The sequence below is a fragment of the Aplidium turbinatum genome, chromosome 14 (assembly GCF_918807975.1).
Source record: "Aplidium turbinatum chromosome 14, kaAplTurb1.1, whole genome shotgun sequence".
NCBI classification, from domain to species: domain Eukaryota; kingdom Metazoa; phylum Chordata; class Ascidiacea; order Aplousobranchia; family Polyclinidae; genus Aplidium; species Aplidium turbinatum.
The window spans coordinates 7,079,912-7,224,090 of record NC_137485.1 but is presented as its reverse complement, the minus strand read 5'-3'; the positions used below and the strand labels follow the sequence as shown (position 1 = coordinate 7,224,090).

At 38.7% G+C, this 144,179-nt stretch overlaps 4 protein-coding genes, 1 non-coding gene and 1 pseudogene across 5 annotated transcripts; 4 read left to right on the top strand and 2 right to left on the bottom strand.

The window, feature by feature from the left end:
* Positions 1-10,984: 10,984 nt before the first annotated feature.
* Positions 10,985-13,216, bottom strand: LOC145783550 (transmembrane protein 272-like). Its single transcript, XM_082595449.1, has 4 exons — positions 12,982-13,216; positions 12,255-12,314; positions 11,857-12,078; positions 10,985-11,181 (listed from the first exon to the last, which is right to left on the bottom strand). Exons 1-4 carry the CDS (start codon positions 13,214-13,216, stop codon positions 10,985-10,987), a joined length of 714 nt encoding a protein of 237 aa, XP_082451575.1.
* Positions 13,217-59,081: 45,865 nt separating this feature from the next.
* Positions 59,082-59,191, top strand: LOC145783743 (U6 spliceosomal RNA). The gene has a single exon (XR_014290959.1). It is a non-coding gene; the product is annotated as a U6 spliceosomal RNA (small nuclear RNA).
* Positions 59,192-62,541: 3,350 nt separating this feature from the next.
* On the top strand, positions 62,542-69,133 carry LOC145783549 (transmembrane protein 272-like). The gene is made up of 4 exons (XM_082595448.1): positions 62,542-62,752; positions 65,428-65,487; positions 68,142-68,357; positions 68,901-69,133. The coding sequence occupies exons 1-4, from the start codon at positions 62,581-62,583 to the stop codon at positions 69,131-69,133; spliced, it is 681 nt and encodes a 226-aa protein (XP_082451574.1). The 5' UTR covers positions 62,542-62,580.
* Positions 69,134-73,147: 4,014 nt separating this feature from the next.
* Positions 73,148-78,070, top strand: LOC145783677 (uncharacterized). Its single transcript, XM_082595566.1, has 6 exons — positions 73,148-73,281; positions 74,316-74,426; positions 74,821-74,884; positions 75,754-76,474; positions 76,734-76,825; positions 77,896-78,070. The coding sequence occupies exons 1-6, from the start codon at positions 73,214-73,216 to the stop codon at positions 77,941-77,943; spliced, it is 1,104 nt and encodes a 367-aa protein (XP_082451692.1). The 5' UTR covers positions 73,148-73,213; the 3' UTR covers positions 77,944-78,070.
* Positions 78,071-85,709: 7,639 nt separating this feature from the next.
* LOC145783087 (protein-glutamine gamma-glutamyltransferase K-like) lies at positions 85,710-101,337 on the top strand. Its single transcript, XM_082594860.1, has 16 exons — positions 85,710-85,879; positions 86,155-86,331; positions 86,944-87,045; positions 87,470-87,622; positions 88,105-88,223; positions 89,808-89,927; positions 90,840-91,002; positions 91,743-91,875; positions 92,439-92,586; positions 93,850-93,940; positions 94,486-94,620; positions 95,117-95,268; positions 96,265-96,334; positions 98,226-98,446; positions 99,385-99,525; positions 100,044-101,337. Exons 1-16 carry the CDS (start codon positions 85,741-85,743, stop codon positions 100,176-100,178), a joined length of 2,199 nt encoding a protein of 732 aa, XP_082450986.1. The 5' UTR covers positions 85,710-85,740; the 3' UTR covers positions 100,179-101,337.
* A 5,566-nt stretch (positions 101,338-106,903) lies between these two features.
* Positions 106,904-109,766, bottom strand: LOC145783324 (gamma-secretase subunit Aph-1b pseudogene; annotated as a pseudogene).
* Positions 109,767-144,179: the final 34,413 nt, after the last annotated feature.

Sequence of the window (144,179 nt, the reverse complement as noted above, 5' to 3'; positions counted from 1 at the left end):
ATAGGAACAATTTTCTGGTTCTTGCACTTGGAGCTGACATCACTTGCTTCCTCAACCGAACTTTTCCAGTTGATGTCGACTGCGGGCCGAGTGACAAGAATTCTTCCACGACCTCACAAAGGACCAAAGTTCTACACCGCTCTAGAGCACACATCGCTTTCCTATTGATCAGTGTTTGTTACATTACTTGATTCGGACAAGCCATTACACTACCAATAAGGCTATTTGTGTGCCTGATCCTAATCCTTTCTATGACTTTAGCATTTTTTCAATATAAATGGGAGACAATTAATTATCATGAACACGCAATGCGAATCCAAAAAGACGATCGATTCGTCATTGAAATGCATTGTGCAAAAGCTTCGTTGGGAGGCTGTCTTCGAACAACGATTGCTCATATATTCAATGAGGTATAAAAATAAAATTTAGCGCTTCAATAAACAGTAACATATTCTTTTAAATGGTTGTCGTTTAATGTTTTTATCATTGCAAATAAACTTCTGATAATGGTTTGAATTTGGTCAAGTTTAGGTGGCCACCAGATGGAGCTAGTAATATTTTGGGACTTGGTATTAACTTAGTTGGTTAGATATATGCTTGTGCTTTTCAACGGTAGCAAATTTGTTGAAATTGAGCAAGAAATGAATAAATGGGAGACAATTAATTATCGTGATCACGCAGGGCGTGAACTGAAAGACGATCGATTCGCCATTGAAATGCATTGGGCAAAAGCTTCGTTGGGGGGCTGTCTTCGAACAACGATTGCTCGCATATTAAATAAGATATAAAAATGAAAGTTAGCACTTCAATAAACAGTAACATGTTCTTTTAATTGGATTTGATTTAGATTGTTTATCATTTAAAATGATGTTTTCGTTATGGTTTGAATTTGGTCAAGTTTAGGTGGCCACCAGATGGAGCTAGTAGCATAGTGGGACTTGGTATTAACTTTTTTGGTTAGATCTATGCTTGTGCTTTTCACCGATCGCATATTTGTTTGAATTGAACAACAAATCAATAAATGGGAGACAATTTCCTTCTGGTGTGTTTCATTGCATTTCCACCCCGCACTTCCTCTTTCATAATAGTATATTCCAATGTGTGTGACGTCATCATTTTGTCCACTTGACCAACAGGGAGTCTTGTGCAAGAGCAGAGCACCACAGGCTGTTATCTATGACACCAAGGCAATCATCAAGTTATTCAAGCTTTCACCCAGCTGATCAATGCCATTTTACTGTTCCTGCCTTTTTATTAATTTCAAGGACTAGGAAACACATTTTACAATGTAATTTCGTTGTGTGATGTGGACTTGCTTAGCAAGTCTTGCTAACATGCAACGCAATATGGCATGGGCATATGGCTGCAATTTTGCTTGGCAACAATTTCTGAGTTTTGCATTGGCAACCTTTATGTCACATGATCTTAATTCTGGAAATTTGTAATCAGCTACTGAACGATTTGTTAGTGGTTTTAGTAGGAAAGATGAATTATCCTAGTAAACTAGAATGAAAAAAATAAAGCTATACAGTAGAATTCGCTTATGACGGCTTCGTTTATAACGTTAATTCGCCTATTACGTCACATTTCGCTCAGTTCCGGTGTTACGGACAATCTTCAAATCAAACGTCACATAGAACCGTTGTCTACTGAACCTGACGTCTTACGTCATGGACTGTTGCTGGAAATAAGCAAAGATTGCATCACCTTTGTCACACCTGTGAAACATTACATAATCGTTACATCTTGAATTACGAGATATATGGTGTAAGCCAAATTTAACAGGTGCTTGAATAGCTTCATAATGCTTATCATTATTACGTCACAGAAGATGGTTTCGTGCGTTTGAAATATCGTAATCTATTCTCTCATTCTTAAAATTGTTGCTTGAAAAGTTGGTCGCATATTAAAACGGTTTTGCTTGTGTTTACCAACTAGACGAAATTTCCGTCTTATCTCAGTAATTTGTATTGTAGATAGTGACAAGTTTTAGTGGGTAAGCTATACGGTGTTGGCCCCTTTCTTCGACAGCCTTGAGGCTATTTTTACAGAAATACAATTCTTGAATAGACGTTTTCAGAAGAGTGTTTCTTTCGGTCATTGCATACAGACGAACGGATCCGGTAACTTTATGTTACAATTTTCTCACGAAGAGATTATATGGTTTACCGTTTGTGACCACCCGGCAGAATTCCTATCTTTTACGTACATTGTAGTTCGGCTACAACGGCATCGCCTATAACGTCAATTCGCATGTAACAGCACCCTTTATTGGTCCCCAGACGTCTTTTGTTCGTTTATAACGTCACTTTAAGCCATCACCTTCACCACGAACGGTCAGTCTTTTAATCCAGTTAGCTCTACTGCTTGCAAAATGTCTTCCCTTTATTTTGCTATGTCGTTCGCAGCAGGGACTTTAATTAACTGAATTAACTTTTTTCCCGCGTGAAAAAGTACTAAGCCTACTGTATGTAACAAGCTGTATTTCTCAAATTTCCTGTACCTTTCGCTGTAGGTTATTTTTTTAAAACAATTTCTTTGTTTACTGTATTTTTTGCGTGACTTTTATCAGTTTGGTGGTAGCCTACACAGTAAACCTGACTGGATTATAGCCTACACCCAGTGGCGTACGCAGGGGGGGGGGGGGCATTGGGCCATATGTTTGTTTTGCTAATATGTTTTGCATTGCTCTGTCAAAGCAATTACTGTAACAATGTTGTTTTATAGACTAAGCCAATACGAAATACATAGCCCAATCCACCTACCCCAGGTATGCCAATGTAGCATAGTGTTCTGTAAGCCTATTATAGTGATTAGTGAGAGAGAAATGGATAAAGTCTAAACTAGGGATATCAATGGCCAGTGGCATAGCCAAGGGGGGTTGGGCCTTGGGGGTTACAACCTCCCTTTTGGCACGCGTGTGACGTCACGATATTGAGAATGATGCTTTCAGTCTCTTTATGTTTGAGAATGATGGTTTCAGTCTACAAAAAACTTGCCTAATTTTAAACAAAACTGCATTAAAAGAGCGAGGTTTGCCAATACCAAACATCTCAGCCAGGAATTAACAACAAGAAAACATAGAGACTTAGCTTTATTTCCGAAAAATGCCGAAGAAAACATGATCTTATCCTTTTGCTATGCCACCTGACAGCACCATTTTACAGGAATATTCATACCCACATTTTTGTTGAAAATGCTCTCAGAATGCCCCAAATTCAAAGTAATTTTTCCAAAATTTTTTGGGGGAGGCCCCCCAGACCCCCCGCCGCTGGGTGTCGTCTTAAGCAAAAATGCCGTCCGGCTTCGCCCGCCGGTCGTCAAAACCCCCCTTTCAAAATTCTTGGCTACGCTACTCTCAATGGCCCTCCCCCCCTTGAGAAAATCCTGCGTACGCCACTGCCTACACCTCTTTCTTTAATCAATAGTTTTGGAATAGTGTGCAGTAGTTCGTCTATAACGTCAATTCGGCTATAACGTTAGTTTTTGCAATCCCCTAGAGATGCCGTTATAGGCGAATTCTACTGTAGCCTACTACGATTTTACTTAATTTTTTACTTCACTACTTCCGAGTGGTAGGCTACTGCATTCCGAAGTCAAGTAATGGTTCTCAAACTGTGCGTACCGGTAGTTAAAAATTGTTTTTGGCGTCGCGAATTTTTAACTGATTTCAAAGAAAAAGTAAAACTGACCAAACTACTGTAAACTGTTGTGTTAAATGTCATTGCATTGCTAAACAATTCAACGATTTAGAATTAGATACAGTAGTCATTAGGGCAAGTTTTTGCAACTTTTGCAACTTTTTTTTTACAGCTTCCTAAATACTCAGAATTTATGTGGTAGGCTATAATGTTTTAAGCTGTTTGTAGGAATTTTATATTGCAACTTTTTTCTATTTTTCATGCAACTTTTATCAAGTATTGCGCAAAATGGAAAGAAGTGGTTTAAAAAACATGCTATTAAAACTGTTTCTAGTATGGTTCTATTGTCTTTGATTTGCATAACAAAGAGCTATGTGCAGTGGCGTAGCAGCCACCTGGCGGTTCTGGCTCTGCGCCAGGGGCGGCAGGCTGCAAAGGGGCGGCAAAATGAAGCTGCACAGTGCACACAGCACGAGAAATGAAGTAGCCTAATGCAAAAATAAATAAAAAGTAAAACAAAAAAATGATTTACAAAGAGACAGCTAGCACACCTTAAAAAATTTAAGGATAGAACAACAGCTAAAAACCTCGAGTTGCTTCTTGCATGATGTTGGATAGCTGTTTGTTTATCTTTATCCTGCATTGCGGGAAAGCGGACTTGAGCGCTATGCATCGGTGTACGCCTTCCGACGTACACCTGACCCACGCTGCAGCCGACGGCAATGTCTGTTTCCGGTTGTCTACTTTACTTATGACTTAAATTTAGTACTACCTATTACTCGAAATCGATCACTGGGTAGAGGCAATTATCGTAAAGTTTCTTGCCTAGAGAAATAACAGCAAGTGCGGGTGGCTGGAGTCGAACATGCAGACTTTCGACTGTGAGCCCAACGCGCTAACCACTCGGCCATTGCTACCGACAGCTGTACTAGCTAGCTGTAGCCTGTACTCCGTCTGTTGTTCAATTCTTAGTAACATTCATTACGTCATAAATCTAGAGGAGTTTCTCAAAGCGCAAAATGATAAAGTCGTATAGTATCTACGTTCTACTGTACCATGGATGATGATCGGCTATCAGCTCAATAGATTCTTTCTATAGAAAGAGACTACGTTCAAAAACTTGATTTTGAAGATGTTATCGCTGATTTTGCTTCGGCGAAAGCTCGAAAAATTCAATTTTGAGGCGGCTATTGATCTTTTATTTGCCTAATACATTTGTTGTCCATTTTTTGTCTTTTATTTTTGGCCTTAACGCTGAGACAGTGAGGCTTCTTTCTCAAGCAATAGGCCTATAGAACTTCTGAGACGCGGAATATTATTTGTAATTATTTTTATTGAAAAGATTGCTTGAACATGAAACTATTTCAAAATTTGCTGCAGTCTACTTAGGGCGGCATTTTCAACGAAAGCCAGGGGCGGCAGCATATGCTCCTACGCCACTGGCTATGTGATGGATTAGCTGCATCTCAATGTTATCTATGACGCAACAGTTTGCTTGCAAGCTAGAAGTTCAACAACCTCAGCCAAGCAAGATAGTGCCCGAACTAAATTAGAAGTGGAAGTATGACTTGGCCATTGGCCAAGCCCGCATAAACGGAAACAGGTTGTGTCTAGTCTTTAGAAGTAAATAAATAGTAAAAAAGTAAATAAAATAAATGCAACTTTTTACTGCAACTTTTGTTAAAATCAGGGCTTTGGAGCCGGAGCCCCGGGGCCGGAGCCGTGCATTTTCAAAGGAGCTGGAGCTCTACGTGAAATTCAAGTGGAGCTGAAGAAGGAGCTGGAGCCAGTTGTTTGAAAAATAGCTCCGGCTCCGATGTATTTCATAAGATACCACTACTATTGGCTGAATTCACATAATTTAACAGCAACCCTTCACAAAATTAAGAAATTATTTGCGTAATCAGACATCGAATTAACGAATATGTTTTTGAAACGCAGTTCCGCATGACGTTTTGATAAAGTACCTTAAATTTCATAAAGTTGTGCCATTTTTAGCAACAGTTGACTGCAGGCAATTTTAAGCTTTAAAAATTAAACTGATATGTCGTCATTATTATAATGAAAGCACTTTTCGGAGCCTGGAGCTGGAGCAACTTAACATTTACGCCTGCTCCAAAGCCCTGGTTAAAATTAAGTGCAACTTTCTCACGATTTTAGTGCAACAAAAATTCGCCCTAGTAATCATACTTCCTTCTCTTCCTATGTCGTCAGGCAAGCGAAGGGCACAGCTATAAAATGTGTGGTGTGCAGAGCATCGACGATTAGGCTTTGCTTATTTATTGCAATCATGATGTGGGAGCTCGATTGCTCAGCTTGTCTGCCCCAATAGCTCAATTGGTTAAGCGGCTAATTTTCTTCACGAAAAAACCTCAAGATCAAGCTGAGCTGGTTGGTTCTCGGGGTGCGCGCTTGAAGAACGCAGTTCAGGACAGCTCTCAAACAGTGGAATAACCAATGGAAAGAAAAATTATGGAAAGCAGTTTTCGATTGGAATTCCGTAGCTTACAGTAGGCCTAAGTAGATTTCATAGAGGGCCTTTCTCCCGGAAAGCGTGAACCGTGGAAGTATTGGCGATGCCTCAATCACTTAAGAAGTGGTAGCCTATTGGCAGGTGTAAAATTTTGATGAGACACTGGGGATATTCCATGGGGAGCACAAGTTGTAAATGTAGACAGGAGCAAACGATGCAACATCTACTCGAATGCCTTGACCTAAAAGCAAGGTGCTCTGCACAGGATTTGGCCGAGTTCAACGATAGAGCAAGAGCCTGCGTGATGCTCTGGGCTACGGCCATGTGACACACGATGAAGAAGAAGTAGATTTCATAATTTTACCAACTTGGTTAAACCATAGTTAATAAATATACCTTTTTCCAATTTATGGCTCAAACAATTGAGTTTAGAAGGCTGGCCTTACTAAGGCACTGGTGCCTTTTTGAGGCCCACTCAGCAGTAATTTAGCAAATCAACTATAATTTTAAAACTGTGATCACTGTATTTTATTAAAATTGTTCTAAATAGCCTAAGTGCTTTAAAGATGCTAAAACACAATTAATAAAACGCACATTGGTAACCGCTTTTTTCATTTCAAGATCAGTTTGTGACAAAATCAAAATGGCGGGCCTTATTGGGTTACATCATACCTTTATCCATCCCTCCTTATTCATCCTACAAATAGGAGCCTCAGACTGAGTAATTTTTGGAACCTTCAAAACTTATTTCGACAAAGATTTCATGCCTGGTCAAAAAATAAACAAAACTTGCTGATTCTAGCCATGTGAGCACAATCAAAATGGCACCTGAGTTAATCCAATCACGATTGTAGCCTATAGGGCTACAAGGCACTGAGCATGATGAAGCTGACGATGTCCAATCTCCATGGTTGTGAACATTGCAAAGTTGGTCGAGATCATGAGGAAATAGCTAAAACCGCTCGAACCCATTACCATGAAGACCGGGATGGTGATGCAGATAACACTAGCATATTTCCTATTGATTTGAAGAAGGTCATCCTTCTTCCCAAGTTGACCCTCAAAGAACACTTCCTTGTCAGCAGACTAGTTGTCTTCAATGAGACATTTGCATCAGTAAACGATGGCAACTTTGTTTTGTTTGTTTGTTTGTTTATCTTTATCCTGCATTGCGGGAAAGCGGACTTGAACGCTATGCATCGGTGTACGCCTTCCGACGTACACCTGACCCACGCTGCAGCCGACGGCAATGTCTGTTTCCGGTTGTCTACTCTATTTATGACTTTAAATTTAGTACTACCCATTACTCGAAATCGATCACTGGGTAGAGGCAATTATCGTAAAGTTTCTTGCCCAGAGAAACAACAGCAAGTGCGGGTGGCTGGAGTCGAACATGCAGGCTCTCGACTGCGAGCCCAACGCGCTAACCACTCGGCCATTGCTGTATCAGCAATGGCCACTCGGCCATTGCTGTTCAGTAAACGATTTCTTTTCTCATACGACAAACATTTTCTTTTCTCATAAGTCTGCCATCAACAATATCCTGACCATCCGGCTCTACCTTTGGTCGTATGCAATGCAAAACGGTCGTTCGTGGTGCCTCGAATCATTGGCGTTTGATTATCACAGCTGGTGATAACAATAACATCAAACATAGTTGTGACAAAACTGTCTTTGAAGAAGCATAGGAGTGGTAGAATTTCAATAAATTATGTTTGTGACCTACACAATAACTCACTATCGAGTAATGATACAAGAACTACATAGGCTACAGGTATATAAAGAACAATAGCACGAAAGGGCATCATGTAATCTACTGTGATACAGAATTTTGTGTGTGAATATTATTTTGAGGCAAAAATGAAAGATTGTAATTAAGCTAAAAGCGAATAGCAGAAATTGTTATATTAAAAAATGTGCAGTAGCTCACATGACCTTAAAAGGGCACCATTGCCCCCCTTGCCCCCATCCAGAGAAATTTTAAGGGCAGAGGGGCGATCGCCTCCCCGCCCCCCCCCCCCCCCCCCACTTCCGGCGCCCCTGGCTACTACTCTCTATAACCATGCACTCCTGTTATGCACTCCAATCAAGCTATGTAAGAGATTATTTTTTCTGTTCGCTTTCAGCTTAAGTGAAGATGCAATAGATTGAGTTTTGCTTTTAGCAGTATGATCGTTGCTTAGGCTAGTCTACTTCACAATATGCTGCGAGTTCGCTGTGGTAATAGCGAATGACTGGGGAACTGTGTTCCGAAAGCTATTAGAGCAATTCGCTATTACTACATCAATCAGGCTAAAACAGGTCGTTAATATCTACATTGTGAATTAAGCAAAGATGATCAAGCAAATCGAAATTGATTTCTTAGCTGTTTAAGATTGAAATGACTCACGTGAAAACAAATTTAAATGTTTCACAGACGAATTTGTTGCATTTTACAGAGCAATCACTGAGTCATGTAAATATAAAGCACCACATGAACATGATTAGTAACGTGGCTTTATAGAAGCACATCAGCTGGTAGCAAATAATACCTTGCTATGGAATTATCAACTCAAAACAAAGATCGATTGAAGACGGACAGAAATACTCTTTATAATATATTTAATGTTAACGCTAATAAAAAATCGTAAAAATACTCACGAATAAAAAATCGTATAAGCCTGGATACAGTATCAGCAACAAGCGTTAGCAAACAACTGAAGTCCTTGAACAGGGCGTTGACAGGGGGTCTAGGTGGTACTTTTCGACCCGGGCCTGGAATATTTAGGGGGCCCGGATTTAATAGATTCTCCGCAACTTCAAACATTATCAATATCTTAATATAATCAGATGTAAAGGAATTGCCATCAGAGGTTAAAACAACCACTTCAGCCGACAGATGGTAAAGCACCGGGCCCCCTTCCGGTTATACCGGGTCAACTTCAGCTTTGTGGTGGTGGAATAGCCATTTCAGCCACCAAACAGTAAAATAAGAATTTGGTTTAGTCTAGTAGCCTATAGTGATTTTCCTAACTACGAATATTAAGTGAAATAACCCGACATACGAATTTCAAAATAAACAGGCTAATGTTTGTTTAAACTCAAAAACTGAAATGGCACAGGTAAGAAGATTGCTATCCCTATTTCTGCACTAAAAATTAGATCAAAACCGCTTTTCAGACTTCTGCCATCAGCAAATGTTTGACCTAGACCCAAAAACCTTTCTCAAATCAAATTGAAAACTTTCTGACCGTCTGCACTAACTTTTCTGTAAATTCTCTTCTGGTGAGCCTAAAATGACCAGTAAGGATCAATGGAATCGGGAAGCAATACTCTAGAGCTATGTGACAAATAAAAGTTCAAAAAAGCAACCACTAGATAGAGATAGTAAGTTTTGCTGATAGGGAAATTTTAAGATTGCACAAAATTTGTTAAATGACCATGCTTTTGGCATATCGAGTTTGATCTGGTCATGGAAAAGGTAAGGAAGTGTAATGAAGAGTAGCCTTTGCCTAGGACGCAGATATAATTCAGACAGAGATGTAGGTATAGGCTATGCCGCATACTTGAGGCGTAGACTTTTTGTTTACGCTAACGCTTGCGGCCACATTTTTTTGGATAGTCTGCGCTTGAGACTACGCCGTAAAGTTTTCGCGGTTTTTTAGCGCATAGCGTCAACGCATACTCTTTAATGTATTTTTTTTTGCTACAACACGCCAATACCTTCCAGCGCTGCAGTTGAAAGAATGTTTTCAATGGGCAAAGACATATTGGAACCAAAACACAGCAAAATGTCAGATGAACACTTTCAGATGCTTGTGTATCTTCGTGGAAATTCAAAATAAAACTTGTTTGTTTCGAGTGGTTTATACCGTGTGAATGTTTGGCACCTAGCAAACAAAATTAGTTTACGCTCCTGCATGCGCTGACGCCGACGCCGCCAACTTTTTTACAAGTTACGTTGACGCATACGGCGTATGGTTTTTCGAACGTTTACGTTTAAGCTGACGGCGTCAATATTTTTTGTATGTGCGTACATCACTGCTGAATTCAGATACTGTATATGCATTGGAGAATGTAGAAACTCATTTAAATATGTATATAATACTATACTGGCTAGTGTGGGGGTGTTCAAATCCGGAGGCAAATTTACAAATGTCTGAATATTGCAAGCTGGTGTAAATTCGTTAGCAAGAGAGGTAGTCGAGTGGTTAGCTTTTTTAATTTGACTTGGAAGACCTGGCTTCACATCTATTGTTGTTTAAGCCTGATAGAGTTAGTTAGTTAGAGTTAGTTTGATAGAGTTTTAGTCACGCAGAGCGAATCAAAATATTTGAAGACTTTGCCAAATCATTTTAATTCCTTCGTGCGGTTTTCGTGTTTTTCTTAATTTTCTACTTTGAACGGCATGTGTCATCCTCATTTTAACAGCACATCAGTAAAAGTTTGTACACAACCTTTATATTCATAACATTGTCAATGAAGAGGGCCCGAAAATAAATTGGTACCGGGCCCGAGAAATCCTGTTAACGGCCTTGTTCTTGAACTTACATATAGAACATATTTAAAAAAGGGTAGTTAATATTCAACGTAGTTATGTAATATTCAATTCATGTAGTTACCGGTACCAGGATATAAGGTGACATAATAATGACAAATCAAAAACATAGTAACACAATGTTTTCCTTGTTTTCACATTGTTTCAACGTCTTCAGATGAAGTATCAATGTAAAGAATGACTGAAATTGCAAACCGAAATAGAATACATCCTACCATTCGTTGAGCAACATTAAACCAACGTTATCGTGTTGCAATAATGAGACCCAGACGTCTTTAGACGTTGAATCAATGTAAAAAAAATTACTGATTTGCTGTCTGCGAAATACCTCGCCTACGACCGATTGCGTGATGCCCCTGTAGCGGAAGCACCCCTCGCAATACAACAAGAAAAGCAACAAAGATAGAGAACAACTATGTACACGGCTGTGACAAGCCAAAACGCCAGATAGAATGTGGTATAGTCGCAATAATCCGACGCAAAAGGATTGTTTGTATTAGGTGAGTGAACCCTGTACACCCAGACATTGCCTGCAATAAAGCACATTATTTATTAAAAGTTTGAAGATATTGTCTGCACACAGTCATGAGTTGTAATTCTTTGCTAAATAAGTACGTAACTTCATTTATAACATAAATAAATATAAATAATGCTACAGTATTTAAAATGCGAAAATCTCCATTTTAAAAAATATAAATAAACTTCCAACTGGAACAAGTTCGTTTTTTGAGCATTCAAAAACAATTTAATTTTTTAAACAAGTTTAAATTTATACTTCGTGGTTAAAGAATTGGATTAGCACATGCTGGAGAGAAAAAGCATTGGTCAAATAAATTTTCTTTTTTACCTGTAACTTTCCTACCAACTACAGCAATGCTTTGAACGTGACATCATAACTATGGTATCTTCATCGGAGCTGGTCTACAAGTCTCGGCCTTGGTCATAAATGCTATGACTTAAATATACGTCAAAGATTGGAATCGACCAAGACATATGGATTGAAGTGTGTGAACAGTAAAGCAAAGTAGTTTCACCATATATGTTTGGTTGACTCCAATGTATGACATCATGGTATTTTTGACCAGGGCGGAGACTTGTACACCAGCTTCTCTTCTTCTTTAACTAACTGCAAATCATAAGTAAAAATTATCATCCAAAACGTCATGCATGATTTCATTTCAAATAGAACTTGATAGACAACTTGCCTGCAAAAAACCAAGCAAAATTGAAACAGCCCAATAGGCCAGTGACACAGTTATGCATTCTCTCGCCATCATTATCACTGCTTTCAGAAGATTCTCCTTTGCATGCTTTAGATATCCGCTTGGTTATTGAAAAAACTTGTAAGCATGCTGATACTGAACCACCGACAACCAACCAAATAGGAATAAACGGCTCCAATCGACAGTTATTCAAGTTAATGGCGCCTTGGTAAAAAAATATATGTTTAGTTCAGATTACAGTAACTTTATACGGGCTACCAATATTGTAATACTGTAACTTATATTTTAATTGACAACAACAGAAGCATTATCCAAAAATGATCCAATATTATAATTAGAATTCAAGCATATATGCAGTAAAAACTATTGTATGTACTTACCTATCACAATCATCAATATAGGGATAGCCAACATGAGAGCAATGAAAATTGTAAATCCAGCTGAAAAAAGGAAACTGCATAAGAATATCATAAAGTGATAAGGATATAGACTTGGTGTTGTTTCAAAATAAGCTTCATAATATATAGGCTAGTGATTGGTGTTGAAAGTTATTTGTAAATGAATACTTTTAACTTAATAACTTAAATATACTACATACAATACATATAACTGCAGACAAGACGTCACTTTTGCGATCCTAAGTTGTTTTTTTTTTCTTTTCTTTTGTTCTTCTGCTTTGAAGAAGTTTTTAGAGGGTTCTTCATCGCTTACTGAAGTTGTTCTGGATTCGATTTGAGACCCGATTGCTTTGTAGTCCTGTAGTCGTAGAATTTTTTGATATTTTTCAAGAATTCTGGCCAACGCTCTTCTAGGATATGGTTCGGGTGAGCGTCCAAAGTGTGGAACATACTTTTGGCCTAATTGTAATCTTCGCTTTGCTTGAGCGCGACATCTTGCGAGAGTTCGATCAGTCGATTTTGAGCTCAATTGGCGAATCGAGAGTTTTACTTACGTATATTATATTATGTACATACATTAAAACAACATTGGTGAAGCTATATTTGTCACATAATGGCAAAGAAAAAGTAGACATGCCACCAACAATTTGATGAGTGTAATTTGTTTCAATGACAAAGTGTTTGTTAATAATGACTTCCAGGGCCATACTTGAATTCATCAAAATGGAGAAAACGTGTTTCAAAAATGCTCTTCTATTTCCTGTAGAGTTTCTCTTCGCAGCTTTCAGCTTTCCATACAGGGACTCGTATGTTGGTGGAGGAGCTTCATTTTGTGTCTGTGTATATGTTGGAAGCTCACCACTTTCCACATTTTCCGGATCAGGATAATATGCAGGGGCTGGGCCCTCCGTACTCATGCTTCCGTAGGCTATAGAACCACTCATTAGGTTATGTAACAACTATTTTTCTAAATAAAACAAAAACGGTAATCGAGCAATTCCTTTTAACTGCTGAAGTTTGGTTACAAGACTGCATTCTGAAAAATTCTTCTTGAAGAAACAGCTACAGCACTATCAAAAAGATTTATTGGTCTCCAGTCCAAAAGCTAATTCAGATTATAATTGATAAGCATGCTTCAATCACTATGTCTATCAATCCATCATCATCATCAAACAATTTTGATTATACAGTCTACAAATTAATCTTCATGTTGAGGGTGTGGCCTGTCTGTCTGTCGAGGGCGATGTCTTCCTCTCCACACCTCACGGTCCGTTGGATTAGCAGAGTTCATGTTCAGGACTAAAAGGTCAAGCTTAACAAGTTCTTTCAAGAAATTTTTGGTCAACCTTGATCTCACTGTGCTGGAATGTTGATACATCTGACCTGAGAGATCCAGCTAGTTCTGTGCTCTAGGCCTACGTGCCCACTGTCCAAGCCGTCTCATTCTGCCCAATTGGAGAACTTCACCAACGTCTCTTATTTTAACCCTGGATAAAATAGTTACCGCTTGAAACTTAGTTAGTTGTGAAGTAAATTGCTTCTAGATGATTGTCTGGTATGTGACAGACATTTTTGATGGTGGGGGCTCTGACAGACAAGTTTTATACCCTCAATCCCTCAAAGCGTCAGCTGAAAAAATTACCGTATAAAACCAATTAATTATTAATCTCTGAGTGTTAAGATTCACAAAAATGTATGTGACAGACAAATTTGATAGTAGGTGTCCCCTGAAAGACCACCTAAAGTAAGTGACCCCCTTAATTTGAGCTAGTTTAACTGAAATAGTTGCTGGATAAAATCGATTGAAAATTAACCTGTGAGTGTAGGGCTTCACAAAAATGTATGTCACAGACAAATTTGTTGGTGGGTGTCTCCTGACAGACGACTTGAAGTAGGCCAAATTTATCTTCATGCCTACTTTTGCACACCAACTCGACCATATTCTGCACTACGCGTAGGCTACTGTATCTATTCTATATAACACCGAAGTGTAATCACATCCAGTTAAAGCGTGGTAACCAGGCAAAGCTGCTGCTAATTTATGCTACTTTTCTTTGAAACAACTTGTGATTTTGATTTCATCTACGTTACGGCGAGAATTTCCAGTCACGTAGCCCATGATAATATTTCTCACAGTTGCAGCTACCGGTTTATTTCTTCCAAGAACACCTATTAAAATCACAAGTAGGGGAGATCCGGGAGAGTTGAGCCGCAAGGAGGGTTGATCCACCCCCAAAAAATGCAATTTTTAGTATTTAAATCTAATATTTGGGTTCCTCTGCGTGACATATGCAACATTACTGCCATTTTGACTCTATCAATTTTGTAGTTATATCTAGTATAACTTGTTGAAGTAGTAGGCTACAATGTGAAAATCAAATCTAAAAGTGGATTGCTGAGTTACAAGTCTTTCATCTTATAGCCACAAAGTAGTGGCAGATAGTTTCCTTGTAAGATGTGTAATATATTGCCAATGTGATGCCTTTTTATCAGAATAAGTATTATCAAGTTTGCAGCGCTGTTTTAATAAAACTCTCAAGTTTTACCGAACAAGGTGACATAAGGAGAGTTGAGCCATTGGTGTCTAGGAGAGTTGAGCCATGACTTTTACATAGTTTAGGTAGGCAATGGCTCAACTCTCCTCAATACTATTGGTTTACTTATTATCAAAATCAGTTTTTTGTTATTAGATTTATTGAAAGCTTGCAAGTGACCAGAATAACGTGAGTGATCAAAAGACTTGCTCACAGCAGGGGACCAGAGGGCAATTGTGAACTCAAAATTTCCTTTTTGAAACGTGTGTGACGTCATGATAATTGGATATTAATAATAACAGTATTTATTATTATAATTGATTCAATTATTTTGCTGTCAAACAATTTCCAAAGGGGCACTTCCTCTTCTACACTATCCTATCGCTTGAAGTGACCGCAAACGACTAGAAAAGCACTTGAGTTGCAATTTGAATGGGTTAAACTACTTTTTAGATCAAAAAACTATTGGGGCCTGTCATTGATCGCGGATAATGTTACCGCAACACCACCATTTTGAATAAAATAGTGAAAAAAATAAATCTAACAAGTGACATTGCAACACTGTGTACTGAATAATATTGGATAATTTATTGTGTATTAGATCTTTTGTGTTTATACGGTTTTGGTGGGCAATGGCTCAACTCACTTTGAGACTATGATCAACTCTCCTCCATCGGTGGGAGAGTTGAGCCAACTGACTTTTTTATTTCATCGACAAAATACACATATATGCAATGATGTTAGATTAATTTTCTTTTTTGTGTATGAAGGTGAATGATTACCTTTTAGTTTACCAAACAAATTATTTGTGTAACCTAAAAATTTCGATAGATATTTTCCAAAGTAGAAAAATCGGCTCAACTCTCCTGGGTGTCCCCTAGGCTACATCGATATCTGAGGCTGTTGCAAACATGTTACCAGAAGAGTGTTTGGAATGAGAAGTGATTATTAGAGCATCAGCTTCTTTATGGTTACTCTGTAGATGTTGCGGCTCTACTACGACTACTGATTGTTGTTGACAATCAAATTCATAGCCTACCAGAAACATTTCTCACTAAATGATATGACGTTTGATTTGCAAAATTACGCTGTAATGATCAGAAGACCTTATTAGAAATCTGGCCATTCGTCGTTTGGTTATTGGTTGGGTGGTTTTGAATCTTTATCCTTTATCTAATAGTCTCCATGTTCTCTTTGGACGTCCTCGTTTCCTCTTCCCATCTACCTTTAAAGTCAAAGCCTTTTGAAAAAAATGTTCTTGCTCCCTCCTTAGTAGGCCACATGTCCATACCATGTTATTCCGTTTTCTCTGGAAAGTTGTTCAATAGTCACTCCTTCATCTCTAGCATATTCATCAGTTCTTCAGTCTTTTCTCCCTCCTAGCTTTTACCCCACATATTTCTTTCACCATTGCCCCTTCCATCCACCCTGTTAGCTCAATGGTTACGCGCCGGGCTCAAGATCACGCGGCGCAAGTTCGACTCTCGGGGTGTGCGCTTGAGCAACGCATTTCAGGACTGCTCTCCATTCAGCGGCACTGAGTGAATGGAATTATTCCCTGGAAACTACACTTCAACAATTGAAAAACTTCACTCTGTCAATCTCGGTATCCGGCCCTGCGTCAAGAGCCTCTACAAGTATGCGAAACTACCAGGTATAACCAATCAAGGCTTTGTCAGTCCGAGGATAAAGATTCAAAAACCAACCAACCTTCTCAGAATTGCAAGTTCACTCTCTCTTAGCACCCACGCCTCGCTGCCGTAGAAATGTTGCAGGCCGTACACACCTTCGATAGACTTTTATTTTTATTTTTAACGAAACCTTTTATTGTATAACATTTCCCCACATTTCATTAACTTTGCACAACCCAGCCTTGCTCTTTTTAATACAGCTGCTTCGCATCCACCGCTTCCATTTATTTGATCATCGAAATAACAGGAGTTGGTCACTATTTCAATTGCATGAGAAAAACTTTCTTTGCAATCCTCAACTAAATCTTTTCCGTTATCACATTTCCCACAAATAAAACATTTTGCCAGTCTTGCTGTAGCTTTCCTCGTATTGACACATCTTGCATGAACCCACTTACCATGACGTAACATATTCGCTGCTGTGGTAGACGATCTACTTTATATTTATTCATGCAATCAGCATAGAGTGGAGTTGTAAAATCTCTTGCTGAACCAATAGGCTACACATCTGGAGACTTCATTTTGCATGGCAATAAGGAGTCTTTACCCGATATTCTCTTTACAGCATCAGATGCTTCTCCCATTGAATACGACTCTTCTTACTGAGAATAAGCTTGAAACTGTGCCTTACTATAAGGGGTTTGGAATAGAAGAATTTATTTTTCTGTTTCAGTGTAGCTTCTTCCGTTCCTCCCAGTTTTGGTGGTGATCATTTCCTTCTCAGGGTCTTCACTCTTCATGCATTTGATTAGCTTTCTGGTACGTATGGTGAAGTGAGACTTGCCATCAAGGATTTCATAGCTATCTCATAGACACACTGTTGTAAAAGTAGGACTGTTTACAATACCGTCATGAGTACTTCCTTTCTGTGATTAAGCGGATTATGCAAATGCAGTCACCAAACTTTTCACATAATTTTAATTAATTATGTAGCCTTCTCTGTTAAGTAGCCTACGGTAACTGCAACGTTAACTTAGATTATAAGTTTTAAGACCAATGGTTCAGGTTATCTACAGTAGGTTTAGGATCAATAACTGGCTCTTAAGTCTTAGAACCTGTTTGATCCTAAACCTAAACCAAATAATGTTTTTGATTTTGTACTTATATAGATTAAGAGATATAGCCTACAATCTCACGTACGCTACGAAATATCATGCTTTATCGCGATAGCTACTATCCATTAACCGCATCCTCATCGGGTGACGGAATTAGCCTACGACGATTGTATGCAACTGATCAATGACACTCTCCCAGGGCCGGATTTACCAATAGGCTAGGCAGGCTGAAGCCTAGGGCCTCAACGTCCAGGGGCCTCGAAATACGGTTTCGAAGTCTGTAATTCTTTTAAAAACTTGACAAGTTTAAACCCTAACTATAAAGTATATATAATTATATCCAGTGATGTACGCGCATACAAAAATATTGACGCCGTCAGCATAAACGCAAACGTTCGAAAAACCATACGCCGTATGCGTCAACGTAACTTGTAAAAAATGTTGGCGGCGTCAGCGTTAGCGCATACTGTTTGCTACTGCAGCGCACCCAGCATGGGGCTAAGGGGGATCAAGCCCCCCCCCAAACCCGCCACCAAAAATAAAGTTTTTGTATGTTTCCCGTTTATACCTTGTGCTTACAGGTTAGATATGAATAAGACACAACAATACAACAGGGCTGAGCATTATAACAATATATTTTACATATTTACAAATAGTGTTGACAGTCCAACTTTTACGGCTTAACTTAAGCCCTCGTCAGGAACCTGAAAATATTTATAAAAATGCAATGAGTTTCAACTTCTTGAAGGTAAAGTTACATTAGGAAAAGGCAACTACATAAATAACTACAAAAAAAATTGCACCACAGGGAACGTGATACATCAAGTAAATGTTGAGGAGAGTAGACGCAGCTCCAGCAAATAATTGTTTGTTTAAATTTGGGTTGTAGCGTTTGATTAACACTGCTTCCTGAAATTTGGTATCAAATTGGGATAAGCCTTTGTGTAAATTTTAAATGAGTCAGCAGAGAATTTTCGATCTGTGCAAAAAGAACACTCCATGATATGTACTTTGATGGTACTTTTCTTTAACTCCTTAAAGTTCAGATGCTCCCGTACTCTCGTGGTCAAATGTCTGGTGGACATACCAATGTACCGTACGTCAATGCCGAATCACACGGACATGTAAAATTGTGTACGACACTTGAGCAGAGAGACAAAGGCGCCTGGGACTTTAGTTGAAAATACGAACTAATTTTGAATGTTTTGTAAGTAGGAAAAACGTCCAGATTAAATTTACTGTTTACAAAATTAGTGTTTTGTTTCAAACTGTTTTCGTGCTGGTTGTTGTTTTTGCACTTATTTGTGTTGGCAAACAAAAAGCTAATTCTATTTTGTCATACATAACAAAAAAATCGAGATCTATAAACGATTGCGAGAGTAGACGTAGGGATGAGGATGCTGATGGTGCTATAGTAGCATGGATGTGAGTGCCTTTAAATATTAATCAAAGGAATGGGCATTGGCCGGTGGCGTAGCCAAGGAGAGAGGGTTGGGAGTTTCAAAACCCCTTTGGCACGAGTGTGACGTCACGATATTGAGAATCATGCTTTCAGTCGCTTTATTTCTCTAAAACAAAGTTTGCATAATTTTAAACAAAACTGCATTAAAAGAGCGAGTTTTGCCAATACCAAACATTCAAATATCTCAGCCAGAAATTAGCAACAAGGAAGCATAGAGACTAAGCTTTATTTCCGAAAAATGCCGAACAAAATATGATCTTATCCTTTTGCTATGCCACTGGACAGCACCATTTTACAGGAATATTCATACCCACATTTTAGTGGAAAATGCTCTCAGAATGCACCAAATTCAAAGTAATTTTTCAAAAATTTTGGGAGAGGCCCCCCAGACTCCCCGTCGCTGGGTGTCGTGTTAGACGAACACGCCGTCTGGCTTTTCCCGCCGACTGTTAAAAACCCCCTTTCAAAATTCCTGGCAAGGCCACTGGCATTGGCCTATAATAATTGTCACTGTTACTGTTATCGCAAATTACTCGGCCGACATTTCTGAATCAGCCCCCCCTTAAATTTTTTTTGGGTGCGCTACTGGTTTGCTAGGTGCCAAACATTCACACGGTATAAACCACTCGAAACAAACAAGTTTTATTTTGAATTTCCACGAAGAAACACGAAGAAACACAAGTGTTCGTCTGATATTTTGCTGTGTTTTGGTTCCAAGATGTCTTTGCCCATTGAAAATATTCTTTCAACTGCAGCGTTGGAGGCATTGGCGTGTTGTAGCGAAAAAAATACATTAAAAAGTATGCGTTGACGCTATGCGCTAAAAAACCGCGAAAATTTTACGGCGTAGCCTCAAGCGCAAACTATCCAAAAAAATGTGGCCGCAAGCGTTAGCGTAAACAAAAAGTCTACGTACATCTCTGATTGTATCAAGCTTTTCAGAGTAGAAAATTCTATACACAACAACGGGTTTCAACGTTGTAAACAGTCATTATTACGTCGTTTGCATCATAATAAAGGCAATTATTACGCGCATTCTGCTGGAAGCTTCTATGTTAACGTACCGTAGTCTTCTCTGCAAAATCTTTCTCAAGGCTCAAAAGCATCAAAAATAAACTGAGATCGACAATGTCTCAAAAAAGGTTGTCCGCACTGAGCATTTTGTGCATTGAAAATTTTTTCGCATTGAGAGTGGCAAACTCAAAGAGATAAATTTTGATGAACTTTTGCTTGATTTTGCTTTGACGAAAGCTAGAAAAAAAATTTGGTAGCGTAGCCTATATAGTCCTACTGTATTTTGATGGCTGTAACTATTTCATATGTCCTCGTAAATAAACTTTACAATCATTGTAACGGTTGTTTGATGAAAGAAATTAAAAATAAAAGCAAAACTGCCTTAACTAAATTTTTATTCTTTTAATTAAAAATCTGCACCCATGAATGCGGAAAATGAAAAGAACGAAGGGTTTTATGCACTCACATTTTAACATTAAGCAATGACATGTGATGTTGTTTAGAGAGAAATTCTGAGCTCAAAAATTGGGAGGGGTCTCACAAATGGAATAGCTTAGGGCCTCTCATGGTTTAAATCCGGCCCTGCACTCTCCTCAATTCTGCTAGTTGGTTGTTGGTAAATTATCACTCCAAAGTTTGGACAATCTTTTGAAAAGAAGTCTGTCAAATTAAGCCACTGCTGCTATTCACACGTTGTGTTCAAAAAAAAAAAAAAGTAAAATCTGAGAGTAACTCTCGTTATTCACAGGAGTAAATGCAACCTTGAGATATCCCGCAACATCACTGGCTTGAAGATAATAAGCAGCCGCCTGATAATCTTTTGAAATTTATGCGTAAATTAAAACTTGAAAAGGAGTTACAATATGATGGTAGACTAACTACGAACAGAAGCCACCGGAGGTTTTCAAACTTTTTAGGGCTACAGCACACCAAACAATTTCAAAACCTATTGCAACACAACTATAGCCTACTTAATGTGTTAATTCATAGCCTACTTAATGCGTCAATTTTTTTTCGAAATGATGGGTTTTACTAACTGTCTTGAACGATAGGCTACTAACTAACACATATCCATACTCGTTAGCTCGCTGATTTGTTGCATAGCTAAAGATTCATTGCTGTCTCTTCGAAAAGTCTGGTTCATGGAATAACGGTCTGGTGGAACGAAAAGCGTAGGCTACCATACGTAATTGTTTAACATTTTATAGCTTATTATAGCATTGTAACGAGTAATGAAAACATGTTGTCACGTAGTGAAATGGTGGGAGTAGTTTGATGATCAAGCGATTTCCGTAGAGAGTTGTTACCAATTCATCGTTGATGCCTACTTTAATACAAAAACAACTGACTCCTGAGACAGTTTGCAGCTTTGCCCTAGGGCTCTAACATTTAAATCACTAGTTCCGTTAAACTAGGCTATAGACTAAGTAATACAAACTCATGTTTCAATATTGTATTGAGGCAACGAATTAATGCAGCTACAAAAATGCTTTATCCATTTCCTTGCATTATTTATTTTTTTGTGTGGGCAAATGTAGTAGGCTAATGATACATCCCATTGTGTTACGTTGTTTTGTATACTTCAAAAGCACAGCCAGTAACTCCTGGCACTGATTTAGTGCAAACTTGATGATCAACTAATCCTACTTCAAGTCGTCTGTCAGGAGAACCGGGACCTTTTTCATCTGACCTAGAGTAAATTTGGGGAGGTATAAAACTTGTCTGTAGGGGCTTCCACCATTTACTTTATAACTAACTTAGTTTCAAGCGGTAACTATTTCGGCTGCCCTAGCGCATTTTTGGGCAATGAAAAATGCCCCCATTCCCACACCCACCACCGGCGGCACGGCAGACTTCCAGATTATGAGTATCCACATACCACCGGACATCGCTGTATGAATAGATATTGGTAACTTTTTCATCTGGGGGTGAACGTCGCGGGCTCCCGGTGTATTATGCTGCTGGAGTAAAGTTGACCTCTGATTGCACCAAGAAAGTCCTTGCTTGTAAGGATAAGTTCTCTGAATCCATCAAAAGTTGTTTTACTTCAGTTTGTCCAAACAGTTCATCATCTTTTTGACTTTGAAGACTCTGCACTATCCTAGAGAATGTAATTTAAGGTGAGGAGATTCTATGCATAAAATATTTCAATCAATCAATCAATGTTTTATTTGTCAGTAACAGGAACATAGGTAGGCTACATGTTTGAAATATGCAATATACACAGTACAAAAGTTACACAAGTTCCCATACCGACAGGGAGACAACGAGACGACCATACGGTCTACTAGTCAATTGCCACCCTACGGAAATTACGATTTTGCCATTTAAAATAAGCTTACAAGAGAAAAATAATAATTGAAACGTTCCCGCGCTTCAACAACAGCATACGAACAAAAAAAAACAAAAAAACATATTGATGATAACGTAGGCCAAAACACAAAATTCCATGAAGCAAGCAGAGAATAATAAAGTTTCCGAAGCAACTGACAAGTTGGTTTCCATAACATATCACTTACGAATTACGATGCACTGTAGCTTTGTAAAATTAACGTTTTGATCTCTTTTTTGAAACAATGAAATGATAAGTCTTTTAGCCTGCTTGGAACCTCTGACCAGAGCATTGGTCCCAATACCTGCATGGACTTCTTGCCAAATTCTGTGTTTGATCTGTTTATAAAATAATTGTTGCCTGTTTGATATCTTGTGTTATGCTGATGAATAGATGAAGCATTTGTAAATAAATCGCAATACGTAGACGGATACTCATTCATATGAACTTTGTACATATGTTTTTTTACTTCAATGTTATGTATGTCTTTTAGTTTCAAGATGTTCATTTTGAAAAATAAAAAATTAGTGTGAGCATAGTAATTTTGTTTCGTAATTATTCTTATAACCTTTTTTTGTAATTTTATTAATGGATCCAGTGCACTGTCACAGGCCTTTCCCCAGCTTGAAATACAATATTGCAAATGACAGTAAATCAAAGCGTGATACACATCTTTTAAAGTGTCTGTGTTGACATAATTTCTGAGTTTAAGCAACGCCCATGAACCTTTTGCTACTTTTCCGCAAACTTTATCTATGTGATATTTCCATGTTAATTTGTTATCTATGTAAACGCCAAGGTATTTTATTTGATCTTTTTGTTGAATGCTTGTGTTACCAATGTTAATGTTAAAATTTTTTATGTGTTTTTTATTTGTTATTAGCATGTATTCAGTTTTTGAGAAATTTAATGATAATCTATTAAGCGTCAACCAGTTGTAAACTTTTTGCATTTCGGCATTCACATTGTTCTGCAAATTTATTTCACATTTGTCGCTCATCGTAAGATTGGTGTCGTCAGCAAATAGTTTAACATTCATGTTTGTTGAATTTGGTAAGTCATTTATATACAGTAAGAAAAGAAGGGGTCCCAATGTCGATCCTTGGGGCACACCGCAGGTAACCTGTCTTGAGTTTGAAGAGATTCCATTGACGACTGTGTGCTGTAGACGATTGCTGATATAGCTTTTTAACAATTGTAATGGAAGGCCCCGAAAACCGTATGTTTGCAGTTTCTGTATGAGAATAGTGTGATCAACTGTGTCGAAGGCTTTAGCTAAATCAAGAAATACAGAGCAAGTTGTATCTTTATTATCTAGGTTAGTTAAGATGTTATCACAAACGTTTGACACAGCTAACGAAGTGGAATATTGTGGTCTAAATCCATACTGATGTGGTGTGATCAGGTCTTTTTTTGTTAGATAATTGTACATTTGTTCATACAGGCATTTTTCGAATATTTTGGAGAAGGGGGACAATAGTGATATGGGCCTATAGTTGGAACAATTTTTCCTGGAGCCACTTTTGAAGATTGGGGTAACTTGAGCGACCTTTAGTAGCCTACATCAGGATATACACCTTTATCGATACACTCATTGAATAAGTTGGTGAGGAAAGGGGCGATTATTGGTGAGGATAGTTTGACAAATCTTATAGGTATTCCATCATGTCCTGTACTTTTAGAGACAGAAAGATTATTAAGATGTTTTAATACTTCTTCTTGATTGACAGGTTTTAGGAAAAAGGAGAATGGGACACTTTGCAGTTTCAATAATGAGCCAGGAGACGGTAGAGGGATTTTAGATGCCATGGAAGGACCAGTTTCTGTGAAATAATCATTAAAACAGTTACTTATTTGTGCAGGGTCAGATATTTTTTCATTGTCAGTGCTAATTATTTCTTCTGGTATGTAAGCTGTGTGCTTATGTTTGTACTTGATGATGTCATTTATGGTTTTCCATATTTTTCCAGTGTTGTGCTTGCTTTGCGTAATAAGAAAACTGTAATGCATTTTTTTTGCTTGCTCTTTGGTATGAGTAAGTACATTTCTGTACTTTTTGTATGTTGCTTGTGCAGAAGTGTTTGTTGGGTCTTTTATTTTTAAGTGATATAGTCTGTTTTTAGTTTTGATGGAGTTCAAAATTCCTTTTGTTAGCCATGGTTTGGTCTTGAGTTTTCTTTCTCTTCGAGACAACAATCGTAAAGGTGCATGCTTGTTTAAAGTGTCATTAAAAGTGTCGATGAAATGATTAAATTTGCTATGAACTGAATCATTCCTTTCTGTGTATTGGTTGGTCAAGCTATATTCCAGATCACAAACGAATTCATCAGCAACAAAGTTTTTCATGTTCCTTAATTTTTGTGTATATTTTTCTTGTTTTGGTTTTACAGAGTTTACCACAACTACAATAGGAAAGTGGTCAGAAACATCGTGAATAAGAACATGGCATTGAATTTTATTTGATTGGTTGTTGCTGTATACATGATCGATTAAAGTTGAACTTGTGGAAGTTACACGGGTTGGGGATTGTACTAATTGATTGCAGCCTAAAGAGAGAAACGCATCACAGTAATTTTTTACAGCAGAATTTTTTGTCTTTGCTAACATATTAATATTAAAATCACCACAAATGTAATATTGTTTTTTGAAATTATTTAACGAATCAATGCACTCACAGAATTTGGTTTGAAACTCAATTAACTTATTTTTGGGATGCCTGTATACTACACCAACTGTGCACTGTCTATTGTTTGATAAAGTAATATCCACCCAAATCCCTTTGATAACTTATTGGTAATTTTATAATAATCAAATAGCTAGCTCATTGAATGAAAGCCTACTTTTATTATAAACCATTGTAAAAAAACAGTAACTAATAAAAATTGAGATATCATATAGGCTACCGACTTGGTGGCTTAGTGGTTAGTGTGTTTGCCTCTGAATCCTCTGAATCAGAAGGCATGGAGTCGATACCCTGTCGGGTCATATCCAAGACTTTTTTTAAATGGTACGGAATTTTATTCCGGCTTGGCACTCAGCAATAGTTGGTTGGTTTTGAATCTTTATCCTCGAACTGACAAAGCTTCGTCGGCTGCGTAGCCGAGTGGTGAGAACGTCTGCGCGACGTTCGAAAGGACGTGGGTTCGACACCGCTCCAGAGCACGCGGCTGTGTCTCGGCGAAAGACACTTAAAGGCAAGCCAAAATAAGGGAAACAGCTGACTCGAAGACTATATGTCACTTCGCTGCTTCCTGTCGTCTGTTGTATCGCATCTGCGATCGCAGTGTACTGTATGTTATCGCAATGGGCGCAAATAAAAGCATGATTATTATTATTATTATTGACTGGTTATTCCTGGTAGTTTCGCATACTTGTAGAGGTTCTTGACGCAGGGCCGGCTACCGAGATTGACAGAATAAAGTTTTCCGATTGTTGAAGTCTTGTTGCCAGGAAATTATTCCATTTACTAGGTGCCGCTGAATGGAGAGCAGTCCTGAACGCGTTGATCAAGCGCACACCCCGAGGGTCGAACCAGCGCCGCGTGACCTTGAGCCCGGCGCGTAACCACTGAGCTAGCCGGGCGGAAAGGAAGGAGCAATAGAATGGATTCAAGTAATAATGTACTTGGCTGTGTGGTAATGTTTATTATAACTTACGTGTAAATATGGTGGTTTTATTGAGATTTTAAATGTTAAAGAGATACTAAAGGAAAAACCTGACTTGGCGATTTTCCACGTTCTTTGTGTTTAACTTGCTACCATAAAACGATTTTCAATAAAATTTTGCCCCATTGCGGTCTGATCAGCATTCCGCGCGTACTTTTGTCAGAGCTTTCAAAACCAGAATTGGCCTGAGCAGCGAAGCGTGCGACTGTACAGTCTACGTCACAAAAGACGAGCAATCAGCTGATCGAGCAACAGTTGTTACTGCCGGCGATTTAACTGTAGGCTATGTATGTATGCACATCAAAACATCAGATTTCAACATTAAAACATCAGCAGTTTGCTCAAAACCTCAGATCTGATGTTAAAACATCAGATGTGGTAACGTGGCTTTTGTTATTGTTGTTTTTTGTGACGAATTCTCGAGCAGTGTTTGCACTTTTTGGTCATTTTGAAAAAAAATGAAAATAAATGAAACATTGGACTTTGGGCCTTGCCAGCGCCATTGAAAACAAATTTTTTTCGGTAATTTTTTCTTGAAATGTATTCTTGAATGTTCAGTTTAAGCATTTTAATATGCTTAATTCCCGTTTGAAAATTTCATTTAGTATGCCTTTAATTGGCTGGTGCCTTATGAAACTCTGCATAAAACCGTCAAGGTCTTCTGAACCTGACGTCTTACGTCATTGAATAGGCTATTACTAAAAAACTAGAGATGGACGACAAGTGGCTCCTCGTGCCCCATTTTGTGAGTAACATCTGCACCCAAGCAGATGCCAAACGAAACTTGTCAACCAAGAGTCTCCACCCGGACGGCACAGCTGCAAGGGGCAATTGACAAGTTCAGACGCCCCACCATTCTGCAGCTCAATCTTGTGAGTGGAGCAGCTTGCCCATACCAACCGGGCACTCATCATTCTCCTCCAAGAGACCCACTGCACCTCTGCAGATAGGCTAGCTATTCCCAACTGCACGCTAGCCGGGTCTACCTTAAGCAGGAAGCACGGCATTGCCACGTTTGTGCATGAGAGCCTGAAGTAGACCTTTGTCGACCAATCACCAACTGATGCCGAGATTGAGTGGGTGTGCATTTGCATCTCAGACTACAACATCGTCAAAATCTACAAGCCCTCACCCTCGCGAATGTTGCCACCATCCCTTCCAACGTTCCCTTCCCCCAGTCTCTGCGCTGGCGATTTCAACAGTCAGCACATCGACTGGGGTTACAGCAACACAAGCAGCGACGAAGAATTGCTGGCTGACTGGGCCTGTACAAACCATCTTGCCCTCCTATTCAATTCAAAGGAACCAGCCTGTGTTCCTTTTAAGATCCTCGAAAGACTGGTCTATGCTCGCGTCAACCCAATCATCGACCCGCTCCTTCCAAAAGAGCAAGCTGGGTTTCGGCGCGGAAAATCCACCGTAGATCAGGTCACACCTTTAACCCAAGACATCGAGGATTGCTTTGAGGCAAAAAAGAAGGCCGGTGCAGTCTTTCTAGATCTCACAGCTGCCTATGACACCGTATGGCATCGCGGCCTTACTTGCAAGCTGCTTCGCCTGCTTCCTGACCGACATATGGTTCGTATGATTATGAAACTTGTCAGGAACCGAAGCTTCACCCTTACCACCGGTAGCTCACGGCGAAGCAGATTGAGACGCCTGAAAAACGGCGTCCCACAGGGATCAGTCCTGGCTCCACTTCTTTTCAACATCTACACCCACGACCTGTCAACTACGTTCTGCGCAAAATACGCTTATGCGGACGACCTGGCAATTCTCCACTCCACAAAGTCGTGGGAAAATCGAGAAGACACCTTGAGCCAGGACATGAATACTCTCTCAGCGTATCTCCAGAACTGGCGACTGAAACTCAGCGAAACCAAAACTGTGCCGGCAGCTTTCCACCTCCACAATCGGGAAGCTGATCGTTAGCTACACGTCCAGAACAACGGAAAATCTCTGTCCTTCTGCCCCGAACCAAGATATCTTGGGATAACACTGGACAGATCGCTCACATACCGCCACCATTTGGTGTCACTGCGCAAGAAACTCACATCCCGCGCTACGCTACTCAAGCGCCTGGCAGGTTCTAGCTGGGGGGCGAGGGCTGACACTTTGCGTTTAGCAGCCTTAGCCCTTGTCTACTCTTCAGCAGAGTCCTGTGCACCTGTTTGGTGTCGCAGTGCTCACTGCCACAACATCGACACTGCCATAAACAGCGCCCTGCGCACAGTGACCGGATGCCTGCGTCCACTAGCGTACGCAGGGGGGGCCATTGGGCCATGCCCTCCCCCCCTTAAAAATGTTTTAGTAGTTAACGACGTAGATTAAGGCATTTAATATGTTTTGGATTGCACTGTCAAAGCAATTAACAATCTAGTTCTATAGACCAGTAGCGCACCCAGAAAAAAAATTAAGGGGGGTTAATTCAGAAATGTCGGTCGAGTGATTTGCGATAACAGTGACAATAGGCCAAATTTCAGTGGCCTAGCCAGGAATTTTGAAAGGAGGGTTTTTAACGACCGGCGGGCAAAGCCAGACGACGTGTTCGCCTAAAACGACACCAAGCGGCGGGGGTTTGGGGGCCTCCCCAAAAATTTTTTGAAAAATTACTTTGAATTTGGTGCATTCTGAGAGCATTTTCAACAAAAATGTGGATATGAATATTTCTGTAAAATGGTGCTGTCCGGTGGCATAGCAAAAGGATAAGATCATGTTTTCTTTGGCAGTTTTCGGAAATAAAGCTTAGTCTCTATGCTTTCTTGTTGCTATTTCTTGGCTGAGATATTTGAATGTTTGGTATTGGCAAAACTCGCTCTTTTAATGCAGTTTCGTTTAAAAATTAGGCAAACTTTGTTTTAGAGAAATAAAGCGACTGAAATCATCATTCTCAATATCGTGACGTCAAACGCGTGCCAAAGGGGAGGGGATTGAAACTCCTCCCCCCCTTTGGCTACGCCACCGGCCAATGCCCATTCCTTTGATTAATATTTAAAGGACTAACAGCCATGCTACTAGCACCATCAGCATCCTCATCCCTACGTCCACTCTCGCAATCTTCTATAGATCTCGACTTTTTTGTCATCTATGACAAAACAGAATTTAGCTTATTGTTTGCCAACACAAATAAGTGCGAAAACAACAACTAGCACGAAAACAGTTTGAAACAAAACACTAATTTTGTAAACAGTAAATTTGATGTGGACGTTTTTCCTGCTTACAAAACATTCAAAATTAGTTCGTACTTTCAACTAAAGTCCCAGGCGCCTTCGTCTCTCTGCTCATATGTCGTACACAGTTTTAAATGTCCGTGTGATTCGGCATTCACTTACGGTACATTGGTATGTCCACCAGACATTTGACCACGAGAGTACGGGAGCATCTGAACTTTAAGGAGTTAAAGAAAAGTACCATCAAAGACCATATCATGAAGTGTTCTTTTTGAGCAGATCGAAAATTCTCTGCTGACTCATTTAAAATTTACACAAAGGCAAATCCCAATTTGATACCAAAATTCAGGAAGCAGTGTTAATCAAACGCTACAACCCAAATTTAAACAAACAATTATTTGCTAGAGATGCGTCCATTCTGCTCAACATTTACTTGATGTATCACGTTCCCTGTGATGCAAATTTTTTTTATGGTTATTTATGTAGTTGCCTTTTTCTAATGTAATTTTACCTTCAAGAAGTTGAAACTCATTGCATTTTTATAAATATTTTCAGGTTCCTGATGAAGGCTTAAGTTAAGCTGAATACGTTGGACTGTTAAAACTATTTGTAAATATGTAAAATATATTGTTATAATGCTCAGCCCTGTTGTATTGTTGTGTCTTATTCATATCTAACCTGTGACCAAAATGTATAAATGGGGAACATACAAAACTTTATTTTTGGTGGCGGGTTTGGGGGGGGGGCTTCATCCCCTTTAGCTCCATGCTGGGTGCGCTACAGCTATAGACTAAGCCAATACGAAATGCATGGCCCAATCCACCTACCCCACCCCAGGTATGCCAATGTAGCATAGTGTTCTGTAAGCCTATTATAGTGAGAAAAAAATGGATAAAGTCTAAATTAAAACCATACTGGGATATTATGACGACGTCTGAGATATCAATTTTCAGTGGCGTAGCCAGGGGGGTTGGGGGTTACAACCCCCCTTTTGGCACGCGTGTGACGTCACGATATTGAGAATCATGCTTTCAGTCTCTTTATGCTTGGGAATGATGCTTTCAGGCTAAAAAAATGAGCTTAATTTTAACAAAACTGCATTAAAAGAGCGAGTTTTGCCAATACCAAACATTCAAACATCTCAGCCAGGAATTAGCAACAACAAAACATAGAGACTTAGCTTTATTTCCGAAAAATGCCGAAGACAACATGATCTTATCCTTTTGTTATGCCACCTGACAGCACCATTTTACAGGAATATTCATACCCACCTTTATGTTGAAAATGCTCTCAGAATGCACCAAATTCAAAGTAAATTTTCAAAATTTTCTGGGGGAAGCCCCCCAGACCCCCCGCCGCTGGGTGTTCTTTTAGACAAAGTCGCCGCCGGGCTTCGCCCGCCGGTCGTCAAACTCCCTCCTTTCGAAATTTTTGGCTACGCTACTGTCAATGCCCCCCTTGAGAAAATCCTGCGTACGCCACTGCCTGCGTCCCACACCATTGGACAATCTCTCCATTCTCGCTGGCATCTAACCCGCTGAGCTTTGTCGCGAAGAAGCTACTCTGTCCCTCGGTCGACGGGAACTGGAGCCTAACCACCTTCTCCACCACAAGATCTCTGCTCTCTCAAACGAGCACCCCCGTCGACTGAAATCAAGACACCCATTCGTGCCAGCCGCTCAACTTCTTATCAACGAAGCTGATGTACAAGACATCTCTGCGGCTACTTGGGCGGACCATAAATGGAGTTCTGAATGGAAGTTAAGCGCCACCAGACTCTATTCGTTCATACCCGACGCCGACACACGCCCCATCGGCCTAACACTACCAAGACAGGCATGGGTTCGCCTCAACCGTCTCCGTACGGGCGACGGGCTTTTCCGCTCAACCATGCACCAATGGGGAATGGCCTCTTCCTCCTCTTGTGAATGTGGTGCCGATGAGGAACAGACCGCAGACCATATCATCAATGACTGTTCCATCTTCAAACCACCTAACGGAGTGGAAGGTCTACGTGCCATGGATGATGAAACCAAAGACTGTCTGCTCTCTAGTAGCCTTCCAGTGTAGTCCGGGAACATCGTGAATCTGGGGTGGTGAAAGGATAGACCCTCGGCCCTAGAGGCTGACACGACGACGACTAAAAAATGAACAGAGATTTCACCATCCTTTGAAACACTTGTGAAATATTTCATCATTTTAAATCTTGAATTGCGAAATCTTGCGTAAGCCAAATTTACCTGGTGCTGGAATTGCTTCATAATGCTTATCATTATTACGTCACAGTATGAAAGTTATGTGGTTTGAAATATCTCAGTTAGTCTCTCCATTTTTAGAATTGTCGTTGAAAAGGTTGGTCGATTAATTATTAAAACTGTTTTGCTTAGTGCTTACCAACTAGACGAAATTTCCGTCTTTTATCTCAGTAATTTGTATTGTGATGACAAGTTTACTGGGTACGATTTTGCCCCCTCTTTTTCGACAGGCAGTGGCTATTTTTTGTTGAAATACAATTCTTGAACAGACGTTTTCAGAAGAGTATTTTTTCGGTGTCATCGTATACAGAAGAACGGATCCGGGAATTTTATGTTACAACTTTCCCACGAAGATATTATGGTTTACCGCTGTGACCAACTATCCAACTCCATTAAACTATTTCCACACACTTGTTATTCGAATTATAATTTTTAGTTGTCAAAAGGTGTTCGTATAATATTGTAGGTCTATAACAAAAACGAATTTAAACATTATAGAATAACAAAGCAATAAGAGGTTACGATTTATCCCATTTTAACAGTCATCCAAATTGTATACGTTCTAAATTTTATTCTCTCTCTTGTCGCTGTTCGTCTTTCTTTTCAAAGGGCGAGTGTGAACAGTTTTATTTTCTGTTCTATTTTCTTCAACATCAAGCTGAGCTGGTTCGGTTCTCGGGTGCGCGCTTGAAGAACGCAGTTCAGGACAGCTCTCAAACAGTGGAGTAACCAAAGGAGAGAAAAATTATGGAAAACAGTTTTCGATTGGAATTCCGTAGCTTACAGTAGGCCTAAGTAGATTTCATAGAGGGCCTTTCTCCCGGAAAGCGTGAACCGTGGAAGTATTGGTGATGCCTCAATGGCTTAAGAACTGGTATTGAACTAGTTTTCGATTGGAATTCCGTATCGTATGGTATAGGCCTACGTAGCTTTTATAATTTTACCAAACTTGGTTAAACACATATACGCCTGTCTGTTTTCCTCCAGTTGAAAACAGTAGCCTACCGGTATATTTTTAATGATGTGTTATCTTGATTCAGCATATTCGTTTTTTAGAAACTGTCATTTATGTTGCTTTTTTTCAGTTATAACCAAACCAGAAAGTGTAATCCATATTACCAAGGGAGCAGTCATGGAAGCAATTATCTTCCCCTTTTGCTATTGATTTAAGTTCAAATACTTCAGGGATAGACCCCTCGCGACTGCCCATTTGCTCCTCTCGAAATTTTGCGATGGCCAGCCTGCACATGATTAGTCCAAAAAAGTCTTCCAAAGCTACAAAAATCTAATCTTTCATCGTCAATTAAAATTTAGCCTCACGTTAACCTCAATTAAAAAAAAACTCTAGCCTTTGCTACCATGAAGTTAGAGGTTACAGTTGTACCCTAAACCCATGATAGTGTAGCGTTCGATAGTTTATTGTAAGTCGAGAAACCGTAAGTAAGTTTCTCTACAAATGTGCTTCAACCAGATTAGCCCAAACGATTGTGAGTGCTTGGTAGGCTATTAGTGCGCCGAATTCCAACATTTATTTTTTGTTTCCGAACCAAACTGATTTCTTACAGATAAATCGTTCAGTGTCAAGATGCGGTATCGTGTGATGAATGGGATCATTGCTGCCGCAGTCATTGACGTACATACTTTGTATCAAGGGAAAACTTGGCTGGTGAGAGCACATGGTTTACAATGTAGCGATACAAATGCCGTGTGTTTCATGCAAAATGAATGTAACATGGGCCCCGAATTCTACACTTTCTATACCATAGGGATTACATGTACGATCAATGCTTCTGGCTTCTCTCAAAGTGTTTCTCGGTGGTCCGAAATTCAAACCCATTTTGCCAAACACTTTTCCACGCTTATTTGGACCGCCATCCCGCTTAAACAGGCCGACCTCGCGCCAAAAGCAAACCTTTATGGTAAAATCATTTTTTGCTTTTGTGCATGTGTTTCGCACGATGACACCTCACGGGTTGAAGTAGGCATCATGCATACCACATGTACGTCGTGATAACTTTACAACGTAGCCTTACTAAAAAATTTGTCATCTAATAAAATTTGTAGTAATTATGATGCCGAACGATGAGCTGCGCAGTAGAAATGGGTGATTTTAAGCTTAAAAAAATGGCTGAAAAAAAGCCTGTGTAGATATAATAAGCTTACTTTTTGTGTTTTGTTCGCATTTTCAGTGATTTCCAACCTTCTTCTTATCTTCCTATTCTCCGTTTGTTGCTACCAATAAGGTGCCTGAGGTAAGTTTATAATATTTGCAAAAAAAGAAGGCAATTCGTAGAAGTTTGTTTCTCTCGTTTTACCGGACCATCCGCTCAATTGGATTTGGCTTGGTCCCGATGATAAACCGGGAGAGTAGAGCGAGACCTAGACTCAAGAAACGATGTTTTGAGACACTACATCACTGGCTATAAATATGAGGGATCCCATTTGCTCAAAATGCTTTCGTGAGACAACCGTTATGTTTTGTGTAAAATGTATTATCGTATGTTTGGAGCAGGGTTGGCGGGGTACAAGGTAAAACAGGCGCAGTACTTGACAAGGTTTGCAAAACATTGATGGAGGCATGCACTCTGCTTCTTTATAAAATTGGTCCCTCAATCAAGAGATTAAAAAGTTTTTGTGAAGAAACGTCCAGCTTTATGGCGTAACCATAAAAATTCTTATGACTTAATTCAATTCTGTGTCAGCAATATCACACTCTCATAGGGAATGACATAAATCAATAACTGGTAATTCAATACAGGCGCCACGGATTTGTATGTAGATTAGACAACGAAAATCGTTGAAATGAAGAAAAACAGATAATCAAAGATACTGTTCTTCTCATTACGTCATATTCTATTTTTGTTCAGTAATAGTCAAGGGATAAACCACATTTGTGGTGGCAACTTCTCGGTCAGTTAGCAGATCATCTTTTTTAAATTAACTCAACGTCTGCAGACGATGAATATATGTTAATAGGACTAAATAGCTGGTGAGTTATAAAACGTTTTATTTTGAAGATTCAGAGCAAGTTTATTACACGAGCACATTTTCATTAAAAAAATAGAAAAGAAGTTGAAAAATTTACATCAACACATTACAACCAGGCAGCGATGGTATTCCAAGACAGCCAAACCAACCATTTTTTTTACATTGAATCAACGTCTGCAGACGTTGAATCAATGTGAAAAACTGGTTGATTGGCTGTCAGGGAATACCATGTCTTCAGTGTTAAGAGGAACCAAATATCGGTAAATAGTCGGTAGTTCGTCACAAATTCAAATTTCCATAAAGCAAACGCAATATTATCTTCACATGACTGCGACTAGAATAAAGATTAAAGAACAACAAAGATGTAAAACTACAATCAATGCAAATACTGTACTAAAAGTGAAAGGAATTACAAAGCATTTAATTAAGAAAAAACAGTATGTAAGTGAAAAATTTTACTATCCACTCTGCCTGATATCCATTTGCTCATTTTGTTGGAAATGACAATCATGTAGCCTACAGTAATTGGGGTAATTTTTTATTTAATTACTCTATGAAACCGGCATTGCAGTATGTTAATATGACAACAGTATCATATACCGTTTGTACCCAAGGCTGCCAGCGCCGAGTATACAAAAGTTAAAATACTCCAATGACTCGTGAGATTGGGGAAGTTAGATGACACTGTTATGAGATAGAAAACATATCGTTAAATAACCGCAAAAAACTACACAGTTCCTTGACAGCATTCGAATCAAATCAAAATAGCTTAGTACGGAATAGAACGTAACAGCATTGAAAAGTGTATTTCACTCTTGAAAGATTGGGGGTGATTGAAAAAAATAAACAACAAAGAAACCCGGCACAAATGCAAGTGGAAATTCCATAGCATTGTGTAGGGCGAAACAGGAAAACGATGGATGAACAGTAGCAAAATAAAAAATTGTCAATAAAAATCATGCACCATGAAATAAAAAAAAGTATGTATCGTTGAAAGTGAAGTATTACAAATGCACAAGGAAAGTCACATGCTCAACATTAATTACAAAAAAATAATGTCAGTGGTTGTGATGACGTCATACACGACTATATGATTGAAACTTACAGCGTCTCCATTCGAGAAAACATCGGACTATTAGAACACAATTGTTACACTGAGAACAGATAAAACGAGCCATGATTAGTGTCTAGTGAGCCAGAGTTTCTGAAACATGGTAAATCAAAGCGATACCAAACACAAAGGGAATGGCTTTTATAGTTACATCAGATCTCAAATTTTCGACCAGGCTTTTTAGCTTTATTTCAAGAACATGCTGGTTAAAATCACCGGATTACATTACCAGTTTTCCCATGTTCCGGCAAGATTTCTTCAGCTTAAAGTAACATGGACGTGAAATTGTCGTTTCAATTGTGAACGTAAAATCGCAATATAAACATCATAACCTTCTACTACTTATTTTCATGGATGTGTAGCGATGGCGTATGTGCGCCAAACCGTGCCATGAAATTCTGTTTCGGCTTATTTTGTTTTGAATTCTATTCTTCATTAAATTGCAAATAAATTGACTTGACTTTGATCAAAACCAACGCCTGGCCAAAACAGAGATTGATAAAACCAAGCATGAGCGAAACCAACTATGCTGCAAACACATAAGCGTTAATGTGTCACAACTGCCACAATAAATAAGTGATGAAGTCGTTAGAATAAAACATTTTCAGTTTCTGAGAAATTAGGTCTTTATAAAATGTTTTAGAAACACGCGATACTTCCAGTGATTTGTTCTCAAACTCCCACGTCTCTAGTCAGTAGTCATACGCCTTACATTTATGCGTGTGTTGAAAATGGACATCATTAAACAAGCAGATTTAACTTTTTTTCTAAATGTTAACGACCCCTGCCCAACTACAAGGATTTGAAGGCGTACTTTCCTGCATGCACGATAAGTAACAAAGCGGAATTCGTTGTATGGAAGGCATGATCATAAAATAAGTACGGTAATACAGAAAATGACGAACAATACGTAAATTTCGAACAGTGAGTCCAGTTTCAAATCATATGCAAAAAATAACGATCATTCAGTCAGCAAACGTTGCACCAGGAATTGCAATTATGGTTAATATCGTGATCTGGGTTTCGCAGACAAGTACAAGTCTAATTTAATTCCTTTTAATTGTACAGTGTATTAAGTTACAGTAACAGGCAGCTGTCCTTGTATTTCGTATATAGAGAACTATGTTTGTCTTTCCACCAAGTTAAGTGATCTTTTTTTGCTTCAGTAAGACGCATACAAGATACTTTCAAGAAGGTGTTTTCTGTTGACATCACTGGTTTATAAGTAAAATTCCACGGTGTGCTGGACTTGGGATAGAAAACGTGCTTCACGATCTCACAAATGAAATTCCCCACCATGTAATTTACTCATGACCAAACATTTCAACGTGATACAAATTCGTACATCTCTTCAACGCATGCTATCACAAACAAAGTTTATGAATTGATTTTGATTAGGAGGAGCAATTGAAAGTGGCTGTAAATAGGTTTTCATACAAAATAGGAATATTTGTCACGATACAGTAGCAACAAAAACAACATTATGTTCAACATTCGAAATAGAAACACAAATGCAACAACTTCAGATGCAACATTCTATGCTTTAAAACAAGTGATGGTAGTCGACAAACTTTTAAGCATGAGGTGAAGAATGGTATGGTATTTGTCAACCCCAGCTCTGAACAGCATTAATGACAACATCTACTGTGTATTAGGGTGGGCCGTCGGAAACAGATCGCTTAGCAACTCGAGTTTCTTAGGAGGTTTGTCGAGTAAATGGCGAAATCGAAAACCATTTTTTAATTGAACGCCAGGAAGACGGCGCACAACTGGGACCTAATCGGTAAATCACCCCATTCCAGGGATATTGACAGGGTTGCCATAACGTCCTTATTTCTAAGATTTGTCCTTATTTTGAAGAACTCTATCTTAGAAAATATTACTGTCCTTATTGCTAGGAAATGTCCTTCTTTTTGACTTGAGTCCTTATTTTGTCTTATTTTCAACAATTAGTGAATAAACTTAGTGGAATGACAGCCAAATCCCTACTACAGTAAAAGTAAACCTAAACCTGAGTTGTCTTGAGATGCACAAAGTATTTTTTTACGAACAATGAGTTGCTGGAACACATTGTTTCTGGCAAACAATATGGCATGTGATATATAATGGCTCGTATAAATGCTGAGGTTTGTTCAAAAACGTTTGTTTTACTTTGTATGAAAATTTAATTTTTCTGTTGTCCTTATTTTGGGGTTCATGTCGATGGCAACCCTAGATATTGCAGTGGCGTATATTCAGAGTTTGTGTGCCGCACACCCATCAACCATGGTTGATTCATCAATCATCATACAGTTAAAGATGCAAGTAGGCTACTTGGTAGCCTATATAAATGGTGAAGGCAGGGTATACAAGTAGCCTAAGTACTTGGTAGCCTATATAAAAGGTGATGGCAGGGTATACAAGTAAGTAGGCTTCTTGGTAGCCTATATAAAAGGTGAAGGTTTGGTATGCAAGTAAGTAGGCTACTTGGTGATGATGAAGGCGTATACAAGTACGATAGCCTAAGATGATGAAGGCGTATACAAGTACGGTAGCCTAAGTACTTGGTAGCCTACATAAAAGGTGATGGCAGGGTATGCAAGTAAGTAGGCTACTTGGTAGCCTATATAAAAGGTGAAGGCATGGTATGAGCATTGCAGGTAAGGTAGATATAAAAGTGAAGGCAAGGTAATATGGACTACTCACAGTACTCAGGTATCAGGTATATATTAGTGCTCAGAGAAGGCAAACAGGTAGGGTATTGGCCTACTGACTGAAGCAAGTATAATTGGGTTCTGTTTCAGTGAAAAGTTTATTCACAATAGTGGAGGGAAATTTAAAACAAAATTCGCAATTTATTACAGGTATTCAGTACAGTAATTCGTAGTGGTGGCGGTAGCCTACGTCGAATTTTACATTGATTGATTGAATACAAGTAATCAGTAGGCTACCGGTGGCAGTTTACCAATTAATTGCAGTTAATTGGTCTGCAATAGTTATAACATGGCCGCATATACTCGATCTGCTGATCCGGTGTTCGGCTTTGCCAAAGAAATGAATGAACTGGTTCTTCCCACCAGTGGTGACGTTCTCCGATATTGCGCCCAAGTGAAAGAACAATACAAAATCATGAAGAAGAAGGACACCGGAGATTGCAAGAAGGAAATGGGGCTGCGCGAAATGGTGGAAGCAGTGGCGACTAAGATAACAAGCATCTACAATTTCGCCACAGTGGCGATCATTACGCGTGAGGGAGTGATCAAGAAGATTCTGAAGCAATGGGCCATGGTTAAGATGAAGAATAAAATCCCCACGGCGAGAAAGACGGCTGAATGGAAAGCTTCAATAAAGGCCAGTCTTTGCCTCGACACTCTTTTCGACGTCGTTGACGACAAATCGCTGCATTCACGCGAGGTTGATTTTGTTAAAGACCAACGCGGAGCACGCATTGGTTTCATTGGAAACGTCTATTGGAAGGCGGAAAAATCTGAGAAGAGGGACGAGCGGAAGGAGCAATTGCTTTTGAGAGAGAAGCGAGAAAAAGAGCGGGAAGAACGCGAAGAATGTACTCAAGACTCGGATGACGACAATACAGAAGAAACTCCTAGAAGGCGCTTCCCTTCAGAGTGCTCGATCGGCAGAGAAGAAATCGAAGAAGAGCAGGAGCGATGTACTTTCGATCTTCGTACAGTTGCGCGTGAGGCGGAAAGGTATGGAATTTCGAGTAGAGCAGCAGCTGCCCTCGCCACCGCAGCATTACTGGACACAAAAGATGATTTCAATCGGATGATGGTAGTGGATAAAAACAAGCTCGTTCGTGCACGAAAACGGCTTCGTTTAGAGATGAATCACTTTGCTTCAATTTCGCTCGGCACAATAGTTGAAGGCCTTTACTTTGACGGCAGAAAAGATAAAGCCCTTACATTGAATGGCATAACTGGCTATCGTCAAAAATCAATCGAAGACCACTACGTGATGCTGAAATACCCAGGAGGTGAATATATCGACCACGTTTCCATTCAAGGGCCGTTCAACTGGAAACAACATTGCCAAAACGATGTTGGCTGCTCTTGAAGTCAAGGGAATTGACGTGAAAGGCATTCAGGTCGTTGGCTGCGACGGAACTGCCGTCAATACAGGTAAGCACACAGGAGCCATCACCAGCATTGAGCAACATATCGGGAGTGCGGTACAATGGTCGATTTGCCAGTTTCACCTCAACGAACTCCCGCTTCGGCATCTCTTCGGCGAGTTGGACGGGAAATCATCAGGACCGCAAACCTTCAAAGGATTTATCGGCCGTGTCGTCGCTAATGATAAGTACAAAATGGGAGAATTTGCAGTCGTCGAGTTCGAGAAGATAAAATCCAACCTGACAGAAGTCGATGAGGTGATGGATATTAGCGGCGATCAAAAGTATCTGCTCGATATCGTGTTGGTCATCGAGGGAAGTCTGCCTCCAGAAAGCATTCGATTCCATGATCCAGGAAAACAGGGTCATGCACGATGGCTTACTCTCGCTTCAAGGATATGCCGACTTTATATCTCGGAGCCAGAACCAACAGAGGCGCTGATAGAAATGACGAAGTACACCGTTAAAGTTTACGCTCCCATGTGGTTTACTATCAAGCGAAACAATAAGATTCACTTCGCTGCTCGGTCTTTCCTTCGGTTGGTTAAGCTGACTCGCTATCTGACAGGCCAATTAAAAAAAGTCGTCGACAGTTGCCTACAGACAAACGCCTTCGCTGCGCATCCGGAGAATGTAGTGTTGGCTCTTCTGCATGACGAGTCTAAGCCAATGCGTAAGCTCGCAGTTCATCGGATCCAGAAAGCAAGGGACGATTACACGGGTGGGATACGTCGTTTCGAAATTCCCAAAATAAACTTTGAGTACACAGACTTGACAACAAACTCGTTGCTCCGGTGGAGCGAGCAGAAGCTCACTGAGCCACCAATTTTACGCGATTTCAGCATCCAACAGCTCACAGAGCTTTTCGTCGAGACCGATTTTCCTACATCGATTGACAGTTTTCCGTGCTGCACACAAGCAGTTGAGCGCGCAATCAAACTCGTCACCGAAGTGAGCGATGAAGTCATCGGCCATGACCGCAGACATGAACTCATTCTGACGCGAACTGCTGCTCGCTCACAGCGTTCACGTTTTGAGTCAAAGAAAGATTACGTTCTGTGATTGTTTTTGACTGTGTTTACGTCGTTTTGTGTATTTTTTACTTTTTTAATTACCGCACTTTTTATTTTTTTTTGGAAAAAAAAAACGTTTTTTATTGTATTTAGGTGATATTGATTTTTTTGTGCGGCGTCTTCCCGCCGCCCGATCTAAAAAAAATTTTTAGATTAATTGTTTGTGACCTAAGCCTCCTATCTGAGCCGAGTTGCTAACTGATTTGACAAAAAAAGTGCATTGACGGCCCACCCTACTGTGTATACATTTCAGACAAAGATGTTCTTTCAAAGACCTCCAGATCCAGACCTACACAGCAATAAATCTAAAAATACGAAACCCTTGATTTAACAACTACAGAAAATCATGAAAACAAGGTAAAAAACAAACTACGGTCAATTTTTTTAAACAATTAAAAACTAAGCGTTAGGTAGGCTACAAGCTTGTGGTTTGTTATAGAGTGTTGACATGCAATAAATACTTACTGTCCAAAAAGTTACATACAGTTAAGGCAAGTACTTCTCAGTTACAAAATTCGGATACATTTCATTATTGCAGTACCAACACAAAGCACATAAAATCATTTATTCCACAAACACTATGTGTTGTAATTTCAAGCAGTTTCATCAGAAAACATATTGCAACAAGGCATTAGGTCTTAACTTACAAACGTGCTGCAACTGGAAGCATTTTAGTAAAAATACAACTCATACTGACAATATGTATAATCAGTCAGCAACAGATAAATCAAATTTGTATCATGGTATTCCCAAAAAAGATAATGCTTTAAATGTGGTAGGCCTAATGAAAGCAAGAAGAAAATTGAATCTACAGAAACCAAATATTTTTCTAAAAGTTAAATTTAGCTTACAAGGAAATAAATGTAACTATATATTGTTATGAAATACATTTGTGATGCATGAACATCACTTTTGCACTTTATTCATTAATCGTTATAAGCTGGCAATTTTCAGAAATGGTATGATATAGTTTGAACTTTGAATGCTTCTTCAGTGGTTTCCAAGTGGATCTCTCTTGCATAGAAATTGGAAGACAAACTGCAATGATTACATTGAATTATAATATACAATGTATATAATAAGTGCAGTTGTGCACAAGAAGTGAATGGCTACAATACATGCTAAGATTTAAATTTCACTCACATATTTTAACCATAAAACTTCGATACAAAATATTTAGTTCTGTGCATGATTACAACACAGAAAATCTTGAAAAAAAACAAGAAAAGTACAGCAGGTGATCTTCAGACTTGCAAATATTACTCAAAGATTCCGGAGACTACACAACATTTTCAGTACTTTCTAAAAGTGAAAAATATTAATCACAGGGTACCTAACTGCTTAAGTTTTCTTACCTGTTTTGGGAATGTACATAGATAAAGATGTCAATGTTCTTGTTTGATATCTGTTGGAGACAGAGCATCTTCACTGTTTTGCAAAAACACTACTGGTCTGCCTTCACGTTGCTCCCAAAGACTGTTTTTTTTATTATTACAGTCACTTGGATTGTGAAGATTCTTTGCTTCTTTTTCCTCAATGCAGGTATTTTCTTTAGAAACTAGAGGCCGCTGTTCAGAATTATGATGCTGATTGGAAACATCAATTACTGAATGACGCAAAGGTTCATGCTGTGCTTCTTTCAGGGGAACAAACCAGGATTTTGAATGTTTATGGACATCAAGAGGCAATGTTGATGTTATTCCAGAAAATGATGAACAATTCAGTTCAGAACCAATAGAAATGTGATTCGATTTAGAAGATTCTATATCACAATCAGAAAGTAGCTCTTTGTCTTTATTCGCATGATCATCATTATTCAATAGCAATTCACTGGATTCTAAGACATGTGATAAAGCAGTAGCATATGTTTGTGGAGGTGATGTATCACTGTTAGCAGATTGAAACATTCTTGTTGTTCCCCAGTCAATACTGCTTGGACAATTCAATGACATTGGAGATGTTAAATCTTCACCATTTTTTTCTTCAATTTGCGTCACAACTTTTTTGTTGCATTTATCACATTCATCTGTTCTTTTCGTATCTTCTGTATGAACACAGGTTGAATGCAAATCTGCACCTTCATCGCAAGGTTGACACTGTTCAGACATTGATCTTTGAGGAGAAGAGAACAGGGAGTTGTGGGTTTCCTTTTTTGTAGTTGGAGTGCTTGTAATCATTTGTTTTTTAGATGCTTTCAGCTTTGCTAATCCAGATGTGGATTGTGTTTGGTGGTCATGAGATCTTTTAAAATTTGCTCCTTGCTTTAACAACTCAACACAAACTAGCTTTTTTTCTGGACCAGTTTTGTCACACAGGCCTTCATTTAGTCCAGTCACGGAAGTAGATTTGGATAACAAGACAAGACGATTCACTGTTGGCCGATGATTCCAATTTTTTGGAAAAATCTTTTTTTTGCAACAAAAATAAAGAATACATAACAACAATAAGAGTAGTAATGTTATACTACAAATTGCAATTACTACCAACAAAAGTAGACTGTTGTCCATTTCAACGTCCGACAAACCCGTTGTAAAGCTAATAACAGTCGGTTGATCAGGTAACTCTTTTGCAGCAGTAGTCAAAAATAATTCTCCAAATCCTGAAGTTGTGAAATTGTCTGTTGTCATAACAAATAAAAAGTGTCAATGCACAGTAAATGATGTAAACCTTTTCATGGTTTAAATACCTACAAGAAAAAATAAAGTTTGATTAAAATTCACTAACTAAAGCAAGCGTACCATTGCACTAAAAATTCACATCAAATATCAATAAGCTATTATGACTACAAAGCATTTTAAAGCATAGTAATAAAGACATCGACTAAATATTCAATTATTTTCATGAGTAAGATGCGAACAATTATCGACAAGCATTCATTTAAAACAGCACTAACTTTCCGTTATATTCAAGTCAACAAAACTACATTGTAAAAACTTATACGGTAGTGAATTCTTAAGCTAGGGTAACCTAATCTAATACACCGGTATCCTACCTCACTAAACTATCATCACTGCAAAAAAGAGAGCAGTTTCTGTTTAGCCTAGTATTAGTTCACAAATATAAAGACAGGATTTTGATTAGAGTTTTTCAGAAACTAAAAGAAAATATGCAATAGATTGAGTTCTATAGTCATGCGCTATGACGAGCCAATGTTTGCTATTGCACATGACTGGGGAACTGAGTTCCGAAAGCTAGTGCAAACCGTTATTACTACAGCAAACTCGCAGCATCAGGGTAAAATAGGGTGTTAGTATTTATATTGTGAAGTAAAGAAAATATATTTAAATTTTACTTGGTAGTAATGGTACATTTCAAAAGAGTGACTTTGAAACTACAGTAGGCTAGGTTATAAGCATTTATATTTGATGTTTTCTAAGCTGTTTCTTTAACTCAGTATAAGGGTCAATGTTCAAACCACAACACTTTTCATTAGGCTGTCATTCACTACCGTACTACAACTACATGTGTGCTTCTCTTTGTTTTTGTTTTATTTTTTGCTGCTAGTTTTTTGGGTTTTGTAGCCGTGCTAACCACAGACATATAACCTACTACATGATTTTTTATTCAGGCACGTTTTAAACCTTTTAAAGAGCGGGGGAATGAAAATTGAAAACGCAAATAAACGATTGGAATACGTAAATTACGCATTTTTGAACACGTTTTACTATCTTTTACAAAAAAACAATCATATACAACCGCCCCAGCAAGGGGCAAAGTGCGCACTGTCATTTCTCACCCGTGTTACATGAAACGTTGTTGAAATAAGCCACTTGCGCTGTGACGTCACGAGGTACAGTCCTTCATTTTCGTAATTTTGTTGTGTTTGGCTGGTCGGACTAGGTTGTTGCGTTGTACCATGCCACGCGTGAAGTAAACTGATAAGGGTTGGGGTACTGTAGCCTAGCTTGAACAGCTACTGTACCACACTTCTACTGGGTATACTGGGACAAGAGTTCACTAGTCAACTAGACTAGGCCTAGTTAACAAGGGTTCAGCTTTCTGCTGATGTTTTTGCATAAGTCTTCAATTTAGGTTGAAGTTACCAAGTTGTAAGGTCTAAACAGCTAAACCTGGGCTAGCAGTCACTAAGCTAATCCTAAGTTGAAGTGCATAGACAGGTTAGGCCCTGAAGTTTGTCCTATATGCTGTAGTACAATGTACTGTAGGTCTGTAGGTCTAGTACAGGGGTTCCCAACCGGGGTTACTCGTACCCCTTGGGGGTACGAGATTAAACATCAAGGGGGTACGAAGATCCTTGGGCCACAGAGCAGCTTTTCAAACAAATGTCGCAGTACAGTTTTGTTTTGGATTTGTAAATGATATTATGCCATTACAGTCATTGCTTTGAAAAAAACAATTATCCACAAATAATTAATGTTATTTAGTTGGCTCAGTAGCTGCATTGTCTCATAACCATTTTTTTTTCTACTTGCTCCTGCTCAAAATGAAAATGGAAACCTTGTTAATTTTCCTTGTCTTGATCAAATTGCTAATAACCCTTTGCTGCAAAATGTCAAAAATAATGAAATTATTTCCCATTTAAAGGTGCTCGTTGATTCTTTCGATGGTTATCTTTTTGCTGGTGAATTGACTTATTTCCCGCATTGGATTATAAATCCATTTCTTTTTGATTTAACAAAAATGTCAGATAAGGGAACGTTCAAATATTACGTTACGCTTTTTTTCCGAATTTTTGACCCCCCCTCCCCCATGTAACGCCAATGTAACGCTTTTTTCAATCCCCCCCTCCCCCATGTAACGCTTTTTCACTACAAATTCAGCACAAAAAATTACCATTCCGTACTCGAAAGCGTTACATAATGTTTCGCTTGAACCCCCTCCCCCTCGATGTGACGCTAACGTAACACTTTGCATAAACCCCCCTCTCCCTCGAAGGCGTTACGTAATATTTGAACGTTCCCTAAGGGTAATTTGTGGGAGAACATCATCAAAATAAAAAGCTACCAAAAATTGAAACTGCTACTTGACAAATCAAAGTTAGAAGAATTTTGGTGTGTTGCTATGAAGGGTCCACGTCTATTAGGCGCTGACAGTTAGACGCTGGTCTAATAGGCGCGCACACTGTGGCGGCTGGATATTTAGGTGCGGAGCACTGTGGCGCCCGATCATTTAGGTGCTATTCCTAGTAAAGTCTGCAGATTGTATCAGCTTGGCAGGTAGGGGCGTAGGGCAATGCTTTTCACACAAAATATTATATTGAACAGAAAAATATGTTGTTTTGTTAATACGTGTGCGTTGTTGGTCATGGCTTCAGTGAGTGAAGTTGCTTAAACCGGCAATGCTTTTTCACACAAAATGTTAAATTGAACAGAAAAATATGTCATGGCTTCCGTGAGTGAAGCTGCTTAAACAGGCAATGCTTTTTCACACAAAATATTATATTAAACAGAAAAATATATGGGTGAAGCTGCTTGAACCGGCAATGATTTTCACACAAAATATTATATTATTACCGTAGCCAAAAAAGGACAGGCAAAGACTATGGATCTGCCATGATTTACGACGTAGGGATACTTCCGTAGGATTACTTCCAATAATGTTCGGAAGCTTGAATAATTTATTGATAAAGCTTTCACCAACGCAAACCTGGACTAACAACAAATAAAACAATAATAAATCAATAAAACAACAATATATTTTTCTGTTCAATATAACATTTTATGTGAAAAGCATTGCCGGTTTAAGCAGCTTCACTCACGGAAGCCATGATATAATTTTCTGGCAAGCTGTTACAATCTACAGACTTTACTAGGAATAGCACCTAAATGACCGGGCGCCACAGTGCTCCGCACCTAAATATCCAGACGCCACAGTGTGCGCGCCTATTAGACCAGCGCCTAATTGTCAGCGCCTAAAAGACTTGCTCCCACTATGAAGCCTTCCCAAGTCTTGCTATGGAAGCCATGACAGTGTTAACTCTCTTCTCAACAACTTATTGCTGTGAAAGTGGCTTTTCAACCATGATGTATATATATCAAGAATAAGTACAGAAATCGTCTGCAACTGGAAGATGATTTACGTTTTGGCTTGAGTAAAATTGAACTATTGTTTGAGCGGATTTTATCAATGAAGCAGCTGAGAAGTGACAAACAAAATAACTGACATTTAATTTCTTTTGGTGATTTTTATGTGAAATATCAATTGAACGTTTAATTGAGCTGTAAAAGCAATTTAATTTAGCAATATATACCTGAAAAATTCAATCAGAATTTTTTTTGGGGGTACAAAGAATGCTCTGACCTGACAAAGGGGTACGAACAGCAAAAAAGGTTGGGAGCCCCTGAGTAGTATTCCCAGAATCTAACTTCTTGATATATTACACAGGTATTGGATTAACCTTTCTCATGGTAAAACAATGTGTCGTGTATGGCTGTGCCTCACAGCGAGATAATTGTGAGAAAATTTGTGATCAAAATTGAAAAAAATTTGGGTAAAATTTGTACGGTAAATAGAACAAGAAAATGGCTTGGACCAACATCATCAAGTCACATATGCAGTTTGCATTTTCAAGAAACTGACTTCAAAAATCTTGTTCAATTCAATTGGGATTTTGCAAGTGCCTAAAATTGAAATCTCAGGAAAACTACTGTTTACTGTCGTGTAAGCGGAGAAAACTTTTTTCTCTCAACATGAGAAAATTCCAAGTCTGACTAGTTGGATTAATGGAAAATGAAGACTTCCGTTTATTCGACTTGCTGTTTTTCTTTAGCCATTGCAAGGAATTTTTAAGAGGAGAAATACATTTACAATTAAAACTGTGTCTTCTATCTTGTTACATCAAACCGGTCATGTCATATGGAAATGAAAGTTGGACCTACAGCAAAGAAATTCACAAAAAAATTAATGCTTTTCAACTCTGGTGCTACAGAAGAATATAAAAAATATCATATAAAAAACACATTACAAACGAAGCAATTAGGAAAAGAATTGGAGTGCAAGATAGATGGGCAAATGACTTAGCAAAACAAAAGATGAAATTCGCTGGACATATTTTAAGAAGATTGGCAGGACAGCTACATCAATTGGTTATTGCAGACAGGCCTCGAAAATCACGGCGGACACGGCGGACATGTCCGCCGTCACAGGATGTGATGTCCGCAGGAAGCACCATCTAGATCGGTCATATTTGTCCGCCGAGAAATAACGCAGGAACTAGCGGTACAAATCGTCATTGCATAGCACTAACAATTGTTGCAAGAATATAATTTGCGCTGAAAATGCAAAATTATCGCATTCCCATAGCGCGCATCTAGAAAAAGTTAATACTGTATCGGTGTATCCCTTAGCTTCCATTTGAGAAGAAAAACTTTCGATTTTTACGTTGCTTTAACGATTGATGACATTGAATCAGCGTAACAAAGGTGGATTCTTCCCTAAGAATGGGTGGGAGCATAGGTGTCGAAATAGGGTAGGCAGGGTGGGCGACCGTGAAACGAGGGTGAGCAAAATATGTTTCGCCCACCCTGTTTTCATGACACTTATGAAGTGTTCGTTACAATTATTTCCGTTTTTGTTAAACGCTGAATTATCTAACCAACTGCAGCGCAACTTCTTGTTTTACGCTATGTCTCTCGCTAGGTATCCGACAGAACAAAGCAATTCCGCAACAACCCTGCGTTGAAAAAAAGGCAGTACTGTACAGTGGCGTACCGTGGCCACTTTGACAGGGTGTTCAGTGACGGCAAAGCAACAGCGGGGGGTCTGGGGGGCCTCCTCCAGAAAAATTTTAAAATTAACATTGAATTTGGTGCGTTCAGAGAGCATTTTCAGCACAAATTCTGAACATGAACAGAACTGACAAAAATAATGTTGTCGGAATGGAGAAGAATACAAAATAGATATTTATTTGACAGCGCATTGAATGAAAGACTTAATAATATCAAACATTAAGTTGCATTTCTAAAGTTAAATACTTCAGTTCACTTTTTATTTCCGACCATCAAAACGAACAATATTACTTGCCCTAACACAGCAGGAGTCTGAAAAAACGCGAAAGTTAAAGCGTGCTCGAGATGGAAATGATTTACTTCATGCAAGGATTAGGCACGATCGCAACACCGTGAGAAATGTACAAGCGAATTAAAAACAAACAGGTGAAAGTTAAAACAATAGCAAAGCAACTCAATAATAAACAAGAAAAGAAAGTCGACTGCTATGTTGGTCGGCTGTACTTTTATCCGCCGTACTACTTAGTAAAAACGAAAATGTTTAACACCTCGACTACAGAAGGAAAATTCATCTATAGCATAATTCGATTCTTCTTGTTTGTGCAATAAATTTTTGAATTACATTGTCGTAGAAAGCTTGCTTTTGCTTCAGTTCTAGCAAAAGTTGTTTCCAACGCTGATCACCTCAAACTCTAATCCAACAAGCTAAAACTTGCTATTGCCTGGGATTCCCCCAATGACGCGCCAAGGTGTGCAGATCAGCGAGTGCACAGCCTGGCTGACCTAAAACCATTGCTTTCGGATTTTTTTGATTTAAATCAGATTTTTTTGATTTTTTTATATAAAAAAGCGTCGAGTCTACTTGGGGGAAGAAATCATTTTAGTAAGATAGCAGAATTATTTTTAACCTCTTGATTGATTGAAAGGCTTTGCTTTGCAAGTGTTTAATCATTTTTATTATCATATTGTAGGCTAGCCTGTCTACTGCACATATTTTTAAGTACCGGTAGGTGTGATATGTTGCTTTATACTAAATCATAATGTGCATATCAAGATTGAGGTACGTCTCAGACTGTCATCTCACTACACTAAGATCTTTCCTATTACGTTTGAGCACACATCACTTTGCTTTTTTGCTCAACTGATGCATAGCCTACAACCAGACTTTTTGCAAAGAAAGTTCAATTGTGTAATATAATTATGTTACCGACGTACCATACCAAAACAATAAAAGTTCAGATGACACAAAATTGCAGTTTATTTTGCATTGAGAAGTTTGTACATAAATACAAGCTCGCCAGCTTTTGCAGTGCCCAATTGATTTCGAACTTCTGATTGAACCAGACCAAAAGTGGAAAAAACTCGCTCAAAAACTATGTTTAGTGAACAACACTGTTTGTGAACGGGTCTGCTACTATTCGGTGAGTCCGATTCAGTGAGTCCGATTCGGTGAGTCTGATTCGGTGAGTTCCTAACTTCTAACCCCTAACCTTAACTCCTAACCCCTAACCCTAAAACGGCAATGATAATTAGGCTACGGTACCCGATAATTTAAAAAAAAAATTGAAAAAATCCCCTGTTAAGGGATCGGACTCACCGAATCGGACTCACCGAATCGGACTAACCGAATCGGACTCACCGAATCGGACTCACCGAAACGGGCCATTCCGGTTTGTGAACTGCCAAGTAAACTAAGTTGCCTTTCAAAACATGCATAGCCTTAAGTATTTAAATATAACTTTTGTATTACAGAGAAGCAGTGAAACGTTTGTTGATGTATTTATTTTTATTTTAGCAAATAAAAAATCGTTTGATTTTTTTAATTGATTTTTTTGATTTTTATTGGTTGATTTAAATCATGATTTAAATCAATGATTTAAATCATTGATTTAAATCATTTGATTTAAATCAACCAACCCTGGTTACCGGTATCTGGTTGAGCAATTAATGTAAAACAAACGTAAATTTCTTATTAGGCATTGTTGTTACGCAATATAATCTGCCGGGAAAATTAAATCGATTTGTGCTGACTCGAACGTTGAATCAATCCAAAATTAACTTACTTTTCCTCCCCGTGAGATATTCAACGTGAATTACCGTAACAGCGTGCGTATCGCGTTGTTCGCTTTATTGCTACTTTTGGTATTATTACATCACAACAAATCAAACAGTGCGGTCGTGATAGACTACTCGAGTATATTTTTCGCTTCTTGTTTTACATGTTTTGGTACAATTTTTTTCGTAATAAACGTTCACAACAATTGCCGAGGCAATTTCAACTTTTGCTGTTTGGCCTCGGCAATGTTTTTGTAGGGGTTTGCAGTTACGAGTTAGGGCTGTATATAATAGTTAAAATATCGAACGACATTGAAATAAATATCGTTATTGAAAAGATATCAAATCGAAAATTTGATATATATATCGTCCAACACTACAATGAAATAACTACTTTCTAGCCTTAACCCCTAAGCCAACCAGCTGGCAGAGAATCCATCACTTAATTTACTTTGTATCATCTTCTTTTTGCCCTTTTTTTACGTCACGGAAAACGTACCTTATGATTGGTTGGCGGTGTCATTCTAGTTATTTGCAGTGGCAGAATTTTTCCTTGTTAAAGTGGCTACCGAGAGAAAGCCACGTTTGATCTTTTCTCCGAATGGTCTCACTTTCGTTACGTCACATTCGTCACAATCAAACTTCAGTTTCGGGTCAGCGTAAGGGAATATAAATATGACATCATAATGAATATGACATCATAATGAACATGACAATAAAATAACCGATACAAACTAAAGACGTACTGCAACAATGGCTTTTTACAAATCAAAATGTGGCAAATCCGAAGGCGCCACTTTAAAGATAACAGGTCACGAGTCACGCGCTTTTTAGGTCGCAAAGGAAAACATAAAAGAAGTTTGTTTAGTTTAGCAGCGCTCAAAAGATCGCAAGAAAGCAAACATCAAACCTATTAAAGCTTAATTGCTGCAGCGACGCTAAACGCAGTCTTTGTAAGCAAGACTAACCATTTGCGAACATAGCCTGCATTACACATTCAATGAAATCTGTTTGAAACCTCTCGCCCACCCAGAATTCCTCTCTTCTAAGAAAAAATCGACGCCTATGGGTGGGAGTACCGGTACTTCTACACTAATCTCGCGCAACAGTTCAAGTCTTATGTCACAATGTCTGGCTTTGATCTCCGACCGAGTAATATCGATAAGGCAAGGTTGGTTACAAAGTTAGATTATACGAGCAGGCTACTACAGCAAGATGCAGCAAAACTTAAGTTTTGGTATTACAGTAAGAAAGAAAAGGCCCCTGGGGAAAATTCTGAAAGTGAGAATGAGGGCGATGAATCTACTACTAGGAAATTTGGGTCTGCTACTATTCGGTGAGTCCGATTCGGTGAGAGCCTTTTTCGGTGAGAGCCCTATTCGGTGATTTTTTTGAATTTTTTTTTGAAAATTATCGGGTACCGTAGCCTAATTAAAATCCCTAACCCCCAAACCCCAAAAACCCAAACCTCCAAAAACCCCCCAAACCCCTATCCCCTAACCCTATAACGGCAATGATAATTAGGCTACGGCGCGCAATAATTTAAAAAAAAACTCACCGAATAGGGCTCTCACCGAAAAAGGCTCTCACCGAATAGGGAACTCACCGAATCGGACTCACCGAATCGGGCCATTCCGAGGAAATTTAGTGGTGATAGACGCATATAACATATTAAAGGAACAACAAATGTAAGGATTAGTTCTGTCAATAATCACAACACATCGTTTACCCCACAAGCCATTAATTTCCGATCATCAAGGCCCTCGACAATATGAGTGACAACAAAAAAATCAAAATGAAGAGGTTGTTTGAAATCGCATCATCAACAGTATCATAGCCGATGCGGCCTTTGATGAACTAGATGCTCAGTTCGTAAATTTTTCCAGTGTTCCCTTTGTCGCGCAGTGTCCCAAAGTGTTCTTGGTTGGCTGATTGATGTATTGAAATTGGATATAAATGTTGTTCTTTGTCTGCCACGAGCACGTTTCCCGAGAAGGCGGCCGCTTAGATAGAGATTTTCGAAATCTTCCTTTCTGATAATGTGACCGAGAAATTTGAGTTGCCTTTGAGTTATGTTGTTCAATAGTTCCTTATCTTGATGTACTTGGTTCAAAACTTCTGCATTTGTGATGTGATCAGTATATGAAATCCTGAGCATTCTTCTGTAAAACCACATTTCTGCTGCTTCAATGTTACGCCTAGTTTCTGTGTTGAAAGTCCATGTTTCACAACCATACTGGAGAACAGACCACACTAACACTTTGAGAAGTCGCACCTTCAGAAGAATAGAAAGCTTGCGATCCAATAGAATAGGTCGTAGTCTATTAAAAGCGTCTTTAGCTAGGCCTATTCTTCTTCGTATCTCTTTCTTACATCGTGCGTCCGCTGTTAAGAGAGAACCGATAAAATCGCATATTTTGTCGCTAAACAAGAGTACGCATTTACGCTCTTCCCTCAATCAACCAGTCAGAAAAGACACGGAATAGATCTCGGTATTACGTATTTTAACGGCAAGCAATGATCGCGTGGAGATTGGCGCACGTCTTTGAAGGGCGATACTATAGAAGCTCTCATGCGCATATGCCTGGAAGGCCCCGACTGCGCTGATTATAATCCCGAGCCTGCCGTGATCTCGTGGAATACTGATGCTATTTTGGAGAGGCAACCGCATGACGGAGAGGGCAAAAAATAATTGCGCCTTTTCTAATGTTTTGTTTATTTTTTTCGTCACTTTCGCTCACATGACACGCAAAAAATAAACCTAAAGAAAAAAGCGTAGTGAAGCTTTGCACATCAGAAAATAGTAGCATTACGCGTTAGTGTAGAAGTTTTAAGTATTTAAGTAAGTGATTAACTATGACGATCGACGTTAAAACTGGTGTGTCCGCCGTGAGACTTAATTTGTCCGCCGAGATAGCTGCTCAGACCGGACACGTTTGTCCGCCGTTAACAAAAACGAATTTCGAGGCCTGTGCAGGTATGGTGGAAGGGAAGAAGTGCCAGGGAAGGAGACGAACATGGGGAGCTGGCGTAATACAGTGGGCTGATTTGTCAAGCATTAGAGAAACAAAAAGAGTAGCGGAAGAACGTGACTTGTGGAAGAAAATGACAGCCAACCTTCAGATCGGAGACGGCACGTGATGATGATGAAATGAGGAGTGAGGGGCTGAGGGCGATGATGAAACCAACGCTGTAGTTGATGCTGAATCCAACACTAACAGCAAGGATGGCGACAGCAGTGAATTACAAGATGAAATGATATGTTGTTAGCCTACTTATTGTATTGAAGTTATATTTGATTTGGGGAACCGGTATATTGGAACCAGTATACCTGCTGCTCAACTATTTTCGATGCCATGATTACCTTTTGGTTATTTTGAAATCAGGGTTTGCTAGAGTAAGCCTAATCACATTCCTATACTTTGTTAAACTTTTCATGCTTGATTTCTTACCTTAAACCCAAATGTAAATGACACTACATATGAATATGAATAAGTGTCTCCTTTTTATTACGTTGTATTATCTCTTGCATTATTAGGCTTTGCTGTCTTCTGACATAGCTTGTCAGACTGAAAAAGCAACACATGATTCAGCTAATGTAAATAATGTAATTTCATTCAATGTAACAGTGGTAATCACCGTTTAGCCTTCGTTGAATAGTCGAAGTTCTTAATTATTGCAAGTTACTGCTGATAAAATCTCTTGCTATTTTTGAGTGCAAGCACGAGCATAAAAAGGTTTTATTTTTGCAGACGTTACAGACACATTGCCTATAGGCAATTTGTTCGATGGGTATGGAGATATCTTGGTCGATGCATCCGCGTTCCTCTACTACCATGTGTCGTCCACGCAATTCGAACAAAGTTTCCAAGCCAGGACGATGAATAGGCTACGTTGGATTTAATTTTCCTATTTTGAAATAAAAGTGGCTTTGTGACATCTCATCGCTTTTGTTTTTAAAACGGAATTCCGCAGATGCAGGTGGAGACAGCATAGTAGCTATCCTGAAGGACAAACCAGCATCTCATAGGAAAGGAGTTATGTACCTTGTGACGTCACAGCGTACAGCGTCACGGCTGGATGCGCGAGACCTCGCAAACGGATATCAAACAAAAGCGGCCTTAGCGAGACGAGGGCAACAAAATTTGGATTTTTTTTTGCTAAAACGCATGTTGTACACAATGACATCACGCTGAAACAAAAAACTCGCAAAACGTTAAATTGGGTTTTCCCGCCCTTTAAGGTTCTGCTACCTTTTCCCGTTCATTAACGTGCTGGTAGGTCTATATTGACTATTGTAGTTAGTGGTATATTTTTCGTCCCAGAGGCGTTAATGATGAAAAATATAATGATTGATTGATTGATTGTTCAGTCAAAACTTGACTTTTCGAAGCTTGTCCTGTATTTTATCTGTTCTATAAAAAACTTATATACCGGTAGGTAAAGTGCTTACTAAGGATTATTTTATCGCATTCTCATATGAGAACATGGGAAACTAGTGATGATGCCATATCGCAGTGTCATTCAGAGAGATATGCTCAAGAAGACATACAGTAACATGCTCAAAGTGAGAGACATGAGCAATAATCTAATCATTTACTCTATGATACCGAATGTAGAGTTGGTTGTTTTATAGGTAATGTGCTTCTTAGCGATTTCATTATGAATTGTCTAATACTATTGAAGGTTTGGATTACCCATATCACTTGATCCACCTGATCAAAACCTTGCAGCGGATGTTGCTTTACATTAATGACTTGTGCCCCTACTGGCGTGGTGAATAGGGTGGCCAGAAAAAATCAAAACTTTTTATTTTTGTTTGCACACCCTCTCATTTGAGGAGGATTCATGAAAAAATGACACTGTGAACATTTGAAGTTAATCCGACACGGAATGGCCCGATTCGGTGAGTCCGATTCGGTGAGTTCCCTATTCGGTGAGAGCCTTTTTCGGTGAGAGCCCTATTCGGTGAGTTTTTTTTTTAAATTATTGCGCGCCGTAGCCTAATTATCATTGCCGTTATAGGGTTAGGGGATAGGGGTTAGGGGATAGGGGTTAGGGGATAGGGGTTAGGGGATAGGGGATAGGGGTTAGGGGTTAGGGGTTAGAGGTTAGGTTAGAGGTTATGCTAGAAGGGGGTTTGGGGTTTTTGGGGGTTTGGGGTTTTGGGGGTTTGGGGTTTTTGGGGGTTTTGGGTTTTTGGGGGTTGGGGTTTTGGGGTTTTTTGGGGGGTTTGGGTTTTTGGGGGTTGGGGGTTTTGGGGGTTTTTTGTTTTTTTTGGGAGTTTGGGTTCTTTTTTGGGGGTTTGGGTTTTTGGGGTTTGGGTTTTTGGGGGTTTGGGGTTTTGGGGTTTTTTGGGGTTTTGGGAGTTTTGGGTTTTTTTTGGGGGTTTGGGTTTTTGGGGTTAGGGGGTTTGGGGTTAGGGGTTTTAATTAGGCTACGGTACCCGATAATTTTCAAAAAAAAATTTTAAAAAATCACCGAATAGGGCTCTCACCGAAAAAGGCTCTCACCGAATCGGACTCACCGAATAGTAGCAGACCCAATCCGACAAGAGGAAGTGCTCTCCCACTGACCTCTAAATTTGTTTTCTTTGGCATAATTCGTCAAAATTCCTTGAATATGTGACGTAATTCTTTTTTGACTTTTTTGACATTGCAGTTGCAGCAATTTTGTGTTAACCATTGTTTTGCTCTGAATTTATGCTACAATAAGTGTTTCCACATGCAAAAAACATGAATAATACACAAAATAAATCACATTAACAATCGTTAAGTATGAAATTAAATGCACTAAGCTTTAGCAAAAACCTCATAAAAGTACGTTCACCAATCACCGATCACGATCGTTCACCAATCACAATCGCTCAGTCAGTACCGTGGCTAATTTGACTGCCCGCTCTGCACAATCATTGATGACTTTGAGATCACGATGCACAAGTTTGCAATCGTCACAATCACACCATGTGTCCACAGAAAAAGTTAGAAATTCTTTTGACAAATGAAGTGACTTAAAAAGGTTAAGTGAACGCTGTGTCACAAATTGTGTCAAAGAGAGATGTTGAAACTTGACAATTTTGTTTGGGGCAACACAATGAACACCTTCGGGAAATGGGTCTTTCTTAAGAGCATTAACGATTGCCTTCATTTCATCATCTGTGATACCGGTATATCACTGAATAAAGGCAGTGCAGCAAGATCCTCACTGATGTACCACAAGCGCAACCTCAACTTTTTTCTGCCACTTAAGAAATTGCATTGTCAATTTGATCCGTTAGGTGATCCGTTAGGTGAAACAATTTGTAAAGGCTTCAGATAGTAATAACTATATTTGATAGTCAATTGACTATATATATATGACCAAAAATGACCCAAATAAATAAAATTGACCGAATTTTTTCAAGCCATTTTGGACAAATGACCGAAAAGTCTCAGGAGAAAAAAAAAACCCAGATTTCATCTGCAACTGTACCGTACTGCAAGCAAGTGGCAGTGTAACCTTATTGGTCTTCATCTCGTAGTTGAGACGGTGAAGAACCACACCCCATACAGGCAGCTGACATGGCCCCTCAAAAGAGTCAACACTAGAGAGTCGGTGTCCAACCAACCATATTGATGTTCCTGAACGTGTAGCAGTGTTCCTGTGTTATTTTTGGTCGGACAAATATGACCGATCTAGATGGTACTTCCCATAGACATCACATGCTGTGACGGCAAACATGTCCGCCGTGAATTTCGAGGCCTGTTATGTAAAAGTAAATACAAAAAATTGTTTGGGGGGTTCTCAACATTTTGCCAAAGAAAGCAAATTTAGAGGTCGGTGGAAGAGTACTTCCTTTTGTCGGATTGACTTCAAATTTTCACAGTGTCATTTTTTCATGAATTCTCCTCAAATGAGAGGGTGTGCAAACAAAAATAAAAAATTTCGATATTTTTTGGCCACCCTAGATCTTTTGCAACGTTTTCAAAACACACAGCCAACACATGTTCTGACCTTTTCATTGCATGAAAACTTAAAGTTTTCCAATGACACTTTTAGTAAGATCTAACGTCTGCAGACAATGAATCAATGTAAAAGATAACCGAAGTTCGGTTAACCAACTTACAGTAATTTACAATATTACAAAATGCAAACTGAACTCGAAATTGGAAATTGTCAACATAGAGTTGCCAAGTGAATAAAAAAATAACAGTTAACCTCTCAAATACATGAAGCTCCACACAGAGTGAAATTTACATGGATGGTCATTTTATTTTTGTTTGGATGCGAAACGCCGAAACATACAAAAACAAAAACTGACAGTGTGCATCCAATGAGAGAGTGCGAAAGACCGTAGCCCTGAAGGCGTAAGCCCTGACATGCCTTTTAACTCTTTTTTATTTCTTTAAAAGTAATGTCTAAAAAGACATTATTGATCCAAAAAGAATGTCTAAAAAGACATTATGAAAAGTAACTACGGACAAAGCCCAGTGTTTCGATCTTCCGATCTCTTCAGCGTAGTAAAGTGAAAGTGGAAAGTTGTCTTGAAGTGTTGGTTGAGATGATGATTTGAAACTTGAGCGATTGTTGTGAGACAATGAGACTGGATTTAATTTTTAATTACGGACTCGAGCGAAACGTAATTTTACAGCCTATTGGAAGGTGTGATTTTTTTTGAGAGAATTTGTGCTAAGAATTGACAGGAATTTGTTAAAAATAAAAATTAGAAAAAATGTCTTTTTAGACATTCTTTTTGAGTCAATAATGTCTTTTTAGACATTACTTTTAAAGAAATAAAAAAGAGTTAAAAGGCATGTAAATTTCACTTTGTGTGGAGCTACATGTACTTGAGAGGTTAACTGTTACTTTTTTATTCACTTGTAGATTCATTCATATCAGTTTGTATCTTCTGTGGATCCTTCTCTAGTATCATGGGCCAATCCTATAGATCAGGGGTCGCCAACCTTTTTTGCATGCGGGCCACTTTGGTACTAAGGAGAGCTGTGGCGGGCCGCACTAATAAAATGTTAGGTAGGTTGACTCTTATGCTAGAAAAGAACGCATTTCGTACCCAGTATCCAGCGTTACATGTTGTTCATATTTATGTTAGAATACCGCAGCAACAAAATTAATCGAACAACGCTACTGCCAGGCCAAGCTCCTTTTACAACACTTTTGACTTTTTTAACAATGCCTAATAAACGAGGCCACTTGTTTTGTGCACTTATAGCGAGGCGAGCGGTTTCATCAGAATATTCATCGCCAAGCAAGAGTGGTGTTGTTACTTGGCTTGGCAAAAGATATCTTGCAATTAACAGTTTCAGTAAACAAGGAAATGTTTGACACATTGCAATACAGGCAACAATAGTGACCTGCAAACAAATCAGCGAAAAATAGGCTCCAATAACAGGGAAAAAGAAACCAGGTATCATGAAACAAACGCTTGTGGAAATCACCGAAAAATCGTAATTCATGAACAGTCTTCCCTCTAAAAAAGCAATGAGTTGGTTTTTCATCCTTTTTGTGAGAGTCTGAAAACCGTCTTTCTTTTATTATTGACAACTCTCACTTGCGGCGCTTATCAGCATGGCAAGAATTGTTGATCAACAACATTTTGCAGTAGCCTACTTGCTTCGGCAGAACATATACTAAAATTGGAACGATAGGCCTACAGAGAAGATTAGCATGGCCCTGCACAAGGATGACACGCAAAATCGTGAAGCGTTCCATACATCTTAAAAAAAAAAAACGTTTTGCAGTACTAAGCTAAATATTTTCATAATACAATCAGAAAAAGTCTCTAAATTTATACATAATATTTTGCCAATTTATTATAAATTGAGTTGGCACACCGACCTATTTTGCCAACAAAAACTTGCATAAAGGGAATACTGCTCGTGAAACACAAAAACGATGAAACGCACACTAGTGTTTACATGACATTTGTAAACTTAAAATAAGCAACCCTATGCTCACAGACAATTTCGAAATTCGAAAACAGACGTTTTAATCAACCACCGGGACAGTGTGGCTGGACATCGCATTGAAATAACTTTAAGCAACCCCCACCTAGAACTATAATTTGATTGGTCGGTCGGTGGAATCGTATGCAAAGCGAAAATATGCTTTCCGGAAAGTATTTCTTGCCTTCGTGCTCTTTAACTCCTCAAGAAAAGTATTTTTGGTTATACTTGTACGCTGATACCTTCCGCGGGCCGCAGCGATACAGCGTGGCGGGCCGCATGCGGCCCGCGGGCCGCCATTTGGTGACCCCTGCTATAGATGTTTGCTGGTACACCCTTTCATTTTCTTTGAATAGAGTTGCCAGTTTGACATTCCACTTTTTTATCATTGAGATTTACTTCATGCGTGTTTCCATGGAAGTGAAAAGTATGTCTTAGCTCCTGCGGCTTTTTCTTTGCGGCATTATTGTCTTCCTTGTGTGCTTCTTAGGAATTTGAAATGCTAACTAATAATTTTAGCACATTCTTGCAATCGGTAGTTTGATACATATACACGTTGTTTTACGTCTATTTAGCGTTGTGCGTTGCTACATGCCACAGTGCGTTTGTGTGTCGATATTAAATTCATCACTTGGAACTACAGTGGTTTTTTTCTTAAACCAACGCGTCTAGCCTTGAATTTCATTATTATGATTCGCTATTAGTATTACCACAGCGAACTTGCAGCATCAGACTAAAACAGGTCATTAACAACATTGTGAAGCAAAAAATAAACTGAACTAATAAAAAAAAAAAAAATTGGTCACCGGCCTGCTCATCAGTATGAAGTCAAATATTAAAACAGTCTTATTATGATTTTTCCTTAGTTTTAATGTGTTTTCTTGGTGAAGGGATGACAATTAATTAATAAGTTCCGTTAATTCTTCAGTATTTTTTTCATAAACATTGTTCAAGAAAACAAAATATTGTTTGTTTGTTTGTTTGTTTGTTTGTTTGTTTGTTTGTTTGTTTGTTTGTTTGTTTGTTTGTTTGTTTGTTTGTTTGTTTGTTTGTTTGTTTGTTTGTTTGTTTGTTTGTTTGTTTGTTTGTTTGTTTGTTTGTTTGTTTGTTTGTTTGTTTGTTTGTTTGTTTGTTTGTTTGTTTGTTTGTTTGTTTGTTTGTTTGTTTGTTTGTTTGTTTGTTTGTTTGTTTGTTTGTTTGTTTGTTTGTTTGTTTGTTTGTTTGTTTGTTTGTTTGTTTGTTTGTTTGTTTGTTTGTTTGTTTGTTTGTTTGTTTGTTTGTTTGTTTGTTTGTTTGTTTGTTTGTTTGTTTGTTTGTTTGTTTGTTTGTTTGTTTGTTTGTTTGTTTGTTTGTTTGTTTGTTTGTTTGTTTGTTTGTTTGTTTGTTTGTTTTTCATATCTTTACCCTGCATTGCGGGAAAGCGGACTTGAGCGCTATGCATCGGTGTACGCCTTCCGACGTACTCCTGACCCACGCTGCAGCCGACGGCAATATCTGTTTCCGGTTGTCTACTCTACTTATTACTGAAATTTGGTACTACCCATTACTCGAAATCGATCACTGGGTAGAGGCAATTATCGTAAAGTTTCTTGCCCAGAGAAACAACAGCAAGTGTGGGCGGCTGGAGTCGAACATGCAGGCTCTCGACTGCGAGCCCAACGCGCTAACCACTCGGCCACTGCTGCCGACTTTTGAAAGGCTCCGACTAGGCTACATCCTGTAATTTCCACGAGATTATCACGTGGTAAATTGTAGTGGGGCAATCAAGTTTTAGCCAATTTGTTAGCTTTATGCTTTTTTAAAAAGGTTTAGCTTTATTTAGCCTATTCACTTGAAATAGGCAATAAACATAGGAAGTAGGCTACACGTTTAAATAGGCGTAGCCCGCTTGTTTTGCGCTTTCCCAACATGTAGCCTACAGAGCTGCACACAGAGGCTCGGAGTAAATCTTGCTTCGGTTTAAAATAAAAAACCCACAAACCGCAGAAAAAATCGTAGCCTATGATGGTTCCGCTGGTCTACAAATGGTTTTTCTACAGATTATAAAAATAAGTGTTATGAGCTGAATTTAGGCTTCCGATTTTCTTCTAAAATCAGATTTAACAAACTTTTCATTAAATCGAAGCTCGGGTGTTCGCTTCTGATTTTTCAGTTTAGTTGTTTTCATTTCTGACAATCAAAGCGAAAATAACAGAGGCTGGGGTTTCTACAAACAGGTAGCCGCGACAACACACGAACGTCAAAAGATGCTATCGGAAATACAGTGGTAGGGTAGCCTATATAAGCTACACTGTAGCCTACTATAGAAAAATTTTAGTAGACTACAGTTGCAACACTTTACGAAATTTAAAATTGAATGTAATGTGGACGAATTAACATTAAACTTTTTTAAAACCAGTTTTGGTAAGGAAAGAGGTTGCTTACTAATAAAAACTTTGAAGGTACCGTATTTAAAATACGATAAAAATTAGACCATGTGCAGTCATTAAGGCAGTTAAACAGCAATAAAAAGTCATACTGAATCATACAAGATGTTGCAACTTGATATAAGATTGTGCAACATGACTATGGCTGTTTCGCCTCATTCTACTCTCGATGCTGAGCACACTTATTGAATAGGCTACAAAGGGCTATGTCACATTTTTCAATAATCTCAAAAACTAAATCGTGTAGCCTATCTTTTGGCCGGATGCAAATACGGCAGTGCCGATGTTATCCATATGGAGGAAAATTGCAGATAGAATCAACAGTTATAAGGTTTTGTATTGAGCAGTTTGAGCAACACCTTACAGGAGACGGTGGCTAATGCTGCAGCCGGCAACTAGGCTAACTAGGCATTTGTAAAATGGTAGAGTATTATCAAATCAAACGCGTTTAAATGCATTCATTTTTTTATTGTAGCTTTATTGGCTTACATAAAATTCTGCCATGTTTAAAATCTGATTCGCCAAGCCATGTAGCCTAAATGCAAGTGGCAGCGGGTTGATTGATTTGCAATAAAAAGAAATATAGCTTTTTTATGTATTCTTTCGCGGACTCATTAACTACGAATGCTTTTATGCTGCATTGAAATTGTTGGTAAAAGTTAAACTTAAGCTTTTAATCTAAAGCAACCCCACTGGTCAACTTTTTTATCGTTTTACTTTAATAACTGGAAGAATAATGAGTGAAAGCAAACAACAATTTGGGGCTACTGCTCGGGACGTCGAAGGTAATACACCACTTATTCCTCCCGCATATGACTCCGTTTTATGGCAATGGGAAAACGCTAAGAAGAAATCGTCTGGACCATTCGAGTTCACAAGATCTGCATTCACCATCTTGTTTGGTACAAGTAAGTACGGAAAACTAAACTGAGAAAGACAATTTCAGGTTTGTCTGTTATTGACATAGGCTATCAGTAGATTGGTTTAAGATAAGCTACTCTTCTTCTTATTTTTCGTATACTGTAAATCTTTATCTTCTTCGCCACTTAAAGAGTCGAGGGGCTTTGCCTTTTACCATCCTTGAGTTGTGGCGATGACTCGGTCTAGGATCTTAGGCTATACTTAACGCTGCTATCGGAGTTTGAAATACGCTACATGAAGAACTGATGTCTTTTAGCGTGCCGGACGTAGCTTAAGCCACCTTTGAAGACTGTTTAGTTTTCAGTAAAATAATCCACTCGGTATTTACGAATTTTCCATTATTAAAAAAATGTTCTCAATAGCCTACTTTAGTAAATACTAGGCTATAATATTGGTAGGCCTATAGCATTGACGAATTCCCAAGGACACAACAAAAGAAATAATGTTTTTTTGTTACTATTGGACCGAATATGGCAAAAACTATTTAAACAATCAAACGACCAACAGGTCAAAACTTTACCTTCAGTCAGTGTTAAAATTCACTTTTTTATTCTAAAAACGTAAACTACTTAATCTCTAATCTAAAAACCAAGCTGCCAACAACAAAATCTGTCTGTGAAAATCAATTTAGATCTATAAAATGCGCTAGTCCTGTGATATCAATATTTTTGAGTCATAGAGTGTTCCCTGATGCATTAAACTTTCTTGAGGTTATTCAGTTATTACTATAAAAAGAGCTATCTTCAAACTTTAACTGACTAAATCTACCAATATATTTGCTGTCTCTGTTTAGCAAAATATTTGAAAAGGTTTTACACACTAGAATTATAGACTATACAGTACACTGGATCAGGGGTCACCAACTGGCGGCCCGCGGGCCGCATGCGGCCCGCCACGCTGTTATGTGCGGCCCGCGGAAAGTATCAGCGTACAAATAAAATCAAAAATACTTTTTTTGAGGAGTTAAATAGCATGGGAAAAAATACTTTCCGGGAAGCATATTTTCGCTTTGTATACGATTCCACCGACCGACCAATCAGATTGTAGTTCTAGGTTGGGGTCGCTTAAAGTTATTCCAATGCGATGTCCAGCCACACTGTGAGCATAGGGTTGCTTATATGGAGTTTGTAGATGTCATATAAACACTAGTGTGCGTTTCACCGTTATTGTGTTTCATGAACAGTGTTCCCTTTATGCAAGTTTTTGTTGGCAAAGTAGGTCGGTGTGCCAACTCTATTTGTAATAAATTGGCAAAATATTATATATAAGTTTAAAGACTTTTTCTGGTTGTATTATGAAGATATTTAGCTTAGTACTGCAAAATATTGTTAATCAGGAATTCTTGCCATGCTGATAAGCACCGCAAGTGACAGTTGTCTAATATAATCAAAAAAAGACGGTTTATAGACTCTCACAAAAAGGATGAAAAACTAACTCATTGCTTTTTTAGAAGGAACACTGATCATGAGTTACGATAGAAACGTTTTTTCGGTGATTTTCACAAGCATTTGTTTCATGGTGCCTGGTTTCTTTCTCCCTGTTATTGGAGCCTATTTTTTGCTGAAATGTTTGCAGGTCACTAATTGTTGCCTGTATTGCAATGTGTCAAACATTTCCTTGTTTACTGAAACTCTTAATTGCAAGATATCTTTTGTGAAGTGAAGTGACAACTCCACTCTTGCTTGGCGATGAATATTCTGATGAAACCGCTCGCCTCGCTACAAGTGCGCAAAACAAGTGGCCTCGTTTATTAGACAATGTTAAAGAAGTCAAAAGTGTTGTTAAAGGAGCTTGGCCTGGCAGTAGCGTTGTTTGGCTAACTGTGTTGCTGCGGTAGGCTATTCTAAGACAAACATTAACAACATGTAACGCTGGATACGAAAAGCGTTCTTTTCTGGCATACGAGTCAATTTTATTACCTAACATGTCATTAGTGCGGCCCGCCACAGCTCTCCTTAGTGCTAAAGTGGCCCGCATGCAAAAAAGGTTAGTGACCCCTGCACTAGATGAATGTAAAGTTATGAGTTCGTGGTTGTTTGATTGACCAACTATCGACCAACATAATTGCTGTCTTCCTGTAGTAACTTATTTCAAAAGTTTTTACATGTATTTCAAGAAACCCTATGCATGCTGCATTATAATATATAGTTTATAGTAGTGTACAACATGATTTCTTAAACTATGGGTAGCGACTCTAAATAGAGCAGCAAATGGTAATTTTAAGGTCGCGATACAGATAAAGTAAACTGCTCAGTGCTCACCAAGGGGTTGCAAGAAAAATTATTTTTCTAAAGCGCGGTTACACAATGAAAAAGTTTGATTAAAAAAGAGATTAAGACACTGGGATGCACGCAAGAGCACTGCAAAAGACGGATTAGATGCAAACACTGCGGCATTGCGAAGCTTTCATCCATTTACAGATTTCCTCACTCAATTTTCAGTCTGTTCACCCCAAGGAGCGTCATTTATTTGTTTTCTGAAATTTGAGTTTATTTAAACCGTAATTTGACTTTTTATAGATTATGTTTGTGAAGTGTTTGGTTAATTTATAATTATATGTTATACAAAAACATAGCCTACACTTTTGTGGAGCTAAATAGGCTATGCCACACAACGGCTTAGTTGTGAAAATTTGTTCCTTTACGATGTATTTCTTTTGCAGTTGGTTTCACAATTTTTGTTGGTGTAATGTTGGCCTTGCCAGTCGCCATGATAGTTGTAGGTGAGTGCTTTTCAATAATTTGTTGTAACGCCAAACGGACGCTCAGTCTGTTTCGTCTGGGACTCCGTTTTTTTTTATTTGAAAGTATCGATTATGTGATTACTTCCTAGTAGCCACCCTCCAAGACACGCATGCATCTTTTGTAGCATTTGATGGACAAAGCGTGGTAGATCTACATTAATATTGTTGATGTATTTGCAGTAGCCTACTGCATATTCTTTAACGCTACCGGTAGGCTACGAATTGGAAGTAGAAGACACCTCTCTCTATAGACTAATTGAACGATTAGTTCAATTTCATGTCAAGCATTACTGCACCAATTGGAAAATTTTAGTCAGACTGTTAATTTTTTAATAACAGTCTGATTCAGCGTTTTTCAACTTACTTTTTCTCATTTTCTACTGCTTCCCCAAGGCAACAAAAAGCTTTATATCATTAGGAGACAGCAAACAATAAAAAAATCTCAGAAAATGTCAGTCAAACACTAGCAGTAGATGTAATCAAAATCTGCAAAATGTGACAAATCAGGCCGCATCTCCAGGTGGCCATGGTTGGATATAGTACGTTTTTCTTATAAATGTCTTGATTTGTAACTTACAGTCACATTGGTACCGGTCCAAAGTATCTTCTCAACTGCCCTGAGCTTGTCATTAAAAGCAAGTTTAAAGTCATGCAAGCCGCCTATAATCTAACAATCTCTGTATCATTTATTGCCCAACTATCGCCCATAAATTCAATAAAAATGTTGATGATCACGTATGGTTAAAACACAAATAGTTTGGCAGATTGACGATAAATCACTTCCTGAATGCATCAAAAATAGCTAAAAGCTGCTCTTTCTTAGCTTCCCGCTGCCGGAATAGACTAATCTAGTCAGTCTTAGCTTCCCGCTGCCGGAATAGCCTCAATTAGTCAGTCTTAGCTTCCCGCTGCCGGAATAGACTCATCTAGTCAATGCATGATCTCGAGCAGAAAACGTAACTTAAAATATGAGCTGTAAAATAAACATCAAACAGCTGCTATGAGCACGTATTATTGGCAATTGATAAGATTGATTTCAAAACTATTGATGTAGCTTACAGTAAATCTGTTGAGTAAACTTTCAAGCAGCAATATTTGTTTTTTACGTTAGTTCAACGTCTACAGACATTCAATCAATACAAAACGGATGGATTACTACAAAAACTGCTGCAGAAACTTTTATTTTAATTTCCTGGCCGTTATTATATTTTATGATTTGATTGATTGATCTGATCTTCATCTTCGGAATGGGAAAGCTTCTTTGAGAGTTTAATCCTGGCAGTTTCGCATACTTGTAGGGGCTTTGAACCCTAGGGCGTTGACAAGGGGGTCTAGGTGGTACTTTTGGACCCGGGCCCGGAATATTTAAGGGCCCGTACTATTTAAAAGATTCCCGCGACTTCAAACATTATCAAGATCTTAATATAATCAGAGGTTGAAACAGCCACTTCAGCCGTCAGATGGTAAAGTACCGGGTCCCTTTCTGAGTACCGGGCCCACTTCAGCTCTCTAGTGGTAAAAGAGCCACTTCAGCCACCAAACAGTAAAATAAGACTTTAGTCTGGTATAGTGATTTCCCTAACCACAAATATTTAGTGAAATAACCCAAAACACAAAATTCAAAATAAACAGGTTAATGTTTGTTTAAACTCAACAACTGAAATGGCACGGGTAAGAAGATTGCTATCCATATTTCTGCATTCAAAATTAGACCAAAACCGTTTTTCAGATTGCAGCAATCAGCAAACGTTTTATTTCTTAGCTACTTTTTTTCTATGTCTGTATCCTTGGAAAAGCAGGACTCTTTGATTACATGCTTTGACATGCTTTAACCCTTTGAAGGTTGGGGGGGGGCTGTCAATTCAACTTTTTTGTATTAACAGTTGTATCTCTAAAACCACTGAGGCTGCGACTACGAGATTTCTTGACTTTTCCTAACTTTTATTCACCTCTATTGAGCTGAAATTTTGAGCGAATAAAAGTTATAAATTGAGAGATATAAGGCATTTCTCAGCACATCCTCTGAAATATTTCATATTCTATTGTTCAAAATTTTCCCACCAGCTGGATGAAAGCAATTAATTTGGCCCATGTCTCGTTAATCAAATGATTTAAATTGAGATTATGTAAAAAAAATTTAATCACAACATTGCAATGCATGTTTTTCATTACTCTATAAAAAAAATTCCAAATAATTCAAACGTCATAAGTCACATCAACATTTCAACGTATATAAGCAGTTCTAAAATTTACATAGTTTTAATTTTCGGATATGCTCTGCGTGAATAGTTTTACAAAGTGAATCCCAAATTTTGAAACCGTGCCTTAAAAAATAACAGAGATATCACTCCTAAAGCATAAGAAGAATCGACAGCCCCCCCCCCAAACTGAGCAAGACTCCAGGAGCCCAACCGCCTAAGGGTTAAAACGGACACAAAGACAGATAGATTATATCGCTTTTCATCCTACAGGATTGATATTATTGTAGCTTGTAAGCTACAATTGTACATTATTCTTGATATTATAAAAGAGTTGATATTATTATCCTATTGTACAGCCAACGTCACAAAAACCAAGGATCCAGAAAAATCGCAAATCAACAAACCTATTGTTTTTTTTTTGTTTTTTTGCAGGGGCCATGAATTTGAATAACTGCCCAGTTGAACGTTACGTTCCAATCTGGCTTGTCGTCAGTGGCGTATTTTTCGCCTTTATGCAACTTGGTTACATTGGAATGACACTCAAGGAAAAGAACTCAAGCAATGAAACTGAAAATGAAAACACAACGAAATCTTATAACCTTTGTAACAGCTTGGTCAGTTGTTTCAACTTTGCTTGGTTTATTGCAGGTAAAGTAAGCTATTATTTGAATTCTACAACTATGCCTCTTTAACTCACCTAACTAGACCTTTGTGTCAATGGCATGAGTAGCCAAACGAAAGTGACTGTCACATACTTCAAGAATTTTTTTTTAGCTAAAGTAGCTTATGAGCACAAAAATACGGCATTCAAACCACAATGTTCACACTAAAATAAAATTGGTTTCGAAGACATTCATGGGGAGTTGTTATCGCTCTAAATCAAATGGTAGGCGAAGCCTAATTGTAGCCTATCAAGTAATCACGTAATGGTATGGATGTCTCTTGCCCCAGCTAATGTTTTGCAACCTTTTACCTTCTTTCTTGAAATAACCTACATGATAACACTTCAATTCTCTGATAGCGGTAGTGGTGAAGAGTCTGTGGCGACGAATTAGTTGTGAGATACTGGCTAGCTCAGCCTCACGAGCGAAACACTTATTTATATCGCGATCAATTCTTGGCAAACTCGGCCACCAAGAATCTACACAGCTTTTGTTGCTTAGACTTTACAGATTTGTTTTATGTGCTCAGGTAACGTCTGGGTGTTCCGCATTTACGCTCCTAACACATTCGATCCGGAAGCTGTGGATTATTGCGACCACAGTGTCTACTACTTTTCTTTTTGGCTCCTTATTCTAAGTTACATCTTTATGATTTTGGCTTGCTGTGGAATGCCTGTATTTGCATGTTGCTTGTTAGGAGAAAACAAGTCCTCTGCAACAGAATCTAGAGCTGCTCCAACGACATCAAATGGAGACAATTAATACAGGCTTTTTTGTGATGTTTATTGTTTTGCTTTTGCTATTAAAGAATTACTTCGTACATTGGTCAAGATATCAGTTCTTTTGAGGAACGCTATAAAAGACAGTCCTATAACGAAAGTATGATGAGGGCTGGGGGAACTACAATGTAGGCTATGGGTTCCTTTCCATGATAGCATCAGTCCTTGCCTGTGGCCCACATCGTCTGAAAATCATAACATGTCATGGCATGGTTACCAAAGCGCACTGCTAGATGTTCAACAATGAGTAGTCCACTCATTATTCAGTCTTGAGCTGATACCAGACAGATTGCATGCAATTTTATGACGTATATGGTGCATCCAGGGCCGTGTGAGCACCATTTCAAGCCCCCTCTCCCCGAAATCCACGATTGGGCCTTTTTAGTGATTTCTCTTAAAAATAGGACCAGGATGCGTTTAGGCACACTCTTTCAATGTGGGGAAAAATTTACATTGATTGTTTTAGCAAAGAGTAAACAACTTTTAAGATTTTATAGAAGAAAAAAGTGGTTAATAGGCTATATGCTGACAATGCAGAAGAGATCTAGAAAAAAATTGGGAAAGGACTAGAATTTTAACAAAGTAAAATTTATAACATAAATAAACCATGCAATATAAAACTTAATGTTTGAAGAAATGAAACGGAAAAGTGGTGTGGGGGCTTGCCCCCAGAAAAACTTGAGAAATGTAATCTTGTTTTGGTCACTTTTTAGGCAGTTTAGGATCAATACATTGTTTTAATAAAGTGCACACTTTGTATGCAACCAAATTCATTAAATAAAAATTGGATTGAAGTAAAACTTTTATGAATTCAAGTTACAGTAGCTTACCATTTCAATTTTTTTTATTCATAACCACAAAAGGATTTCAATAATTTATTTTATGAAAGTTTGTATAGCCTACTCTAGTGTGTTGTACACTGTACAGTATAGCCTTTCAGCAGGCTAGAACATCGCAAATTTTACCTGTCGTGCCCACACCTCAGTGGCGTAGCTAGGAGGGGGGGCGAGGGGAGACCACCCCGGGCGGCACGTCTGGGGGCGGCACTTTCAGAGTAGGCCTACAATTTTTTATTTTGATTATCATCTGATAAAAAAAAACGCATTTCATTTTCACATGCTTTTTCTTGAAGGGGCAGCAAAATCTGAATCCGCCCCGGGTGGCACATTCCGGCACATTCCCTAGCTACGTCACTGCCACACCTTCACAGATAATATTTTCATTTCATAACTTATTTCGATTTACATAGAAATTAATCAATTTAATTATTATTAATTAACTAGGCTATTTGAGTGAGCAGTATTTACTTCGAAATATTGCATCATTTTGTTTTTAGACACAAAAAACTTTTCACTTCTTCAATCCCAACCTTGCTTTCCCAATATTGCGGAGATGAACGAAATATGGTTGAGCGAGCGAGAAAAATTTAAAAAAATTAAAATTACAAGCCAAAAAAACGTTGCATGAACTAAATATGAGTGGGCCCCTATAGTTAAAAGTACGCCCCCAGTGGATGGTTTGAAAAGCAGTAGGCCTAAATACGGTCTTATATGATTTAATTATCTGTTGATTATGGAGTTTTTGTGGTACTTTTTACTTTTTAAACAGTCAAAAAACATTAGACAGATTAAAATGAGTGGGCACCTAATCAGCCATGTCCTCCTCCCGGCCGTGAATTTTTTTCCTACAAACTTTCTGTCGCATTTGCATATTTCTGTATGTGTAGCCATTACTGGTTACCGCGCTGCGCGCGTAACTGTTTTTACCGATTCATTTTATTCGCTTAGCTTCCAAGTCAGCAGCCAATTTTGCCCTCCAGGTCCAAATCTAAACATTGAACTTAAAAAAAACGTAGCCTTGAGACACATCTAGTCTAGTCAAGTTTAAAAAAGTTGAGAAAAGAAGTTGATTCTGGTCACTCTAAAAGTAAGGAAATTTGACAATCTTTTAGGTTAACCCTTAACAGGAAATAAATGTTTTACAAGGTAATCGTGCCGCTGCAGAAAATTGTTGTATGCAGTAGTGTTGCCAGATAAAGTAATGTTTTAAAATATCGTAAAACAATTGAATCGTAAATGGAAAAGTAGCGTTGAGAAAAGTTTGGTGCTATAGAGATTGTGTAGCCGATGAGAATTAATCATGAAGAGGGGAAAAAAACTTTTATTTTTTTCTGTTGTGAGAATTCTACTGTTTAAGGATAATTAATCTAGATTACTATGGTGCCATTTTATTGTTGTTCGTTATTTGTGCATTTGCAGTTTGTGTATTATTTCGTTGTTTTGGATATGGACAGCTTTGTCTGATGCAAATAAATATTATATTCGAATTGTGTATAATTGTACCGTACTATTTTTGCAACAGGCGAAATAACAGTTTTAATTCCCTTTCTCCTTCACTGCAGCTGGTATACAAGTCCCCCTCCCTTTGGCAACTCATGACAAAGAGGAATTGACCAAAACATGTAGATTGAAGTGTGTGAACATGAAAGCAAAGTTTCACCCTATGTTTGGTTGAGTCCTGTCTTTGTCATAAGTTACCAAGGGGGGGGGGGGGACTTGTATACCAGCTCCCAGAAAATTAGGTTGTTAAAACTAAGGATAACCTGTTGTTCAAAAAATAAAGTTTAGAAGAAATACAAACAATGTTATATGGTAAATTTTCATCAATGCAGACTGTCAAAAAACAAATGAAAGTTTGCCTTAGAAAGATAATGTATGTAATATGGTACATTAAACACTGAAGGGCATGCTTGCTTCAGGACAAATTCCACACACCGCACAGAAGCCACAGCAAAGGCAAACGCCAAGAAAAGCTCTAAACATGTGCAAGCTATCAGTTTAGCCAAGTTAACGTCTTTTTCAAAAAAAGCATGTTTTTAACCCAAAAAGAACATGTTTACACCATTTCTATGATCGATTCTGGGGTAATTCAATGGTGGAAGTCGGACAGCACAAAGAAATTAGCTCGAAAAAAGTTTTGATAATAATATGTTCAATATGTTGTGTCAATATTTTAAACAAAAAGCAGTCAATCTTGGGTTGTAAGTAAAAGCTCAGGTAAAGATGCTGATGAACTTTTGTTACATTTTTAAAGGTAGGCCTAGTATTTAAGTATGGTTCCTTTATTGAGGGTGGTGCCTACATATTGTTGTTGGCTGCCAGGTTGATTGGTCAGAACGTCTCGAGACGGTCAAAAAGATGTTCTTTCGAAACTGCTCCAGAGCAAACAGCTGTGTTTTGAGAAGATAATGAATGTCATGCTAACATGATGGAAACATCTAAGTCGACTGTCTGCAGTTAAGTCGATGACTATATATACCGTATAGCCTACCAGTGTAGCCATACATGGTAGTCTTTTGTAACTAACAAATGTTTGTTAATAGTAAAAATGACAGCTGTAGACACGTTTTTGCTCATAAGGCTCAACTCATTAGCGGTGTAGCAGCGATTAAAAGCTCTGTGGCATGAATTAGTGGTGTGATACTGATAAGCCCAGTGTCATTTGTCAAACATGTTTCTTTCTCAATTTTGCTAGACTTGATTGCCGAGATACATTTTTTGATTGGATAAGTTTTCATGGCTATTGTGGAGGCAACATTGGTATGGTTAGCAAATCACAGCTGCTCAATTTTGTAGTAAGTACAAATGTACGATACTCATCCTTGTGTATGATATCAAGTGGATTACTGGTACTCCTTTTACATAAGCTACATGTTATTTTTGCATCCAACCAAAAAGCATTTAACAACATTATCTGACAATAACACATTTCTTATTGTTTCACTGGCTTAAAATGCATTTGGAATTTTTTCCCAATCTGGCGGTTTTTTGAGGTACATTTGGCATTTTTTGAAGTTTGGGTCTGGCAACTTTGACAAAGCCTGACTTAATTTAAAGAGTACATTTTTATGTTTTATTTATATAAGTTGTTTGATCGATTTTCATATTTTGTAATGGCATAAAAAAGCAATTTCTGCTTTTAACAGTATCAAACTTTTTAAGCTGGGCTAAGGAAGTGGTTCAAGCAAGTTGGAATAAGTGCTTAAATTTTGTTATTATATTTGATGGCTGGTTTTGAAACAGTATTGGATGTAATTGAAAACAACTCAAACCATGATAATGACAGTGAATGGTAAGGGTTTTTGAAATTGACATAAATTTAATCCTTTCTTGGTTTGGTTTGTGGCTTAAGAATCTCATATTGTGGCACCACAATCATTGTAGTACCACCATCTCAAATTATGGTGGCTTAAAATTTATAAGACCCCTTTCAGCAATGCCCTGAGGCAAAAGAGTAAATAGTTAGTCAATTGTATGAAATGTCACACAAACATCACAAACCATTTTATCATAGCATGGTAACAAATCAAGCATGAAGACCTTTTTTTACAATTTAGTTGATACTAGGTGCTGCTAAGTGAAGAACAGTCCTAAAATATGTTGCTTAATGGTGGAACATACAGTAATGAGTACGTTTACTGTACTCATTAGTATGGCAAGTTAAATTAGTCATGTGGAATGCATCCTAGATTAGGCTACTATAATTGTTTATGGATTTGTATTTTTAATGACGTGATGATAAAACTTGAATAGGCTAACAGTTGGGTATGCTGAGAATAGCCTACTATGTAATTGCAGAATGGCCCGTTTCGGTGAGTCCGATTCGGTGAGTCCGATCCCTTAAGGGGGGATTTTTTCAATTTTTTTTTCTTAATTATCGGGTACCGTAGCCTAATTATCATTGCCGTTTTAGGGTTAGGGGTTAGGTGTTAGAGGTTAGGAACTCACCGAATCGGACTCACCAAATCGGGCTCACCGAATCGGACTCACCGAATAGTAGCAGACCCATGTAATTGTAGTCTACATTGATAAAGTAACAAACATGATATTTGCGTCAAATAAAGAATAGCCTAGGGCTGTCCCTGTAAGGTATATGGTATCCTCAAAGTTTTTTCGCAACTGTCACATTACATTACAGCTTTTATAGTAGACCAAAACTGTGAGTTGGTGACAAATGTGATGTAAGTAGTAAATAATAGCGAACAAGTCAATTGATTTGAGATTTAAACAACCTCTTATGATAAGTATTAAAATTCTTATTTTGAATTAAACTATCTAAGTACAGTAAGTCCATTTCATTTTCTCTTATACAATTAAATCTTTCAGGTGTTCCCGAAGAAAAATGTCATCTTCTACACTTCACAAGTATGGAAGCAAGTTTTGCAAAAAGATAATCATGAAAAAGGATCAAATAGTGAAAGGAATATTGAAGACTAAGTATGCTTTTAACACAAATTCTCTATAGATTCACTGTTCTAAAATCTGTTCAGTTTACTTGCTTCTTGGCAATTGCACATTTAAATGCAGTTTAATGCACCATACTTACTCAAAATACTCATAAGCAATATAGTTTACTTTCATATTAATTAGGCTACAATTTTTCGTGGTTAACACAAACTTGCCACCAATTAAATTGAAATCTACCTGGAATGTAGGCTACTGTAGACAAATTCATTGAATAGATTTGTCTAGTATATGTTGGAAAGATCTCTTAAATTAATCAGTCAGCAGTTGCTTAAATTTTAAATTGATTGTTTTTGGAGCAAGCAATACACGTTGCAATGCTAATGTGTCAGGTTAGAAAGTGATGTAGCAGTTTGTTATTTGCTAGGCACAAAGACAGACCAAAGTTGAATATTAGCTTCAGTGATGATACAAATGATCATGTTTCAAAGGTAATGTTGTTTCACAATTTATTTGGTAAAAATAGTTGGTTGGTTTTGAATCTTTATGCTTGGACTGAGAAAGCCTCTAAGTCTAAAAGGTTATGTCTGGCAGTTTTGTAATTCGCATACTTTCAAAAGCGTTGAACTAGGCAAAGTAAAGCTTCTGTTTGTTGAAGTGTGATTGTCAGTGATTTGTTCCATCACCCACGATGTGCCGCCAAATGAAAGACATTCCTTAAAATGCGTAGCTGAAGCATACACCCCAAGAGTTGAACAAGCACTGCTTGCGGTTTCTTTGTTCGCAAAGCCGGGCATTTAACTAACTAGGCTATGGAGGTGAACAATTGAAAATAGCCTATCCCAGCTTATTTTATTTTTTATTAAAAAAGCAGATAGATTTGTACAAATTGCAAAAAGAATAAACTTTAGAACTGTTGTAGTTTTCGTTTATACATCAGTGACAGCAAATGAAATGGCAGTGTCAGTGTGCAATTGTCAAGTACTAGAAAAATGTGTTTCAAAGCAAATTTACTGGCTCTGTGGGGCTTTACAAACTAAAAAAATGTTGCAGATATAGAAAAGAGAGATAAATACTCCAACTGTAGCCTAAGTGTTTGATCCTTGGAATTACAAAATAAACAAGTAATTTATTGCATTAGGCTACTTGTAATCACCCAAGACATTCTCCTATAACCTATATAATTCTATATCCTATTCAACTTACAAGTTTTCTAAAAAGTGCCTTCAATAATGACAGTAATCCATATAGCCGTATTAAGCTATTTCATTAGCATGGGCCCAGTTTGTCATATAGTTTATGTTGATGCAAACTATAAATTAAATAATAATGGATATTTTATTGAATATGTTGTTTACAGATTTCCAATGACAGTGTGCATTCCGACGAGAATCAACTTGAATTGCCTTGCAACTCAACGATACGTAAAACTAGTGACAATATGGAACACTGTAGGCCTAAGAGAAATGCATCAAAACAATGGGGAAAGAGACAAATAATACCCAAAAAATTTCTCAAAAAACTGAGACGGCACAAGAATGATCTTAAAGCTGTGTCTTCATCTAAACAAAAGCAGATTGAAAGACAACATGTTGATCAATGCATTCTGGAGTACGAATCTTTTGACCAACCAACTATATCTCTTCGTAGTGTCTCACCTAAGTTTGAAAGCTTACAAACAGTGAAAAATATTATTCTGCTATGCAGCGATGCTAGTGTCACTGATTGTAAAGGAAGGAAATCGGATTCAATATCAAGAATTAACAATGAAGCAATTAAATCTTCAAGCCAATTTGATGATGCCACGTTGATGTCTAAGTCAAACAAACGTAAATTGATTGAGACATCACCTACCACTCCGAAGATCTTGCCAAAGAAACGAAGAAAAAGTGTTCGTGTTAACTCAGCCAGCCATACCATGCTGGCTGAGCGCAATACGACCGCTCCTACAGAATCTGTAGCTCCATCAACCGAGGTGTCTGAAGCAAAAATCAATTCTAAAAATAATGTTGCTCGATCAGAAATTGCCATCAATCAAACAGAAACTGAGAATCGAGAATGTTTTTCTCCCACAAATTATGGTAAGTTTATTTAAAACTGATGTCAATAAGCTACTTAACTTATTGCTACTGTCTCTGTGTAAGTAGGCCTACAGTCTCTTTTAGACTTAGGTAAACTTTTTACAAAATGTTTTATCAAGAAACAATAGGCCTACAATTTAGTGAATAAACTCTTCGTTAGAAGTGCATAGTTATTCAAAGACGTCGCAAAAAGTAATCTGAAAGATATAATTATGTCATCCTGTAATCTAAAGCCTTCACAATAAATCATGTCGATTAGTTTCAGCTGATGTACCTTGTAGTGGCACCGTGGAAACACTTGAAGAATTCATGGACATTAGCTTCTCTAACGACGGCAATGTTTTTCACAAGGTAATGCCTTTTTAAAAAGTCTATAGTTTATGTACTCATGTAGCCTATTGGAAATAAATGCAAAAGAAATTGTATGTCAAAAAAGGCTGAGAACCTTTTTTACCTTGGCAACCTTCGGTTGCTTATTTCTAATTATGTATTCTTTTATCGAGTCCTCTAAATTTGATTGGTACTCCATAGATTGACAACGAAGTAGTACTCTAAACGGTTTCACTTGCTATACTGGGTTGCAAGCTGTGTGTATACAAGAAAATGGTTCGCTGTTTTGAGCTCTATGTATAGAAATATATATTTGAGCCTTAGCTCCCAATTCACCATTGCTTATCCAGTACAGCCAACACCGGTTTGGAGTCGATGTAGTATCTTCCACTTTGCCCAAGAAGCGTTTGCTATTGGGGGGGTGGAGACACTGGCGGGGTACCTTCATTTGAGTGAAGGATACGTCATTTTTAAGTTGTTTTTTTTTCTATTGCTTAAGTTTTTCTTTTGTTTTCGTTGAGGTTAGAGGTTGGGTACGTGTTTGGATGCTTTTTCTTGACCTCAATGCTCAACTTGATCTGTGTAGCACCTGGCCCATACAAAGAAAGTTTTTTTTTACGTGGTGGCATTAGCCTTTCTGCTTGGCTGTTAACATCTATTCTTGTGTGTGATGATGCAATGCTAGCAAGCAGATAAAGCGTGTTGGTATTTGTAGGCTTCAGACACCCCAGTAGTAAAGCAACAAGAATGGTTGAACACCGAGTAAAGCTTTTTAAAATGACAGTGTCTGTCACAATTTAGAAATCAGTGCTTGGAACTATAGAAGCGTGCACCATGGGAAAAGTAAAATAGCTAAAAAGCTCTTATCGAGCACAATTTTGATACTGTGCGCCTATTTTAAGCTTAAAATATAGCCAATCTTGATGGAGTTGCTGTTTTAACTTGCTAATTTAGAGCAATCAACTCTCCGCTAGTGACATAGTTTAGGCTATTGTGAATTTGATTTTGACGTGACTATTATGACTTTATCTACAATAGTAGGCTACGGTAGCGTAGTGTACAGATCGGCAAACTTTTTTTTTCTGGTTTAGGTTGACTGCTCTGGTGGATTTTTATGCGACCTGTTTGAGCCACTTTGACAAACTTCGATCTCACTTATAACGGTTGAGGTTATATTGGCTCCTGAAGGATGTTTATGTGGTTTCGCTTTGTTTCGGTGTCTCTGTTAGAAATTGCGTTGCTTGGTAAAACGTTTACATGAGAATAAAATCTTGTAGTTTTCATTTGCTGTTAGCAGAAAGTGCAAGCATTAAATGTTGAATGAAATTTACCAATATTCCATGACAGCCTATGTTAGCCTAATCACTAATCAGTCAATGTGTTGCCATTTTTTTAGGGACACATTCTGGAACCTCCAATATAAACCTAGGCTACTTGCGGCATTTTAGGCTGCACGTTGGTCACAGTTCAGCTTTTTTTCTTAACATTACACCAAAAACCAATATATGCCATACATAGCAGAGGTCTAGAAGCGACAAAACGCAAACGTTATAACGTGCTTAATACCGAAACAGTAGGCTATAGGCTAATCAGTTTAAAACTTGGCACGGTCGCAACACGTTTTTTAAGAAAATACTGTACAAAATTGTCAGCTAAAAAGCATAACTGGACTCAAAAAATCGAAATTAACATGAAATATGTGTTGTTATAAATTAAGTTTCATCACATATTGGTCACAGCGGTAAACCATAATCTCTTCGTGGGAAAATTGTAACCTAAAGTTCCCGGATCCGTTCGTCTGTATGTAATGACCGAAAGAAACACTCTTCTGAAAACGTTTATTCAATAATTGTATTTCTGTAAAATTAGCCTCAAGGCTCTCAAAATTGGGACGCAACACGATACGCCACTAAAACTTGTCACTACAATACAAATTACTGAGATATAAAGACGGAAATTTTGTCCAGCTGGCAAGCACTAAGCAAAACAGTTAAATATGCGACCAACTTTTCAAGCAACAATTTTAAGAATGAGAGAATAGATTGCAATCTTCCAAACGCACGTAAGCAGCTTCTGTGACGTAATAATGATAAGCATTATGAAGCTATTCAAACACCTGTTGAATTTGGCTTACACCATATCTCGTAATTCAAGATTTAATGATTATGTAATGTTTCACAGGTGTGACAAAGGTGATGCAATCTTTGCTTATTTCTTGCAACAATCCATGACATAAGACGTCAGGTTCAGTAGACAACGGTTCTATGTGACGTTTGTTTTGAAAATTGTCCGTAACACGTATGGTGGCAGTAAATATTTTAAAAAGTCATTGAGAGTTAAAAGAATGATAATTTTTCATTTAACCCCGCCTTCCAAGTAAGGGAACGTTCAAATATTACGTAACGCTTTTTTTCCGAATTTTTGACCCCCCCCTCCCCCATGTATCGCCAACGTAACGCTTTTTTCAATCTCCCCTCCCCCATGTAACGCTTTTTCACTACGAATTCAGCACAAAAAACTACCATTCCGTACTCGAAAGCGTTACGTAACGTTTTGCTTGAACCCCCTCCTCCCCCGATGTGACGCTAACGTAACGCTTTGCATAACCCCCCCCTTCCCCTCGAAGGCGTTACGTAATATTTGAACGTTCCCTAACCCCACTTTCCCCTACCTTTTTCAACCAGTATCAAAGTGTTAACTAGATAACAAAAATTTCCCAGGAGAAACAAAAATATAAACTAGGTAGCCTGCAAACACACTATAGGCTTATAAACGTTAGATCGTAGCCTAGTAGAAGATGCACTATGTTGTGGTTTCATTATGTTCTCAGGTCGTTTGGAAAGGTTTATGACCCCTAAAACCAAAGTATAGCCTATTGTTGTCATTTCTTTCGTTTGCTAAATTAAATTAAACTTCACATTCAAAGTTGTCTTGAGTAATGGAATCAAAACGGCAGTAGCAATGCAAATTCGGCATCATGCACGTTATAACGTCTGCGTTTTGTCGCTTCTACCTTTTTCTAGACCTCTGCTATGTTTGTCATGTATTTTTTGTTGTGATGGTCAGAAATAAAAACAAACTGAACTAAAACTTAAAGAAAACAGAGGTCGTCATTCGCAACTTTGAAAGTAGCGCTCTATCGCTCCAATATGCCAAAAAAGAAGAGCACACTACTTTTTGTCTTTAATTGGCACTGAAAAGCTTTATCCAAGTAGCTTACCTTGAGAAGTCAAAATGTCCGCCCAGATAGCTTACAGTAGAATTCGCCTATAACGGCTTCGTTTATAACGTCAATTCGCCTATTACGTCACATTTCGCTCGGTCCCGGCAGAATTCCTATCTTTTACGTACATTGTAGTTCGGCTACAACAGCATCGCCTATAACGTCAATTCGCATGTAACAGCACCCTTTATTGGTCCCCAGACGTCTTTTGTTCGTTTATAACGTCACTTTAAGCCATCACCTTCACGACGAACGGTCAGTCTTTTAATCCAGTTAGCGCTGCTGCTTGCAAAATGTCTTTCCTTTATTTTGCTACGTCGTTCTCAGCAGGGACTTTAATCGAATTAAATTTTTTTCCCGCATGAAAAACTATCACGTGTAAAAAGCAGCTCTACAGCTGACCTTTAAACAACTCAAAGCAACAATTGTAGGCTACGTGTAGTAGGCTACTGTATAAACTAATTAACTGAATTAACTTTTTTTTCCCGCGTGAAAAACTATCACGTGTAAAAAGCAGCTCTACAGCTGTGTCAAATCCGAAACAGCTCAAGATCAATGCCTTTTTTGCTAATTAACAATGAACTTCTCTACTATTGCATGTAACGAGCTGTATTGTGCAAATTTCCTGTACCTTTCGCAGTAGGTTATTTTTTTTAAAACAATTTCTTTGTTTACTGTATTTTCTGTGTGCCTTTTGTCAGTTTGGTGGTACACAGTAACCCTGATTGGATTATACACCTCTTTCTTTAATCAAAAGACAGTTGTGGAATAGTTTGCTGTAGTTCGTCTATAAATAACGTCAATTCGGCTATAACGTCAGTTTTCGCAAATCCCCTAGAGGTGCCGTTATAGGCGAGTTCTACTGTAGTTGGTTAGTGCGTGACTCCGTAAACGAAGATGCTTCAAGATCAAGTGGCGCTGTTTCGACTGTCGGGGTGTGTGCTTGAGCAACGCACGTTAAAGACTGCTCTCCATTCAGTGGCACCCAGTGCTCTCATAAATGAAAACATGAAAGCCCTCAAAGCTACGTATAAAAATCCCTAGATTACATTAAAATTCCCTAAATCATTATTACATTCAGTTTCACGTTCTGAAACAAAAAACAAGAGATAAGCGGTTTAAACAACAACACTAGCAAAAACCATTTTAGGCTAGGCCTACATGACTATGTTGTTAGTGGGCTAAGTCTCAAAGCAAAAAGCAGTATTTTAAATTTACAGTGATGTTTAACATTACAGGGATAGCATGAAGATTTACCAATGCTTATCACATGCTAAAAACTGTGCACGAATAAAGACTTATTCATCAGAGCTAATTCGACTAGCAATTAGTTCATGTGCTTCAGCATCCGTAGCTGAACTCTTCACAGCCCTTGCCAACTTCAACAATTTAGCTCGATCACTTAAACCCAGTTTGTCAGCTGACTTCATAGGCTACCTTGTTGGGTAGCCTATGTAGCAAACCAACTAAACTTTCTTTTTTAAACTGTTTTTTTTGGTCAGTTTTAATGTCCTTCAAGCTAGTAAAAAGTCGTTCAACTGGGGCATTTGAACATGGCAGTAGTTAGCAATTTCGTGTTTCCTTTAGCTAAATATGAACTCAAATATGGAAGAAAACTTCACAAATAAACTTCCATTTATTTTGTAAGTGAACAAGACAAAACTGCTAAAATCCCTAAATCTTTAAAATCCCTAAACTTGTCCTTAAAAGTGGTCAAAAGTCCCGATTTAGGGACAAATTCCTGTAAAATGAGAGCACTGGTGGCACCTAATGAATGGAATAATTCCCCAGCAACAATCGGAAACTTCACTCTGTCAATATCGGTAACGGGCCTGCGTCAAAGCCTCTACAAATATGCAAAACTAACAGGAATAACATTTGAAGGCTTTGTCAGACCGAGGGTAAAAATTTAAAACGAAATCAATAATGTCTTTCATTATCACGTTTGTTACATTTTAATTCGACGTTGTTATATAGACCGTCATAAAATAAGTTCTGGGTGAAAATTATTTTTTTAGTCTCCAGTAGCCTACTTTCATCAAAAATCTGTTAAGGCGTTTCATTTATTTCCACTTAAATAAGTTAGAAAGTAGCCTAGTGGGTAGCGGAAGTACGACTGAAGCAAATGTAAGCTCCTCTCTGCTACTTTGGGAATTTTAACCCCATTTTAAGTCTAATTTTAACCTCAGTAGACAAAATTTAAACCAATTAACAGCTATTTTCACCAAATTTGAGCTTTCTGTGTACTACCGTTGAGACTACCCCATTGGCCTCTAGCCGTCGAGTCAGCAGCTACGCGGCTGACTTATACAATGTCTTGCCCCCCTGATCACAGCGGTAAACCATAATATCTTCGTGTGAAAGTTGTGACATAAAATTCCCGGATCCGTTCGTCTGTATGCGATGACACGAAAAGATACTCTTCTGAAAACGTCTTTTTTCAAGAATTGTATTTCAGCAAAATATAGCCACTGCCTGTCGAAGAAGGGGGGGCAACACCGTACCCACTAAAACTTGTCACCACAACACAAATTACTGAGATAAAAGACGGAAATTTCGTCTAATTGATAAGCACCAAGCAAACAGTTAAATATTGGACCAACTTTTCAAAACGACAATTCTAAAATGACGAATTGATTGCGATATTTCAACTGCACGTAACCAGCTTCTGTGACGTAACAGTGATAATAGCATTATGAAGCAATTACAGCACCAGGTAGGCTAAATTTGGCTTAGGCTACGCAAGATTTCGCAATTTATGATTCAATGACGAAATATTTCACAGGTGTTTCAAATGATGGTGAAATCTGTGTTCATTTTTAGAAATGTTTCATGACGTAAGGCGCCAGCTAGGTTAAGTAAACCATCAGTGGCGTAGCCAGAAAAAAATTTGGGAGGGGCCAAATATTTGATGAATTGAAAAGAACAACAAAGTGTTTGATTTAAGCCATCGCCACTTGATGTGCAGTGACGTATCGTGGTGGGTTGAGCAAGGGAAGCAATAAAGCTGGTGGGGGGTTAGAGGGTGCCGAAAGCACGCGTATTCTAGGGGGGTCCGGAGGCATGCCCCGGAAATTTTTTAAAAAAATTACACTTAAATAATGGATTATAGCGCTTTCTGAAAGCACTTTTAAGGTAATATTTGTATGAAATTTATTAGTAGATAAACGCAGCTATTAACTTGTTAAAGGTAGCTCTTATACACAAACGGGCAAAAATGCGGCTTAAATTAGAGAACACCAAAAACTCAGCTACACAAAAACTTAATAACTACACAAAAACCCAACAGAGTAGGCTAAGCCATTCTGAAATTGCTTCCACAAATTAGTGCAAAGAAACGTAAATCGCGTAAATTTTGCGCGATTTGCAAAAAGTATTGGTGTCTTTCTTTCTGTGTGTCTAAAACAATCCTACTCCTTGGAGGTGTTAATAGCCAGATGTCTTGGAAAACGTTATAAATTTCTACAAATTTTATTACATTTTCAACAAAGGGCTCAACTTCGGAATCCAAACTTGGAAAATTTGGGGGGGCCATGGCCCCTTTCGCCCCCTGGCTACGCCTATGTTGACCATAACGGTTTTATGTAACGTTTGAATTGGTGAACGATTGTCCGGAACACCCCCTAACAAACTTTCTAAATAGGCTACGCCACTGGATGTAGCCTACGTGATTCTGTTTTTCCTTGGACTTTGAGTTTCATTGTGTCTGATGCAAATAACATAGACTTGGTAAACAATTAATTTATTATTGCTTATTTTACAATTTCTTCATTTGCACATTGCACAACAGATGAAATAAAAGTTTTCACTTTGCGAAGCATTGGTTTATTGATTACCTGTCAAAATCAAGAGCTGTGGAGTTAATACCAACCACTCTATCAATTCACATGCGTAAGCGTACACCATTTTGCTCACTTCCTCATCGTTGGTTTCCTTCTATGGAAACAATTGGGGATTTCCCATGCATTGCTTGCAAAGGCCAATGCCTCTTTTCAAGGTTGCCAGTTTTCATTCATTCATTTTGTTTTTAGTCATTTACGCTTCCGAGACGAAAAATATACTACTAACTAAAGATACTACTAGTGTACTACTACAATAACTACAATAGTGGACAAATAGGCTATAGGCTAGTTTTCCACGGTGCTGTTGGCCGATGGAACGACTTTTGAACTGTACAGTTTTAGTGATAATATGCCTGGAAATTGTAACAACATCTGGCAACTCTGCTTCTTCGTTGAATTGAGTTGAACAAATGATTGCTTGTTGTTGACCAAGGATGCCAGAGCTTGGTTTTTCCACCTAGATCTGAGTTATTTTGACCACATCTGGGTTTTAAGTTGTTTTTTTTCAAATTTAGGTAAATCTAGGATTTTTGGTTTTTAACTTTGTACAGAGCTTGCACGGTATTAAGGCACTGGGATCCTCGATAAATGGTCCACACTGCAACACAATTAAATGTTAAGGTATTGTTTTTTTGCATCAGCTACTGTGCAAGTCAGTGAGGTACAGGATGCTGAAGAAATGATCCAACTTTATGAAAATGTGGATGACTAAAAATTGGAGTAGTACAGCTATTTGTGTTACTGAACATTTATTTATTGTGAATTTGAGTTGGAAGTTCGGAAGGCGTACACCGATGCATAGCGCTCAAGTCCGCTTTCCCGAAATGCAGGATAAAGATAATAAAACAAAACAAACAAAAGTTATTCTTTTCAACGTTATGTTCAAATGAAAAAGGCTAAGCAGGGTAATTGCTAAGAACCAATTTAGCTGTACACCAAACTGTAAGCAGGCATGATGATTCTCCTCAGCCACAGTCTACAACTCACACAGCAAAAGCTTAGTTCAAAAGTCAAAACTAACCTTAATGGCTAGCCTATAGTAGGTATACACTCATACATCTAGTCAGTTTTAGAAATTTTGGTTAAACACACACTGAACCTTGCTAGCCAGATGCTTTACCATGAAGGCAATTTTGAGCCAAAATCTTTGCTGTGAACCCTTATAGGCCTACCAAGCTCTTGTTTTTGTATATAGTTATATTCTATATTATTAACTACCGTACCATACCAACATAAGTATGTGTTGTATATTGTATAATCATATATAGTGTTGTGTTACTATTTGCAGCTTTCTGAGGCTTCTGTGTAATGATTTAAAATGGTGCTAAAAGCACATGCAGGTTTTTTTAACCGCTTTACTACATATTTTCTGGACCTGTTTTTTTTTTGCCTATCTAGGTTTTTTTTTAGCACACAATCTAAGTTTATTGGAAATTTGTCGCTGGCATCCCTAGTTGTAATTGCAATGTGATCATGGTGGCTTGCAACGTTTCGTTTGGTGATAACTATATTGTTGCTTCGTTACATTAACTGACCACAGCAATAAATAAAGCTGAGAAGAACTTTGTAAATGTTAGAAAGAATGCCACTTTGTGATAATGAGGTGAAAACAACAGCGGTTGAGTGCGAAATTATTATGGTGTTACGTGACAGTCGTAACATGCCATGTTTGCAGCAAACATATCTGCGGTAGTTTGTGATCAGCAATAGACCTTCTTCATTTTTCATTATCATTCAGTTATTAGCTTACCCATATGAGAGATTTGAGGAAGTAAATAACTTTAGTACATACTGTACAAGTTGATCTTGAAGTTAATTACCGGTACTTGGTTTACATTTTATTTTTCCAGTCAGCATTTGCAGAAGTGTTTATGCTATTTTTAGTTGCAAGTAAATTTTGCTGCAAACAATTCACTTGTGCTCTATATCCAAACACTACTGTGTGTTTGTTTCGAAAAATTGTGAACATGGCACCAAGACGCGTATCCTCTCGTGCATCATCTAAACCTGGTAAGTTTCTGAAGCTTAAAATGTTGAATAAATACCTTTAAAGTCTTGATGTTTGAAATGTTGCATAGTAGACCAACTTTTAAATGTAAATTTTCAAAATAGTTAAACAATTTCTATGCTGTAGGCTACTTTAGCAGGTTTTAAAACTTGTTCTCGAGAATAGGGGCTCAAACATTACGGTATGTCTTTTCCTATATGTCGTAAAAATTGCCACTGAGTTTCAAATAACATATTTTGTAGTAGGCCTATGATGTCAACTTCAAATTATGTTACAGCTCCGTTGCTGATCAAAGCAGTTGATTTACTGAAAGAAGAAACCAGTGCTAAACACTATACATCAGAGTATGAGTCTGATGAACTTGTTGTGAGACGAGGCTTTCCATTTAAACTTATGCTGACATTATCAAGAGAGTTGAAATCTGAAGAATCAGTTGAATTTGAACTGCGCATAGGTACTGTAGTTTACTTATTATATGAAGTGCATTACTTTATAATATATAAATATTGAACATTGTATAGGCCTATGCTACAAGAGTGTATTAGAAGTAGACTGAATGCCATTGCAGCACATCAGCTTTTTGAGTTAAATTTATATATACTCTTTATTTAAAAATATTGCAATTGAAGCTATTTGAGTCATGCTGCATATCATTAAATCCTGTTGGTAATGTTTGCCATGGCATTAGTTGGTTTTATTTCTGGTTGAGATTGATCAAGGCTTTTATTTTTATTCCATCATAGCTTGTCACGTGATTGTGAGGTTCACCTGTAGTGAATTAAAGGGATCGCCACCTGAAGGCTTTCATACCCCCTTTTTAATGATTGGTTTTAAAGTATGAAATTTTTGTGGCACACTTGAGTGTATTCTAAGACATGCAATTTGGGAAACTGTAATCTGCAGTACTGGTATATATCATACATATACAATTTACAATTGAACAATTTCACAAACACATCTAGACAAATTATCAAGCAATTTTTATTGCTGGTTTTGGTGCAATGCTATCCAACTAACCAGATATTTAAAGTGAAGTGTTGCCATGAAATTTTGTGTTGTTTCTTAGGTGGACGCCCTATGGTTCATCATGGGTCATTAGTGAGACTTCCTAAGATTGATCCGAAACATGGTGATGATGTAGAAGGCCATGTTCTACTGGCTTCAGTAGGTTGGTAAACCTTAACCTTTTTACTGATAACTGTAGTTTTCAGCATGGTTTCAGTTTTTTTTCGTGTAGTTGAGTGTTTGTTTGATACTGGTAATATTTTGATAATCCCACCACATATCTGTTTTCTATTTTGGTTATAAAAATTCTATAATGTGTGCCCAAACGTTCACACTAAAAGTATGAGTACGATACATAAGTATGAGTACAGTACATATGTTGAAGCGTTAATTTTTACTGTCTTTTCTTTAATTGGGGTGTATCCTATGTCCTTAATATATTACTTTCATTTACAATATGCCGTGCTAGAAAACACATATTGTAGTGACATTGTAAAATACTTGTTTATAGTTTTAAGCATATGTCCACACCAACCTAGATAATATATCATGGCTTATTTAAACTTAATGTTTTCTTTGTATTTCAGGTGATATTCTAACTGTTGAAATACACACATCTGCAAAGTCAACTGGTATCGGGCAGTGGTTGTTGGTAATGAAGCCAAGAAGAGGAAGAAGAAAACTCCCCATTGTGAAAGTTACCAATGACATCATTGTTATTTTCAACCCCTGGTCAAAATGTATGTATCCAGGCTGCAATCGAAATGTAACTTCATACCACAATGTTGATACAAATATTCTAGTAGATGCAAAAAATGAAATATATAATGAGTTAAATATATTTGAATAATCTCTCTATGGTTCAACAAAGCAAACTCTCTACCAAAGCTTTATATTTGAATAAGCTGAAGATGCTATTACTATAATGAAATCGATTTTTAATAAATCACACTAAGAGGTTAGATTGTTGTTCAAATGCCAGCATTTGATATATATAATATATATATATTACAATACATATATATTACAAAAATATGTTAAAAAAGTTTTATTTTTCTATTCTATCTACAGTAGTATCACAATTAGAAAAATTTTGAGTAACGTATTTGAACACATGGCAACTCTCACCAAACTTCATATTTCAAATTGGTGTTTGCGAATCCAGTTTTGTTGGTCATTGAAACAACAGAAATAGCATAACAGACTGCATTATATTGTTCAGTTGACCCGGTATATATGTCAAACGACAGATGGCGGCAAGAGTATGTACTGAACGAAAATGGCATGCAGTTTTTCGGAACGTCTAATCGTATTGGTGAAATGGATTGGTATTTTGGCCAGGTAACTACATTGCTATTAACCCCCGATCATTACTTGTGTGGATTTGTGTGATAAATTGATGAAATGTGAAAGTTGCTATAATCGGAAGTCATAGAAGTATCGTGTTGCTATTGCTGCCTGTTGGAGGTAACTTTAGTGGTCTATCAGACGTATTGCCCGGCTAGCAAAGTTGGTTCGTTTTTTACATTTATTTAACGCCTGTACGCGCGGAATCAAAGTAAAAAAACATTCAACTTTGCTTGCTGAGTTAGAGGCAACAGAATTGCTTGGGTCTTGGCCCGACACTGTTTGCGTTCATTTTTTTTTCTTCACTCAATCATCAAATATTTGCGCAACCCTTGTATCTGATGACTCTTGCAGCATTTTTCTCTATGCGAAGATAAATATTGTTTTCAATAACTCTGAGCGTTTGGCCCTGACAAAGCAGGGAATTGTCTCTTAATTAAGATTCGCAAGTATCAAGTATATAACTTTGTAAATTTTATGTGGTATGTTATTCGCTCTGAGGATGCGCATTGTGATGCTGCGCGAAACATCACTGAAGCAATAAATCAATTTGTTTGTCTTTGCTTTTACTTTCACTCAGATGAACGTTTCAACTAGTGCTAGAAACGATAATTTTTCTGACAAACACGCAAACTTCTCAGTATGCAATTTGATTCACTATTCCCTCTAACACAATTTTTGTTACGTAATGTCGATGAACTAGTGGCGGTGTTTTGCCGCCAATTTAGCGCGTTCGCATGCTGGAGCAACAAAGAGTTTGTTGAATACGGTTTGGCGCGTTTTTGTCTGAATGTAAATATGCAACTTGTCGTTTCATGACCGAAATTTCAACCCACCCCAGACAACAAAATCCGTCATTTTTACATTGATTCAACGTGTACAGACGTTGAATCAATGTAAAAATAACGGATTTTGTTGTCTGGGGCGCTTTTCTATTGGTTTTCTATGGATTTTCTAACATAGCACTTTCGATATAAAGTTAAGCCTTTTTTTGTACTTGACATACAATGTCGTCTCTCTGATACGCTTCGTTTGTTTTACTTTTCAAAGCGACGAAAATTATATTAAGGGTGCCTGCTAGTCTTTTCATACTTCTGTTCCTATATATTTGTTGAGACCAACTGACCTACTAGATAGCTGTTTTTTTAACGATTGCGAATGTAACGGCAACGCCTTTTTTGCAAATTGACAAAACCGTGGAAACATGCTATTTTCAAGCATTTTTTAGTATGATTTATATGCGCTGTGTTGAGATTTTCCAAAGTAAACCAGCCCTATGGTACTTTTGAATCCCTACAGAATTTTCTTATAAATGAATTTTGGTTTTACTCTGGCTTCCATGTTGTTACACAGTTTTCGTTTCAGTTGCAACGTTCATCTGATAAAAGCAACAACAAACAGATTGAATGATTGCTTCACGAACGTTGCAACTAGTGCTAGAAACGATAATTGTCCTGATGAACATCCAAACTTTTCAGTATTCAGTTACACAGTTTATTAGTATTTGTTCTCTTTCTGCACTGACATCCATGCTTCAAGCGTGAGACGTGGCACTAACGAAAGTTCTTATATTCTCAGTTTGAAAGTGCCGTGATGAAGGCAAGTATGAAGCTGCTTGGCATGGGAGATCTGCGATACAGAGATCACAGCGACCCTGTCATGATCGCAAGACATCTCTCTGGTTTGGTCAACTCAAATGTGGGTATTGCACATGCAAGTTCAATTGTAAATCACTGAAAAACTAAAGCGCTTTTGTGGATATCACGAAAAAGCATTACAACAACATTAAAATTTTTGGCCACGATTGATTTTCATGTCCCATGTCATCCTACCTTGGCTAAGGTTTTTTTGTTATATTTTTACGTAAAGACAGCATAACCCCAAGTCCCAACTTGCCCCCGCTGCTCTTCGCAAAAGGGAAAATTGCTTCTGATCTGACCTCGTAATGAAGCCACTCCGTCACTGACCTGGATAAAGGCGTCGTAACAGCGTCAGCACAATTTCTATATTGCATTAACACCACGTTGAAATTATATACTGTGCTTTAACTGCCATGATTAGGTTTACAAAAAAGGCTTCTCAATCCAAAGGAAAAGTTTCTCAAGATCAATCCAAACACAATCAACATTATTTTTAAACATTGACTCACACAGCTTGTAACGAAAAAATCTGTGTTTTGTTATATTGTTGCCAAGCTTTGCTGCTGATGTTAGATGCTGTGCGCGCGTACCATGAGTCACGTTAGTGTTTGTTTCTACCGTACAGGACATTGTAAACAGGACAGAGGCCGTTTCCTTTTTGTCCTGTCATTGCAATGACAAATGGTTTTGAATTCTAATTCATTCCAACCTTTCATGCGGATTCACTGACTAATCACAGCAGATGTTTCTGCAGCTCAGTTTAAGCAAAATTACAGTGTGCAATGAGAATTGTGTGCTTGAGTTGTTCTCGAAATACTCGAAGGATTTGCAGACCCTGTCCATTTATAACTGAAATAATATCATATTTTCAAGTTACACAACGAATGAGCCTATTCAGTATTTATCTGTTAGTGATAATAATCGACGTCGAATCAACGTCAGGCTTACAAGCACACTTTACTTTTCCCAGGATGATAATGGAGTCTTGGTCGGTAATTGGTCTGGGGACTACGAAGACGGTAAAAGTCCAACGGACTGGAGCGGCAGCGTTGCCATACTGCAGCAGTATGTTGACACCGGCATGCCAGTCAAGTATGGCCAGTGCTGGGTGTTTTCTGGTGTCTTCACTGCAGGTGCTTACTTTTTAGTTGGTAACCCCATCCAGCAAATTAATCGTTTTTGTACGTCGATAGACGTTGAATCGTTGTAAAAAATCAAGCGATTTGTTGACTCTGGCTGCAGAATGTTTACTTTCCCCAGCGATTGATGACGTAGAACTATTGTGATGGTTATGGTACTAGCAAATAAAGGTGAGCATTGAAACATGAATTAATATCAACAACTTATGTATAAAATATGTGCTGGTAATTGCACACGGGCCAATTATCGACTAGACAAAAGCTTCAAAGTTCTTTATCCTGTAATTTTATTTAGTCTTTGGTAGAGTGTTTGCTTCGTTGTATCCTAAATAACAACACGAGCTTTTGTGTCGTGCTAATTTAACTTATTGGAACGTTTTCATCGTCTATTAAGACACGAGGTCCAGTACAACTTAGGTTGCAGTCACAATAGACTTTTTGTTGTATCCAAGCTTTGCCGACCGGAAGCCAAGGAAGCCGGTTTTGTGTCTACCTTCACTCCTTCAGGCATGCTCTTGAGCGGTGTCAAATCGCTACCCTTTCGAACGTTGAGCCAGAGATCTCACCACTCGGCTATGCAGCCGATAGATTTTGCTAACCTGCATATTAGAAATTATAAAAAAAATCGCAATTGTGGAGTAACCCTTGTATGGCATGTATGCTTGTGGTCGTCTTGTAAAGATAATTCAGTGCTTGTTGTGCGTGGCTTGCCTACTGATTTACTTATTCAACAGTGCTTCGTTGTCTTGGAATACCTGCCCGTAGTGTGACAACCTTCGAATCTGCCCACGACACCGATGGTAACATCACAATTGACTACCATTATGATGAGAACGGGAAGCCGATGGACAATGACGATTCGGTCTGGTTAGTGCTGTAGAAAATTGTCGCTATTACATCGCTTCAGCGTTTGGAAACGTTTGCTTCTGAACGACTGATGCTGACTGTGATACAGCACCCAGACAGCAAATTAATGCAATAAACTGTTGGTCTGCTGTCTGGGTAGTGTGGTCGATTCGTTTGTCTATCCAGTTGAAAAATTGACCATTTTATTGAATTGGTGACTTAATCATCACACAAATGATTTGGTGGTCTGGGGTAACACAACGACTTAGTGTCCAAAACATATCTTCAAGTTTTTCCATTGCACGCGTCTGTAAAAATAAACATTTTTGTTGATTTTCTGTCAGGTATTTCATGGGATCACTGTTTTTCTCGTGATGTAGGATAAGGGGTATAATTATCCCCCAGGGAAGTGGTAAGAGCAGAATGCCGAAAGATTTTTTATTGATTTCATACAAATTGCTGCAACTAACAAGAATTTGAAAGTTGTGACGAATGTGACGTGGTAATCGTGGCACTGAAGGACCAGAAGAGCTGCCCAACCAACAAAACTATTGTTTTGACTATTCATATCCTATTGATTGCAGGAACTTTCACGTTTGGAATGATGCTTGGATGGCCAGGGAGTCCTTGCCTGAGGGGTACGGGGGATGGCAGGCCGTGGATGCGACCCCCCAGGAAGCCAGCGATAGGAAATTTCAATGCGGCCCTGGCTCAGTTGTCGCCATAAAGGAGGTGCGTGTGATGGCAGTGGTGTGTGGAATTCACCACATGCTTTCCTTCAAATCAGCATTTCAGTCATAGCGTTGCTGCCTTTATTTTTTGTTTGGTTTTCTCCACAGTGAGTTCAAGCACGAATGGCTGCGTCTTTTGCCATGTGGTTTCAGCATTTATATGCTTACATCCCACGCTTTCTAAACAGCCGAAAATTGCCTCATGTATTGCAGTTAGCTAGGCATGTTTTGGTTTCAACGGTTTTGAGTTAATGCGCCCTGATGACTCGAAGATTTGTTTCTTTGCAATAAACTCATACTTGTAGAAATCAAGATATTCCCACCACCGATGTGCTCGGGATGTTGCTGCAATAATTACAGCTAGGTATGAGCGGATGCTCTGAACTATTTGACGTCCGCTACATTGTGCAGCAATCAATCAAGCGTAGCTTTGCACGCGGTACATTGTGAACGAGAGTCGCAATCAAGCCTCGAACTACTGTTACGCTTCTACCACCAACTGTCCTAATATTAATTATCAATTAATCCAGCAGTTCATTCCGTCATTGAATGCTCTTTTTACCAGTAAAGAAGGACAGTGACGCAAAGGCTGCACCTTTTGGTCTACCTTGTTTATGCTTGCTGTCTTTTTAACTTATGAGAGTTTAAACGCTCTTCAAACAGGGCTGTGACGCTAGCGACGAGCGTTGACGCTTCCTCACTATCACAGTTGAGCACATGTCAAAATTAGATTATTTTCACTTTGATGGTCCTGATTCCATCTTCTGGATGCACCAATCCAAAGCTCAACATGTGATATCAGGGAGCTTGCTCATGCAAGGGACCGATGACCAGATCAATGGACAATAAAAAGTGCACAAACAATTATTCAAATTATCAAGCGGAAAAATGAAAACTGTGATCATGCGAACAGCAGCAACTTATTGGCATAATTTCCCCCAATCGCAAACCCAGAACGACGCATGTTGACAAAAGCCGTGGTTGTCATGGGATGAGTTAATTGGCTCGTTGCATTAGAACGGGATGCCGTTGGCGTTTTTGAGTAGGGTATCCATATTGTTTGGGTTGGAAATATTTTTAAATGTTGGCAACATTTTAATTTCAACATGGCCGCCATGATGCTACTGTTGGAGATTTCTGATATTGACTGATAACACTATTATCTAATTATAATATACCATGGTATATTACTAATTCTATTATTATGAGAGTTACTTCAGTACAGCATCAAAGTTTGAAATTGCAACTACAGATTATTTTTCAGGGTCAGATCAATCTAGATTACGACTGTCCGTTCATTTACGCCGAAGTGAACGGCACCAAGAAACACTGGATGAAGCTAAAGAAGCCAGAGAGTAGGTGGCCAGCGGACTTCGCCTTTTTTACTAATTACGTAAAATGTTTGATTATTTCACTTTTCCACACAAGCTACATCCCAGGCAGAAAAATCCGTCATTTCTACATTGATTCAACGTTAGAAATGACCGGTTTTTCTGTCTGGGGTGGCTAGCAATATCGAAGTCCCCAAGACATCATTGCTTATGAAATTTATTACGTTTTTCTGGTGACTACAGGCGATGCTAACCACAGCTTTGTGTCCGATATGACTGACTTTCGATCAGTGTGGGCTGTAGAATCTTAACTCTTTCAATATGCTTTACTTCTTGCCAGCTGCATGAAGATAAATTACCCCATCATCTTTTTTCCGCTTGCATCTTGAACCAATACCATTTAACCCGACCTTTCCTCTTCAGCAATCTTAATTTCTTGACAGATGACATTTACCCAGCTTGAAAACCCCTTATTAATAAGATGAACGAAAGTTGATGCTTTCCATCAGCGATGAGTAAATTGCGTCAGCAGCTGGGTAAATTGCGTCACAATGTTGCCAATCGCGCAGGGTCGGAAGACGGGAAGCTGATAGAATGGTCAGACATTGGTAGCGATACTGATGTCATCGGGCAACACATAAGCACGAAAGCTGTCGGCGAATACAAGAGGGAAGATGTTACACTGAAGTACAAGTATGCTGAAGGTAAGTACTGGGTCATTCCATACCCAAGTGATCCAGAAGAAAATAAACTCAGTTTTAAACCCATTTATGGAACATTAAATTGAGATTTGATCGACTTTAAGAGCTCATCAACCTGACTTTAAAAAATAATATATTTTTAAAATTAGACAAGAATTAACCCAGTTATCATAATTTGAAGTTGTTAATGTTTAGAGACTAAATTTCAATGTGATTTCTCATCGAAATATCCCAAAATAATATAAAATTTTGATAACTTAACATACAAATTAATTGAATAATAAACTTCATCAATGTGTTTCTGTGATGTGCCATTTTGCTGCTAAACGGGTAGTTTTACCCCCCTTGATAAGGTCAGTTGAAACGACACAAATTAAACTGGTTATTATTTTGTAAGACTTTGTGGTAAATAGGATTTGTAGAGAGACAAGAAAGGAATCAGGCCCTGCGTCACTGTATGCGGTTGGTGATGTAAAATATGCATTCGTGTTTCCTCCAGGAACACCAGAAGAGGAACTTTCATTCCACCATGCCCGGAAGTTTGTGAAGTTCACCAAAGTACCTCGCAAAGAAATCCCCAAGGTCATACAACTTCAACCAAGTGTCCCTGGATCCGTGGCTTTTGGAAAAGATATTTCGTTTAAGATTAAGGTACGTTGAGAAAGAGCGACTTTCCTGGCGTCAGCACTACCAGACTACTCACTATGGAACAGCGAACATTGTGTCACACTAGCCATCAAGACTGTCCCAAAAAATATGGGTTTCTTGGCATTCTTGCTACACTCGAATGCCGAGAAACTCAAGATTAAGGTAGACGGTTTGTTAAGTTGCTAAGTTGTTAACATGTTTTCAATATATTCTGTCCGATTGATGGATTCTTATATCTTCAAAGTTTCTTATCTATAGACTTGTAATTAGCCATGTTTAATGAGCCCATTCGCTTCCTCAAAACAATTTGATATGATCCAAATGTGGTGCGATTAAAAAAGATCAAGTTTTTTTCAAACAAGTAACAAATGACTTCTTTCACGTGACAGAGAGGTGGTATAAATAAGCAGTTACTACGATTTAAACCTGCCGGCGTTGTATCTTTCTTGAGCTTTGGAACGAGAAACCTTTTAAATTGTGAAAATATCGTCCGTCATGTATCTGGTAGTTAGCTGTTGTTGATGCTGGTAAAGAGTAAATACTTGAGGTGATTTATAAATGAAGTGGGATGCTTTGTTTGTAGTAGAGGAGTTAAACTCTACTTTTCACTCTTTTCGTCCACTTCCTATCTACTTTTCTCAATCTAAGCTGAATACCATTCAACCATGACCGGTAGCGTGGGCGAGTAGTGAGAGAGTATGTCCGACATTAAGAAGGATGTCAGTTCACTGCTTATCCAGAGCACGCTGGCGTGTCTCAGGTAGACACTCAATGCCACATTTAAAGATGGACAAAGATTGTTTGATGGTCAATCACAAGTCTGAATGAGATAAATAATCATATTCTATTTAACTTTAAATCGTATATTTATAGTATTTTAAAATATACTGTAGTACTTTGTTTATAGCACTTTAAATCTTTATACTGTTTTAGATCTTTCTACTGCTTTAAATCTTTATAATACTTTAAATCAAAACAAAAAGAACTTTCTATCTTTAGTTGAACAACACCAGCAAGAAGACTCAGAACGTTTTCTTATCTGTCGTGGGAAAAACAATGCAGTATAATGGTAAGTTCGATGCTCTTTGGTCGTGATATGAACAGAGGCTATTTTCTCTCGAAAACAATTCGCTACCTGAAATTTTACTTGTTTTTATTTTTAATAACCCGGATTATCATCATCATCATAATCCATCGTCGGTTTGTTCCCCACTAGTGGGGGTGGCCGATTGTTTCCGCGCAGCAATTGTCTTAATCCCTTTTCTCCATTTCACCCTGTCCCTTGCATCTTCCTCCTTCAGTCCGACCTTTTTAAACTCATCCTTCACTTGTTGTTTCCACGTTCTTCTTGGACGACCGCGTTTCCTCTTCCCATCCACCTTTAGATCTAGTGCCTTTCTAAGAAAACTTCCTTCCTCCCTCCTTATCACATGTCCATACCATCTTACTCCATTTGCCCTTGCCAGTTGGTCTATGGTCTCTCTCATCTCTAGCATATCCAACAATTCTTCAGTCCTTTTTTCCCTTCTCGTTTTCACCCCACACATTGCTCTCACCATTGACCTTTCCGTTCTTCTCAGGATTGCCAGTTCACTCTCTCTCAATACCCATGTCTCGCTACCATATAGCATTGCAGGCCGCACACAGCTCCGATATACTTTTCCTTTCATCCTTAGTGAAAATTTTCTGCCATGCAACATTTCCCCACATTCCCTGAACTTTGCCCAGCCCAATCTTGCCCTTGTTGTCACCGCTGCTTCACATCCACCACTTCCATTTATCCGATCACCCAGATAACAGAAGTCTGTCACTGTTTCGATGCCATGGCAGAACTCATCATCATGGCCTTCCACTTCATTCCTTCCTTTACTGCATTTCCCACAAACAAAACACTTCGCCAATCTTGTTGCGGCTCTCTTGACATTAGCACATCTTGCATGTACCCACTTTCCACATTCCTTGCATTGCATTGAATTTCTCATCACTCTCTTGCCACATATTCCACAGGGATCTACTTTGCTCTCAACAACTGTTCCTTCTGCTCCACTCACCATCACTTTTGTTTTTTCAAGATTCACCTTCATACCCTTGGTTTCAAATGCTTCTTTCCATTTCTCAAACTTTCTCTCCATTCCCTCCATACTATTACTTGTCAAGACCAGGTCGTCTGCATACAAAATTTCACTTAATAAGCCCTCCCTCACTCCTTCAGTTACAACGTCAACCACAATAGCAAATATCAGAGGTGACAAAACTGATCCCTGGTGTACACCAACCTTCACAGAAGGTTGGTGTACCTTCACATTATGACACCAACCTTCACATTATGACACCGTAAACACAGTGTATGATTATGTGAAAGAAGTGACTTGATGAGGAATTGAACTGGTGTTCTGTGAGCACAAACTAAATCAACTATCCCACTCAACTACAGTATTTAACACCATGTTGCTTTGGCTCTGTGTTTCTCGACAGTCGAGTGTAGCAAGAATTGACAGCGATAGGCACGTGTTTCGCCCATGAGGCTGGGCTCATCAGTAGCGCACCACTAGTTCATACCACACAGTTCTCAACTGCTGCTTTTGCCAGTCAGTTGAATCCTTACCTTTGTGGAAATAAAACAACTAAACTAACTGCCGCCAAGGATATGCACTGTTGCTTTGAGCTGTTGTCAACAACGTTTCGGTGGCATATGTCATGGGCGTAGCCACGAGGGAGGGTTGGGATGCAATCCCTCCCCAAAAAAATATTAATACCATTATAATTCATGTTGCAATAGATTGATAGTTAGTTAGTATCTACATAGCGAAATAACTCGTGTTGTTTGACGCTTACCCCTTAAAACTATTTTTTTAACTTTGTCACTGGCTTATGCAGATTACTTTAAGTCCTACTCTCTACCGTGTGTTGCTGTTGCACCCATTTTTTTTTTCAAAAATTCAGACCCATTTTTATCATAGGTTCGGTTGTTGCATCAATTTACGACAAGGATTTCCGAAAAGAAGTTGCGGCTTCCAAATCCACAGAGATAGAAGTTAATTTGCCAGTCGCGACTTACTGGGAGTCTGCTAAGGGAAACAACAGCATCAAGTTTTCCTTCCTCGGTGGCGTGGAAGAAACCTACCAAATGTTCGCCACCCAAGCTATTGTGGATTTCGACAAGCCTACTATTGAATTGCAGGTGCGTGGAATGAAGAGGCTTATAATCAGCGGCATGGCTTTAAGCCGGAAATGTAGCTGAATGGTAGGCTAGTCGCCATAATTGTGATGCAAGTACAGTACCAAGTTTTTGGCGCTAAAGATTAGCCTAATGTCCCATTTTGCTAGCTAGAGTTCGGTTTGTTTTGCTATTCTCCTTGAATTTGAAGATAGTCAACAAAAAGTTTTGCACACAAATAGAAACATTTCTAAGCAAGGTGCAAGAACGACGAGTGTTGGTATGGTAAGTAAAGGTGGTCCCATACTTAATTCAAGTGTCGGATATGAGAAGATAAGGTTCTCATTGTACTAAACCTTCGGCACTAGGAGAGTAGGGTGGCCAGTTCCTTTCTCTCGGCCAACTTTCCTGCAGCAATGATTCCCACCCAATTTATTACACCCTAGGTAGAGGTGAGCGCTGTTTTCAACAACCAGCTGAAGCCGGGAGTCGAACCAGGTTTGCATAATTGGAAAGCCAACGCCTTATCCGTTGCACCATCCCAACTTGGTACGGTAGATAGAGTTAAAACATCCAGCACATAACCCGCCATAGCCCACAGACGGAAGTACTCGGATCAAAATCTAGTTTTTGACATAAAAACAACAATCTACTCATTTTCGAACGCTGCTCAGCACAAACGCTAGTTTCGCACAGACCCGTAATCTTCTCACTTCTTAAAATATCTGCAAATTGTTATAAAGTTTAAAAATAAAACATCAAATGTCTTTTGCAGGTTCGTTGCTGTTTTACTAAACTGTATTAGCGTACCGTATTTCGATCTCAAGCACGTTTTCACGTTACCATTTTGCCGCTTCAACTTTTTTCTGTGCCTCTGCTGTGTTTTGGTATATAATGATGACGTTCATCGATGGTCAGAAATGAAACAAAATCAACTTCACTGACTGTTGTCATCATTACAGGTCGTGTCTCCGGTCAAGTTGTTGAAACCAGTCAAGGTGGTGGCTTCCTTCAACAACCCTCTGGGAATCCCATTAACTGGGGGCGTGTTCAGGTTCGAAGGAGCGGGGCTGAAGGACGTGGTGACTGTACCCGCGGGCACGGTGAGAGGCAGTCTTGTGTGTAGGCTATCTTTTGTTTATGTCGATTGATTGAATCTGTATACTCGGACTGAGAAAGCTTTTGAGAGCTTATTCCTAGCAGTTTTGCCTTCGTGTAGAATGTAGAGACTTTGAACCACTGACTCAGCCCCGGTCAACGAGATTGACAGAGTGAAGATTCCGTTTGTTGAAATGTTGTCTATGAAGTATTCCATCCACTAGGTGCCGCTAAATAGCGAGCTGTCCTCAAAATTGTGTGGCTCAAGCGCACACCCCGAGAACCGAACCGGTGCTGCTTAATCTTAGGCTAAAGTCGAACGCTCAACCAGCTGAGCTATCGGAGCGAACATTTTGCTTTCTCGTAGGAGCATAGGCTACTGCTGTCTCGGATTATACACACATTACCGGTTTTTATCCTATGAACCTTTTTCACTTTGGAAATACTTGTGTAGTATTGTTATTTTCTCAGTGGACATAAAATATCATAAGTACAGTATTTTTATAATTCTACTTTTCCACAGATCAAAGCGAATGGCAGTTGCAAAATCGAAGCCACCATTGTCCCAAGGAAGCTCGGTTCTCGTCGGATAATTGTCGGTTTCTCCTCGAAACAGCTGCAGAATGTGAGAGGTTCCATGGATGTCAAAGTTGTCTGAATCAACACGCACGAAATACACCATAATGTTGATAAACATTCATTCAACATCTTTCAGTAGAGAGCTCTAGCAAAGCTCATTGGCTTTGAGCGGACGATTTTTATTGAATTAATGTTCTTTGATGTCGTTTTACCGTGTCATTATAGACAAAGTAGTTTGTTTATATAAACATGTAGAAAATTTAACAGGGTAAACTTTCGCACTTGCTTATCAGTAGCAATTTCCTCCAACCTGCCCAATATGCATGTAGCCTATGTTTTAATGAGATTGCAGAAATAACTGATGTGTTTTTACACAATGTGAAATGTCACTTATGAGAATCACGACTATACGTTTTAAGAGTTTCTTTTTAACGATTCTTTCTGTAGATTAAGCTAATTTAGAACCCTCAGGATCTGACCCAATTTGTAACACTTGCTGGACCTGGGACATTTCTCGCTGAATGTGCATCTGCAACGTAGTGTGGCGAAATAGCGTGTACTGTACATTGTGCTTAGGCTGTGTGGTGATGATATATTTTATCATGTAGCAATTCACTTATAGAATTTGTAGAGAGTGAGTAGTAGCAGTACCAATGCAGTTGTTGCCTGTTTTCCAATGTCTAATCAAGAATGTGAAACGCTGGCTAACTCTTTCATATATCCGTGGCATAGAATTTGTGTTTGAAAAATAGTTTATTCAAAGTCCATCCCATTTTTACGCTTCCGATATTTGTTTTCTCTGCATTTTAAGTGGAAGATTTTTATACAAATAGTTAATTCTTTGTGAAGCAAATTTTAACGTTGATGTTATGCATTCTAGTATCACTGTAGCTCTTTTTTTTTAAAGTTTTTTGTTGTTGCTGAAACCATTTTTAGATTTTTTAGAAAATACAACTGCCATCATATGAAATAAAAATTCAAAATATTATTAACCGTACGTAAAGTGAAAACAAATGGTTACACGAATCCTTTTGAAACACATATATTTTTTTATTCTATGAGGAGTGAAACTGCATATTACAAACTCAATTGTGCAATCGATTTTGTTCAGTTTGACCTATACCGCAGTTACTAATCCCTACCGCCAATATTTTGACACCAGGCACCAAAGCTGCCGCAGTAAACGAGACAAAACGTTTGTAACAGTTCTGTGTAGTTCCAATAAACCTATATCTCAATTACGTTGTGTTTTAATGAGTAGAACAGCCTATCACAATGCACTTCAACCGTTTTTTTTTTACTTTTCGTTCAACCTTCAAAACTGATGTTGTTATGCACCATTTCAATTCTGATAAAAGCGACTGTTAAACGGCTTTTTTCAGCGCGCGATGTTCGATAGGACCGCGTTTCGACCCCGTTCAAACGCACACCATTCTCCAGTGGTCCTTTATAATGCATCTTATTCCACAGTAAGCTACTGCATCCAAAGCACCAAGGGTGGATGCAATTGAAATGGTAGTAAGCAAATGTTGCGAATGTCAACACAATTTGTAAATTTTTCCTATTCGCAAACTCAAGTTATGCCAAATTGAATGACCACAACGACCGTCTTGCCTACGCAGGGCGAGTTTTCCCCATTTAGCTTGATTTCTTTATTATTGCAGTGGTTTTGGTCTCAGCAAAACACTTCTCCCCCGCCTACACTGTGGCGACAAAAACGAAAAAAAACTTGAGTACTGGTATTTAGTTTTTGGTGTACGTTAGGCTATGTTATTGTTTATAAGTCTAGTCAGGCTGATATCAGCTCTTCGGCTCAGTACCGAAGCACCCTCTTAAGTACCGATCTGGTTTTTACTGGTGTCCAGTATCTTTTTTAATGAGTTACATTTAGTTGATTGGGAACACTCGGTTTAGTTTCGACATGACCTGGCTTGGCTGCTATGAGAAGGGTGAGTTGGCCTTATGTTAAAAAGTTTTTAAGACAACATTTTCGTTCATTTGAAATTGTAGCAATTTGGTTTCGCTGTACGCTCGAAACAAAGTACAATACTTTCACAGAGAAACCGGAATCAGTTTGGTTTGTACAGACAGTATTGTACTAAGCATAAGACTAAATTTTTTCACGATTAACTGAAAAAGTACATCACGTTGAATGATGATAGCAAATATCAGCAAACGAGACACGGACACATAGAAAATAACAATTTCATTTGGTAATGCGAAAGTAAGACTATAAGTGTATTGTACAAAGTACAACCACACCAATATGCAGGAATATATGGTAAAAATGCATCAGTTGTCGGTGTAGAAACGACACCAGCCGCGTCACAACAGTTTATTTTTTGTACTTGTTTAATATCCATTCTGCGTCATCAACAGCTCGTTTTATAATTTCTTGAATTCGACCATCGTCCCTTTCATCATTATGACTTTTGAACTCTTGCCTTACAAAGTGTTTGTAATTGCACAAATGCCTGCAGTTAGCATGCTTCCTTGATTACTTCTGCACTCCTTTTGTCACGTGTACTCCGCGAGGCAGTACTCTGTTTTATTCGTATCATTTCATTCTGGCAGGCTAGCGAACAACAGCTTCTTTTGTTCTAGTTCTAGTGTTGAGTTTAACAATCTTACGTTGTGTATTTTGTTGCAGAAATTGCGATTCGATCATTTTTCTTTTGTTAATACATTCAAGAAAAATAACCGTCTTTGTTCATGATCGAATCGCAATTTCTTGATTACAAATACATCAAGGCAGGTACACTAGCGTGATAGCACAAGTAACAGCAATCGCAGATACTGGTGCCCAAATAAATGTATGGTCACTGAAGAACTTTGTGCAATCCGGCTTTGGACAAGAGACCCTTGTACCCGCACCAAACCTAATAGCTGCAAATCGCTCTACTATTTCCATTACAGGAGCATTTCGTGCCATCATTCGGGGTACAGCGCACGGCTGCAATGTTGAACGTCGGTGCATGATTTACATCAGTCCAGACGTTGACAAGTTATACTTATCTCATGACACACTGTTGCATTTAGGTGCCCTATCCCCGAAGTTCCCAACTCTAGGGGAACATCAGATCAAGCAAGAAATGGCGCACAATCTTATCGAACCAGAAATCAACGTCGTCAGACTTGTCAACGGTGGATGCACAGTACCCAGCAAGCAACTGGAGTCGTGCACTTGCCCTCAACGTGGTGCAGTCCCAGCTCCCCCAACCAAGCTTCCGTTCCCATGCACACCTGAAAACAATGACAAGATGGCAAACTGGCTACTCCAGAGGTACGCCGCATCCACTTTCAACACTTGCCCGCACCGCGCGCTACATTGTATGGCTGGTCCTCCCATAGAAATACATGTTGACCCCAACGCGAAACCAGTGGCCGTTCATACACCAGCGTCTATCCCCTTGCATTGGCAAGAAAAAGTACACGCTGATCTCCTCCGCGACGAGGCTCTGGGAATCCTTGAAAAAGTCCCCCACGGCGAACCCACCACATGGTGTCATCGCATGGTTATCACACGCAAAAATGATGGCTCACCACGCCGTACTGTCGACCTGTCCCCCTTAAACAAATTCTGCCAGAGAGAAACCTTCGCCTCCGAAGCTCCATTCCAGCTGTCCCGTCGTGTCCCCGGAAACACTTGGAAATCGGTGACTGACGCATGGAACGGCTATCACAGTGTTCCACTGCGTCCTTCTGATCGGCATCTCACAACTTTCATCACTCCCTTTGGAAGATGGCGCTACACTAGGGCACCGCAAGGATTCCTATCCTCTGGGGATGGCTACAATCGCCGTTTCAATACCATATTAACCGATTTTGTGCGCAAAGAACGCTGTGTCGACGACACAGTGTTCTATGATAGCCAACTGGAGGAACATTGGTGGCGAACCATAAAATTCCTCACTTTAGTGGGACGGGCGGGCATTGTCCTTAACCCTGACAAGTTTCAATTTGCCCAACGCACCGTAGATTTCGCTGGATTCCGTATCTCAGAAGCAATGGTCGAGCCCCTCCCTAAATACTTGCTCGCCATCCAAGAATTTCCAGTCCCGAATAATATCACAGACATACGCAGCTGGTTCGGATTAATCAACCAAGTAGGAAACTATGCTCAACTGCGTGACCTAATGGCACCGTTCAAGCCGTTCCTTAGCCCAAAGCATAAGTTCGAATGGTCTCAGGAGCTGGATTCCGCATTTGCCGCCTCCAAATCGGCAATCGTTGATGCTATTCGCCATGGGGTAGAAATCTTTGACCCCTGCCGTCGAACATGTTTGCGCCCTGACTGGTCCAACAAAGGCATCGGATATTTCCTTCTCCAAAAACATTGCGTATGTGCTTCCACTATACCGGACTGCTGCTCATCAGGTTGGAAAGTGACTCTTGCAGGATCCCGATTCCTCTCATCGGCCGAACGACGTTATGCTCCCATAGAAGGCGAAGCCCTAGCAGTTGCGTGGGGCCTAGAACAGACAAAGTATTTTACGCAAGGCTGTGATAATTTGGTTATTGTAACGGATCATAAGCCATTGGTAAAAATATTCGGTGACCGTACGTTGGACGAAATCACTAACACTCGCCTGTTTCGTTTAAAACAGCGTACACTAATGTGGCGCTTTGATATCGCACACTTACCTGGCACAACCAACTGCGCAGCCGATGCTGCCTCACGTCACCCAGTATCATGCGATCTCATTGCTGTAGCGTCGTGTGCAGAAAATAATGTAGCAGAAATGGCGCTGGTTACTGCCATACAGGCAGATGCCGCCCATGCCTTTTGCTTGCAATGGCCTGAAATCGTTCGGGAAACAGCCGCCGATCCAAACCTTAGCAAGTTAATGGTAGCTATTGAAACGGGATTCACCTTTCCCAACACCGGCGACATTCGCCCATATCTCCCCTATCGTGACGGGTTCTTTGTTGAAGACGACGTTATTCTATATCATGATCGTATTGTTGTACCACCATCGCTTAGGCCTAGAGTACTCTCAACGTTGCATGCTGGTCATCAAGGTGTGTCTGCCATGGAACGCCGGGCACGTGCTATAGTATTTTGGCCCGGTATGACTAATGATATCCATGCTATTCGTGACTCGTGTACTTCATGTAATCGTAATGCTCCATCTCAAGCAGCTCCTCCCCCGACGCCATGTGATCCCCCAGCTACACCATTCGAGAAAATTTTTGCAGATTATTTTGACTATGGGGGCCGTCACTTTTTGGTCATTGGGGACAGATTCTCTGGGTGGTCGGAGGTATTTGCCACGCCATCAGGATCGAGTGCCGCAGGAGCAGCTGCTTTGACTCAACTCTTGCGCTCGTACTTTGCCACGTTTGGTGTTCCTGAGGAAATATCTACAGATGGGGGTCCCGAATTTACGGCTGCCGTTACTGAACTCTTTCTTAAAAATTGGGGTGTGCAGCACCGCATATCGTCATCTTACTTCCCTCAATCTAATGGTCGAGCTGAGGTGGCTGTCAAAACTGTAAAACGCTTGCTCATGACTAATGTGAGCCCAAACGGAGACCTGAACAACGATTCCTTCTTACGTGCATTGTTACAGTTGCGAAACACACCTGATCCTGACTGTGACATCTCTCCAGCAGAGATCGTGTTCGGTCACCCTCTGCGCGACGCATTCGGTTTTGTAAACCGCCTAGTCAAGTTCTCCAATCGTCACATTCGTCGTACATGGCGGGATACATGGAAGGCAAAGGAAGACGCCCTTCGCCTGCGAGCTGGTCGAACCGATAAGGCGCTGTCTCAGCATACTCGTCCTTTACGTACCTTACAATGTGGAAAACGCGTATTTATCCAAAACCAAAACGGCAACTATCCTCGAAAATGGGACAAAGTGGGAATGGTTGTCGAAACGTTGCCGCATGACAAATATGTAGTGAAAGTTGACGGGTCGGGCAGAATCACAAAACGGAATCGACGTTTCTTGCGAGTAATTCCACATACTAAAGCATGTGCCGATCCCATCCCTCCTCAACCAAACATCATTGCTCACCCACAGAGCCTCCCATCATCTTCTTTTGCCCAGCCTCCTGAAACGGACTACTGCCCTCCCCACCCTCCGCATCACGAAATAGGCCCTAGCCCAGAAATTGGAGAATCTCCGATGTTGCTTCTCGATGCAGATCACAGTCCGCCCGCACTCACCTGCCCGACACCAGCCTCAAGCCCGAAGCTTTGTGAGCCACAGCACTCACCTGAACCTCCAAAGCAGCCGCTACCTTTCGATTCAGTGGAACCAACCGAACCTACAAGTGGAGTCCCTCACATTGAAAAATCGCCTGTTTTGCGCCGTTCCACGCGGTCCCGACGGCCGGCATTGGATTTAGACGCATCCTCCGGTCAATGGGTAATCAAGGGGTCGAGCTCGTAAGTCTACAGTTTCGCCTTACGAGCTGGGGGGGATGCACAAATGCCTGCAGTTAGCATGCTTCCTTGATTACTTCTGCACTCCTTTTGTCACGTGTACTCCGCGAGGCAGTACTCTGTTTTATTCGTATCATTTCATTCTGGCAGGCTAGCGAACAACAGCTTCTTTTGTTCTAGTTCTAGTGTTGAGTTTAACAATCTTACGTTGTGTATTTTGTTGCAGAAATTGCGATTCGATCATTTTTCTTTTGTTAATACATTCAAGAAAAATAACCGTCTTTGTTCAGTAATGTTTTTGTGGAGCTCGTGGCAACTTTTCACAACACTGCAGCAAATATTTATAAAGTTGCCGGGAAGTCTTAATGTTGTTAACCATATTCACATACAATCCGGCTAACGTTAAAACATCTGTAAATGGAAATGTGAACAAGTGACTTTTGACAAAAAACAAACATCAAACAATTTTTCAAACCAGGTTCAAAATTTATTCATTTCACGTTGTGTAAATTTTACTCTCAAATCGACACTTGAAAAACGGGAACATCGTGAATCTGGGGTGGTAAAAGTATAGACCCTCGGCCCCAGAGGCTCACACGACGACGACGTGAAAAATAATATGTCGAACAGATTTCAGCCCAGAAAGATTACACAAATACACATACTGTAATAATCCATACTTCAAAATACAAATCATAGTACAGTACAGAATTCAGGAAAATTTACAACACAAGTTAAACTTAATCGTTTTAAATTTTCATGCAAAGGTGCGCCATAAACGATTATTTTTACACTTGTAACATGAATCTTCCATTACGTGGACTTACAGAAAGCATGTCGGCTGCATTGCCGAGTGGTGAGAGCCCTGGAACGACGTTCGAAAGGGCAACGGTTCGACACCGCCCAAGAGTATGCGGCTGTGTCTATGGTAAGACACTTAAAGTCTAAAGGCATGCCTGAAGGTGGTCTCGAAGATTGGCTTCCTTGCCTTCCCGTCCACTTAATCTAAATCTTCAATCACCAGGCGTAAGCCTGGATACGACAAACAAACAAAAACAGAAAACATCACTGAGATCATACAAGGTTTAATACTTTTGAAATTAATCTGTTAAACATTGTAAGAAACAAAAAATTTGAAATCAAGTTTTAGCCTGGAAGGAACGTGCCTTGACAAAATTGTCATGCTTTTAGGCAACTATTTCATTATTTTTCAATTTTTGAAGCACTCAATATCCCTCCTTCGATCCACTACTGAATACAATGTAATGATGTTAATATTGATGAAAAAAATATATTTAAGAGTAAGACCCAACATGGCCAGTCACGAAAAAAAACTGTAAAAGAACCAGATCAAAATGCCTAACAGAAGGCTATTGCTTCGTAGAACAAGAAGAGAAAATACCATGCAATGGCTTTGGTTATAAAATCAGCAACCATATGTGACTCATTGGAAATCCGTTTCTATTGAACATTAGTTATGTTGTATCTTGAGCTATACAAAGTAAAAGTTAATTTCGAAAACGTTGCAATAGCCAGTCACGCCAAGTGCATTACCGGTAATTATCAATATAGTAGTATACCAAATCACACTTAAAGTTCTAAAGTTCATTCTTATCAAACTAACAAGTCTTGGTGTGTTGTCAACACTTTTCAGTACAATCACATAAACTTTATGCCAATCTCAACTAAAGTTTATAAAAACAAAAAACACAGTGTTTCCAAACCAATTTTTACTAAACTTCAAGTAAAAAGGATGTTGGATACATGTTTGCAATCATAGAAGTATTTCCATTCTGTTGGATTAGAATTAGATCAGAGGTTCCCAGTGGTGGGGCTAGAGTTTCCAGTACTCAGAGAAAATGACATATTTTGCATCCCCTGATGATGATGTGTGAGCCATCGAGCGTGATACTTTAAAAGGAAAAAAAAATTCAAAATTTTGGTACTGTGCTTGGGAACAGATGTTTCCCTTTGCCCCTCTAGCTATTTTTACTTTTCCCTACCGTTAACAAACGTTTCATAGTGGAACTTCTAATGCATTTAATAGAAGTTGAGAGTAAATTGTTTGAAAAAGTGCTCAGAAATAGAGTTTACTTTTTATATAATTTTTTCAAGGAACGCATTTATGGCCCCACTTTAAACTTTTCATAAACCCTTTGAGGTCAGGGAATCCCAGGTTGAAAACCATTGCAGTAGAAATATGTAATAGTTACACGCCTAGTTTAAAACACAGTAAAAAAAACAAAACAAATTGTTTACTTTATGCAAAGATCTTCGTTACTTTCTAGTCCTACGTTACGACATCAGAAAAACATCAAACATAGTTAATACCAGACAAAAATAAATTTAAATTATTTTCAAAAAATTAATATAGTGAGCGTCAGATCAGTCAACCTACTGGGGATGTGATGACAGTGCTAGGAGGCAAGTGAAGTCGCTGGCTGCAATGATTACGCATCATTACTAGATGCCACAAGAAACATGGATTGAAAGCAGATTTTCTTAAACCAAAGTTGGCTTTGATTTGACAACCAGATATGCCCACACTGTGGAGACAATGAGCACTACATACAGTACAATCAGAGACACAAAATTGATATCATTATTTGGATCAGCATTCAGAAGACTCATGCATGATACTAACATGTGGAAACCTACTACAGCTGCAGTAATATGCCATTTCTTTTCCTGAAAAGCATTGAACAAAATCACATTCCAAAATGTATGCAAAAGTATCATACCACTAGCCAAAAATGCAGAAATCATAAAAAAATTGCTTGCGAATTGACTTGAGCATGTTGATGAATTACATATTCCGACATTGCCTGGTCCAATTGAATTGGAAAGGACATTCACAACAGAAAAGGTGCCAGCTGTTAAACCAAATCCAAAACCAGATACATATGACAACTTGTGTCCTGCAATAGATTGCTTCTCTTCATCGCTCAGAGCCTCTCCCAATCCAGCCTCGGCCTTGCTCATCAGTTTGTACAAACCAAATCTTGCCAGCTCTTGAAAAAGGACACTGAACACCAATGAAAATGCCAGCTCTTCCTTCAGCGGTACTACAGCAATCCAAAGCAAAGCAGAAAAAAGAAGAGCCAGTAGCCAAAAAAATGATCCCACAACCAATAAGATAATCCTCAACGGAAATTTAACGATGGTTAATAAGAACATAGCAAGCGATGGTCCAAAAGCTATGAACATACAGCCGAAGAATACCAGCAAAGGCATGTTGATGTTTTTATATAAAATTTGTTGTCACTAAATTTATCGTCTGGAACATAAATCAAAGATTTAAAAGTTTTTCTATTAACATAAATAGTACCGCACATCACTATAATATTGATTAATTTGTAGTAGCTTTGTTACATGCAGAAATGTTCAAGTAGACTGCCACAGTATTCAAGGCCAGAAGTGGGCAGTAGCGCACTACTTTTTTCTTCAATGTAGCAGTAGCGGATAGACGCTACATTTCTTTCAGTCGCACTCCTGCTACTTTCCCATGGGAAAAAAATGACGTGTTCTTGGAATTTTTTTATGGAAACAATGCGTGAGAAAATTAAGGCAAAAATTGTTCTATTATTGAAGAAAACATCAAGCCACGTTGATAATGACAAAGACTGACACCAATACCAGTCACGACTCCAAAGATGATTGTTTTGGTATGTTGGCGCTATCGCATAAAATGTCGGTATGGAAAGAAAAGTCAATTGTGAAAGCCTTTTTTTCACGGTCCACGACATTAAGGCGCGAACAAAACGGCGCGAGACAAAACGGCGCAGAGGCAAAACGGCGCAGACAAAACGGCGCCAAACTCAACGTAACAAGCTCAGAACCTTTTCCTTATTTTTTTCCTTGCCAGAGTCAATGTAACAAGCAAATACCTTTTTCCTTATTTTTTTTCTTTTAAAAATACTTAACTCAAGCGCTATAGTTGATCAATAATAGTTTTGATTCAAACGCGTTGCTCACTTCAAGTTCATTTGGGAAGCACGAAATAACATTATTGTAAAGAGAAACTACCGTGCAATAATATCTAATTTGTGATAATTAAATGAGTTCAATAACACTCAATGACATTCTTAATTCAATAGCGTTGCTCCTTATATTCGAAATCAAGTTCAGTCGGGAAGTAAAGACCACATTTGGTCCGGGAGCAATTTGAAACAGCGTAAATTTGTTTGCAATAAGTTCAAAGATTATGTCGCATCATTTTCAAGACAAGCTTTGTAGTACAGAATTAGCGCACGTGACAGTTCAGAGAGATGGGTGTCAAAGATAGGATGCAGAAAACTTTGGAGAACTTTTTTTAAATTGCTGAAAAAAAGTAGCCTACTGTTGTGAAATGCAGTGCATAATTTCATTTGTGCAGTTTCGTTCAGTTGAAGAACATTGCAAATTAATTATTTTACCAGACAGCGCAAAAGACTTGAAAAAAAAAACCTTTGCGATTTCAAAACAATGAGTGTGACCCCTGTTTTTCTACCATACCACTATTTTCGTAGGTCACGTTCCATACTCAAAACTACACAGCTGGTACGGAGCTAAAAATAGCACGCTTGAATCAAAAACGTCAACGTCAAAGTTCGCGTTGTGACGTCACAGAGATCGGTGAGATTAAAAGAAGTCCCATTGCAGCAGTTTGCAGAAAAATGCTTTGATTATACTTGCTCAGCCAAGTCAGCAAAGCTGGTCTTTTTTACATTGTTTCAACGTCTGCAGATGATAAATCAATGTAAAAAAGACCAGTTTTGCTGGCTGGAACATAGAGCATAGTGTCATGTAACGTAATGTAACTCAGAACTAGTAAACTCTTCAAAGTTTAACCAGAATTGTAAACAGTTGTAAGGTACGTTGCAGCCTAGTCAGTAGTCAGACAGTCAGTACAGACATCTTCCCAACAATTACGCCCATTCACAATAAACTTATATATTTTTATTATTTTATATCTTTATAGTATTTTCAAAAAGAAAAGGGTCTTTGCTTGTTACATTGACTCTGGCAAGGAAAAATGGCGCCGTTTTGTCTGCGCCGTTTTGCCTCTGCGCCGTTTTGCCTTTGCGCCATTTTGTCTTTGCGCCGTTTTTTCTGTGCCGTTTTGTCTCGCGCCGTTTTGTTTGCGCCTTAATGTCCTGCTTCGTTTTTTTCAGACAGAAGCAATTCCTTAAGCTTTCCTAGTGTAAATTTATAATACTCTATAAATACAACATTACAACGGTAGTACGACAATTTAAAGCAGACAATTCAAAGCCGAAAATTCCAAGCCGTTTATTCAAAGCTGATGATTCAAAGACGAAAATTCAAAGCGGTTGATTCAAAGACGAAAATTCAAAGCCGTTAATTAAAAGCCGATAATTCAAAGCTGAGATTAACGACGAAAAACAAAACAGAGAAAAGCCGACAATTCAAACCTAAAATAGTTCATAAGAAAACAGTTTCAATTTAATTACATACCAAAAGCCGACAATTCTAACAGAAAATAGTTCGCAAGAAAACTAGCATACATGCCAAAGTTGTGAGCAATTCCACGCAGATACTGAGCCATTGTTCGAGCATCATACTGTTGCACAATGCGAAGGATCCGTTCATTTAGTTGTTCATATTTCCTTTTTCGAGATGGAGGATTGTGGCCTGCCACAAGACGTTCCATTAGGACTTCGTTATGTTTTTGCTCTTTCTTAAGAGCGTTCTTCTTCGTCGTATGAGCTGTTCTTCTGGACTATATGTTTGGGCATGATGTCATCAGCCACTCGACAGTCTCGTCATCCAGGGCCTTCAGTCCAGGCGCTCCATGTGGTGGTTGATGGATTGGGCAGTCATGGACGACATGATCTACTGTCTGGTCTGTGGCGCCACACTCGCATCCCGGTGAGGGAGCCAGGCCCCATTTGCACATGTCTGAACGAAAGCGACCGACGCCGGTTCGTAGGCGGTTAAGCTGGACCCACACAAGTCTTGCGAGGGACATTCCCGGAGGATGGGGATCGACGTCGGGTAGGAAATCACGGAGTCGGGAAGTGTTGTTTTGCCACTCCATGTTCCATGTGTAGTTCGTCCAGTGTGCCGCACTTATTCCAAGATCTTTATCTAAGATTCATTCATTCCAAGATTCTATTTTTCGAGATGATTCCAAGATTCTAAGAGCGTTGATGCAGCAAAAGATGGACGGACGAAAGCAATCGACAGTTGATTGAAAACGTCTATGCCACCCTTCAATGCTATTGTTGGTACGATGCTCTCCACACAAAGTGCGCTGATAAACATTCCAAAGTTCATTTGGGAACACAGCAGGTCTTCGATGCCCGTGACAAGTTGGTCGACCAATCCAAGTGTCCTCAAAGTAATCAGCTACAGGTTGAATTCGGTGATCAAATTCTTCATCTATCACTAGGGCTTGTAATGCGTTCTCAACGTCTTGTTCTGGTACAAAAGCTAGTGCTGCCAGGCTCCGCGCACTCATTGCAAACTTTCCATCATCTTCTTTATAAGCTGCTGGGTCATTTCATTATAATTCATCCAGAAAATTGAAATTTTGGAACCATAGAATTTAGAATTGTCCCATTTTTTCACAGTTTAAAATGCTTCAAATTCTGAGTTATTTGGCACAAATTTTGTCAAAATTAGTTCAGCGGTTTTTGTTTTATCGCTATTTTAATGTTTGACCACCAGGTGGCGATTTTTTTAATGAGTCGCATAAAAATGCTCATATCTTGGGACCTAGTTGCCCAATCTTCATAAAATTTGTATCTATCCCCCCATTTTCAGGGGTGGGCTTTCCAAAAATAAAGGTTAAAATGAGCTAGGAGTTATACTTTTTGTGATATAACCATTTGTAGTGCTTTGATAGCGTGGCCGATTTCGCCATGTGGCCACGCATTTTTTTCAAAATTTTTTTGATCATTATTATTAACATAGATGTTATATTCCAAAAATATATTTTAAAGCACTTACAATTCACAACCTCATAATAAAAATTGTGCACAAAAATGCAGAATTTTTAAAATAGTCAAAAACATTGGATTTTATTTTTTTTGGAATTTTGGGATAAGACTTTAGATTTCATTACTACTACTTGTATTACAACTATTTTATGAGCAGCACTGTAGTCAAGCCTTTTTCTCAATACTAATATTGACGTAGATAACTGACTCCTATTCCAATAATTCCACTTTAATCACTAACAATTCGTCAGCCCATACTGGGTGATCCGCCCCTCCCCCTTTACTATGCCACTGTATGTCAAGCAAAGAATAATATTATAATACACAATTACACAAAGTGAAGGAGTCAAGACATAAAGATGAAGGAGTTTAATACATCGAAAGGATGTAATGAGCTTGTCCGATGTGGGAAATAATTATATCATTTTCCAAACATGTCTCGCTGCTACTGGTAGGACAGTGTGCACAGTACAATTGCATTACTTTAATTTGTCAGAAGTTACATTAAAGAACAGCGACAGTCTTAATAGTATAGTGAGCTACATGCAACAATCTAAGAAATACATAACAATCTGAGAAAGAAAGTACATTGCAAAATAAAGTCACACTATTCTGAGGATATAACTACAAGTCTATACACTTCTGCTATCATTTCTGAATTGGAATATATATATAGGCTTTATCTGCACTGATCATTGTAAAATTACATACACAGTTACACACATAATTATTAGTGCCAAGAAGAGTACGAAACATTAAAGATGTTTTTATTGCAGAATAGTGACTTTCTGCAATAAAATACAATTAAAAAGGATTCAATAAACGTATAGTTTTGCATGCATAATTAGTGCATCCCACTTTGCATTTAACATCATGTGACACTGGACAAAATATGCTCACTGCAGAGCCATTACAACATGTAAGGGGCAACAATCGGAATGAATAAAAACGCAATTGAACAAGGGCCACCATGCATGTAAATAAACCGACAACCACGGTTTCTACCATGTAGCTAAACATGTGAGAGGCAGCATAAATTACTATACAATTGAACACGGGTTGTCATGCATGCGGATAAACTGTAAACCACGATTTCTAGCATTTGCAGTAACTAAGCACTGTGAGAGGAAGCAAAAATATAAATACAACATAAATGAACAAAGGTTGTTGCACAGTGCACACTTGGACACATAGAACAGCATGCCAGTATTGTAACATTAGTCAAAACCTAGACAGTAATTTCAGGCAATCAAACCCAGCGTAATAGAAGCCAATCAATGCCCATTTTGAATGCAAATGAAGCGACGATTTAGTTTCCATGTTTGGAGCCGAAAATGTGTATATTCTGCCAGTTGTAGTTGAAGGACTGTCCAAAATCATCAGGTTTGAAGAAATTCAGGACCAGGCACAGTGCTTCCACGCTGGAATCTTTGTTTAGTATTTCTTACTGGCTGCAGTTCCTCAGCTTTTATGTAGAAGAAAGTTACACTTGTAACAGCTTCAGAGCAGTATTGAAAGGCAGCTGCAGCAGTCAAAATTTGATTAGCAGTTGGTCTGCCTAGACTTTCGTTACCAAGCTTCCTTTTTACTACTCCACCAATCCCGTCATATGGAGATTTACCATGACTTGTGGCAAAAAATGACTAACTTGCATGCTCTGTGCCTGGTACTCGTGGATTCCATTACTTTAGTTCAAGTTCTTATTGGTTCTTTCAGTTTTAAGCGTGTATCAGATGATTCACAATTCACTGGCACGCATTGTTTCTTCGATGCAGCCCCAATGATAAACATCCAAGATCAATGTAAGTGTCATCTCTTATGTAGCATGTGCTTATGACGAACAGTGGTGGGTTGGGCTTGTTGAAATCGTGGACAAAGAAAAGAATGATGTTCTTGTCAATTTTATGCATCCTTGTGGCCCCTCCATCTTTCAATTGGCGTGGCCATGAAGATAAGTGTTACATGCACATTTCTTCAATCCTGATGATTTTCGACAGTCCTTCCACTACAACAGGCAGAATATACACATTTTCGGCTCCAAACATATAGAAACTGAATCGTCGCTTCATTTGCATTCAAGATGAGCATTGAGCATGATTGGCTTCTATTATGTTGGGTTTGATTGCCTGAAATTGCTGTCTAGGTCTTGACTAATGTTACAATAATGGCATGCTGTTCTATGTGTCCAAGTGTGCACTGTGCAACAACCTTTATTCATTTATATTTTTGGTTCCTCTCACAGTGCTTAGTTACTGTACATGCTAGAAATCGTGGTTTACAGTTTATTCGCATGCATGACAACTCGTGTTCAATTGTATATATAGTAATTTATGCTGCCTCTCACATGTTTAGCTACATGGTAGAAACCGTGGTTGTCGGTTTATTTACATGCATGGTGGCCCTTGTTCAATTGCGTTTTTATTCATTCCGATTGTTGCCCCTTACATGTTGTAATGGCTCTGCAGTGAGCATGTTTTGTCCAGTGTCACATAATGTTAAATGCAAAATGGGATGCACTAGTTATGCATGCAAAACTATACGTTTATTGAATCCTTTTCAATTGTATTTTATTGCAGAAAGTCACTTAAAACAATCTTTAATGTTTCATACTCTTCTTGGCACTAATAATCTTACAATGATATATGTATGTAATTTTACAATGATCAGTGCAGACAAAGCCTATATATAAATATTTCAATTCAGAAATGATAGCAGAAGTGTATACTGTATATATAGACTTCGACTTGTAGTTATATTTTTAGAATAGCGTGACTTTATTTTGCAATGTACTTTCTTTCTCAGATTGTTATGTATTTCTTAGATTGTTGCATGTAGCTCACTATACTATTAAGACTGTCGCTGTTCTTTAATGTAACTTCTGACAAATTAAAGTAACGCAATTGTACTGTGCACACTGTCCTACCAGTAGCAGCGAGACATGTTTGGAAAATGATATAATTATTTCCCACATCGGACAAGCTCATTACATCCTTTCGATGTATTAAACTCCTTCATCTTTATGTCTTCACTCCTTCACTTTGTATAATAATGTATTATAATATTATTCTTTGCTTGACATACAGTGGCATAGTAAGGGGGGGAGGGGCGGACCACTCAGTATGGGCTGACGAATTGTTAGTGATTAAAGTGGAATTATTGGAATAGGAGTCAGTTATCTACGTCAATATTAGTATTGAGAAAAAGGCTTGATTACAGTTCTGCTCATAAAATAGTTGTAATACAAGTAGTAGTAATGAAATCTAAAGTCTTATCCCAAAATTCCAAAAAAAAAAAATCCAATGTTTTTGACTATTTTAAAAATTCTGCATTTTTGTGCACAATTTTTATTATGAGGTTGTGAATTGTAAGTGCTTTAAAAGATATTTTTGGAATATAACATTTATGTTAATAATAATGATCAAAAAAATTTTGAAAAAAATGCGTGGCCGCATGGTGAAATTGGCCATGCTATCGAAGCACTACAAATGTTTATATCACAAAAAGTATCACTCCTAGCTCATTTTAACCTTCATTTTTGGAAAGCCCACCCCTGAAAATGGGGGGATAGATACAAATTTTATGAAGATTGGGCAACTAGGTCCCAAGATATAAGCATTTTTATGCGGCTCATTAAAAAAATCGCCACCTGGTGGTCAAACATTAAAATAGCAATAAAACAAAAACCGCTGAACTAATTTTGACAAAATTTGTGCCAAATAACTCAGAATTTGAAGCATTTTAAACTGTGAAAAAATGGGACAATTCTAAATTTTATGGTTCCATGGCCTGGATGAATTATAATGAAATGACCCTGCTACCAATCCAAATTGCTGTATTTTACGCTAAACACATTGCTGTAAATCGAAAAAGCAGCCCGTCAGTGAAGTTGCGGGAAAATTGTCTTGAATGGCATTGATTGCAGCCTTCTCGAAGTCTGTCTTCCAGAACATTGGATTTATTTGAGGTCGAAGGTTTTTTATAGCCTGCAAAAGTTGACAATAGGTTTGAGCAGCTTTGTTCGGAAGAAGAGCATAGACAAGAGGTACAATTGTGCCTAATTCAATAGCATGGATGGTATATAGCTGTTGAAAGAAATGGCTTGGAGCTGTGCTAAACGTTCCATCAGAGAAATAGCTTTGACTCTGAGAGAGAAGTTCAAGGTTACGCTGGGTACTGAAGATGCATATGCGATCATTTCCAGGCCCAGAATCATAAAGCAGAAACACAGTACCATCCTCCGATTTCTTGAATTCTAATGGAATTACCAGTTCTTCAGCATTTGACGGCTCCACAGAAATATTTTGTACTTGCCTTCTGGCTCGCTGAATGCTGCGTTTCAAAACACGTTCCTCAGGAATTTGAGCTGCTGCATTTGGATGTAAATCTGGTGTTGCCGCCGTAATGATTTGCTGAGTTGTAGCGTAAGACGTTGCTGCTTGCAACTTAACCTGGGCACAAACGTCAAAAACCTGCTTACACTGACCATTTGGAGCGTGGTTATGTTCTCCAACAAATTTCACTGCCTTTTCATTGCAGACATGCATTCTTGCTTTGCACTTATTTTCCTTCCAATACTCTTCACACAACCAGAAGCTTAACCCCTCACCATGCTTACTATCCCTGTCGTGATTATAGCGGTAGCCGCCATGGCATGCTTTATTCCTTCCTCTTTCCGTTTTCGTGAAAGAAACATCCATACTACTCCTTGTTCGACTTCTGACTAACTTCAGCATTGCAAAACGATGGACTTTTGAGTACAGTACGAGCTCGCACTCTTATCACATCACAATAAGATTAATTAATTTCAATTATTGACTTTTCCAATCAAGCGGATTAATTATCGTCAACTTTGAACTGCCGGCTTTCAATTGTCGGCTTTCAATTGACCGCTTGGAATTGTCGTCTTTAAATTATCGGCTTTCAATCGACCGCTTTGAATTGTTATCTTTGAATTATCGGCTTTGAATTTACCACTTTGAATTATCGGCTTTGAATAGACGCATAACCCATTACAACACCCTTGTCCTTTATTCCTTCCAGTGCTCCAGCGGAAAGATTTTTATATGTTGGAAATGACATGCTGAAGCCAAAGCGGGCAGGATTCAGCAACTTACATTTTGAAATGCTTGTGTTTTTGAAAAATGGGTACTGTAACAATAAATTACATCTACAACTTTTCTTTAATGGTGTTGAAATAGCAGTGTAAACAAATGATATCATTCGTTTTCAAAGTCATCTTGATGTTAAAAAGTGCCTCCTGTGACAGTTTAAGTTAAAATAAAAGTAGGGGAAGAAGTAGCAATAGCCCAAGTAGCAGTAGCGCACTACTTTTATTGAGTGATAATGGGTAGCGTGCTACTTTTGTCAGTTGGTAAAGAGTAGCATGCTACTTTAGACCGAGTAGCGCACTACTTTTAAAGTAGCGGATACTCACCTCTATCCAAGGCTTTATTAACTCAATCACTCAACTAGTAACGGAATGGCCCGTTTTGGTGAGTCCGATTCGGTGAGTTTGATCCCTTAACGGGGGATTTTTTCAATTTTTTTTTAAATTATTGGGTACCGTAGCTTAATTATCACTGCCGTTTTAGGGTTAGGAGTTAGGGTTAGAGGTTAGGAACTCACCGAATCAGACTCATCGAATCGGACTCACCGAATCGGACTCACCGAATAGTAGCAGATCCACTAGTAATGTGAGTAATTTTGCAATCACTTTTTTTTAAAACATGTCTTGACAAAACAATTATTTCAAAACCATTTTTTACAAAAAGATCTAAAAAAAATATACTAAATATTATTTGAGAAACAATCCTTTAAACATTCAAATACCGAAACAGAATTTTGTACTTTTACAGTTGTAAAATAAACAAGACATTTATACAAGTTAGACTGTATCAGTTGATTCAATTGCAGGCTGTTAACTACTGGTAGCTTAAAAAAGATTCACTCACAATATATGATTTACAATTCCAAGTAAAAACTAACCTAATTTTTAATCTGAAGCTGTAATTTTGCAGTTCTGCTTTCATTCATACTTGTACTGTTTTTTAAATAATTGCCTTTGTGGCTTTAAAAATATATAATTCGAGGGCTAAATAACAGAACGAGCTAAGTCCATTTTTGCATTTTTTGTGTTTAGATACTGGAAAGTGTTTTTCAAGCCCCGTATTTTTACTGACAGAAAGAGCTAAGTTCTAGCCTGAACAGGTTTCTCAGAACTGACTGCTCATTTTAAATTACTAAAAACTGTAGTACCGTATTACGATTCCAATGCAATTTCTCTTGAACGTTGTCACTTGTAAAGAATAACACAAGTACCCCAAAACTGATCCAGGCCTCGAAATTTGTACTTTTTTCCGGCGATCAAGCCTGTCCTACCGGACTGGCCCTTACAGCGGACATTTAATATCTCAACCGAACTTTTTTTTTGCATGGAGATTTTGCACAAAATCACACTACAGTATTGTGTAGTCGTGTTTGTAGAAGAAGATTTTTTACAACAGAATAACTCTGCAATGGTTGATGGCTTAATTAACCGACCCTGAAGTATAGGCTACTGGAGCAGATTGCTTGCAAATAAATCAGTGCGTTAATGACAGTCGTGTAATGACGCAATAAACACAATTGAAAACAACAATCCAAATTTCCTTATTACAAAAACAACTACGATCACTTATTCCGTGGTTTTCGCGTTATAGAATCGTTGTGCCAAGCGATTACTGCCTCCACGGGGTCGTAAATTTTCAGCTCAGCACTGTCCACCGGCAACGACAAATGTGTCTAACACCCTCTCTTCTGTGCAGAAATTCTATTTCTATCAGTATCAGCGTGAATAGGGTCGCCACATTCGTCTAAGCACGTGCGGAACCCAGCTGAGACTTGCTTCTCTGTTACGTTTCTTTTTAACAAACAATCAATGTAACGCAATAATCCTCATTGTTAAAATTAGAATATATACATATCCTGCCGAAAAGTTTAGACAACTTTATTTCAAGGCAACATTGCAAGGCGTTGAAATGATGTAAAAATGGCTACTTTTGCCATCTGCTCGTTAACCACGCCACTCTAATGTGATCTTTAAAGCAATTGCCTGTATTATTATTGTTTCAGCTCCGTAGCCTATTTGTTCACATTAAACAAACAATTGTAACAATTCAAATCTAAAATATGTTTTTGCTGCATTATCTCTATTTTTGTCAAGAATTTTGCGGCGGTCATTTATGACCGACCAATGAGTCGGCTTCGGCAGTCATTCGAGGTCATTCCGGAGGTCATGTCCGCCATGACCGCCGGATATTTCGAGGCCTGTGATCGTTTAGCTGTTGCGAGATAACATTAATCAGTGCGAGTTGAATATCCCCAGACAGCAAAATTCAAAATTCATATCTCATTTTAAATTTAAAATTTTAAAATGCCATTTTCTCAAAACTACTTTTGGGTGACTTGGCTCGTTCTGTTATTTAACCCTCGATATATAGCCTAACCTAATTTCAAATCACATTACAAACAAAAAAATAATAAATAACAGTGTTTTTAAGGTTTTAATACTCAACTATACATTGTTGTGTTTAATTAACACTCATTAATACTTGTTCAATACTTTACTTTATGTACCGGTAGTTAATTATTTTTAGCCTGATTTAAGCGTGCACGTTCTAAGGTGCATGTACTAATTTGCAACCATCGACATAACTGCATAGTGCATACACTTCACAAATTAACAATTGAAAAAAATTTGACAGAAAAAATTTAACAGTTTATTTATCAATAATGATATCACAAGTTGTGTTGGGCGCAGTTTGGTATCAAAACAGCAATCACAAAATGAGCTATTGTAATTTTAGTACACACAACAATACCACCAAATTATTAGATTACAAACTTGAAAGTATGAAAATATCTTTCTAATAAAAAAACAGTAGCTGTAAAAGTTAACAACTATATACAATTTTCAGAGGTCCTTGAAAAAAATGGTGGCAAATAAATACATAAATATCGCTCACCTAGAACCAAACTATGTTATGTCCATTTTTCAAGTTTTGAGAAAAACAGGAAAAGATTTTGAATTGGGTTTTTGTAAATTATCTCCCGATATATATGCAATATTTTGTACTAGTGTGATAATTAGTAATATCTTGCTGGTTGTTAGGCATCATTTATGATACTTTTTACCCACTAGAGTGAGCAATACAGTGTTTTTTCAAATATTGGACGGACTTAACATTGTTTGATTTTGAAAATTCTAACTGGTAATTTCATGAAATAACGGACATAGCATACTTATAAAATCGATTAAAGTATTGCAACCACTGTTTTTACATTGAAACAATTTGAGATGGAGCTATAAATTGAGATAGTAGCCTCCAGGTAGCATTTGTAAACTTTTTCGACCGTGTAGAACCATGATTTCCTTTTTAGCGCACAACGTCAACGCATACTTTTTAATGTATTTTTTTTCGCTACAACACACCAATACCTTCCAGCGCTGCAGTTGAAAGAATGTTTTCAATGGGCAAAGACATATTGAAACCAAAACGCAGCAAAATGTCAGATGAACACTTCAGATGCTTGTGTTTCTTCGTGGAAATTCAAAATAAAACTTGTTTGTTTCGAGTGGTTTATACCGTGTGAATGTTTGGCACTTAGCAAACAAAATGAGTTTACGCTAGTGTATGCGCTGACGCTGTCAACTTGTTTTACAAGTTACGTTGACGCATACGGTGTATGGTTTTTCAAACGTTTGCGTTTACGCTGACGGCGTCAATATTTTTTGTTTGCGCGTACATCACTGCAAACCAGGAATGCATTCATAAAACTAGAATTCAAGGAATGGGTAAATAAAATCTCTATGCTAATTTCCAAGAGTATCTACAGAACGAACAAACAACATAATGAAATTACAAGGAAAGATAATAATTCTGCGACCTAAATATCAGCAAAATTGATACTTAGGATCTCAGAATTTTCAACAGTTCTTTTGGAAGTCAAGATGAGTCCAGCTGAAACAAAAGCAAAACTAGCATTGGTGTTCACTGTTCAGCTACTCTGGAATGTCTGCATAAAAGTGGTGATGGTGTGGAGGAATGAGGTTTCTTTACAATAACTTCATCAAATCGGCTTTTTTGTCCTTTTTTACTGCAAGCTGTGATTTGTAACATTTTGGTAGTTTCACAACTAACGGCAATGAAAATTCAGTTGCAAGTCGTCTGCTGCTCTGTCGACTTGTTTTTATGAAGTCTATTTCACTGAAAGACGGCTTTGAACATTTGTACTTGAAGTATAGCTTGACTGGATTTACCTTGCAAAACTTTAATTGCATAATCTTGGTCCACAATATTTTTTCACCGTCAGAATCAAAAGTTGAGCCTCGCATGATATGTGAGTATTGTGGTGAATCATTCACAATTTTTTTGAAGTCAACAACTTGGCTAAAATCAGTGATTGTCACTATGGTAGGATTGGTTTAGAATGACTGGAGAAAAAACTGGACTGGACTGGAGAAAAACTGAAAGGTTGGTCATTATCATTAATGCCTTAAGTCAAAATAGCAGCCTGTCACTAGGGATGCCCAAAGTAGAATTTCGAATCCTTGAGATTCGAATCCATCCAGATTCGAATCTAAAAACCGCTTTTTTATCGGGTAATTGGATTCGGAAATAATACGGAGAAAAAAAAAATTATAAAAAAATAAAAACAATTTTGAAAAAATACGCCTGCAAGTTTTGCAACAAAGCAGACTTCCCACTTTTGCACAATTTAGCTGCAAAATACGTGGCCATTCCAGCAACATCAGCTTCTTTGGAGCGATCGTTTTCAAGCGGCTGGGCTGACTGTTGGAAAACTCAAAACAAGGCTGACAGGGCAGCATCTGGAGGAGATAAACGTTCTACATTGCAATTCATCACTGTTGTGAACGATTGAGAACTTGTTAAAATGATGGCTTTGCAAAGCTTCTTTTTCATGCCGTTATGTGTATTTTCTCAATAAAAAGAAAAGGTTAAAATTTACGCCGAGGATTCTAGAATAGGATTCGAAATTCTAGATCCGAAAATAAATTCTAGAATAGGCAATTATTCTACTTTGGGCATCCCTACCTGTCACACAGAAAACAAGCTGTGGGATGTTCTCTGACCCATAGCAACCAGCCTTACACAGCCTGTGTCATCTCTGAGTGATACAATGGTAAAAGGGTGCTGAAAATTTACCATCAATAAATAAACCCGAAGATCACCTTTTCACAACATGTATTATGTCCAGCATTTTCAATCAGTCAAAAGTAGCAACTAGTTTAAGTCCAACAAACTATGTTATGTCCAGACACAGTTAATAGGTTGACATTACGTTAAGTCCAGGTAAGGACATAGCACAGTTTAGTTTGAACATTTTGAAATTTCTGCAGGACTTAACATAGCCTAGGCTAAAAGCTAAAATAATGGACATAAGAGAAATCTGAGCATGCCATCAGATAGAGCTATGTCCAAAACCCAAGAAAAGTTGAAAAAGTGATTTTTGCAAAAAGTGGACGTAACATAGTTCGGTTCTAGGTGAGCGATATATAAACTATATTTGCTCAAACAAGTATCATTACATGAATAAAATCACAAAATTAAATCTATATATGTTATGTGCGGGTGCAACCTAGTTCGTACCCTGAAAAGATCAAGAGAAAAATTTAAAAAAAGCCGAAGTCGCTGATCGCAGTTTAATAGCACAAACCCAAAGTCGCTGATCGGAGTTTCCGCAAACAACTCGAGGGTTAGGGTAAGCGGAAACTGCGGAAAAATATTTGCGGAAACTGTGATCAGTGAGGGTTAGGGTTGAAGAGCATAGATTACTCGACGGTTAGAGTTAAGGTAAGCGGAAACTGCGGAAAAACGTTTGCGGAAACTGTGATCAGCAAGGGTTAGGGTTAGAGCATATAGATTTACAAAAAAACAAAAATGTGCATACTGTACAATTTTATTAAGTTATTAACACTTGCAACAAGGACGATTTAAACTTTACCAAATTCAAGACGTGAAAAGTTTCTCAAGATTTTAAATTATGAAGTTTCAAGACCAATTAACAAAATGAAACTATGATGTCATAAAGCAATGACTCATTGAGGCAAAAAGTTACATAAAACTAGCTCAGTGTGACCATATGAATTCAGAAAAACAAAATGCCGGTAGTAAAAAATGAGATATAATTAAGCAAATTAAAAAATATATATAGCTATTTATTTATTTTTTAAATAATGTTGGATTAATCAAATTCAATTCAAAATTTCAAAAGCTTAGTGAAAATCACAAATAAATCAAGTTTTAACAATTCAAATCGATTTGCAATGCCACCAAAAGATAGCCTTAAGCAATAAAAAGTTAAAAATTAGCATTTAAAAGCAAATTATGAAAAAAGATTATTATTGTAACAGTTTGCACAAAAACTTAAGGTTACAAAAAGCAGTTTTGATGATATGAATTTCAGTACATTATAATTGATCTAAGCACGTCTGGCAACACTACTTTCAAAAAACAGTGAGGCTAGCAGTCAACTTTTCTATTAGTGACAAGTTAAGGGTAAAAATCTAGTATAAATTAAAGTTCTATTTTAATAATGATCAATCGCAAATTAGCCTAGAACAGTTTACTTTTTATAAGAGTTAATTTCCATTTGAAAGCCCACTTCTTGTCTCGTTTAGCTTGTTTCTTCGGCAAATTTCTAACGTTTCTTGAATCGCATTTTCTTTAACAATTCTTGATCAATTTTGAAAAATTTTTCTTCGCAGTGACCACAAACAAATTCTTTTATCAAATTTTCTAACTTGATGTGTATCCAGGCCTTGATTTTGCATTAGTCTATTTTTTTAGATTGGCCCTGGAGAGCACAAATTCAGCTGCCGACTTTGAAAAGCGCGGGAAGGAAGCCAGATTTTGCTTTCCATCTCAATTATCACTACAAACGTGCCCAAAAATACTCTAATCGTGACAAGCTAAAACAAGCCAAAAAGTTGTCCATAATTTGTGTATTAAACTACCGCCATCATCAAAACTCGAAAACAAAAATTTTCAAGCTGAATTTTTTAGGCAGTGGCTATTTGACCGGCTCCGGTCTTTGAATCTGAAACACTATTTGACCGGTCATGACGTCACTACATAAGCACTATTTTTTTTTTTCTTTCAAAGCAAAAGACGATAAGCGCCTTAAGTTTTAAATTCAACACGTTTTTTTCAACTGAATCTGTGGCGCATACGTAACGTCTCGGGCTGCCATTCTAGAGGGAATGAGTTCGATTCTATCCGGAAGCGTTCTTTTTCTAAATTTTTGAAAGTGGAAAGTTGTCTTGAAGGGTTGGTTGAAATGATGATTTGAAACTTGACTGATTGTTGTGCGACAATGAGACTGGATTTAATTTTTAACTTCGGACTTCAGCGAAACGTAATCTTACAGCCTATTAGAAGTGAATGTCTTCAGGGTTGCCAGATGGCCTTTTTTTAGGCCAAATTCCAGAAAACTGGCCTTTTTAAATTGCAGTTGGCCTAAAAAAGTTGATGCAAATAAGGCCAAAAAATCTGGCCTTATTTGGCCCTTTTTATGGCTGCAAGTTTTGATCGGTTTAGAAAGTGTTATTTTAAGGAAATTCAATTTCAACTGTAATATAAAAGTATCACTTATCATCACTTAGAGCCTGACCTATAATCGTTTTAATTTTAATTAGTGAGTAGAAACATAGGTAGAGAGTAGAGAATGTGTTGGCGGTGGACAGGGCGGTTCTATTAAGTTGCACCTGCTGTAAACCGTAAAGTATACACTTGCCTTGTTTGTTAATGTGATGTGTTTGCATTCCAGTTGTGCAATCTTGTCGTATTTTTTTTGTTGCTAAATAATTTCAAAACCGAGTATTAGTTTTAGTTCTTATGATATCTTAAACGTATTGATTTCGTACTGGGTTGGTCTGTGAATAAGTTTATTATAAAAGCCTACGACAACACATTTCACTGATTGTTGAACACTCCACGTTTACTTCTGATCCGGTTTGCAATACGCAAAATGCTACAGAACGACAGGGAATCTTTGCTTTTGTTTATTTTTGATTTTTTAGATTCGTGGTTTTAAACTTCTATACATGAAATAAGTTTTGATGTGAGTGAAGGCTATATTTTATATTGTTATTGCGAAATTAAATTTTATACATTCTTTAGTTGATACAAACAGTGTTTTATTTTAATAATTCTTCTGTAGTCATGTATAGCACTGAAAATAGTTTCCAATCCTGTAGTTGTAGACATCCCTGGTACATATACTCCATAAGACAAATTCATGCTTATTGCTTAGCTAGATGTTCCGAATAGCACTGTTCATGAATTGAAGTAATAATGGTTTCTAGTTTATCTGCTACTACAGTAATTTTTCATTAATCAAATTATGCAAACGAACCGGTCATTATGCTCTGACAGTGCTACATTATTATCTGTCATATTTGATCGTAAAATGGCATTTTCAAAAAATTATTTCAATTAAGTTGTTAGCGTTTATTTAGCCTTAGAAGTAAATTAAAAATTTGGCCTTTTATTGGCTTTATTTTATAATGGATTTGGCCTTACTATAGCTTGAGTATCTGGCAACCCTGAATGTCTTCTAAGACACCGAGACCTAACCCTGGCACGCCGTCAGCAAGAAGCGGTTGACTTGATCACATTGAAAATTTTGTTTGAGAATTATTAAAATAAAGTTCAACCAGCCTCATGTTTAAAAAGAATATATATTTCGCTACATAATGAGCATCTTCAGTTCTTATTCAAATAAAATCTATTTCTATTTGAATAAGAACTGAAGATGCTCATTATGTAGCGAAATATATATTCTTTTTAAACATGAGGCTGGTTGAACTTTATTTTAATAATTCTCAAACAAAAAGCCTATTAGAAGGTGTGATTTTTTCAGAGAATTTGTGCTAAGAAATGAAAGGAATTTTGTTAAAAATAAAGACTAGAAAAAACTTTTTTAATTTGTTTTGAAACTTTTTTATTCACTTGTTGATTCATTCATATCAGTTTGTATCCTTTTGTAGTTATAAAAAAAAAAAAAAAAAAAGAAAGCTTCCGGATAGTATCGAATTCATTCCCTCTAAAATGGCAGCCCGAGACGATACGTATGCGCCCAGAGTTGCCAGATTGGGCTACTTATCGCGAATTGGGCTACTTTTAATTCGCTTCTCGACTTGAATTTGAAGGTTTGCGATTTTTTGAAATTTGCGACTTTTTGGGCTACTTTTTACTTCCCAATGCCTAACAAAGATGAAAGTGGAAAGAATCACAGAATAATCGACTTGCATCACATCTCTCACTTTGGAGCGTTTTTACGTTTTTTCTCTTCTCTCGTATTTTGGTAAAAATGGCGTGATGACCCCTTCCACGTGACCACGTGTACTTTTCCTAGCCAATGAGCGAGTAGCGTCTTGCTGAGTTTTACCCAGTTGGCCTTGGCCGAGTCGAACTCGAGTATTGGCTATTGTCGCCTCACTATCAGCATCTAGATCTATGCGTTTGTTGTTATAAAGCAGAAGTTTCCCAGGGGGTTTTGTAAGTAGTTGCTATTGATAGATTAGACTTAGAGTGTGAATTTTGTGATAGACTTATTTTTTGTGGTTAAGATTTGGGTTTAAGTTTGAATTAGTAAACTTTAAACAAGATATGTACGGTATTGTTTAATTAGACAAAGACTAGAGGTGTAGTGGGTAGTAATGTAGCAAATCTTATTAGCCCAATGGAGGCTAGCTGTGACAGTCTTTCAATATTTTAAGTCAGCAACAATGGTAGCACAATAAAGCTAATTGAGTGACGTTAAAACCAATTTTGTGACCAGTTTTCCTCTGGTTAGCGCTACCAACTAAACTCTTCTCGTTAATCTTTGTTGTGCTACCATCATTGCTCACTTTCTTCTGTGTTTTAAACCTTACAATATATATCCATTTTCAACTTGCCATGAACAAAACTGTCTAGATCACATATACTGGTATTCATAGAGATATTTGATAGTAATGAATATTTCAATGAGCACAATTATGCAGCACTACCTACGGTAGATATGAATGCATAAATAACTCTTAACTCCGTGAGGTTTGTCATTGCCATGTGGGTATTGTAAGATTTATGTTGACATTTTTGTGTTGTATACATCACTTAGTGGTATTGTAAAACAATCAATAGACTTTTTTTTTAGTACTCGTATAGGTTTCATTAAAGCAATTAACGGTATTGGTGTTTATTTCTTGGTCTGTTGGTGTAAGCATTATTTTGCATATATTTCTGCTCTTGTATTATATATAGTTCTTGTGATCTTTCCGATTACTGACTGTCAATACTGTAGCCTATAATCTTTTTTCTGTTTAGGTAATTTAAGGTTGTAAAGTTTAATTGTACAGTAGGAACTGATATACAATGCAATATCTTACAATTGGGACATGTTGGAAAATTATGCAACATACAAAATACAGTTTTCCTTGAAAGAAAAACATCGCGCAGAAATTGGGCTACTTTCAAATCCATTTTGCTACTTTTTGTAAAAAAAATCTGGCAAGCCTGTATGCGCCACGGACTCAGTTGAAGAAAATGTGTTGAATTTAAAACTTAACGCGCTTATCGTCTTTTGCTTTGAAAGAAAAAAGTGCTTATGTAGTGACGTCATGACCGGTCAAATAGTGTTTCAGATTCAAAGACCGGAGCCGGTCAAATAGCCACTGCCAATTTTTTATATTTAATGAAAGTGGATTTAAAATGTAATGAAACCAAACGAATCAACCTACCAACAACCCCCAACTGCTAATTTTTTTTGGCGCTATTTGAAAACAAGACCAGTGACCAACCCAAGCACCCAGCCCATTACCAACGCCCGCAGAAGAACAAAACTGGCAATTCTGAAAACAAGCAATGAAATAACTTTTGTTCGGCAAAAAAAGATTTTGGAACAACGGAAATCAATTAAGGATAAAAAGCGGAAAGTAAAAATATGATTCCTGTTGCAACATTTCGTCTCACTTTGTGATATATTTTAAATGAAATTGCGGCAATTTTATTGAAAGAATGTCAAGCGAGGTGTCAAGCCTTCTTATTATAGCAGAAATCAAGATAAAATTTTAAATCAATTATTAATTCCGTTGTGTGGACATTGTACTTTCTTCTTTTCTCAGAAGTAGTTTGTCATAAAATCAGAGATAAATAGAAGGCTTATTTATTTGTTTGCTTCACATATGCACACACGTTACACCACACAATACACTAACACAAGTACACAACCATATGGAATTACACGGGAAAAAACAAAGTGAGGAAAAATACAATTACAGGGGAAAGACTACAAACATCTCAATCTTCCTTGTAGCCTAGCTGTAGGCTACAACAATTTACAAGCAGCATCATAAAATTTTGATCTTAGATAGTGGTCACAGCGGAAAACCATAATATCTTCGTGGGAAAGTTGTAACGTAAAATTCCCGAATCTTTTCGTCTGTATGCGATGACACCGAAAAAATACTCTTCTGAAAACGTCTTTTCACGAATTGTATTTCAAGAAAAAATAGCCACAGGCTGTCGAAAAAGGAAATAACAACGCCGTACGCACTAAAACTTGTCACCACAATACAGATTACTGACGATAAAAAACGAAAATTTCGTCTAGTTGGTAAGCACAAGCAAAACAGTTTTAATATTCGACCAACCTTCTCAACGACAATTCTAAAATGAGAGAATTGACTGCGATAGCCTATTTCAAATGCACGTAACCAGCTTCTGTGACGTAATAGTCCATATGCATTGTTATGCAATTTCACAGGTGTTCAAAAGGATTGTGCAATGTTTTACAGGTGTTACGAATTAAGAGATGATGCAATCTCTGCTCATTTTTTAGCAATATTCTATGACGTAAGATGCCAAGTTAAATAGACCTTAACAGTTTTATGTGACGTTTGATTTGGGGAACGATTGTCCGTAACAGATAGACATTAGTATTTAGCAGTGACAAATTAGATTATTTTTGGACTCTGAGCAGCGTAACAGAAAATATTATATTTTACTAAAATCGTATAATAAGATGTTTTTGTTTTGAAAAGGTCATATCATGGTAATTTTATTGTCTGTGGAAATCTTTATCCTTGGATTAAGCATGCTAAACAGGTTTCTTAATCCGAGGTTAAAGATTATTCTACTTAGCTTATCTTCAACTGCTTTCAATCACTGACCGAAGCTATATATTTCCCCGATATTAACAGATAAAATTTTCAGGTTTTTGAAGGGATGTTGGCTGTGAACTAAACCAGTGCTTATATCAAAGTTTTTCGATTTTATTCATCCCAACCATCAACTGCTACAATTCGTTCACTCCCAAAAAAAAGTAATCAAACAGTCTAGAAAATGTCCCAATCGCAACCATAAATTTTTTATAAATATTTCTTTATAATAATGATGTATAGGCCTATATCAGCGTTAACCGATTAGTTGAATATTTTTAATGTACCGTATGTAAATGGCTGACTTGCAGAAACAGACCAAGAATAACCAATCAAGGCTCTGTCAGGTTTGATTTTCAGCGAGGCGTGAGACAAGGCGATCCTTTATCGCCGACAATTTTTGCCCTATACATAAAGATGCTTGGAATAGCCGTGCGATCCAACGACGAGATAAAGGGGATTAAAGTGCTAGACAATGAGATAAAAATCTCTTTACTGGCTGATGACACTTTATTGTACACTGATGGCAACGAAGAAACGATAAGTAGGCTAACACGTTAACATTGTTTGACAAGTTCGGCTCACTTTCCGGGTGTAAAATAAACCAAACAAAATCTACAGGTTTTCACATTGGTACAAACTTTGGAAATAGCAAGACCTTAGCTTGCCCAAACCTAATTTGGGCAGAAAACAATTTTACTTACCTTGGCATTATTGTCCCAGTCAGACAGGCAGCACCGACAACTATTGGCACTCTAAATTTTGACCCTTGTCTACAGAAAATTTCAACTTTGATAAACATATGGTCTTCGCGAGGCTTAACATTATGGGGAAAAAACAATCATTAAAAGTTTGTAGACGTCCACGTTGATGTATAAACTTATTAATGCTCTTCCTGTTTTGATGCCTAAAAACTTTTGTCTAACATCAACAGAAAACTTTTCCAATTGGCAATTTCTGTGGGGTTCGTCTTGGGAAAGAGGAATAAGTCGCATGACTCTTTGCTGTGATACTTTCATGAAGAAGGCATAGGAATACCAGACATACAGTCTTACATCTATGCGTTCCAATCTCGATGAATAAGCAAACTGCTCGATGAAGATTATTCTGTTCCTTGGAAAATTGTTGAACAAGCTTTGGTATCCCCAACCATGCTCATGTGTCTAGCAACCAGCACCTTTACTTCAATAAACAAAAAATATTATACCCTTCCAGTCAACCTCTGCCTGCATGAAGTCTCTGCAAATATTATACTGTCACCAGAGGTGGGCACCCGCTACTTTTAAAGTAGCGCGCTACCCGCTACCGCTACTTGGGCCAAAGTAGCGCGCGCTACCGCTACCCGCTACCAATTTACAAAAGTAGCGCGCTACCCGCTACCGCTACTCGGACCAAAGTAGCGCGCGCTATCGCTACTTCTTCCGCTACTTTTGTCTAAAATGACACTAGGAAACACTCAAGTCCCTAGTGACGCAAAAATGACCTTGAAAACGAATGTTATCATTCGTTTACGCTGTCACTTTAACGTCGTTATAGAAAACACATTCTAAGGGAAATATATTGTTTACGCATCTTTCAAAAACACGAGCATTTCAAAATGAGAGTCATTAAGTCCTGCCCGCTTTCGCTTAAGCACATCTTTTCCAACAGAGAAAAGTCTCTCCACCACAGCACTGAAAGGAATGAGGGTGTTGTATTTAATGAACAGATGTTTTAACTCGGTATTCGAAAAGCTCAAGGACTTGCTCTTGTCCGAAAAAAAGGCGTCCACAATTGTTGCTTCCTTCTGCACCGACGTTTCACGGGATGGCGCAAACACTCCAAAAAATACATCCTCGGAGTCATGACTGGTGCTGGTGTCACTCTTCTCGGTATCAACCTGGCTTGATGTCTCCCGCAACAGTCGAATTACATCTGTCTTGACTTTTTCTCCCAGTGCGTCAACATCATCCGTGGAAACGTAGTGCAGAAATTGTAGCCACGACGTCTTGAAGGAGGGATGAAGACATGATGCCATAACGCATTTCATGTTGTTGAAGCACTTGTTGAATCGTATCTTCACCCCTTCAAGGACTTGCACTTTCAACTCCTCACAGGTCACAAGATCACTGATCTCGGTCAACTTCTTCCCGCAAATTGTGATGGTTGGAAGCAAGACTCCGTAATATGCCTTGGACTCGCCCTGGAGAATGTCTAAAGCCTGGCAGATAGGCTTCATCACACGGAGATATTCGCCGAAGAAGTTAACGTCAGCTAGAAAAGACCGAAACTTTGCAACCAAGCCGATTATATAGCTGCTTGACCACGACAGTATTGCAAAAAAACAAGCATTTTTTTCAATTTAAATTAAAAAGTAGCGGGTAGCGGGAGTGCGACTAAAATAAAGTAGCGCCTCTCCCGCTACCGCTACTTTGGAAAAAAAATAGCGCCGCTACTGCAGCCGCTACTCCAACTAAAAAGTAGCGCCGCTACCGCTACTTTTACCAAAAAAGAAGCGCCGCTGGTAGCGCCGCTACAAAAGTAGCGCGCTACTGCCCACCTCTGACTGTCACCACAAAGCATCACACGCCGAGACTTTGCATCAGCCCTATGGTTAACCACTTACGCTCGGCAAGCGGCTATCGACGCGCGCGCGTTTAGTTTACGCCACCGGCAAGCGTTTACAGACGCAAATTTTTGTTGCTTAACTTTGGAACAACGTTTACGGTCGTATACAACTTGTATCGCTTCGGTGAATTCCCTAAAGCTTCTGTTATCTATCAGAAATAGTTTGGCTTCAATAAATCATCGTTATGGTTTTGCTTCGTAAGGAAAAAGCTGGTCTGTTTGCAAGCAGGTTTGAGAAATTCAGTTCAAACTGGCTATTCAATGAGTCTTTTCACGTTGATTCAAGGCCTGGACACGTTGAATTCATGTAAAAACTGCTGATTACTCCACGCCGAATGAATTGCCGAAGTTGAATAGGTTTCGCATGAGTTCACTTGCCTTGAAGGAGTTTCAAAACCAGGCAAACCCTTGTTTCGTCACAAGGATTTTTAAACAAGTCATTTTACATTTATTGAATACTTGAATACGTTGAATCTATGTAAAAGAAGCTGATTTACGCTTTGAAGAAGAAGATATGCCATTTGGAGTAGTTTAAAATGAGTTAACAAGCCCATATTACAGCCGAAACGCCGGCGAAAAATTTTGCAAAAAAAAAAAAAAAAAAAAAAAAACGCCGTTCGGATGGCACCATGACGTAAGCGAAAACGCCGATACTAAGTGGTTAAATAAGTCAATAAAGCTCAATGGGAAATCTCTGTATAAGAAAGAATTAGCTGAGGCGCAAATTCTCTTTTTTGTCCAATTGCTAGACCATAACGGACAGTACCAGTCTGTCACGATTTCTTTCTATCTCTTACCAGGAAAAAGTCTTGGAAAGGCTCAATGACGTAGTTTAATGGGTTATAACCGAAAAGCAGTCAATTAAATGTCGAATGGTTCTACTAGTGAAATGATAACCTAACTTCTTGAAGGACTTTAACGAACGGCTTCTCAAATAACTCTAATTTCGAACACAATTTATATCAGCACCAATTCTCATCTACTTGTATTCGATTTCTTCAACTCTCAATCAACAATAATTTCTGCACCAACTACCAATCCACAACTCATAACACAACTCTCATAATCATTACGCAAATTACACCACTATTTATAAAAGGTTTATTCGGTCTAGTAACTTCGAGGAGGTTACGTAATGTTGCATCACACGAACTCATCGTTCGGTCACGTTGCACTGAGCGGCGTAAACAAGCAAGTTTAAAGAAGACTCCAAATCTGCACGTAGCAATTGAATGACCTATAATACACGTTACATAATAAAGGTTTCGTAATCAGAAGTTACTTCAGGATAATGACCGATGATAACCTATAGCATAAGAATTTTACCATCAAAACAGCACGCCCTATCGAGATACAAGCAGCCCGTCGCAAAACCTCGCACATTGATTGTGACATACGCCCCCCCTTAGAATATTGTTGCAAACAATATAACAACACAATCAATACAAAACACACCACAAAATAATTAATTACTCAACAAAACAGTTCTCATTAGTCCATCGTTGCATGATCTACCAACGACAGCGTTTCTCTAAACAATAATCACGTTTTCTGCGAAAGTTTCCAACGTCCTCAATGTCTTCAGTGCACCGGCGAGCAAGATGACCCATCTTCTTACATCGGAAACACTTCCTCTCCGGACAGTCCTTGGCCAGATGACCTTCTCTGTGACAGTTGTAGCAAGCCTTTTCATCAAAAGGGCAGCTCCTGGCTATGTGCCCAATCTCCCCACATCGATAGCAGTGGTTGTCACGGCAATGCCTGTCTTCCGAATGTCCGCCGTTAGCAACGCAATCCCAGGCGAAATGTCCGCGTCTACCGCATCTATAGCAAACTCTAAATGGTCGTCGCCTGCCTCCTTTCCTTGATTCTTTGCGCTCGTTGTATCCGTGACCGTGAGATCGTCGCTGATTATCTGCAGAACAATCTCGAACAAAGTGACCATTCTTGCCACAAGAATAACAAGTAACTTCAGAATTTCTTTCAATAACATTTCCGATTATAAGATCAACTAAAGAGTTTTGTAAACATAACGCTTTCACAGTCCCACTACAATACGGAGTTTCGATATATATCTTCGCTAACGGTCCTTGGATTGAAATGTTATTTATCGACATCACAATTCCAGTTTTTCCTGTTAACTGACTGTCTTTAACCAAATCTCTCCTCACCATTATACCCGTAGAACCAGAATCACGTAAAACTTTTACCTTTTTGTTTCCAACTTTTCCATCCACTACTGGCAAGTAATCTTCAGGTATTATTTCTTCGTAAGCATCTTTTTTTGTCTTCTTTCCCGTTCTCTTCTCCAACTGATCATCTTCATCCGATCTCTCATTCCCAAGCGTGGGTTCATGAATCATTAACGCACAACCGCAACGATAAATCTCCGTGTCTTTATCTTTTCCAGACTGATTGGATAGGAAAAACGACTTGTCCTTGCATTCCTTCGCTTCGTGTCCTTGCCTATTGCCACGATTGCACCACTTCCTCGATTCCTGATGATTTCTGTTAGTCTTAGTCCGGCAGTTAACAGCCCTATGACCTAAGCCATTACAGTTAAAACAACGTACTTCTCTTGGAACAGCACCTCCTTCAAAATTATTTGTTTGTCCTTCGTCATTATCGCATGACAACGTCTCTTCAGTCGACAACTTCTCATTATGAGCAACCAAGTAAGCTACTGTTCCGCCACACTGGCTATTTCTTCTAGAGTCTTTGGACTTCTCTCCATTAAATAAACAGACAGATCTTTTGAACATGAATCTGTGAATTGTTCCTTAACTATAAGGTTTGCCAATCCGTCCAATGATTGATCGGCCCCCGAAAGTCCAAACCAAACCAAACAAAAGGTTTTCAATAAATTGACCTGGGCTTTCGTGTCGTTCAGGTTTTGCCTCATGGAATCTTTGACGGTATCCATGCTCGGTAAAATTGTATCGCTTTAACAGAGCTAACTTCAATCTGTCGTAATTCATGGCTTCTTCTTGGGAAAGTCTTGAATAAACATCAAGAGCTTGTCCCGATAATAACATACTTAGCTGGGTAGCCCACGTCGACTTCTCCAATTTGGCTATTGTAGCATATTTTTCAAATCTTAACAAATAACTATCCAACTCATCTTTTTCTTCAACAAATGATGGCAAATCTGGACGTCTAACTTGCGCCACAATAACATCTCGAGCATTATCGTTAGTAGAATGGGGAGGAAGACAAGCACCTTCACGTGGTCCCCCCCGTCAGTAACATACGAAATTATACAAAATACGTATGCGAAACGAAGCTTGTCAAACAAGAGCTAATGAGACTGTTCAGCGCAGGGTGGGTAGGAAAATGCTCTTTCCAGGGCACGGCAGTGCTCGCACTGTCGAAAAGTACCGACGACCCACCGTACTGCAGCTGAACACCGAGGGCATCACGGCCAGCAAGCTCAACATCATCGAGCACCTGGCCACCAAGCATCAAGCCCTCATCATCCTCCTCCAGGAGACTCACTGTACATCTGTGGATAAGTTGGTAATAACCAACTTCACACTCGCAGGCGCAACCTGCAGCAGGAAACACGGCCTCGCCACGTTTGTCCATGACCGGCTGAGCTGGTCCTTGGTTGACCAATCCCAAGCTCAATCGGAGATCGAGTGGCTTTGTGTAGATGTAGCAGGCTACAACATCGTCAATGTCTACAAGCCCCCACCTTCGCGGATAACATCAACAGCCATCCCAGTGTTCCCCCACCCCAGCCTCTACGCTGGCGATTTTAACTGCCACCACACTGACTGGGGGTACAACTCCATCAACAACGACGGAGATAGTCTGGCCGCTTGGGCAACCAACAACAACCTCGCCCTCTTATACGATCCTAAGGGCGCACCGAGCTTCCACTCCGGTCGTTGGAACACTGGCACGAACCCAGACCTGGCTTTCGCAAGTGATGACCTCGATGATCGCCAGCCGGACAGACGTGTGTTAGAGAAGTTCCCAAGGTCTTAACACCGACCCTCGCTAATCACGGCCCCCTTGCTTGCCACACCTATTCCGAGCAAGCCTGTCAAGCGATGGAACTTCAGAAAGGCCGATTGGGAATACTACAGCTTCCTCACAAACGAAGCTACGCAGTACCTCCCACCCCCACACACCATCAAAGTGGATGAAGCCTACCAGGACTTCTGTGATGCAATCATATCTGCGGCAAAAGACTCCATCCCGCGAGGTCGACGGAAAAACTACATACCTTGCTGGGATGTGGAGTGCGACAGGCTTTACCGCGACTTCCTCCGTTCCCCCCAGGGTACCGCCACCACCAACTCAGCAACAACCCTGCTGGCAAGATTGGATTCAAAGAGGAAGAAGCGCTGGACAGAAGCCATAGACTCAATCGACTTCACGCACTCCAGCCGCACAGCTTGGAGTACACTCAACAACCTCACTGGCAGATCACGTGCCTCTCGTCGCCAATGCCCCATTTCAGCAAATGCCATCGCCTCACAACTTGTGAAAAATGGAGTGCACAGAACGAGAAACCGTGAATCAGACAAGTCCGTCTTCAAGGAAATGACGAACCTCTGGAAGGTCCCAACACCTGTCGAGGGCAACATCTCTGGTGAGTTTACCCCAAAAGAATTTGCCTCCGCCCTCCAGCACCTAAAGCCAGGCAAATCCCCGGGCCTTGACCACCTATGCCCGGAACTAATACTCCAAGCTGCCCCCTCTATGAGGTCCTGGTTAAAAGAATTCCTTTCCTGCTGCTTGCGTCACCTGCGCATCCCAAGAATCTGGAGAAGAGCCCTAGTGGTTGCAGTCCCAAAGCCGAAGAAGCCCCCAGGGGATCCGAAGAGCTATCGCCCCATCTCTCTGCTCTGTATCCCCTTCAAGATACTCGAAAGACTTATCTACGCCCGTGTCGAACCGATAATAGACCCTCAGCTCCCTCGGGAACAAGCCGGCTTTCGCCACGGAAGATCAACTGTAGACCAGGTCACTCTGATGACCCAAGACATCGAGGACAGCTTCTCGGCAAAAAAGAAGGCTGGCGCCGTGTTTGTCGATCTCACGGCTGTCTACGACACTGTATGGCACAGCGGCCTTACCTGCAAACTACTCCGTCTCCTTCCTGACAGGCACATGGTCCATATGATTATGGAACTTGTGCAAAACCGCAGCTTTACCCTTTCCACCGGTAGCGGCCGACGAAGTAGACTACGTCGACTCAGGAACGGCGTCCCACAGGGCTCTGTCCTGGCTCCCCTCCTCTTTAACACTTACATCTATGACCTGCCTGACACCATCTCCAGGAAGTATGCTTATGCAGACGGTCTGGCTCTCCTGCGTCCAGCTGGGGATTGGCAGTCGGTGGAGAGGGGCCTAAGCCAGGACATGTCAACTATACCAACATATCTCCAGAAATGGAAGCTACAGCTCAGCAAGGCAAAGACAGTGTCGGCGGCCTTCCACCTAAACAACAAGGAAGCAAAACGTGAGATCAACATTACCACCGATGACGAACACCTACCCTACTGCGCCGAACCCGCCTACCTCGGCGTAACCCTGGACAGGTCACTCACGTACCGACGACACCTGGAGTCACTGCGCAAAAAACTATCTGCGCGCGTTGCACTTTTGAGGCGGCTGGCGGGTTCCGGCTGGGGAGCTGATGCGAAAACCCTTCGCACAGCTACCTTGGCCCTTGTCCATTCTACCGCTGAGTACTGCGCACCAGTGTGGTGCCGCAGCTCTCACACCCGCCACATTGACACCGCCATCAATGACGCACTACGCACTGTGACTGGATGCCTGCGTCCCACTCCAACGGATTGCCTTCCCATCCTTGCAGGCATCCAACCTGCTGAGCTTCGCCGTAAAGGAGCCATGATTTCCCTTGCTCGTCGCGCACTGGACCCCGACCACCTCCTCCACAGTACATTCCAGCGCCTACCTGGAGGACAGCAGCGACTGAAATCAAGACGCCCATTTGTGCCCGCCGCACGACAGCTTCTGAACAACGTTGAAGATCTTGGAATAAGTGCGGCACACTGGACGAACTACACATGGAACATGGAGTGGCAAAACAACACTTCCCGACTCCGTGATTTCCTACCCGACGTCGATCCCCATCCTCCGGGAATGTCCCTCGCAAGACTTGCGTGGGTCCGGCTTAACCGCCTACGAACCGGCGTCGGTCGCTTTCGTTCAGACATGTGCAAATGGGGCCTGGCTCCCTCACCGGGATGCGAGTGTGGCGCCACAGACCAGACAGTAGATCATGTCGTCCATGACTGCCCAATCCATCAACCACCACATGGAGCGCCTGGACTGAAGGCCCTGGATGACGAGACTGTCGAGTGGCTGATGACATCATGCCCAAACATATAGTCCAGAAGAACAGCTCATACGACGAAGAAGAAAGTTAGTAGAATTAGATCGCTCACCAATATCCAGCTTTTGTCTTTCTAAATCAAATCTTAACTTTTCCAATTCATATTGCGCTCTTCTTTCTTCAGCTTCTGCTTCGCACTGCCGTTGTGCTCGCTTCTCTTCAGCTTCTGCTTCACGCTGTGCTCGTTTCTCTTTTGCTTCTGCTTCGCGTTGTGCCCGCTTCTCTTCAGCTTCAAGTTGTGCTCGCTTCTCTTCAGCTTCAAGTTGTGCTTGCTTCTCTTCAGCTTCAAGTTGTGCTCGTTTCTCTTCAGGTTCAAGTTCTGCTTTCCTTATTTCACGAGCAGCTCTTCTATCTTCTCTTTCGTCAGCTTCTCGCTGAGCTTTCTGGGCCATTATCTTGTGATACTCTTCCATCACAAACTGAGACTTTTCATTGTCACTCAGCTCCATTCGTTCAGCCATGCTCTGTAAGTCTTCAATCATCTCATGTTTGACGGTATCCGCCATTTTGACAGCTTGTTGTTAATTCATTATTCTTTCAATAAATCTTTCAGTATTCTTCGTTTTTTTTTTTTATTCCCGGACGAGCCCCCAGAATGTCACGATTTCTTTCTATCTCTTACCAGGAAAAAGACTTGGAAAGGTTCAATGACGTAGTTTAATGGGTTATAACCGAAAAGCAGTCAATTAAATGTCGAATGGTTCTACTAGTGAAATGATAATCTAACTTCTTGAAGGACTTTAACGAACGGCTTCTCAAATAACTCTAATTTCGAACACAATTTATATCAGCACCAATTCTCATCTACTTGTATTCGATTTCTTCAACTCTCAATCAACAATAATTTCTGCACCAACTACCAATCCACAACTCATAACACAACTCTCATAATCATTACGCAAATTACACCACTATTTATAAAAGGTTTGTTCGGTCTAGTAACTTCGAGAAGGTTACGTAATGTTGCATCACACGAACTCATCGTTCGGTCACGTTGCACTGAGCGGCGTAAACAAGCAAGTTTAAAGAAGACTCCAAATCTGCACGTAGCAATTGAATGACCTATAATACACGTTACATAATACAGATTTCGTAATCAGAAGTTACTTCAGGATAATGACCGATGATAACCTATAGCATAAGAATTTTACAATCAAAACAGCACGCTCCATCGAGATACAAGCAGCCCGTCGCAAGACCTCGCACATTGGTTGTGACACAGTCTTATGATGACATATGATCAGCTTACAACTTGACACCCAGCAATGAAACATATATTAAACTTATCGAACTCATCTCGTCATTACCACCTTCCTGGGATAGAAACAAACAATTTAAATCGACCAAACTACACCAGCAACATTACCACACTCACATCCAACCTAAACACAATATGCGAATCAACAAAAACTGCATATCACTTTTACCTTGACAAAGTCAAATTAATTCCTACAAAGCAACAAAACAGACGGAAACACATTGCTGGAATGAATTGGAACTTGAGGCGGTGGGAAAACATTTACAAATCTGTACACTACAGCACGCTAGAGAGCAAACTACGAGCATTCCAAATAAAGTTGAATCTCAGAGCAATTGTGACCAATGACGCGTTGTTTGCGTTTGGTCTGAAGGAGAACAACCTCTGCACATTTTTCAAAATTGCTACGGATATTACCTTTCATTTGTTTTGCGAATGTCATGTTGTAAAGAATTATTGGGAAGATGTTTTTTCTTGGATATTAGCAAAACTGAGATACCCTGTGATAGCTAATGACCAGTTGGTTCTGTTTGGAACTGCGAATTCTAATTTGTTGAATTGTTTACTTTTATGCGCACGATATGCTGTTTATCGATGCAAATATGCCGAAGCTAACCCGACAATTTCCCAGTTTAATCAAACGGTGAAAGAAACTCAGCAATCAAAGCGAGTGATCGCCGTAAAGTCTAAGAATTTGAAAAAACACCAATTGAAATGGAACCACATAACATAGATAGATTGTGAACTAGAACTTGCATGCATTTTGCTGATGTGCTGATGAGTACAATATCTTTGTGTTTGTTATCTGTTATCTGTGTTGTTATTGTCGTGTACAGTAATAATAAAAAAAATAAATAAAAAATAAAGTCGTAAAGACGTAAATAACCAGTGTTGAATTGACTGCTAACTGAATTGGTAAGCCTTATAGCTCGATTTAATGTTGGATTAAGTCAAAGACTTCTGAATTGAATTAATTGAGTTCTTTATTGGGTAAAGCGGTGAGGAATAGTAGGCCTACGTATCACAATTCACAATGTAGTTTTGTCGTGAATTTACAACAGTTTTTCATCATATCACAAAATCTGGTGAGTTCCATTATGACGTAACCACTACTACCAGTATACTGTTTTCATGTTGGCAGATATATATTGGCTTTTCGTAATTAATCGTTTTTTGTTTTTTTTGGGGGGGGGGGGGCGGTAAAATTTCGCCAGTTTATAAAGGGGAAGTTGGGCCAAAAAAGGTTGAAAAACACTGCTCTATAGTATTAATTTTGGCCATCTAGAAAAATTAATCTGATAAACTTAAAAAAAATAATAATAACATTAATATTTTGAGGAATTCAGCTGTTTTATTAGTAAACCATTGGTGTTGCTTCCCAGCTGTTTTCAAGTAACTTTGACTAAGACGTAATAACAAAATTTTTCAAACTGATTTATTTCAAAGAAATAAGCTATAAAAACATATTTCATGCTGTGAAATGAACAAAAACAAAATATGTCGCTGATGAGAGTAAACACGAATATAAGTGGAACGTTGGCATAAAATTTAAAACAAACTTATTTGCAAGCTGATTGTTTTTGTATTTTGTGTAGGTCTATATCGCTTTTTTTTTTGCCATTGTAGGCTATGTCTCGCCAGACACAAAATATTTCTCCAGGCTAAAACTGCTCATAAAAATAACCAAGAAATCGATAAAACCTGAGCCTGGATCAATTCCATTGTTGTAGAAGACTTTCGGTAATATTCTTGTTAGTAGGCCTAGTGTAGACTGTGTGGTCATAAACTCATCGAAAATTTAAGCTACTGATTTACGGTGGATTGGAGGCAGAAACTAAGTATAGGTTAAATTAAATACATAACTTCAATAACGCAGGGCGGCTTACCAAAAAAGTGTTTTTAGCAATAGATTTCAAGCAAGATTTAAAACTAAAGATAACTATTTTTAGGCATTAAACAACATTCATCCACCATTGCATTATTCACAGATCACTGATCAAACTAATTCTTAGTAACCCATTCCAAGTAGCCTATATAAAGGTTTTAGACAACTTTTTCCTATTACTACCGGTAACAAAATCGTAATGACTTGAGTTTTTGAGGTCGAGGGTATGTGCTTTCTTAGTGATATTTTCAGGAACTACACCAACGAAAGGCATCTAGAGTCTAGACTTTGATCTCACCGTTGAAGATAAGCAGACATTCTGCTTCATTTGGTGGCTGGAAAAGGATGCAATCGTCATTGATACAGTCTTTGGGTCGGAAAAGGGAACGTCACCCCAGAATGGTGGAAATGGCCGATGCCCGTGTGAAAACAGCTGATACTCTTCCACATAGCCGTACAGAACCAAAATAATTGAGGTGGGAGCAAAACGAAACTGCCTTCCCTTCCCCCTCTTGGTTCATTCGTTCATGCCCTTTCACTTAGGAATATTACATTATACGGGACGCGCAACTCCGCTTTTCTACGTACATTAGAAGGGTCAATTACCAATTTGATATTTTTTACGCCTCGCTATACAAGCTTGCTTTCAGCAAAACTTAAATTACTTACAAACCAACTTAACTACTCATGTACAATGTATAACCCCTAAAACGTAGCCTACAATATTTTGTAAATCAGAAAAAAAAGTTTTACCTTCTACAGTAGTTTTGCGGATAGCCAAAAACAGATGTAGTTTCTCAATCCAGTGTTCTACAATTTTCAGCTTCCACTCAGGGCCGGATTTAGCTGATGGGGGGCCCGGGGCACTTTTAGATCGAGGGGCCCCCGTGCAAAAAAAATTTTCAAGCCTACAGCGCGAAAATTTACCTCTACATCTACAGTAGCATTGATCAAGCACTGCACAGCATTTTGTAGAAACTTCAAATGCTGAAAGAAAAAATATAACACAAAATCATTTTTTCCACGTAGGGGCCCTTTAAAAGTCGGGGGGCCCGGAGCACCTGCACCCTCTGCCCACCTAAATCCGGGCTTGCTTCCATTTATGTTTTTGTATGGACAAGCCAATGGGACAATTGTCAGAAAAAATCCCAGCTTTGTTGAATTCGATCCTGTTCTGCAGTTGTACCAAAAGTAACGTCACTGGGGCTAATCATACATTTGCAATACGTTTCTCAAAACGTCTTGCACTAGTCTGCGGTGCTCAAAACACATGTCACCAATAGTATATGTTGCATCTTTACGGAAATCGTTATATCCAAATAGCTTACATTGTTTGATAATAGTCTAATATTACATTATTATTGTTGTTTGAAGCGTTCTTGCTGATTAAAAGTGATAATTAAAGAATTTTAGAAA

Excerpts from the sequence above, each read along its gene's own strand:
- LOC145783550 (XM_082595449.1), bottom strand. The coding sequence starts at position 13,216 with ATGAGTGGTTCTATAGCCTACGGAAGCATGAGTACGGAGGGCCCAGCC. Across the intron at positions 12,315-12,981 it reads CTCCATTTTGATGAATTCAA|CTGGATTTACAATTTTCATT; the intron begins GTATGGCCCTGG and ends TCCTTTTTTCAG. Across the intron at positions 12,079-12,254 it reads TATATTGATGATTGTGATAG|GCGCCATTAACTTGAATAAC; the intron begins GTAAGTACATAC and ends TTTTTTACCAAG.
- LOC145783549 (XM_082595448.1), top strand. The coding sequence starts at position 62,581 with ATGAGTGAAAGCAAACAACAATTTGGGGCTACTGCTCGGGACGTCGAA. Across the intron at positions 65,488-68,141 it reads AGTCGCCATGATAGTTGTAG|GGGCCATGAATTTGAATAAC; the intron begins GTGAGTGCTTTT and ends GTTTTTTTGCAG. Across the intron at positions 68,358-68,900 it reads CTTTGCTTGGTTTATTGCAG|GTAACGTCTGGGTGTTCCGC; the intron begins GTAAAGTAAGCT and ends TTATGTGCTCAG.
- LOC145783677 (XM_082595566.1), top strand. The coding sequence starts at position 73,214 with ATGGCTGGTTTTGAAACAGTATTGGATGTAATTGAAAACAACTCAAAC. Across the intron at positions 73,282-74,315 it reads CATGATAATGACAGTGAATG|GTGTTCCCGAAGAAAAATGT; the intron begins GTAAGGGTTTTT and ends TAAATCTTTCAG. Across the intron at positions 76,475-76,733 it reads TTTTTCTCCCACAAATTATG|TTTCAGCTGATGTACCTTGT; the intron begins GTAAGTTTATTT and ends CATGTCGATTAG.
- LOC145783087 (XM_082594860.1), top strand. The coding sequence starts at position 85,741 with ATGCTATTTTTAGTTGCAAGTAAATTTTGCTGCAAACAATTCACTTGT. Across the intron at positions 91,003-91,742 it reads TTCTGGTGTCTTCACTGCAG|TGCTTCGTTGTCTTGGAATA; the intron begins GTGCTTACTTTT and ends CTTATTCAACAG. Across the intron at positions 92,587-93,849 it reads CAGTTGTCGCCATAAAGGAG|GGTCAGATCAATCTAGATTA; the intron begins GTGCGTGTGATG and ends ATTATTTTTCAG.